This window comes from Zonotrichia leucophrys, chromosome 1A (genome assembly GCF_028769735.1).
Source record: "Zonotrichia leucophrys gambelii isolate GWCS_2022_RI chromosome 1A, RI_Zleu_2.0, whole genome shotgun sequence".
NCBI lineage: Eukaryota > Metazoa > Chordata > Aves > Passeriformes > Passerellidae > Zonotrichia > Zonotrichia leucophrys.
Window position 1 is genome coordinate 34,541,253 of NC_088170.1, and position 121,896 is coordinate 34,663,148.

Genomic DNA, 121,896 nt, shown 5'->3' on the forward strand with positions numbered 1-121,896 from the left:
ACAGCCCAAGGCAACGCTTCTGAACTACCACAACAGCTTTGTCTGCTGTGGCACTGATATCACTTCGTGCCTTGGACTCCTGTGCTATTTTGGTGGTAAGAGATAGCAAAGGCTACAGGGTGGATGGAATGGAGGTCAGGTTGAAGGTGAGCTAAACCAGGGTAGTTATTTCCCTACCACCGGTTCAGTGCCAGACATTGTTTTTTCTGTGAAAACACAGACTCAAACTGCATAATAACTGTACCCTGCAGATATTTGAATTCTGTCTAGCTTTGATTTATAGGTTAAATATATTACATAACACAGAGAATCTGTTATACAAAACCTGAGACAGAGCTGTCTAATTTCATGCATTCCTTTCAACATAAATGTGCGAGACACAAAGAAAGACATTCCCAAACTTACTGGGATATGAGATAAACCTAAAGATACATTTAGGCCATGACTGTGCAAAATAAGTCTATTTTCTGTTGCAAATGTGATTAGACATGCGTTAAATATGTGGATATTGTTAGATATGGTCTGTATGTTAATAAATCAAGCAATAACAGACTAGCAGAGGATCTACCATTCTCTGTAGCTGGAAGAACTTTTGTTTCGTTGAAGTTTGGCCTGATTTCACTTTTTTTCATGTTTTTCTAGCTCCTACAGTTGCCCTCTTTGTCTTGGCAAAAAAATCACCTACTGATTACTCTTATTTTGTCTCATTTTGAAACATACAATATCTCTCTCTGAGGAGAGAAGTGTACACAACATGCAGTACAAGCAAATTGTGCAGATTGAAAGAAAGTGGTTTAAAACACAGTCACTGGAAAAAGAAAGTAAAAGAAGTCCTGGAATTTAAACTGATCATGGAGAAAAGCACACATAGTTTTTGAGAGCCTACTCAATAATAAATGTACAGGACAATAAACAAGAACTTATTAGTGGGATAGTCTTTCCACCTGGAAAATAAACTGAAAAATTCTAATTTTAAAAATGCAACTCAAAAATTAATGTTTAAAGATCAAAGACAAACCAACAAAATGTTACATTTCAATGTCATATGAAGAGTTCTAACAGTAGCAAAGGGGTAAAAACATATATGTGTATATATGTATAAAGCCTGTAAAAGGAAGTAGAAGAAAATACTCATAAAACATCATAAAACAAAGTAATCCATGTTCCTATATCCATACCAGTATCCGAGGCAAATGTTTTTCATCTTCCTTAAGCTATACACTGAAACTAAATCCTAGATGGAAGTAGACTGAGCAGAATTTTTTTTCATTAGTATCCCTGTATATATTTTTCCAGACAGGTTAATAACAGCAGCCTAGCTGAAATCTGTACAGAATTCTGATGAAAAGTTCAAGTTATTTTAAGCTTCAAGGATCAAGGCTTCAAGGTGGTCTTTTGGGCAGTAGTAATCTCAATCAGAAAACTATCTTAAAATTTCTGTCCACAACTCTCAGCTGTGCAATGCCACAGGAGCTGGACATGCTGCTAAGGGTACATCACGTCAGCAAAATTCATGGCCACTAATTGCATTACTGGTGTTCCTGTAATTACTTCTGCCCTACTGTGGAAGTGCCTGTAGCCTCAGGATCTCATTACATTCAATATTGTATAAGAATATGAAAATTAGATGGTCAGGTGTTTACATCGCGTTAGTAGAGACAGTGGCACAGGGTGCAAGGAAAGAGTTAGGTGGCAGTGCTCACTGATATAAAAGGTGTGCACAGAACAGTGGGTGTCACCCCAATCTTGGGATTTGCAGTGAAGAGCTTAAGATTGTGTAGAAGTTCGGACAGCAAATGAAATAATGTAGCAAAGTATTTATTTGTATTATAGTGAGCTGATATATCAAAGCAAATATTTAATTTCAGTGATTGAAACAGTAAGGTGCACATCTGTTTACCCCATCTACAGAATTAAATTGAGATAAAATTCGAGGGTCTACATTTTCCATGTTAGCCTTTGTCAGATCCGTAAAAAGCAGACTTTACCAAGTTCAGTCAGCATGCCCTTCATGTGACTAATCTCAGCTTTCTATAGTAGAGTGTCAAAATGCAACCATACTTATCTATATTTAGAAGTAGATATAAAACTGAGAAAAATCAGCCTTATTGTGGTAGACTTTGAAGAAACACAATGTAGATATTCCTTAATGCAAAAGGGCATATGAAGAATGTGGAGAAAGCACACAGAAAGCTAAGTGCAGGCATAATAAACATCTTTTAAAGTGCAGAGCAGAGCTTTCTACTACCAGCTTCCAGAAAAGCCCAGTATGTTTTGCATTGCTGTTCCTCCATTTTGCTCTTTTTCTTCATCCTTTCGGATCCCTGGTTAAGATCACAGTAATTTTTGACAGTGTGTTTTCCCAGATTCTCCTTTTCCCCTTGGACACATTTACTTTTGAGGAGCTGCTGTGTGTGGGATTGCATGTGTCTGTTAGACAGAACTGTACAAGCTGTGAGCAGGAATCTTAGTGATTGCCACAGCGTGCACATACCGTGCCGGTCCCTGTGCAATGTCCGTGCAGCACAGGCTCAGTGCGTCACACACGAGGAGAAACAGAACTTGCACGTCTCTCTGCCAAGGACATCCCCAGCAGGCACGTGACAGTCCATCCTGATAAATTATTGCTTTTCTGCTCCTGTTCCTGGTGCTGCAAAGAGCCCGATGCGTGTCAGTGTGAGGACAGCAGGACAAACGCAGACAGGTGGTGACACCGCCAGCTCTGAGCAACCTCTGTGGGCAGGCAGCCCCAGGGACCTGCTGCTTATCCCTCCTTAGCCAGGCCACCACACTGCACTGCTCCCAGTGAGTGCCAGCTGCCTCCTGCCCCTGGGTACTCCCACAGAACATTCAGCCTGGTCCCTTTTTGGCCTGATCTCTTTTCATCCTAACCCCATTCAGCTCGAAGGCCTGTAAGGCCAGCCTGGGTAAGGCCTGTGTGACCATACTGCAGGCTCCATTCTTGGTTCACAGTCATATTCACAGAATCACAGAATTATTGTTGGAAAAGACCCTTAAGGTCGTTGAGTCCAACCCTTAACCCAGCTCTCCATGTTCACCACTAAACCATGCCCCCAGGTGCCACATTTATATGTTTATTGAACATATCCAGCATGGCAATTCCACCATTTGCCTGGGCAACTTTTTTCAATGTCTGACCACACAGTGAAGAAATTTTTCCTAATATCCAATCTAAACCTGCCCTGGTGGAACTTGAGGCCATTTTCATTTGTCCTACCACCTGTAATTTAGGAGAAGAGACTGATCTTCACCTTGGTACAATCTCCTTTCAGGTGGTTGTAGAGGTCAATAAGATCCCACCTGTGCCTCCTTTTCTCCTGGTTAAACCACCACAGCTCCCTCAGCTGTTCCTCATCAGACTTATGCTCCAGCCAATTCACCTGCTCCATTGTCCTACTCTGCACACGCTCTAGAGTAGCTCGAACTCTTGTCATGCAGAGAGGGGCTCAAAACTGAACATGGTATTTGAGGTGCAGCATTCAAATCATTGCATGCCAGCAGCATCCAGCTTGAGAGGCTTTGTTGTGCTTCCTGCCTTGGGTTACATTTCCAGTGCAAGTTTTTATCCCTGGTACAAGTTACACACTGTCCACTTCCCTGCTGACACAAAACACACTCCACATTGAGCATTTTTCATAGAATCATAAAATAAGCCGAAGTGGAAGGGACTCATCAGGATCATTGAGTCCATCTCCTGGCCCTGCACAGGACACCCCAAGAGTCACACCCTGTGCCTCAGTGCATTGTCCAAATGCTTCTTGAGCTCTATCAGGCTGGTGCTGTGACCAATTCCCTGTTCCAATGCCCAGCCATCCTCTGGTTGAAGAACCTTTTGCTGATACCCTATATAGGGTATATATGACCCCTAACTGAGTTTCGTGCCTGAACTTTGTTGAGGCTGACGTCTGTGGCTCCCGGATGTATGTCAAGGAGAGGCTAAGTCCCTGTCAGTGCACACCCATTGCAGAAATGTGATTTTTCATAAGCTCTGGGCTCCTGCAGCTCGCCCAGCCCAGCTGGGAGCAGGGATGTCTCTCCTCTCCATCCAGCGGGGATGCCCGGCGGCGGGAGGCAGGCACGGGCTGCCGGCGGGCGAGCTTCCCCCGCTGCCCCGAGGTGTCCCCCACGAGGTGTCCCCCGCTCCCCGAGGTGTCCCCTGTGTCCTCGAAGGGGTACCCCGCTGCCCACAAGGTGTCCCCCCCTGCCCCGAGGTGTCCCCCCGCGCCCGCACAGCCCCGCAGCGCCGCCCGGCAGCGGCTGTCGCGCCCGGCACGGAGCTGCATTAACTCCTCGGGCTCATTGTGAAAGATGCATGTATTTTATGATTGGCTTTCAGCAAATATTAAAATGAACATTATATGTGTTGTTTTAGAAAGTAATGATGTATTAATTCTCTTAAGTACTGTTAAATATAGTTTTAGGGTTTTTTTACAGTTTTTTAAACTGTAAAATATAGTTTTAGGTTATAAAAATTGTTAAAATAGAAACCATGCTATTTTGGATACTTTTTTTTTTAAGAAAGGACTCGCAGCGAGATAGCAGTCACAGGACACCTAAATCTTTCAGAGAAGAAGAATTTATTGCCCTCTCATCAGAAGAAACGAACTTCTTCCCGCCTTGAAGGCGCTGTTAGGATTCAGAGGAAGAAGTTGATGATGATCAGACAGAATCCTGTGTTTGAATGGAATTTATACATCATATATTAAGTGCATGAATATGCAACAGGCTATTGCTTTTAAGGGTTAATCCTTTGTTAACGGGGCTCCTTTTTCAGGCTCGTGATGCCCAGAAAAATGTACCCAGACGTCCATAACTCTTTGTTTTTTATTGTCTCATAGTCCCAATAGTCCTAATTTAATTTGTTCAAATTGTTATTACTGTAATTGTGTTACTATTTTTTAACCATTTTATTACTATTAAAACTTTTAAAAATTTTAAAAACAAGTGATTGGCGGTTTTCACATTCATGATGGTGATGGTCTCTGTTCCTCTCCGCGGTCCAGCTCGGGTGTGCGTGTGCTGAAACACGGGCAGGCTCCGGCGGGCGGGTTGGGGCCGGGAGCGGGGTCTGTGCAGTCCCCGATCATCGCAGGGGTCGCTTCTCTGGAGTGGGGCTGCTGGGCTTTGGACATCTGATGAGATAAATGAAAGGCTTTATACTAGAAACAGTAAAAGGGCAGGGAGCAAGTAGTGTATTTAGCGAAATATTAATATTATTATTATTAATATTATTTATCGTATTATTTATTGATTGATTCTGATTTCCATTCATGCCCAGATTTTGCCGATGAGGCTGGCAGACACCCTCCCAATTCCTCTACGCTGCCCTCAGCCAGACAGACAATAATTTCTGTATAAAACCAGAGGCAACATGTGACAGGCAGAGGGTACAGAATAGAACAAGCCAAAGAAGTGCAACTGGTCTGTACATGGGGTCATATCCCAGCCAGTGCACAAGGGTGACAGGAAAAGCCATGAGAGGGTGCTGCAGGTCGGCGTCAGCATGGGGCACCATCTGTTTGAAATTCCAGTTTGAAGCTAACACTGCTTGGCCTCTGTACTCAGCAACCAGAGTTTTCTGTCCCCACAGGTGGATGCAAGCGTGTAGAGGAAAGTACATCAGCAGGTTTTGGATATGGTCCAGTGAGCCAAGCCCAAAATGGATGACCTGCACTCTCTGCAAACTGATCAATTTTATGTATTCAAATTTAAAAAAAAAGGTAATCCTGCCTAACCTTTCTAGATTGTTCTCCCACAGCTGTGGAAATGTCACCACATTCTATTTATCTCCAGTGCAAAGTTCACATGACATTACATGGTATTCACAGCATTGGCTTTCTTTAAAAAACTTATTTGCATTCAAGGATAGACAAGGGAATATATGTGGCACTAAAATAGTAAAATATGTCCAACTGTTTTATAATTTGGGAGGCAAATATCCTTCACTATTGAGAAAAATGCAGAAATGTGGTTTAATTATCCCAAAATTAAACTGAAATTTGAATACAGCTCTCAATATTTCAGCCATAAAAGACCAGTAGTAGCAATACTTACACATATGCATGAATATTGTAGGCTATATTAAAATGAACTATTTAAATACTAGAAAGATAGAAGGGAAAGTTATAAAATTTTGAACTTTAAAGGTATTCATTCTTGTTCCTGGTACGCCAGTATTAAATTCCACATATAATTAACCATTAAGAATCATAAGAAATTTTCTGAATAAGTACTTTCCAAACTCCTGGTTGAGAGAAGAGCTTCATGGCCTGACACAGACTTTGGAAATTTTGCATGCAATGAAAAAACCAAAATCCAGATCAAAAATGAGGACCCCCTATATACTTCTACTTACTCTAAACAGGCTCCTACATTTGTAAAAAGATAAGAATATTTCTCATTTTCAAAACTAATATCACACCAACTCTGTCTTTGGACATTTATGAACTTCAGATGACCAGAAGACAGGGACATGTGCTAGGAACTGCAATTCTACACGTGCACTTTTCTCACATTCCTTTCCAGTTTCCCACTGTACAAACAGGCATGTTTGGCCAATCAAAAATTTAAATTCTTATGTTATTGCCCAGCATAGTTCAAGGAATGTCTGATAATCACAGCAGGATTTTCGGTGTGATTACTGGGAAAGCAGCAGAAGGTTAGAATAAACTGGTGGCCAACAGCCTCAAGAAAGTGAGCAGCTCCCTTTTGATAATTATTGCTCCTCTTCTGAGCTTACTCCTCACACTCTTCCTCCTGGCACTTTATGAGATGTTTTAGATAAGCTGAGGCAGGTCCTGAAGCATCTTGAACACAGACACCAAAACAGTAAACTGCACTGAACACTATAGAAAGTGCTTATAAGAGACAGGAGGCCAAGTCTGAAAATCAGCACTGATCCATCCTGTATCAATCAAATTTTCATTCGTTACTGATCAGAGTACCTAAATACTGTTAAAAGAGAGTTAGAGCTTCAGGGGAAAAAAAATGCTCATCTTGGCTAAGTCATACAAATATTACCTTAGCATTGTAATTATAGGAGTTTAATTGTGTAGAGAGTTATTTAAGTTACATTTGTAAGCATCTCTCTTGTTTTATATAACTCTTCAGTATAAAACAATATTTAAAGCAATGTTTTTCAGTTTCAAAATACCTTGAATAGTAGGAGGTTGTGGTTCAGCTGCTAAGCAAATTACAGAGATGAGGATGAGTACTCTCCTTGGGTACTTGGGTAAGAACAAAGGAGACAGCTCAATAGCAAGCTTGTTAGGGAACTGAGAGTAGTTATTTCACAGCTTCTGTCTCTAGATCTTTAGGGTCACTGTTCAGAGGAACAGAGAAGATGCTCTGCTTGTGCTTTGCCAAATACAAAAAGGTGAAACTGCAAGTCTTAAATGCAGCAACCCAGAGATGGAGAGAGTGGGACAAGGGTGCGTATGTACCCCAAAACTCCTGTGAATAACATCTATTAATGCATGCATTCTTAAATTCCTTTCAAAAATGGCATAACTGCAATGTGGGATTTCTGTTTGGCTAGTCCATACTGCTTGCCAGCATTTTCCCTTGGTGACTGCTTCTGTGTTTCTCATAACTTCCCTTTTCATGTCTGAAATAGGTAGGACTTAAGAAACCTTGTGCAGACAGCTGAGAAAAAGGGAAGCTAATGCTGTATACATATTGTCTATTGTATAGTCACAGGAATTTTTCTGCTGAATGTAAAAAGTCTCTTCTCTTTCAGACTAAAAACCTCAAATTGCCACAGCAAAGAAATTTCAAAATCATGGTTTTCTCTTTGGTTTTTTTACCTTTCCACAAAGGTCCCTCATGTTCCCCAAGCCTTGCTACACCAATGTTTGGGTAGATGGGCAGTTCAGGGCTGACCACTAAGGATTTCCCCACTGCTGGCAGTCCTGAGGTGAGTTTTGTAAAAGCTGGGAACAGAAAAGCCAAGTTTACAAAGAGCTGCATGCCTGGCTCCAGAGCTGTGAGTTCTCAACTTGCCGTTGCCCCTTGCTCCATCAAGTTGGCAGATTCTCCTCATGCCTCCTCAGCAGACAGTTCTATTCAATTTTTGCTAAAACATCTTCCCACAAAACACTCCAATTTTGATAAGTCAGCACTTTTAGATGAAAAGTAATTCTACCTAAAAATAAACAACTAGCTTCAGCTTTGAGAGCTGTAGATTACTTAATTGCATCAGCAAGTGCTGACTTTGAAGCTTAGATATAAACACCTTTTTCATACCCAACCAAACTCTGCTAAGAAAGGATGATTTATAGAGCAATGCAGAAGCTGGCACAGCCTGAGGCTTGAGATTAAACCCTACCTTAATGCTGGTTGATAACACTGCATTCTATGACACCCAGAAGGGATGATACAATGCAGCAGAGAGAACCAGGGGCTTTTGATCATTCATGCTGTTTTCTGTTCCTGTTAATTATCTCCTAGGTCGGCGTGCATGTACTCTGCATATGCACCTGCTAATGGCAGAATCTGTTACAGTCACAGTAAAAACATTTTGCAGTCTGACCTGAGTAATAAGATAGGGCAATGCTATGTTTTGTTTCACAAAGGATGTCTCTCTGTTTGGGTTCACTTCATCAATCACATTCAAAATGCTTTTATCACACTCTACTGACTCATAACAGTAAACTCTAAAATTCATAACTAACTTCCTCTCCCATTTCAACAAAACTGGGGAGAGGCTTATGCCTTTTTATGGGAAGCAGTGATGAGATACTTTTCTTAGAAACAGTTAACAGTAACACCTGTTACTGATTTAAAGATTTAAAGTTCATGCCACCTGGCCACTATGTGGATTATATTCTTAACACCATGAATTTAAAGTAGGGGAAATGCATCAAAAGCAGCTGAATGTGGGACCCTGCTTGCCCTCAGTTTTATGCAGCCCTGCACAGCAGAGGGAGCACGAAGGTGCTGCAGCCCTTGGTTCCAACAGACACCAAAGTCTGGAAGAATGTGAAAATGCACTGGCTTGATATTGACTCAAACACATAGGTTAGACAGAGATGGTACAATTAATGTGAACATAGACTTCTAGGGCAGTGGTTGTAACACAGATTTAAAAACTCTAAAATATTTCTGTGAACTCTGTGAATATTTCTATGGCTCTGATCCCATAACTGTGGTTGTACAACTCTCTTGCTCCATGTCTAATTGCTGGATTCTCTCTTTGGATAATATGCAAAGTCGAGTCTACAAAGTGTATCCTAATCATTTGACATTTTAAATTGGTTTCATTTTAATTTCATTTATTTTGGTTCAAAATAAATGAAATTAAAATTGAATTTGGCAATATCATATTGATGATATGCACGATCTATTGCAGATATTATTCAATGTACATAATATATCTGATTCTTCGAGCAGCATACCAAAATCTGAATATCAAAAAAACCAACTCCCCTGACAAGTGAGGAGAGGGGACATCAGCACAGTTCCACAGGTTACACTAGAGGTCCCACTGCCTCCTTCTCCCAGCTGAGGCCAGTTAAGATGGGCAGCTGAATCCTTCTGTGCCCCTTCTGTCCCAGCACATGGCTCTGGGGGCTGAAGGTGAGAGCAAAGTGCCACTGACACACAGCCAGTGCTAATGCATAAAACACTGTGTGACACAGAGCCACTGCTTACCCATGATACACCCTGTGTGACACATGCTCTGGGCAGTGCACTGCTAATCCATAACACACACCAGTGCATGACATAACACCTGTGTGAACCATAACACCTGTGTGACACGTGCACTGCTAACCCATAACACCCTGTGTGACACAGAGGCACTGCTAACCGATAACACACTGTGTGACACTGTGCCACTGCTAATCCATAACACACTGTGTGACACAGAGCCACTGCTAACCCATAACACACTGTGTGACACAGAGCCACTGCTAACCGATAACACACTGTGTGACACTGTGCCACTGCTAATCCATAACACACTGTGTGACACAGAGCCACTGCTAACCCATAACACACTGTGTGACACAGAGCCACTGCTAACGCATAACACACTGTGTGACACAGAGCCACTGCTCACCCATAACACCCTGTGTGACACTGTGCTACTGCAAACCCATAACACAGTGTCACACAGTGTGTTATGGGTTAGCAGTGGCTAACTGACACTGTGGTGACACTGTGCCACTGCTAATCCACAGCCCACTATGTGACACAGTGCCACTGCTAACTCATAACACCCTGTGTGACACTGTGCCACTGCTAACCCATAGCACACTGTGTGACACTGTGCCACTGCTAACCCATAACACCCTGTGTGACACAGAGCCACAGCTAACCCATAACACACTGTGTGACACAGAGCCACTGATAACCCATAACACCCTGTGTGACACTGTGCCACTGCTAACCCATAACACCCTGTGTGACACTGTGCCACTGCTAACCCATAACACACCGTGTGACAGAGCCACTGCTAACCCATAACACACTGTGTGACACAGAGCCACTGCTAATCCATAACACCCTGAGTGACACTGTGCCACTGCTAACTCATAACACACTGTCTGACACAGAGCCACTGCTCACCCATAACACCCTGTGTGACACTGTGCCACTGCTCACCCATAACATACTGTGTGACACAGAGCCACTGCTAATCCATAACACACTGTGTGACACTGCACCACTGGTGCTGTGTGACACAGCACCAGCAGAGCAACTTGAATGGCTTATGACTTGCCCAAGGCTCTCAAGCCCCATGGGACAGAGGATACGAATTTTGAGAAGGTTGTGAGCTTGAGCCAGTGTTAGTACTCACTAATGAGCAATTTCCCATCTGAACCCTAGGCAAAGGACAGGTGACATTCACTGTCCCAAAGTTTCCTGTAGTTCAGCCTACCCACAGAGGCTGTGCTGTCTAAAGGCTGCTGTAGTCACTTTGGGGGCATTACTTATTTAGAAAAAGCTCAAAGGGATTTGATAAGCCTCTCTGGTCCCTATCACCCCTAAGTTTGTCACAAGACTATTTTTTTCAATTTTTACAAGCTGTGGCAAGGCAGTGTGTGTAGCTCAAGTGACACTCCTATGCCAAGGCACCTCAGGATGGTGCACAGTAGCCTTCCTTACCATCATTGCACTGCAAAGTTACATCACCTGCTGCAGCTGCTGCAGCCATAAAGAACTGCTTGCCCCAAAGCATACTTTCAGCTCTATTACTACTTTTTTCTTTCTTTATTCTGAAATTTGTTTTTCTTTCTCCCAGATCTCTCCTAACTTCTATCTGCAAGAGTTAACTACAGAATAATTTAACTATCCCTCTGCAACACTTTTGAAGCTATTAAAGCATGCAGAGATTCAAAAAAGGAAAGAAAATCTGGTCCAGAGAATGGAAAACTGTTGAAATTATGGTGCTGTGTTTTGAAATCCTCCTTGGAAGACATACATTGCTGAGAATACCAAATATATGTGCTCGTTATTTAAGATCTCTCTGCTTACATATCTTTGCCCCGACAGTTAATATTTAGATTTTTTAAAAAATATTGCTACTTTCTTGTCCAAATCATGTTAAAACTAAATTTGTAATGGTTCTTATTTACATATTTTTATTTACCCTATTTTTCTCTTCCTACAGCCCAGCTGGGTTTAGCCATACAGCACCATTCCACTAACCTCAAAAACAATCCATTCCTTTTTATGTCTTCATTTTTTCCTGTTATTGTGCTGTATTATCCTGTTGAGTTTTTATTCCTCTCCAGCTACTGTATAACTTTTCCTGAGTACCAGCATTACATAGGCTTGAATCTTGAGGTAAATGTTATAACTCCAAAGAATTTGTACAGGTATATCTGTGTTCTGAGGCCTTAAACTAGAAATGAGCACCAAATTTAGATCAGATCCATTTCACAAATCAGCATTTTATCTAATTCTTTTTGCTAGTATCCTGAGTATCGTAGTATCCTGTGGTGATACATGCAACCAATAGAAGCCAGTTATGTCTGTAACACTCACTGTAGGTTAATAAAAAACAGAAGGAACACACTGAGATCTCATCATCAACATCTGTGTCAGTAGTGAAGACCTGGTTGTAATTACAACCCTTAGATCTTCTGAATGTAAGTGTGGAAGGGCTCTTTAGCGCTTTGGAAGGATTTGAGAAAGATCTGGAAAAGAGTCCTTCCTCCCTACAGCTTGTTAACTAGTACCATTATGGAGGAGATGTATTCCATGTTGATAAAAGTCTACACCTTCTGTTCTACCCAGACTCTTGAGTGAATATTAAAATCCTGGCTCAGCCACAAAGGGAAATGGTGAAATTCTTAAAAACATATTGAAAATGGTGAAATTCTCAGCCACAAAGGGAAATGGTGAAATTCTTAAAAACATATCAGAATCCACTGGTACCTGATGAGCTAAAGGCTTTTTCCTCAGCAGAACAAAAAGTAATTACTTTAATAAAATGTTACATCAAAAATCTAACATAGGTAAAATAGTTACGTGCAAAACAAGACGTATGATAGAAGGCAGGGACCTACACATACACAAGTAAAATTACTATGTTTTCTTGTTAAAAAGCTGCATTTAGTTCTGCCCAAGTTATTTGTGTCTTTTGTTTTGTAAATCTTGATTACAAATGGCTTTTCCCTAAAGAATGCTTGACAGTGCTTGATCATTTATTTGCCTTCCAATATTCTTCAAGGCCAAATGAACTAGCTATCTGTTTCCCTGAGATAAAAATCAAAACGGTTCCATCTTGGCTCCAAGTAGCCAAGTTGCAAGAAAGATGCTGCCTGACCTAAATGCCCTCAACACTTGGATCAGAAGCAAGAATTTTGGATACTGACCAAAGACTGACCAATATGTATTTGTAGGCTGAACATTTAGTTGGATTTGTAATGGCTGAACATGGACTGACCTCCTTATAATTTGTCTTTCTATAATTTCCATTAACATTTTCTGTTTGTCAGGTAAAGCATTAGCATATGGTGACCTATAATACATTTGCCACATAGTGAGGCTAATGAACACAGAAGTACTTTATCAACTTCATCTATTGTGCCTTTACCAGTTGATAATTGCCATAATGGGGCATTTGCTATTTTGATCTTGTAGAGCATGAAGTCCCATTACACTCACACACTAATCTGGGCTGTCTATCAGTCACATCAATAACTGTTTGCAAACTCTGTTCCAAAATACTTTGCCGCACGCTCTTTTTTTCCTGTGGTTTCTGCTGCTTCCTGCACACCAGTTGTCTGACTCCCACACCTTTCCCAAACCCCTCCTCCTCTAAGGTTTACTCCTCCTGTGAGTCCATCATACATGGCTGTGTTTAGGAGAAAATAATGCTGTTTGCAGAACAACAAAAAATCCTCTCCCACCACAGACTGTAGAAGAGCAAATAGTGGGTATAAAAAAGGTCAGCTATTTTAAAGCACTTAAAAAGATGATGAAAAATAACTCCCCTTCAGATAAATCTAGGAACCATAGCCAGATGCTTGATAGAAGAACCCTTCATAATAAAAATATTTCCAAAATCTTTTTGGGTCTTTCTTCTCATGCAACCTTCTGCTACAAACTTTTTCTCTATTTCAGTTTTTCTCCATTTGGATTAGAGTCATAAAATAAAATTAAGTCATATAACATATTTAGTTGCTTAACAGCAGTCTCATCTATGAAACTCAGCCTCATCTATGAAAATATATCTTTGCAATTTGCAAAGTTGGTAAGATGCTTACATATTCCAGAGAAAAATGGAGTTCAGTGACTTCAGCTACTATTAGGCATCTGCTGTACAAATGACACAGTCATTGCATAAAACAATCAGTCCAGCTGGCCAGAGTTCCTACGTCCTCTGGATACGGTCTTTGATGAATAGACCCTGTTATTTTTCATCTCCAATCTATTATTAATAACATTCTCTGTGATCATCCAGACACAAAGAATTAAGACAATAACTCTCTAAGTGAATAACTTAGAGTTAAGAGCCTTAGCAGCCATTAAACTTCTGCCAAAAGACCACTGCTTCAGACAGAAGGATGAGCAATTGCCATACAGGGTGGAAAGTGTTCATACATAGTATATTAAGCTAAAATATTCCCTTTTCTTGGGAGTTCCTTGTGGTAGCACCAAATGCATCAATTAAATTACCTAATGAAAAGCATTTCAATATAAAACAATATTCACTCAAAGTAACTGTCTATGTTGTAGTGATATAACAAGAATATAAATTAAAGTTTTTGTGAATGACAGTTTTCTTACAGACAAGTTTAATGAAAAAAAGCTCAAGGTACATACTATTTCTGTGTCACTGAAACAACAAAAAATTCTAGAAACTAAATTCTTGGGATGAGGAGGGAGATACGAAAGAAGAAACAACAATTTCCATGTCAACAAGCTTTCCTTTATCCCACCTGACTTTGGACAGTGCAGGCAGCCCAGAATAACACTCTGCTGGCCTCACACTGAAATGCTGCCTCTGTCACTCTGCAGTGCTGTGGTTTAGCCACAGCCAGCCGCTAAGCACCACGCTGCTGCTCACTCAGCCCCTCCAGTGGTAGGGAGAAGAGAATGGGAAAAGTGAGAAAACTCAGGGCTTGAGATAAAGAGAGATGTTTTAACAGATAAAGCAAAAGTCACACATACAGGCAAAGCCAAATGAGGAATTCATTCACTGCTTCCCATGGGCAGGCAGGTGTTCAGCCATCTCCAGGAGGGCAGGGCTCCATCACATGCAAGGCTTCCTTGAGATGACAAACACCACCCTAAACATCCTCCACTACCTCCTTCTTTCCCCAGCTGTATATCTGAGCTCCTCCAGCATGTGGTCTGGAACACCCCTTTGGTCAGTGGGGCCAGCTGTCCAGCTGTGTCCCCTCCCAGTTCTCTGTGCACCCCTGGCCTCCTCTCTGGTGGGGTGGGAATCAGAAAAGGTCTTGGCTCTGTGTAACTCTGCGCAGCAACAGCAAACACATCCCTGTGTTACAGCACTGTTTCCAGCACAAATCCAAACCACAGCCCCAAAGGAGCTACTGTGAAGAAAATTCACTCTCCCCCAGGCCAAACCAGTGCAAGTGCCTACACAGGGAGGGAGTGCTCACAGTGCAGGACTGCAGTCAGGAGCTAGGACAGGAGCAGTCACAGCGTGGGCATCACGTTGTCATGCAGAGAGGGATGAGGAGTGCAGGCACAGGCACCTGCTGGGATCTCTGACTTCCTGACAGTGTGCATGGCACACCTGCTGCTGTTGGACAGCCCTGACACCATCACACACCCCCATCCTCTTCCTGTACCACATCCATCTGTTTAGAGCCAGCCATTGAACTGCCATTCCTCATGCATAACGTCATGCTGTTTTCCCTTCCAGAAAAGGACCTGTCAAAGGCAGGCAGCACACTGCACAACAATCATTTCTTGCTTCCATTATTTGAACACATAAAGGAAATATCATTTATGGGCTGGAGAAAACAGAGTTTCAGCCTTCCAAATTTCATATCCTCTTCACAAGTGTTCAGTGTATATTTTCCTCTTTACAACTTTCACTACCTTGTTTTTCAAAACTCGTGAATCCTTTTTATTTCACTCACCAAAATCTCAAAGTAATTGTTTTACCACAGAGGAAGTTTAAATATGGAACTAGCACAAGGCAACACCCAAATTCAGAATGCATCCTGAAACACAAAGGCATTAGAATCTGAGATACGTATCTATCCACAACATCCTTCTCCCAAGTACCTCAGCTGAAGTTCTGCATCCGGTCTGCAGAGCTGCAATGCCCTCCTGACCCTCCCTAAATTGTAAGGAAACTCAGGTCTAGATTTAAACTTTACACACGAGCATGTCTCTTGGTAAGAGAGCAGAAATATTATGGGCCTGGTAGAGCCCATTTTTGAGTTGTTCTTTCACTTGCAAATGTAGGGAAAACAGATTGCTAGACTGCAGTTACAGGAGGTGGCATATGATAAGACCGAAAGCTGTAGAGAATGTTCATTGTTAATTCACCTAAAAACATTCCCAAAACCTGTACATTTTGTTTTTTAACCTCTCATCCAAAGAAAATACAGTGTTATTCAATGAGATTGTCAAACTTCAGGAATTCTCTCCTGTGCGTGCAAAGGTTTTTTTCTGAATAAGAGTGATGACCAGAAGATTGCTCAATGAATCCATTGCTCTATCTTCTGATACAACTTCTGCCCTGAATGTAAGTCTTTTAGTCAGATTCCCAGACTGACCTAAATAATTTTACAAAGCTGCATCCCTTAAACTTTGAAATATTCTATGAGGTTGTACCAGTTGATGGACAATGCAGAAGTGATTTCAGGTTTAGGGACTGACACACCCCTAAGAGTTAAATAGCTTTGTTCTTGCCTTCACATTTGTCACTTATCCTGAAATTATCCTTAATATAACCTAGATCAGTACAGAGCAAAAATGCAGAAGATTGCATTCAGCATTGCACTGGAATTGAGCCCCTATACAAAGTGTTTGTTTTCCCTCCTTTGTTTGAAAAAATGCCTTCAGGAAAAGATACATTCTGAAGATATTAATCCTTATTTATTTGATGTTGAGGGGGTTTATTTATTGATAGCAATTAACTACTATTAAAAATACTAATAGAATTATTCCTTATAAGTGAATTTTTATTATGAGTTTATATTTTTAAGTCTCTATAGGAAGCAGAGTTGCTTTACAAATAGTTGCTGACAATTTTACCTATTTTAGCTCTTTTTGCATGCTATTGTACAATTTTGTGTATCTAAGCCTTTTAGACACACTTTCTGGTTTCTAAATATTATTTTCATTCTTCTTCTCTTTTTTGCATTGTACAGGTGCCTTTGGCATGCACCAAACCTAGGAGTGCACTATCTATCAGGTTCTCTGATTAACACATACTGCTCCTGACAGTGCCTAGCTGAAAATAGTCAAACTCAGCTTTTAATCATATGTTATGAATGTTATGAATTACTTTCAATTCTTAATGCACAGTTGCAATAACTTTTGCCCTTTAAACATAGCTGAAATTTCTTATATACTCTAATGCCACAGAAGCTAGATTTATTTAAAAATTGGTAACTTCTGACTGGTCCATTTATTTTAAAAATAAAAAAGCATTGTCCAAAACTAGTGAGGTTTGTAGATGTAAAACAAACATGCACTGTGGAAATGTCAGGTAAGGAGTTTGCTCAAAAATATAGGACTTGTGCATAAGAAGAAACAAGATTTAACATTACTAAAGTCCGTATCAAATGTTTGACCAACATGTTTGACACATGCAATATATTACTTATCTGATGTTGTGTGTCTCACAGGTTAAAGAAATGTTCCAAGAACTTTGAGATGTGCAGAATTATGTACTCTAGTCACAGCTCTCATAGTTCTTACTCATAATACTGTTGGTTGTGGAGTTGTTGTGAAAATCTGAATTAACCTGTCCAAAATAATTCTGAAAAGCTGAACTTTCAGACTCACTGGAACAGTAAGTTCATTTTTAAAAAGTTATCTCATAAGTTTGTTTAAATTCTTTTCTTTAAACAGAGAAGTATGGAGGGTCAGGATTTTTCCCATGTCAGACTGAGGAGAAATTTGATATCTTCAGCAGAATTTTGTCAAAAGTGTAAAATATTATTGATATTTAGCACTGAAACCCTTTCAAATAACTCAGTCTTAATGCCACTTAGAGAACAATGGTTCTAAAAATATCTTTAGCATTTCCCTTTTTACCTTTCTTAAACTGTGTCAGAAAAGACTGTGGCCCTTTCATCCATGTGAACAGAGGAGCCTACATAATTTCTTCTAATATGAACAGAATCTAAGGAAAAAAATTTACTTTTCCATATCTTCTTTTTTTCAAAGCCTCTAAAGTGCCAAAATTCAAAGTTTATCAGTATGTCAACCTGAGAATGTTTATGGAGTTAAATTGACAGAAAGTACTCCCTTTCTCTGGCTCCAGGCAAGAATTCCTGAGCCCTTGTAGCTATTAAAGACGAGGCAGGAACATACATTCATTTGAGAAACCTACCATGTCCAGCAATGAGGACTTACACTGCAGAGACAGGGGACTGGGATGGAGTGATGATGCAAGTTTAAACATTTTTTTCCTCTCAGTCAGTCTTGCTACAGTGAGAAAGGGCAACCACACAGTTGCCCAACTCTGGGTCAAAGGCTTGGTTTCATTTTTTTGCAAAGTCCTCAAAAATGTAAGTCCTTGCCACATGCATAAACAGGGGAAATAACAATTTCCCCATTTCCTGCTCTCTTTATCCTTTCTTTTCTCTTTTCTGTATTCATTATTAATAACAAATGGACACATGGACCATGGGCTGGATCAGCTCTGGTGAGAGCCCTCAGGATGCGAGTGGCAACCGCTGCCAAGTGATTAATTTCGAAACGGAAATTCTCCTGTGAGCACTCTCTGTGAGAGACTGGCTGAGTTTTGCTGCCAAGTGAAACAGGCCAGTCCCATATTTATGACATTTTTGTAACCCCTTTCCTTTCCAAACACATACTAGCAAAATACTAGCCACGATTTCAGATAAGAGAATGTGAGGGCGGGGAAATTAAAGATGTTTTCTCCTGCCATTTTGACCCAGATTGCTAACATTTCATTCTATGAGCTCATTTTGAGTAAGCTGAATTGCATTTATGAGATATGATTCTCTTTTTGTCCCTCTATTTTTAATGTAGCAGTTATATAAAACAGTAACCTCGCGTATCATCTATCAAACTAAGTGTGAGTCGGTAATTTTACTGACTGTAAAGCGCTTCAGAATTCCACCAGAGGGAGCCAGTGCGATTCAAAACTTGAAAAGCTAAGTTCCCCAAAAAAATAAGAAAAAAAGAATCAAACCCAAAAACCACTTCGGGAAAGATCATTATGCTGCAAAATTGCAGACTGAAAGAAATAAAGACTGATCTTCAGACGTATCATGTTTGTGCCTTTTGAATCAAAATTCTTCACATGCAAAATAACAGATAATGGAGATCAATAACATAAATTAAAATTGTTATTTTAACAATCATACTTATATTTTTTCCTCCAGGAAGTGCATTATTTTGTATTACAGTGCACTTTAACAATGCCTTATTTTGATTGTTTGTTATCACCCTGACAATGTCTCCCTCCAAATTCTGCCCCACACCAACACCTCGGCCTTTTGCTCATCTCTTAAAACGGGCATCTCCAAACCAGTGGTTGCAGACCAGCATCTCCCCCACAGCAGCTGGGACAAAGCTGTAAAATGCCCTGTGACTCTACCTAGCAATGTATCTGATTTCTTTAAACACTTTTTCTTTGATTTTACTAGAATTAGGAGTATTCTGGTGATCGTCAGGCAAATACACAGTAGAGTTAAGATCTGATTTCAAGTAGCTGTGCTCAAAGCATACAATGATTTGTCTGGAGTAAGATTGAACACAAAGTAGAAAGCATGACAAATGACAGTTTGAAATCTTCTACGTGGTATATGAGGTAATGGAGCTTATATAAAGAGCGTAATTTCTGTTAGCAATCTTGCTTGAGGAGTTCAACTAGAGAAGAGCTTCAGAATGTGATTAATGTTTTGGGGAACAATAAAAAAAGAAAAATATTAAAACGCCCAAAGGTGCTAATAAAAGTCAGCAAAAGGCAAAGTTGACAACTTACTTTTTTTAACAACCTAACTAGGTCAAAGCTGCCAGCACTCTAGCAATTTGTTGTAGTGCAGGCTACACTGCGGATTCCTGCCTGAAAGTGTGATTTCCAAGTTAAATTCATTGCATATAGACTCATTTATAGTTTTGTAAAACTGTAAAACATTTAGAAGTCTCCCCATGCTCTTCACAGTATAACTGATGTCTTTGCATGTGCCTTTATCTCATGACATCTTTGTAGCATTACCTGACCTCAATCTATGATGCTTCTTCCAGAATTAATTTCTGTGGGTTTGGTTATTCCATATTTTTTCCTGTCTCTACAACTAATTTAGCTTTATTATTATCCATGATGGCATTATTGATTCCTTTTTTTTTTAATTTGAATGACAGTTGTTTACTTCTAGAATGGATATGATGTGAGAGTCGGTCCTGATTGTTACATTATAACTGTATATTAGAGTATTTGATTTTTTCCATGTTTGTCCCTAGAATTTTCCTTCATAGGCATTGTGTGATGGGTCTATTTTGAGGCTAATCATTGACAATTTAAAGGTTCTAAGAAATGCCATATTTCAAAGCAAGTCAGAACAATAGTGAAATTTTTGAGTCTACTGCAGTTGTTCATCACAGCTAGAAAGTTATGATTGTACTTGTAGTCATTTGGTAGACATACTGTGGTATCCAGACATCCATTGCAATGGAATACTTAGATTAGTACACAATCTATTTGGATTTTGGAATGTCCTGATATGTGTATAAAGACTTTGCTGGATAAACCCACTTTTGAGATTGCTCTGAAACAATATATCTCATAAACAAAGAGAGGTTTATTCTGCACATAAACTTAAATTTTCTTTGTTTTAATTACCAAACCTTATTCTTCTATTTCTAAGCAGGACCTCTCTCAGTTTTTGCAATTGTAAAGTTGAAATTATTCATTAAAATTAGCTAGGTTTTAATGAAAACTCTACTTTTCCCAGCTTTCATTTTCCAATGTTTATGGTATTTCTTTAGTACATTTGTCTGCCAATCCCTTCTGACAAGTGATGAGACTGCAGATCCCCTCTGAGAAGGAATTTGTTCTTATTGGAAGCATCCACTGGATGTAAACCGTGCTATAGGAATAAAGATGGCCAGATGCAACTGTTGAGCTTTTCACCTAAACAGAAAATGCAATTCAGCATGGGCATTTCTTGTCTATTTGATTTCAAAATTCTTAAGACATAAATACTCAAGCCCTGAGATTTCTCCAACAAGTTTTTAAAAGAATCTATTTATTAGGCAGTTCACATGACTCAACAGGAAGGGGAAGCTGCCCAGCTGTGTGACTGCTTCTAGTACTGAAAAACCTATGCCAGGGGAAATGGCCCCTTAACTAAACAATAAATAATTAAGTAATAAGGGAAAGCCCCTTAAATCCCTCCTCCCACTAATCCCCCAGGCACTGATGTACAGTGTCACAGTCCTCTTTACCCAGAATTTTTTCAGCTCTTCAGCTCTTAATTTCACATGGGATGCCTGATCACACCTTCCCTTAAGAGATGTAAATGGATTTTTCTGATAACTTCTTAAACTTCATTTTAGCTAAATCAAAATACATTAGCACAGAAGGAGATCACTGAGTCGTACAGACCTCACTACAAACCCATTACACTGGACAGAAATTGTATAAGGCCAAAACTATACAGAAATAAGTCCTTTGAGTTAAGATGCCATTTGATAACTCATATGTTCTTACTGAAAAGCTCATTAAATCTTGTGCTGTGAACATCACAGAGTGAGGGTACAGACAGAAATTAAAAGGAAAATAAAACACAAAGAGCAGATGGAGTGTTGGATATGTGTGAATGGGCAGAATAAGAGCATACAAAATAGCTGTGAAGATTAATCAGAATCAAATATCTTCAAGTTGCAGCAGCTGTTCAGATTTGTGATATCCTAAAGACCCCACCCTGTAAAGGGCTTCTCATCTAGGATTTGTAGTTTCTCATTGATTTGGAAGAATTCATTTCTGCAGCTCCAGGAGGCTCCATCACTGATCAGTGATGCACCTCAACATGCCAATAACAATGTTTGTTACTTGCCAAGGCAAATGGCTATCAGCACGTGACTCAGGTGGGTGACATCGAATCGAGGGAAGCAGCTGATTCCCTCAAGGCCAGGGCTGTCCTTAGCAGGACACTGAAAGGCTGGGGATGTGGGCCAGTATGAATTTCTTCCAGTTCAATTAAGACAAACATAAATTCCTGCACCTTGGATATAATAACTCAAGCAGCCAGGAGCTGACTGGCTGGGTAAACAGCAGCTTTACAGAAAAGTCCCAGTGCACAACAAGGGCAGCTTTGAGTGAGTGATTGCTCTTATAGCACTGAAAATTAGTGATAGGCTGGGAGATATCAGTAACAATCTAGCTAGATCAAGGGAAGTGATCACTGCCCCCATCCCCTCCTGGCACTTGTGGCCACCTATGGAGAGCTGTGCACAGCCCGGCCAGGGTGACACAAGAAAGATCCCAACAAACAAACTACAATGAGTCCAGTGACAGGTCACCAAATGAACAGAGAGCTGGAGCACGTGACAAACAGGGAGACACTGAGAAAGGTTGATCTGTTCAGCCTGAAGGAGGTTACAGGATTATCTGATTTATGTCTTCAGCTACCTGTTGGGAGGGAATAAAGAAGATGGAGCCAGACACTTCTTGGAGGTGCAGGGCAAAATGATCAAGTTGCAACATGGCAAATTCCAAGGAGGGGGGTGTGGCATTCGCATTTTATGGAAAAATCCCTTTGCCCAGGATTTTTCTCCTGGGAAACTGAGAATCCTCAGAGAAAAAAAGAAAACAATAATTATCTGATTTGCTTCTCCAGTCTTTTGCTCCTTTGGAATGTGTTTGGAGATCATTTACCAACAGGTGGTTGTTTCATTGGTTCCTGCTGTGGGTTGTTTTCACTCTTTGACCAATTGGGGCCAGGCTGTGGCAGGACTCTGGAGAGAGTCACAAGTTTTCATTATTATCTTTTTAGCCTTTTGTAACTATCCTTTCTGTATTCTTTAGTATATTATAGTTTAGTATAGCATTCTTTAATATATTATAGTATCATAAATAATAAATTAGCGTTCTGAGAACATGGAGTCAGAGTCATCATTCCTTCCTGCCATGGGGCGCCCTGCAAATACAATAGAAGGGTATGTGGAAATTCTTACCAGTGGGGGTGGACAACCTGTTGTGGCAAAGAGGTCGTGGAATTTCCCATCCATGATGAGATTCAAAACTCATCTGGACATTTTGCCAGATGAGCTTCAGCTAAGTAAGCTGAAGGGGAGGTAACTAGCATGCAGCCACAAAGATGTGCTAGATGGCAGCCCTGCTCCTGCCTGTGGCTCTAATGGGCCTCTTGCAGGTGACTTTCACCAGTCATGTTTTAGCAGCCTCTAGGGACAAGCTAAACACAGAGCTGATGCAATGATGAGGAAACTCTGCAACAAGGTTGTTAGAACTGGACACATGAAATAGCTGCATGTAGATCCTGAGGAGAAGATGGAGCCTCCACAGATCCTGGAGCTTTGATCATAGATCCCAGTACCTGTTCTGCTTTGCATTTGCATGTCTCTGTGAGAAATCAACAAGGAATGTATTTGCTCTGTAACTGCAAATCATTGTAGCCTCATAATAGTCCATCCACTTCCAAACAGCCCTTTTGCTGTGCTGACTCACACCCCCATGTCTCTTCTTGCTCCACTTCTTAAGTATTTTTTGATAAGTCATCTTCTTCTTTGGGGTACATGAAGATGTCTGAAGCTCAGCTCCCTGACCACAAGGGTTAATGAACAGAAGGAAGTGAGAAATTGCAGGCAAAAAGGTCTAAACTACGTGTGTGTGATCCTATAAAATACAAACAGGCAATGTTTGATCCACCAGAAAGTCTCCCAGCTTCAAGCAAACAATTAACATATTTTGAATAAAATTTGAACATGCACAGCAAGTGCAGACCAGCCTGGAAACACGGGTTTTGATCCTGCTCTGGGAGGTTTAAAGCCTATCACCAGACCACAGCCCTACAATATGGCTCATTACACTACATCTGAAGTCTTGAAATTGTTACAAGACTGTGGTTGGTATTTTTCACTTTACAGGACAAAATTTACATCTGTTGCATCCACTGAGAAGCACATTCAAATGTGTAAATGAGTTTAAATTCCCAGAAATGCATTATTTAAAGGTCACTTATATTTAGAAGTATTCATAAAGGAAGCTGTTTGCTCTTCAGCTTTGATTATCTGAAAAAGCTAAGCTGGGGTTCATTTATGCTAATACTAGCTGTAGCGGGCCATCAAAAGAGAACACCATTTGCTCCGAACGCTTGTTTATTATGTGGTGTTAATTCTTCATCTCAGAGGTCAGCAAAGTAAATATAGTTCCTTGTCTAATGTCACTGTCGTACAAACTTACAACCATGTTTCTGCTGACCGGGTCAGCATCGAGCCAGATGGTCAGCCCGTGTCCTTCTGCCTTCTACTCTCAAATCTCAAAGTAGCTGGTTTCCATTTCCCTCGTTCCTTTTTAGGTGGGTAAGGAGCAGGTGCTCTGGTTCCTTCACCTCAAGGACTGCTGACTCCAGCACTTCTCAGGTTCCCGTAAAAAGAAACTCTGCGTGAACGAGATGCAGAACTACAAACGCAAAGACACCCGAGCTGGCGGTGCTGCTCCGCTCCCCCCGCCTCCCGCCGGGCACTTCCCTCCCGCGGCAATTTCCAGCGATCCGTGCCCGCAGCTCCGCGTGCGGCTGCGCGGCGGGGCCGCAGTGGGGCGGGTGTGTGCGGGGCTGTCCCTGTCCCCGTGAGCCCGTGCATGTCCCGGTGAGCCCGTGCGGAGCTGTCCCTGTTCCCATCCCTATGGCACTGCCCCGCCAGCCCCACCCGAGCCCCCGACAGAGCGGGAGCCGCCCCTGCGGGGGGAGACGTTGAGTCCGACTCCTCGTTAGTATAGTGGTGAGTATCCCCGCCTGTCACGCGGGAGACCGGGGTTCGATTCCCCGACGGGGAGTGCTGCGCTTGCGCGCCTGTTTTTATTGCTCCACCCCGCGCGAGACGTTTTTATAAGAAAAGGCGCCGCCCGCCGGCAAGAAAAACAACGGTTGCGGCCTCCCCGTCGGGGAATCGAACCCCGGTCTCCCGCGTGACAGGCGGGGATACTTACCACTATACTAACGAGGAATTGCCTTGCGGACGACTGCTGCGGGACTGCTTTTATGAGTAAATCCCCACAACCGTGTCCCTCTGGTGGATTATCAATGCTGCGTTGTGGGCGGAGGGACAGCAGGGGCGACCTCTGGCAGCGGGAGCATGGACCCACGAGCCTGCGTAGGGCGGCAACGGCGCGGGAGGCGAGCTCGGCACCACCAGGGAGCGGGGGCGGAAGGCCCTTGCTGCTGCGGACCACTAGCGGGGGTGTGGGTGGGGATAAGTGGCGTGCTTGCGAGGGAAGGCGGTAACGGAGCAGTCCCGGAGCAGAGAGGCCGGAGCAGGGGTGCGGCGGCGGCGGGCAGGGTCCGGGGCCGCGCCGGCCCAACCCGCCCCTGCCCTGCCCTGCCCCTCCGGCAGAGGGGCTGCACTGCCGGCGGCCCTGGCGGCCGAGTTGTAAGGCTCTGATTGCCACTGCCCAGCAAGACCTCGTGGCGCAACGGTAGCGCGTCTGACTCCAGATCAGAAGGCTGCGTGTTCGAATCACGTCGGGGTCATTAGCTTTTTCCGTCTTTTGTTGGCTTCTACCGCTTTCCTCGCGCCTGAAACCGAGGAACGTTATTGTTGGTTGGTGTTTTTTAATGTTTTCCCTTACAGCTTAAGGTCTCATCTTTTGCTTGAGGCTGAGAGGGCAGCGCGACACAGAGGATAAAACGAGGGTCAAGGCAAGATCCCATTGGATAAAATTGTCATTGTTTTGTTTATGGCCTTTGTGTGTATTGGTCTGGCAGATTAACACGCTTAAACACAAAAGGCAAAAATGTGTCAAAGGTTTACTTTATTAAGGCAGCCGACTCTATGGGAATGATGAGAAAACTTCAGAAAGTTGCATTAAAAGAGTAACTTCCAATTTTAAAGGGGTCAGAGGGCCCAAAAATGGAGATATCATGTTTTCAGTACAGAAATTCACATAACAAGGAGTAAGAGTAAAGGCAGAAGCAGCAAATGGTCTGATGGAACCAAGAGTTCAGAGAGATCTTGAGAACCCCACAGAAGAATGAAACCCTGACAGGGAGAGAGAGGGGACCAGGGTGCTGGTGGGGGGAACCCCCGATGGTGATGGGGGCAGGCTGCAGAACAGAAGAACTTTCTTTCAGTAGCTATTTCCACATGCTGAGATTGACAGGTACCCACGGCAGAAAGGCACAGAGGGGACTTAGCTTTGATTTAGACATGAGATAGCAAGTCTCACTTCAGTGATTTAGATGGACTGGAAAGTTTGACACTTGATGAAATTTAAATGGGAGGAAAACAATCGTTTGTCAAGGGCCTTAATCGAGAGAGAATGCCAGAGATACAATTCTCACTTTGTAAGACTGATTACTAGTGTTGTAAACCACAGAAGAAAATGAATACAGAAGTCTTGGAAATCATACTCAGCAGACTCAACAAATTATGTGGGGGTTATTAAACCAAATACATTGGCTTTTACAGGCTATTGTTTGTTCTATATACCCTTAAAACCTTTTAAATACAGAAATTCTGGATCTTCCTTAAGCGATCTGTTGCAGAACTTTGCTATTCCTACAATTACAAAATTAGCATGTGTAGTTTAACCCTGATGTCTCTTTTGCCTAGACTTAAATCCAGCCCTCATGTCATTGCACTGGAGAACAGTTTCTCACTTCCTTTTTATAGGTACTTCTTACATATTTGAAATTTGTTATGCCTCTCTATAGATGTTCCAGCATAACAGACTATGTTTGCTGGGCCTCTGATTATTTTATCGCTTGCCTCTGGAGCCTTTCCAAACCAGCTGCATTTTTAAGCACTCAGAACTGGTCACAATATTTCAGCTGACTCAGATTTTACCTGGTCTGAATGGACAAGAAAGATTGTCTCACATGTTGTGCTGACTAACCTTAATGTGGTTAGTCCTTTTTTTTTCTTTAATGCACAATCTGTTAGATGGATGCATTTTGTATGAGATGCATCATCTGTCAGATGTATCCCTGGTCCCACACAGTACCTTATCTCTCAGCCTCACCACCCACCGGAGAGCTGGATGTAAGAAGTGGCAGCAATCTGTTTGCATTCCTGTACCTCTGCCAAAGCAGGTGCCCCCTCTAAACATTCCAGATTGCTGCCAGACAATGTCTCTGGCTTGCAGTAAGGGTAATATCTGCTTATAGGAGTCAAAGTTTTCAGAGTGTGGTTTGCACTAGCAAACCTGACATGTGCAGGTTGTCACAAAACAGCCCATCTTGCTCTGCCCTGCCCATCCCTGCCTGTGCCTTTCCCTCCTTACACTTGGATCACATCTTGCAATGCCATTGCAGCAGCTGCCAGCTCAGCATGAGAATCTGGTGGCACAATTACTACATCCAACACAGGAAAAGCACCAGGAGCACATGGCCTGGGACAGGAGAGAGCAGGATCATCCCCTTTGGCAGCAATCACAAATACTAGTGGTTCAGTTTATGACTTTGTCAGCTGTTTTTTGGGAGGAGAGTTCACTGTCCCTAAATCAAAATCATTTAGTGATGTTTCAAAAATAAATGAAAGAACTAAATGTGCCTTAGCTACCTACAAACTCTCCCACTCAATTTCCTGTTGGTGAAGTGGGGATAACAGCTCTTTGACTTTACAGATGTTTTGTCAGGTTGACTCCATTAATTCTGAGGCATCCAAGGATGCCAGGGGGTATTTGTCTCTCACCAGCATTTCAACAGCCCATGTGCTTCTGTGCTTTTTGTCTCTTCCTGACTTTAAAATACTGCATTTTGTAACCTGTTATCTTGACACAGATGTTTTTTCAAATGGAAATGTTACTAGCTAAATATAGACAAAAACTAAAATCCACTTAAGCCTCAAAAAACAGTGGAGCTGAAGTAATAGCTCATATATGGTAAATATAACTATTGTATGTGTTTGACAGAAATAAATATCCAAATAATTCTGGTTTGGAAATTATTCAGTGTAGAAAACCACCCTGAAAACTGCCCATTTCATTTTTGCCAACATGCTTAAAGAGGAGCTGACACTTCTGTTTTTAATCCTTGTTGGTATAGGCCTTTGATTATCATAAGATCAGCAGTAAGAGGTTTTAAAGCAGTTGTACAATTTTCTTTCCTTGCCTGGGCACAGCCATACAGTGCTGGGCATCCCCTTATTCACCTGTGTGTTCACTGTTTCAGGTGACACCAGCAGAGCAGCGTTCCCAGTGGCTGCCAGCTCTGGAACTGCTCTAGAAGCAATATGCTCCATCATACTAAGGCATGCTTTCTTTCTTATCACTTTTCCCTTTCTACTTCAAAACCAGACAATTCTAATGAGAAAACTAGACTTATTAAAAAGCCACCTAATTTTTCTAAATTAATCAAGACTGTGAAAAAGAAATCATTGATTCTAGAAAGTACAGTTATGCTATGCTATAATGATTAGACAACTGCTTATTTTATTTCTAGTAAAGCTTTCCAGTTTCTATTGTATTTCTCAAAGGGAATATCATTTTCATAGTGAAACCTGCCAAGACTGAATTAATACTTCCTACAGCTTTTTTACATTTCCTTATAAGCTCAGTCTAAGACAAGAGCATGTCTGTAACATTTGCTTTAATGTCTTTGCTATGAATTTATAGTCATCATGTTATCTGTTGTGAGACAAATGTTACAAATGAATGCAAATTATTCATCTAGACTTCATTATAGGCCATTTCCAGACCATCCACTTAATTTAGGTTACTTTTTTGAAAGCACATTTATAGAAAAATCATTTTTTCAGCATACTGTAACATAAACAATTTGTCTTATTTTTATGGTTGGCATTAGAGGTTAGAAATCACAAACTTAAGGAAACTCAAGCCAGAAATCTGAGACAGTTTAAAAGGCATTCAGTGTTTTCATGTCAAAGATGAATGTATGCTTGAAAAATATCTTTCTCACACTCAGGAAAGCGAAGAAATTCCAGACATTTGGGAGGGTCCTACAAAGGAAGGATTTTTGGCTTCTCCTTTCAGCATATTTCACATTTTTAGGCAAGCTTAGAGCACTTTTTTAACCACCGGAAATGGCCATAATCTCACAACATTTTCACATTTTTTTCTAAACTTTGCCTTTGTCAGCACTTATACTGACAAGTGGTAAACTGTAACTACCTGTTTCTCAGGTAGAGGCAGGTATTCTGGTCTTCAAACACCAGAACTTGCAGTTAGGGATAAACATTCAAGTACTGGAAAGCTTCACAGAAGCATGGTAAAACAACAGTTCCATGCTCCAACCTTTAACAGCAAATTATTGAATAGGCATAGGGACCAGAGACTTCTTATTTGTGGGTTCACCCCCCCACCCCCCACTGTAACAACATTAGAAAGATTTTTTGAGCTCATTCATAATGAACTCGTTCCCTTCATCCCTTTGACTGCTGCCTCATGCTACAAAACGTGACTTCTTTTTTCCTTCAAACAGAACAAAGAATAAAGGTGCAGGTGTAGTAAGGTCTAATTGTGGTGACACCTGCAGGTTCCAGTGTCAATTATCATGTGTTTGCCCATTCAGGTGCTTTCTTATGCTACTTTCCCTGTCTTTGCCTTGCCTGGGAGATGCCTGTTGGTCCCAAAGTGCAACAGTTACAGGTGTAGGACCAATAAAGGACAATTTTGTGCCAAGGACTGCTGGGGACTTGGCTTCCCAGAGAAGTCTATTGCTGCAAAGAAGAGTGACACTGAAGTACTGTATCATGCTTCTTTAGGTTTGGCTGCTTTGGAGGCAACTAGAGATAACCAATAAAAGAGTTCTGTGTCAGTGCAAGGCAGTTGCATCAGGGTAACAATATAATAGAGAAGCAATTCACAATAAATACACTTTTTCTTTATAGTTGGGGAAAATAACTTTCAAAATTTAAATGGACTGTAAATATGAACTTTAAGCAATGTTAATGAAAGTCACAACCTCAAGTGGCTCAGCAACAACAGTACTGGAGTTTGAACAAATAGCCAAAACATTTGATATGTTTCTGCTATCTTTATGCTTCTGTGCCAGTTTCATCTGGCAGCAAAAGCAAAAAAAACCAGAGCCAAGATAAGACAAGTCAGCCCATCCATTTGTTTTGACCAAAGCTGAACTGTGAGTGTGACTGTAGGGATTTACGACTTCATACCATATTCCTGTAGGGTTTTTTTATGCTACATTTAATGCATTAAAACCAGGCCTACCATCAGTGTAGACTTCAAGCTCAGCAGTTGTACTTCTTTCCACTCCTAAACTGTCACTGACAAGAAAAGCCAGCACCAGCTGTATTGCAGAATCTGAACAGTACAGCGAGTGGAGAATTGTGCCTGCACTAAGAAGTATTGCCAAAAGAAAAGCTGCAGGGCTGTCCTACCATTATTGTCTGTGGGGATGTCAGGTGGTGACTGCACCAACTTTTTAGATTGTATTTTCACTATTAAGTTTGAGTAAAATTTCCCAGACCCAGATTCCCCCTTATGCTGCTTTAAAACATTTTAGACTTGATATGAGTTCAAGTTATTTTTTACATTAGTATGATAGCTGAAGAATCTCTCTAAAGTATGCTGTGCAACTAGTTCCGTACCTGGAAAAGAAGCAAATTCTTAAAGGTAGAGGAAAGACTATTTCTCAAGCCACCTAAAAGCTTTTCAAGGTGAAAAATACTATCTATGCTTTAAATTTGTACTATCAAATTTGAATAGGAATTATATTTCCTTTAAGCATTTCCAAAACACTTCTCACGTAATGCCCATGTTCTTGGTAAAATTTTGGGTAAGATATGCTGAAAAATAGACAGAACCATCTAATTTGTTCTATTCAAGCCTAAAAGTAAGTAAGTGATAGCAGTCAATACACATTAATACATTACTTTTTACTGTGTACGTGTGTGGTGTCAATGGAGGAAGATGTTTCTACCCATTGTTCAGCCTCGTTGAACAGGTAAAGTGTGTACACCAAGAACCAAGCACTTTCAGATCCAAATTGTAATGAACTTCAGGTGACTGCCACCTCACAGAGCTACTAGCACAACAAGGCAAATTAAATGCCCCAGGCTAAGCTTCTCCCTCCTCTTAATTACTTTTTGTTACACCACACCAATTCTTCAGTGGGAAGCGTCAAGCTTCCTGTGGGTGGGTCCTTGATCAGTCTCGAAATTACCTGCTACAAAAAATGATCCTCATTGCCTTCATCTAGCTGATATTGAGGCTATGGTAAGGTAAATAGGAACAACAGGCACCAGGACAGCTCCATGATGGAGCACACAACAGTAGGGGAAATCCCCAACAGCAATTTGGAACTCTTTCTGGAATACAAAGAGGAGAAGGTGCAAACATCAATAATCCCGTTTCAGATCCATGACTGATGGGAGAATTAAAATAGCCACATTTAAATTCTTATCTCGGGTATACGGCAAGGCAGTTCTCAAAAGCATAGGCTATGTAGTCGAATCTAAGCCCTGAACCCTTCCCATCACAAACCAGAAGCAGCGCGTGTTCCCAGCCAGCAGCGTGTAAACACAGAGGGATTTAGCCCGCTTGTTTAAAGACTGAAAGACTGCAGTCTTGAGCTCAATCGAACTTCCCCTGCAGGGACACACTTGGGACATTTTAGAAGTCGGCTTTACAAATAAATAAATAAAACAACTACGCGCCTTTCAAACTCTGCGCTACTATAGATGCGAGTTCGGAGTTTTTTGCGTTAAAGTCACCGCACCGGCGGCAGTCACGCTACGAGATCAGCTACCAATTTCCTGGCTGGATTCTTTCTGGAGCCCGCCAGCCGAAGGGCTGGGAGAGGGCGGCTATCCCGGGGGAGCGGGAGCTGCCGTGCCCGCCCGGCCCGCGGTGCCGAGCGCGGGAGGCGCGGCCGCCAGGCCCGCAGGTGCCTGGGGGCAGAGGCGGCGGCAGGTGTCGCGGCGGGACACCGGGATCACGGCAGGTAACTGGGATCGCGCTAACCGCCTCCCCCGCTGCTCGCGGCAGGGAGGGGCGCTCCGGGCGGCAGGGACACACCTGTCGCCCGAGAGTGCCCCGGAGAGGCCCCAGCGCCACCGGGACCCGCGGGGCGCGGGCGGCGCCCTCACCCCTGCCGGGCCCGCGAGCGCCGCCCCGCGCGCCTCTCCCGCCCGAGCCGAATTTAAACTGCGTTACTGTCCTCGCGCAAAGCACCAACGCCGCTGCTCCCGCGCATCCCGCCCCCTTTCCGCCCGCCAGCCAATAGCGGCGCCGCTTCGTTGCCCTCCCCGCCAATCAGGGCGCCGCTTATTGCTGGCTGGGAAGAAGCGCTCGGTGCGCGCGCCCGCCCGCTGTGGAGCTGGTCCCTGGCGCGGAGCAGACGAGTCCTCCTCCTCCTCCCGCTCCCCCGCCCCTTCTCCCCGCGCTTTGTTGGTGCCTCTCCCGGGAGAGCGGCGGCGGCTGCGGCCGGCGGCGATGCCCGAGTTCCTGGCGGATCCGTCGGTGCTGACCAAGGAGAAGCTGAAGAGCGAGCTGATCGCTAACAATGTGAGCCTCCCGGGCGGCGAGCAGCGCAAGGACGTGTACGTGCAGCTCTACCTGCAGCACCTCACCGCCCGCAACCCGCCCGCCCTCGCGCAGCCCGACTTTTCCAGCGACGAGGAGCGGGAGCCCACACCTCTCGGCGCCCGGAGCCGCGGAGCTGCTGCCGCCGGGCGGGTGAGTACCGCTGCCTCCTGCCCGCGCCGCCTCGGCTTCCCGGCAGCCTCGGGCCCGCTTTCCCGCCCGAACGGGGCCGGCCGCCTCCGCCCGTCGGCCGCGGCTCAGGGAGCGGCACAGCGCGCCGGGGTCCCCGCACGGGGTCGGGAGAGTCTCCGGCTCGGCTGAGGGTGGGATCGTGCCCGGCCGGGACGGTCCCGCCGCCTGGGGGAGAGGGGCAGCGGCACTGCCGGGCGGCCGCCCCGCGTCGGGGAGCAGCTGGGACGGCGGGGTCTGTGCCGGGGGCCAGCGGCTGCTCCTCCAGGACGCGTCCCTCCCTGAGCGCCCTTGGAGCCCCGGCGGGCTCGGGGGGCAGGGGCAGCGCGACCGCGCGTGGGGAGTGCGACGGCCCCTGAGGGTAAATTGGGAGACCTTTGCTGTAGCTTGGCGAGCGGTGTCCTAAGGAGACTGTTCCGGTGTTGGAGGAACGAAGCAAGAGAACTGCACGAGGGTGCAGCTTGCTCGGGAGAGGACTCCGGTCCGCTGTCGCTGTTGTACGGCAGCCACGCTACTCGGTGTAAATGCTTTAAATGAAAGGATGAAGCTGTGCGTGAACAGCTGGTTTGTTTCGCTTAATGAAGCGCACTGTTTAGTGTAAAGAGAGTCTGCGTAATGTAGATGTCTTGCTCGTACCTCTGAGATGTGTATTATAGCAAAGCGCCTCTGGTGCCTGTTCAGTTAGTCCCCTGTGCTTGTTTTCTTAGACTTTACACATGTAAGGAAAGGGGGAAGCTGATGCCGTTTGAAATTTTTCTCTTTGGGAAGCTGCGATTTCTTTCTTAATTTTTCATAAGTGGACTATAAATTTGCATATCTTGAGAAAGCAGTTTTGTAATTGATAATTGTAAGATGTCTGGTCTTGAGAAAAGGCTTGGATAATGATTATCAGCTTCCGGAGTCCTAATGCGTGTGATAATGAAACTATTTAATTGTATGTTAGATACTGTGTTTCAAAGGTCATTAGTTGAGGGAGTGCCGAGAAACGGAGTCCTTTGAAGGTCTTTCACTTTCATGCTTTAACCTTCAAAAGCTCAAGAGAACAGTTCTTGAATTAAAAAATTGAAAACTGCAACTTCAAGGGGAAGAGATCTCTAGAATCAAGTTATTTACCTTAATATCTGTCTGTTTCGGACACTTAACTGGCATTCACTGAATGCAGTTACAAGGAAACAGACATTTCTCTGACTTACTGTGGTCTGCTGAAAGCATTCAGAAGGTGCTTTTGAGTAAAACAGGATGAGCTTGAATCTGACTTGTTTCATGCTTGTTGGAGGAGGAACATCTCAGAACTGCTAGTTCCTATTCTAGATCTGAGTTTTCCTTTCCACAGCGCTTAAGTTTAAACAATTATGGGTGACTTTTTTGATGTTTACAGAATGGGTGGTACTCCTACACTTTTGTGAACAATATCTGGAAGGCTCTGCGCTATTTATGCTTATCTGGTGTGTTAGTATCAGAGCATTGTATCATCAGAAGTTCCAGAACTTCAGCAAATACTCTAGTGCTCAGATTCGGGTCCATTGTGCCCCGTGTTGTGTCGCCTTCCCCTTAACCTTCCTTCCCCCAAGAACCAACCGCAACCAAAACACTCAGAAAAATCCCAAACAGTACCTGCCAAGCAAAACAAACTTGGATGATGTGTGCTTGTTGCCTCCTTTGTGCTACTTGAGTAGTTCTGTAACTGCTTGTAGCCCGAGTAACTGTTGTCCCTGTTAATGCCTTTTGGCATAAGGGTGTTTCACTGATCAGCTGTCCTTCAAAAAGATTAGCACTCGTGTCTCCAGAGCAATTTGCTCCCAGAACAATTGGAAAGAAGAGGAAGAGTGAAGGAAGGCTGATATCCCAGGGGACTGGGATTCAAAGCAAAATATCTTAATAAGATTTAGAGAGGACAAGAGGGAAAGCAGTCAGACGTTTGAAAGAAGTTAGAGGTAAGGGGCGAGAGAGGAACAGGAACTGGAACTGCAAGCAATTATGGAAAGGATTAATACAATAAAAGCGCGGGCTTTGCTCCATTCCTCTCTGTGCCTGCTCGCCCTTCCCTTCATTGCGAGCACACAGTCAGAAGGCTCCCGGTCGGAGGCTGCAGCGTGGCCGGGTCGCAGCCCCGGTGTGAGCGGGGCACTCGGAGGGTGGGGCGGGGTCGCGGGCCGGGCGCCAGGGGGCGCGCTCCGAGCGGCTCCGCCTGGGCGCCCGCGGGATCGCTCGGCTGCCTTAGCGGGCCTGGAGAGGGGCGGGCATCGCTCTTCTCAAAGTGCCTGTGAGCAACAAGTGCAAAGCAATCGTCTGAATGTTCGTGCTGCAGTCACTGAAAGCTACACCAGCTCTCTTAATAGTGGCGTTAGAGCTTGGACACGGCTGTAGTCATTAGTAATTTTGAACTATCTGCACTGTCATTTAAGTGCGGTTTTTCTAAGTTCTGAACATTTCATAATGCATTTAGGTGCTTGTTTTTTATTGATAAAAGCTGTGCAGAGACAAAATCCCATAGATTGAATTCTGTTGCAAATTATGTGTTTTGAATCTGTCACTCTTTTGGCTTAGCATTATGCAGCCCAAGAATATATAGCTCACTTTGGCTACATATTCCTACCAGAAGAGGAAGAGCTTTTAAAAGCATGCCTGTTTGTGCCTCAGTCTGATAATATTGTCTGGAGGAGCCAGCTTCTCCAGTTATACTAATGTTTTTGAGCAACTTTTTTGCTTTTTTTCCCTTAAGCCTGTTTAGCATAGTGGTATGTGAGGACAGTGACTAGGTATGCAAGACAGTGTTTTTCTGCAAGGTGAACCATCTGGATCTGAATGTCCCTCGTCCTGGTTAGTTATGGGCTGAATGTCAGCAAAGATAGCTCACAGAAAAAGTAACTATGAAATTAATTTTTGCCTCTCTAGGACCATTACTTTAAAGCATGTACCAAAAATATTGTCTTGATGCTGTTGTCAAATAGAAACTGTTCAGAGATTAGAATGTGTAGATTATTATGACTGAGCTTGTTGTGTATTTCATGTCCTGGAAGAATCACTTCTAAGGCGTATACTGAGTGATATTTTTGACCTTTAAAGTGATTATATGAAAAAGATCGGTCAAATGTCTCCTGTTAATGAAGGTATGATGAGAACATCTGGACCTGAAGGGCCTGTTTGAAAGGTCATACATGAGACCTATCAGGTAAAGATGTTTGGTTTGATGGGGGGGGAGGGGGGAGAGTTGTTTGTTTGGATTGTTGAGGTTTTTTGTTCCAATCAAGTGCCAAGTAACTAAAGAGCCAGCTCCAGCTTTTCATAGTCAGAATGCTGTGGTTGTGATATCTGTAGCCAAGGTAACAACAGCTTCAACCCCTTCCCTATTAGAAAAGAGAAGGTAATAGTAAAACTGGTAGTTTATGAAGATTAGGTTTGTGGGAAGCGTACTGGACGGGTGAGGCAGTGTAAAGCATCTGTGCGTGCCCAGTGAAGGCAGAGAATCTATTTGGTGTTTCCTGTGTGGCTGTATGTCTTCATTATGACCTGCCACACAAACATCACCCAGAATACAATTTAAATCCTTTGTGGCCTTTTAAAAAGCGCTCATCTGCTGGCTGAGAGAAAGTTGTGGGCAGCAGGGATGAGATGACCAAAGTTGTTCTCACTGCAGTGGGAAGTCCTGCCAGGCTGTTCTGCAGCTTCAGACTTTGAGAGGGTGTATTTCCTTCACCAAGTAACATAGAAATTAGTGTCTGGGAAGAGAAGGGGGTGGAAGGGTTGAATAGTCCTTAATCTTATAATTTATGACTGTTACTGTACATAGGCTTGGAAATTTTAAGTCTGGCACTTACTAGTCAAGGTTAAAAGGTAGAGAATTCACTAAGTTGTGTGCATCAGTATCTTTTGCATTGCTGCTGCATAATTCCCTTTCCATTGTTTATTTTGTCTGTCCTGTAGCTCTTGGTAAATATAGTCTCCAGGTCTTTAAGGTGAAAAAGTTCAGTAGGACTTAGGTTTTATTCCCCTTCTATTTTTTATTCTACCATGGACAATTTCCTGCAATAGAATTTTCTTTTTTAAAAATTATCTATTTCACAGTCTAAGTCTACTATTAACATTTTGCATATCCAGTTCCTTAACTTTACATGTCCTAAGAGAAATAGTTATTTGCTACCAGAGGGAACCCTGCAAACTGCAGAATTAAACAGCGTTTTGTTGGTGTGATTTGGGCTTTCTTTAGTCTAACCTTAACCTTAACATCTTAATGATTCAGAGAAATCATAAATAAGCCCTGACCCTTTTTGTGTCTGTGATGAAGCTGCACCTGTTTGGGATTAAAATCCTTGTGTATCCTGATGTAGATGCCATTTAACTTGGGATTTGAAAATAGTTTTTGGTGGTGTCTCATAGTTGTTGGTTTTATTATTTAACGGCTTCTTCAGCATGTTCCTTATGCCTGTTTTTGGGAAGTGCTGAGATTAGTACAGGTGCTTACGAAGTTTGCCTAATTACCCTGGTCTCTGGCTGTTAATTTATATTCAGCAGGAATGCCTGAGGTAAGGGGTGGGTTCTGAATTCCGGTTGCTTGCATTGTCTACTCTTCTTGCTAGCAAAAGGTGAAAGCTTTGTGCTGTCAAGAGATGACACTTGGAGAAGATGAAGTTCATTTATGCTGTTGTTTTTCTGTGGCCCTAGTACTGAGAATGCTGTGTGGCTTGTAATTCACTTCAGTACTTGTCTGAAGAGTTAGTTTCTAGGCAATTGGAAACCAAGCCTGACAGGTACCACTACCAAATTGCTATTGCTGATGTGAACAAATCTGTCTCAAGTGAAGTATGCAGATAATCTTCCATCTTCTGTTTTCTAGAAAATAGCAATGAATATATATTTTTTTTTTAGTGCTGTGAGCTCTGGATCGGATTAGAAGATCTTCAGATAAGGATTTATTGATTTGGGTATATTGTTGCAAAAATATTTACATAGATTTGGATGTATTACTGCAAAAATATTTACATTATGGGCAAAATGGTCAGTGGTACTACCTTACATTGGCAAATTCTGCCAGTTTCATTTCAGGCACTTCATCTCTGCACCACAGTAAGACAAATTTTGCTAGTGGTCTCAAAACAGATGAATGAGGGTGAGAGTTTTTGGATTTGTTTGCTTTTATTTAATGTACAGTGTTAAAAGTTTTAAGTTAGTTCTTTTGATCTCTCTCATGGTGTAGTCCAGCAGACAAGTTGTCCTGATTCACAGCAAGTGTAGTGATGCATTAGACTGTAATGGTAGCGGTAATTAAACTTGGTGTTGTTGCTGAAGTTGACGCTGTCATACCACAGCTGAGGGTGAGAAATTCTTCTGTCCAGCCTTGTACTTCCAGGGACTCACCTTGCGGTCCAGTGAATGTTTAGATGGCAGCTTTCTACTTGTACAAGGGAAGTCATTTGCTCCTGCTCTAAGGAGAATTGGTGTTCAAAAGTTAAAGCTGTGACCTTGCAGAACACAAAATGAACACATCTGGCCCAATTATTGAAGAACTCAGATTATTTTCAACTTCTTTCATCCCCTTCCTACTCTTTTTGTTTGCTGAAACTGGCTGTTTTGATGATCTCTGTTTGTGATAGTAGTGCAGGAAAAAGTGAAATGATATTTGAAGGAAAAAAGCCACAAAGAAACCATGAGATCTGTGAGTTTACTTGTGTTAGAGTGTCTGGTTTTCGGCTGTTTGGATGGCCTGGAAAGGCCTGGGGTGGCCTTGGGCAGCCCGCGTTTCAAAGGACGAGAAGAGGCTTCAGTTCTTTTCTCGGTCTCGGTGTTTATTAATTGTTTATCTAAAAGATTTTCTTTCGGCCCGACAGAGGTCTGCTCAGCAGCCAGCCTTGAGCACACTCCCTCCCTCCAGGGCGGTCGCCTATCTTTATACTCAAAGTTACGTATACAATATTTATCATTTTTCCCCAATACCTTTCACCCTTATTGCCTGGTGCACTTTTAGTAATGACCAATCCCAAAGTGCCACCATCACCACAGAAGATGGAGGAGAAGAAGAAGAAGAAGAAGGACAGGACATGCCCCAATTCCTCCATCTTACTTCTCTAAACCCCCCTGTACAGAAATCCTAAACCCTGTGTTTCACTCTCTAATTAACTAATCCCTTCACCATTCACCCCGGTGAAATCCTCCTATCCTCATACAGGTGTCGTCTCCCATGTAGGATCAAAGTCCAGCCACCAGACACTTCTGGCAACATTCCAGGACTCCCGAGCCCCCCAAGGGTGGTCTCGGTGACTCGGCACCTCAGTCCTGAGGTGCTGAGATCCCACATTAGAGTACCCTGGTACTCATTAGTTACAGTTAGATTTCTGATGGCTAACATTTGTGTAAAGCATCCAGAATGCTGAGTAGTTTTTCTGGTGTTGTAGTGACTTCTGTGGTCTCTAAGTGAACAAAGGTAGAGATACATTACATCAGGATTCCAGTTTCTCGAAATGGAATGTTGCTTTCCTGCACCATGGTAGTTTTTTTTCTGAAATATGGACTAGCACCTTGATTAATCTGCTTGGTCATGTGGGCAAACACCACAGCTCTCATTAGTCTAAACAGATCTCAACAAGAAAACCCAGCATTTTTTTCAGCACTTTTTTCTGTTTGGACTGTTCAGTAGTCCAGGAAAAAAAACACATTGAGTATGAAATTAAAGTTAGTGCAATATTTAACTTGACATAATGTTGTGACCAACATGTTCAAAAGTGAATAAAAGTCTCATTCAGCTGAAGGATTATTTCTTGTGTATGGCTCAATTGCTTCAAAAACAAATTAGGAGTGGAATGACTGATAAAGTGAGTTGTAAATCTGTCTTTAGTCAAATCTGCTTCTTTAATGGTCCTATACTTTCTTGGGACTGTTTGTCGTTTACTTCATAAAATAAGGAAATGCCACGATACTTAGAGATTCTGTTGCTTTTCAGCTGCTGATTTTAAGTTTATCATGCTGGAATATTCAGAAGCCAGAGGAAAACTTGGAGTCAGATATATTTGGGAAGCCCTCATTCAGTCCCTGCTTAGTTTTAAAATATCAAGATATTTGAGGCAAGACTATATTTGCATGCAAACAAATATTGCATTAATAGCTAGATAGATTCTCTTAGCTCATGTAAATCATCTTAGTGTAAAAAGAAAAACCCAAACAGATAGGCCTAGACAACTGAGTTGAGAAAAGTGCTAAGTACAGAAATTGTTTCTGTTTATATAATGCAGCTTTGAGATACTGCTTTGAAATAAGTTATTTGTATCAAGGTCTTTCTTAGTAAAGAGCATGCAAATCCTAAGCATGCTTTTTTGTTTCTTCCCTCTTCACTTTTACAATCCCTATCGTAGCAACAGAGGCTTCCCAAGTTGAAGTGTTGCGATCACTCTGTTTGGATCGAGCAGAAACTGCTAATTTAGGAGTAGCATCTCAGCAGATTATTTTCATAGCCATCTGCATGCGGTGATGGTGCATTGCCAAGTGTTCAAGTAGTGTTGCCAGAGTTGGATTTAGAAGTTTTTAGAGCTGCAAGTAGCAGAGGCCTAAGCAGACAAGTAGGATTTTGAAAATATGAGACTGTTTCTGATTTTTGCCTTCCCTGTGCTCACCTTGTAGTATCATGTAATCTCACAGAGAATGACAGGACACATAGGAGTAGGGGGTTTGGTAACTTGGGTGAAAGTATGTAGATACTAAAGAACTTGTTCCATATCATTAGAGGAGGAGATGACCTATCAGGTAGAAAAATAATGCAAAGAAATGCCAATGTAACATAAATATTTGTAGTTTTGTGTAGTGATGGTGAAATGGCTAAAAGCTTACTTCTCCAGTTACAGGAGAGCAATCCCTTCCCACTGTATATTTGAACTTCAGATTAAACCCAAGACCAGAGTAATGAGTGATTTTAAGAGGAGACTTGTAATGGGTATTTCCTTCCTAAGCAGAAAACTTGTGCATGTTTTCTTAGTAGGTGTAAGTGTTGGTACCATTTCACATAGGCTTTAGTAGTGATCATGGGTGAGAATAGAATTAATTTCTTCTGGATTTATATATTTGGTACTCCTATGTTTTCCTGTTCCCTTAGAAGAAAGATGTGTTCAGTATTAACTGGAAACACTGTCTCTCATTTCTCTCTCCTGTTCCAGAAAGCCACAAAGAAAACTGACAAACCCAGACCAGAGGAGAAGGATGGCCTAGATATAACAGAGATGAGTAATGAAGACCTTCAAGAGCAACTTATGAAGTATGGAGTAAATCCTGGCCCAATTGTAGGTAGGTCAATTGAACTAGCAGATACTGATCTGTTTTATTTGTCACTATGAAATTTCCCTGGTACAGTTACTTTGTAGTACCAGCACTGTTGCAGTCCTACTTCTCACCTAGGATATTTTCATTGTACTGTTTACATTGAGAAGTCTTAAAGCATTGCAGTGGACAAGTCTGCAGTTTGCTTCTCCTGTTCTAGGCCAGCTGGAGATGTTCCAAGCTGTGTTCTGAAGCTGTGTGACTTAGTTAAAGTTCAGTGCTGGGGTGGTTACGTCCTCTGATACAGAGGTTTAGATCTGGGCCCACTTAAATAGGAAATACATCTTACATAATAACCTAATAGTATTGAGAGCCAAATAAGAACAGGGAACTTCCCTTTCCCTAGAGGATTTCCTACTCACTGCATTTTGCAGTAATGTTTTCCTTTGCTAATGTTTTTTTCTAGCCTAGCATTCTGTCCTGCGTACTGGCCTATGTCAGGAGTAGTCCTGACCCCAGCCTAATCTCCTGCCTTGGACACTGTCTGTCATGTGAGATCAAAATGCCTTGCCTTTCAGATTGTGCAGTAGCCTAATGGCAAGGGAATTTGATTTCATAACTCTTGAAAAAAAGATTGTTTTCTGTAGTATGCCGAGCCTTCTGTGGAATGTTCTTGAATCCTAGGTAGATGGAAGTGTCTGTGACTGAGCCTGCAGTCCTGTGTGTATTCAAAGTCTTATCTGTAATATTTTCAGTTAACTGATTCTGCATGCCTTGCCATTCATTGTGTACCTCTGGATATTACTCAAGAAGCTATGTAGTCCACTGGAAAGGCATTTACATTTGGTCTAATTTATTGCCTTTATACCCTCTAAATTCTTGGAGGGTATGGATACTTTCTTGAAAGGCTGCCATCTCTTTTAAATGATGGTTTCCTCTTATCAGAAAACTTCAAAAGGTAGATTTTTTTTTTCTTCAGCTAACTCTCAGGCACCAGTCACCTCTACGGATTTTAGCCAAAAATGTCCAAATATGGAAGTATGTGCTAGACTTAATGTTTTAGACAGCTTTCCTTGCTCATCCAAGCAAGCCAACCTGATGGCAGCAAGCAGAAAGTTCTGTTGTCGCTGCACCACCTCTGATGCTTATTGGACTGAATTTTCCAACAAGGCAAAGGCAAGGGCATTAATTCCAGGGTAAGGGAATTAGGGGGTTAATAGAGCAATCTGCATGGAAATAGTGCAAGGGAAGCAGTCAAATTCACTCTTTTTTTTTTTTCTTTTTTTTTTTTTTGTGAGGGAATATCAGCTTGTATATTGCTGCATATGAAGTAGCATATCTAAGAAGCAGGTAAATTCCCTTTCCATAGATTTCCTTTTTATAACTTTCAGAAAAAGAGGTCTTGAGATTATCTACAAATTCTCTTAAACTGAAAAGTTTGAGGCTTTAGAGGCAGAGTAGTGTACCTAGAGGTAGGGTGTGTGTGTATATATATAGAGAGAGAGAAACACTCTGGGCCATACAATCTGATTAAAAATAAACAAAACATTATGTTCAGAAATTCCCAAAGAATATGTAACAGCCCAGTTTATCAGTCAAGCCAAGAAAGATTAAAACTGCTTCTTTACCATGTATCCTTCCTTGTTTTAGCTACTACTAGGAAACTTTATGAGAAAAAGCTTTTGAAACTGATGGAACAAGGTCCTGACCTGAAGGCACCTGTGCCTCTCCCAGCGATTTCAACTACTGAGAACACCAGACAGAATGGAAACAATGATTCTGACCAGTACAGTGACAATGAGGAAGGTAAGGCTCGAGTGGAACTTGCATGGAAGCAGTTCAAATTATACATGAGTAATACTTGCAGTAGAAATAACCTAGGGATGTATGCTCTTGCTGTTGGGGGAGGCTGTAGGATACTGCTGTGGGCCACGTCAGTCATGTACTTGATCATGCAGTACCAGCACAGTGATCCAGGTGCCTGTTCTGGGAAAGGAAACCTTTGGCTACTGACCTGGTCCCTTTCATCCATTTTCCCCAGACTGGATGGAGCCTGTAAATCCAATAAACAGGAGAACTGCATGTTGGGTGTTTCAATGTTCTTTGCACTTCATACTTAAGTACTAGTCCAGTTTTGTCTAATGGTGCTCACAGTGGTTACTGTGGGATAGTAAATTAATGTTTGCTTATTAATTTTTTGTTCTTTTTTTTTAATGGCTACCACTTATGATTCAACCCCTTTATGCTCTGTTCTTTATGGACTTAGTTGAGGGTGGGTTGATTGGTTGCTCCTGGGTGTGTGTTTTGTGGGTTTTAATATCAAGTTTGTATCGAGCATGTGTAGTGGTGGGGAAAGTGGGACCAAAACCACACCATTGTGCAATTTAGAAAAATTAAAAACAGCCCAGGTTTTAAAGAATTACTTGAGTGTTAGAAGATGCTTATTTAGTGTGGTTTGGTTTTGGGAGTGGGTTTGTTTTGTTTTTTAATGGAATTTCCATGGACATAGGACAGAAGGGGTTGAAACGGAACTAGTAATTGGATTAATCTCCCTTGCATATTTGGGCTTATTTTTCAGCCTTTTTATCTTGCACTTTTAAGGGAGAAAGAATGTTAGAAATTGATCTATTAATGTTTGGGACAGCCAAGAGCCCAGTCACAACTGACAGCTAACTTCTTATAATTACATATGCTTCATATAAATACTAAACTCTTCACACACTGGGGAAAAAAACTCAAACCCAAATATTCCCCTTCTCCCCTACAAAAAAAAAGTTTTTATTAATAAATCTTAAATATGTTAGTGTAAAGCTATTAGAATTTTAGAAAAGCAGGGGAAATAATGTATCCTTTTATTGGTGAGATGACTGCTAACAACTCTCCTTTCTACTGCATCAAAAATGGGGTTTATATAAAAGGACATATATTAGAGGAAACTAAGCTAACAACTTGAAACAACATTGACAAGCTTCAATACATTTACTACAATCGATAGTAGAATGGTACTTTGGTTAAAGGAGTTGCAATTTGATAGCAGTTTCTAAATGGAACTGCTGGATTTGTCAAGGCTTATCTGAAATGTAGGATTTTTAGCAAAAGTAAATATGTGGATCAGTGTGTTGAAATAATTTTAAGGTTATTCTTCAAAAGTCTTTGTTCTTGTACATTTAATAGAAAATACACCTGCTTCACAGCTTTTTAAGGAAATGGTAACTCCTAAGAGTTCTGTTGCCTCTTGAAATGAATTTTTATTAAAATACATTTGGTTTCAACTAGTACAACAACAGTAGTATTAGAGAAACTAGTTCTATTAAAACTTGTTGCAGATCCGAAGACGGAGCTGAGGCTTGAGAAGAGAGAGCCCCTGAAAGCCAGGACGAAGGCGCCAGTCGCACTCAAACAAAAAAGAGTTGTTGAACACAACCAGGTATGTTTGTCATAGCAGCTCGTGGAACAGCTACTAACTGCAGGTGATGTGCTCACTAAACACCTTACTGCCTTTAACATTACATTTGACTAAGTGAGCTGTGCTGGATTTTAAAAGTTCTTTTAGAAAGCCTGTTCTAATATAGCATGAAAATCCTGTGAATTAACTATAGTGACTGTTTTTAGCATGGCTGATAGTGTTCAAAGTAATGGTCTGCTGATAGCTGTTTGACTTGCCAGCTGCTGCAGCACCTCCTAGAGAAGGATAGTAGGCAACCTTAACATGTTTAGTTTTGGAAACCTGGCAGATTAAGTCACGTGGGCTGATGGCTTTCTGTTGGATGCTCATAATCAACTTGATTTAATAAAAGCAGTGTTTTTTCAAAAAAAGAAAAGTTAGGAAAAAGGGGTGTGTGGGTTTTTGTTTGTTTTTTTTTTTAAACAAGCTTTTTTAAATGCATACATATATCTGTAGCTATCTAATCACATATATATATGTATGCATTTTAAATACGTCTGTTTAATGACTCATTTAAATGTAATCTGTGAAGTAATGTATTTGGGTATACGCCTATATGTATAGGTGTGTGTATGTGTGTACACACACACACTAGCTATGTAATATTTTTTTCTTTAACTATGTTTGTAGCAGCAGTACTAGAGTAGACATGAATTTGTTGAAAAACTTCTCCTATGAAGAAAAAGAATAAATAACAAGTGTAGATCTCCTGCCTGTTCTTTACGCATAAATATTAGTTCTGCTGTCTTGATGGAAGAGAGATTTCACAGAATCACCTCTGATTTTCAAACTGCTGAATACAGGGTATGGTAGTTGATGGCTGATCTGTCCTTCTGATGTGAAAGCAACACTAAATGCCCTCTTCCCCAACTTAGGATACTTTGAGTCTTTAGAGTGTTGTTCATCTGTCCAGTAAGTAGTGGAGTTATGCTGAGTAAAGGACTCATAAAGAAACGTTCAATGACTCAGAATCTGGCTTGTTAATTGCTTGGTGTATTTTCACAGATCACAGTGACTTTTCTCAATACTTTGTTTTGTTTTTAAATGCCAGACACTCGCTATTTAGTGTGTGTGTGTATATGTATAAGCATGCTTTAGCTATGGATGTCTCTTAAAGTGGTTTAAATGCTGCTGTATCACTTTGAGTAATGAAAGACAGCTATGGAGATGCATAACTAGTTTGCTTATTTTAAGTTGGAGTTTTAGGGTGCAAGCTGAACAGATTTTACTTCAAAAAACTAAAACACACGCATAGTTCAATGTACCAAGCATGCTTTAATTTGATCAGGCAACTTCTGCTTGTAATGGTCTCTCTATAATGAGCATCTTAATCTTTAGATTCTTGTATTTCAAGAATCACTTTTTTTCAAAATAGTTATTCTTCCAGAAATCCCTGTCAGTTTCAGTGTAATAAAGATATTTCATTCTGTTAAACAAAACTTGTAGTCTTCAGGAACTTGCTTACAGAATAAATGAGATTTAGTGAGGTATTTTTGTGGTATTTTAAGTGATGATTTGTTTACTCAATTTTTTGTCATCCAGTATCACTGTATTAGTATCAGGTCATTACTCTTTTGGCAATCTTACACGTGCAGTACAGATGCAATATTTTGCAACTTGCATGTTAATAAAAAAATTACATCGTTTCAAAATTGCCAAATTCTTCAGAAACTCTTCAGTTTCTTAAACCTTTTACTTTTTGAACTTCTGATTGTTTCTTGTTTGTTTTTGTTCTAATACAGCAAACAGACAAAACCATCGAAAAAACTCAAAACAAAACAGCCCCACCCACCCCCAGTTAAATTTTGCAGCTGCTTGAAGCCAAGAACAACTTAATGCTTTTGGCTAGCAAATGTGTGTAGTCATGTATTTTGCTGAGAACAAAATGAGAACGTGGAGATGATTTTTTTTTTTCTTTCCTCTCCTTCTTCCTATGGAATTACATTGTAGGTTTTCAGCAATGTATCAAGGGACTATGCTGATTTTGCAGAGCTATTTGAGCCATTGTGCACTGTGTGGCATTGGCACAAAGATAGAGTGTCTGAAGCACGGTGAGGCTGAGCTGGTGGACAATGTGGAGTGAGCAGACTTGCTAGTTACTTCTAGGTCCTGTGCAGCACTGCTTTTAGACCAGATGTATGTAGCTTACAAGGCTGTTTGTCATTTGGCATGGCTGGATGTAGCTGTTCTCTTGAGAAGAGAGTGCAAAGAGATAGATAGCTATTAGGCACACTGCTGCACAAGAAATTGGGTGGGGAGGTTGAGTATGTGTCTTATCAGTCAGTTAGCAGTGGGGGGCTGGATGAACTTGAGCTCAGCTATTTGTGTTTTATTACCTCTTCATAGGGAAAAGTTGGCAGAAAATCCTAATTTTAATACCCCTTTCTAATCCAGTAGGTGAATCTGGAGTAGGAGTTCAAAACTGAGCCTAACATGTCATAGTAAATGGCACTGGGCAGAAGGAGGCAGGATAAACAATGTAAATGTTAAGGAGCAGTGTAGAACTAGTCTCTCTCCTGAAACTTTGTGTAGTGGCATTCTGCATGTGCTGTGTTCCCCTACCCCTCCCTGTATTTTTTTTACTACCTGTATAGTAACTTGGTAAGTGATAGCTGAGGTAAGTCATAATCTATAGCTCCACTGCTCATGAGTTATTTGACAGAAGCAGACACTGAACACGGCTTGTGTACCACACCATTGTTGTTTCTCTGGTTACATTACAGGGTGGTGGTGTACCCAACATGAGCATTACATTTTGACAGGGTTGGAGGCCTGCTCTGTTGACAGTGAGGATAATTATAACTGTAGACAACAAGTTTTATTTCTTCTTTTTTGTTTTGTCTGTTGACTGTGTTCTACTGAAATCTGGATGGGTTTTATAGAGTAGATTCTGGTTTTTCCTAGACTTTTCATGCAAGAAAAAAATTGAAAGTTGGTACTTAAAGCATATGATTAAAGCATCTGAAGAAGAGAGGCAGTTATTATTGAATTGCTTCTAACTTTCATAAGTAATTCATAGTCAAATAGTCTGGAATGGGGAGCTCGTGGTTACTAGTATGAGTAAATTTGCCTTCCTGCTTTCCTGAGTAGATTGTTGGAGTAGAAACACTTTGAAATTAGTATTTTTTCTCTAAGCTTATAAAGAACACCTCTCAAATAGAAAATGTATGGGGTTGAGGTGAGGAATTGTGATTGTAGGTTGCAGGATGGAAGAGAATGTAGTGTCTGATAAATATTTAAGAAGGGGTTAGAAGATGTTTCATCGAAAGTTTGTTAAAATTGTAAAGAATTTTGGAGAATTAGGCTGAAATCTACCATTCTAAAAAAAATCTGAATCTGTTTGGACCTGAGGTCTGTGCATTTGTTTTATAAAATACTTCAGTGACTTTGGAATGAAGTGAAACACTTGTGCTCCCTCTGCTGTGTATGTAGTAGCTGTTATACAGAATTTGTCATAGAACCATAAAGCAGCTCAGCATCTAGTTTCACTGTCCCTTCTCAATTAATAAATATTTTTCAGCCTGTTCTCTTAAGGCATTGCTTTGGGTCTGAAGCTGTTCTAGTGAAGTAATTTCCACTATTGAACCTGTAACTGACAGTTGCAGTGTATAACTTTATTTAGCAATGAGTGTAACTTCTAAAACCTTGGTAATACATCACTGTATGAGGTGTTAGTGTGCAAAGATAGAAATATTAAAAAAGTAATTTTTATTTTTAAACTTAACCAAATAAAAAGAAAATCTTGTATGTAATCTAGATGAAGCAGATCCACATCTCCCTTTCCATCTTGGAATTAGTTTTGAGGGGAATATTTGCTTTGAGCATGAAACTTGCAGTAAAGCATAGGGAATGATCTTTTGTTAATGGCTATAAAAGTTTGGTACTTCATGCTGTTACTTCAGTTTGTAAGAGATCTGTATCAGGCTTGATTGTTTAAACCTGCTGTTATGTGAAAAGTTTTAGTTTCATCGCTGTATGTGGAAACTTTTTAAGATCATTAAATGTCTCTCCCTGCCCCCTGTGGCTGAAGATTAGTTCCTGCTGAAACCTAGGAGGCGGTGCATAAACTGTGCCCAACTCTGCCTGAGAAAATAGATCCCTGTCTGTAGAGAAAAAGGTGATGCTTTCTGCTTATGCTCATGGATTTATTTTTGTATGTGTGTGTAGGCAGGAAATGTAATGGGACTGAAAGCTTCATGTCTGCTGTCCATGAGTTGATGTAAGTCCTCATGTTAGCTCATTCTAGGGCAGTGAGCAAATCAGTTTTTACTGTTGGGCATTATCTATTCAGTTCTGTATTTGGACAATATGCTCAAATATAAGTATTCTGGTCAATGCTACTAATCTAGCTAGCTATTCATTATTGATTCATTATTAGGATCTAGAGTTTTTTGATTGTAGACATGTTGCTTCTGGAGTGTGCATGCTATTTTGGCTTTTGGCTGTGAGTATCTGATATTTGGAGCTGGTTTTCATGTATGTGATCATGTGTTTGATGCTTGAATAGACCTATTCTCAAGATGGAGTTACTGAGACTGTCTGGACAAGTGGATCTTCAAAAAGTGGACCTCTTCAGGCATTTTCTAGGGAGTCTACAAGAGTGTCAAGAAGAACACCAAGAAAAAGGGTGATGAGAGGCTTTTATAATAGACAAGCTTTTTTTTTTTTCTCTCACTCTTAGGGTCCCAGTGGCTCTTTTATTCAATTGTTGTCTTTTGTTTGTTTTAAACAAACAGGTGGAAGCTACAGCACAGTTGCCTGTAGATGATGCTGTAATATCAGAGAGTACTCCCATAAATGAAACTGTGTTGGCTGCAAGCGACGAGACCCTAGTAAATATGCTTAGTAAATATGTTTAATCAGTTGTGGTATTCTTCTGTAATATATCTTCACTGACAGAATCATTCTGTTTTGGACAAACAGGAGATTGTTTTAAGGAAAGTAAGACTTCTCAGTAGTCTTTAAGAACACATACTCAGTATCTGTTTTAGAACCTAATACTCTTTACTTTGAGATGGGACTAGTTCAACACCTAGGTCCCATCTAATGTCATTTGGGGGGGGAGGGCTGAAAAGAACCACTTTACAAGCTTAGATACTTTCTAAAAATTTATTTAAGTACATGCAGAATATTTGCTTTTAAGTTTGGCTTTTCTTGTGAACTAAATAACTTTTATGTTTCTAAATGGCTTAAGAGAAACTACTTGGAATGATAAGCAGTGTGTTTCCTTTGCTGATCTTGGAGCATCTTTTACATAACCTTCTTCAGTAACTTCTAACATGCATATATTCAATGCACATAAAGGTTTTATTTTTTGGTTCTGCCACCTTGCCCCTTTTCATTTTGTATTTTGGCTGTTTCTGAGTTTGAACAATTTTGAATCTCGGCAGGTTGGCAATAGGGTGCCTGGAAATTTCAAGCATGCAGCTCCTACGCTGTCAGTCAGTGAACTCTCAGACATGCCCAGAAGAACACCAAAGAAACTACTGATGACAGCTGAAGTAAATAAATTAATACTTAGATTGCTCTTGCTTACTCTCTGTGAACAAAATTCTTGTGTGTATGTGCTTATTTCTTAGTACAGAGGGGGTAGAGGATGTCACTGCCTGGGTGACACCAGTCAAAATAAACCAGTGTTGTCACATGACATAAAACAGAATATAAACTTATTTTCGTCTTCCCCTTTCAGATTTGGGTGTGTGTGTGAAAAATCTGATTTTTCTCTTTTCCTAAGACAAATACATTTTGATGTGTTATTTCTCCTTGTGCTGCTATTTTTCTGAACAAAATATAGATTTTTTTTTCTTTTAAATTCTTTATAGCTCAAAGTAGAGTAGATGTGGGTTATCTCCCTTTGAGCTTGTAAATCAGCCTATTCTGAAAAAATGCAATGTGCTTTAATTTAGGGAATTATGTAGTAGAATTACTTTAGACCAAATTCCTGAATTAAAAAAGTATCTGTAGATTCCTGATGGTTATCAAGAGAGAAAAGAATTCTTTTATTGTTAACCTATTCAGGCTGTCAAAAATTATCTCTTGGAGAACTGTCTAAAGCACCTGCAAGTATATGTAGTTGTATTAATGTAATAGTGTAATGTGGAATTTTACATTACAAGATGCTGTTTGTCTGTTCATTTAGCTCTAGATGAAGCTGCTATTAACACTTCATTTACAATATGACTGCAATGTAGGCTTAGTTGTCAAATAGAATGTTGTGGGTCAACTTGATGTTCTACTCCAAACTGCTGATGGGGTTTTTAGTCAGTATTTTACTGTACTGTGGTTTATTACAGCATACTGTATGGTTTATTACAGCAAGAAGAGACAGATTGCCCACATCAGTGCTTTTTAAATCATGTTGGTCACAACCAGTCCTGTGATCTGCTCAACACAGCCATGATAGAGGTGATGGTTAAGTTTTTTTGATCATCTACATCATCGGCTTGCAGGTGTATAGGATTTATACAACTTATTCTTTATCTTAAAGGAAACTGAGGTGATCACGGAATGCTTTAAGACACCAAAAGTGACTGGATGGCTGCCAATAACTAAGGTTAAACTTCTAAAACCCAAGAAGTAAACTTCTTGAATGGCACTGGGTGACTCATTCATTCTTACCAATTGCACATGGTAGTGGTCACTGAGATAGCTATGTAGAAACTTTTTTGTTTTGCTGTCTATTTGGCCTCTAACTGTTTTTTGTTTCCTAGGTGCTGGAGAGAACTACAGAAGAAAGAAGAGTAGAAAGGGATATTCTTAAAGAATTGTTCCCTTATGAAGTATCAACACCTACAGGAATTAGGTAATTCTAAGGTTTATGGGGGCTTTTTCTCAGTTCTTGTAAACCTATTTAAGCTGAGAAATATCTTTTGATTATATTGACAGATTTCTGAGGAATAGTTTTTGCACTCTGGCTCAATGACATTTGTGACAGCCACCTATTCTTCTGTTCTATACACACAGATTTGTTACCAAAACAGCCCCCTCTCTATTGAAATTGGAGGAGGGAGAAGGAGAACAGGGTGGTACTATAGTAGGAATTATTACTGGAATTTCTGGGTGGTGAAAGTTAAATGGAAAGGGCTTTTCTGTGGTAGTGACTTGCAATATTTAAGTTTTTGACAACATACAACTGCTTAGGCCTGCTTAAATTAAGGAAAGATCTCACAGCATATATTTGAGTTTTCTTTTGTAAAGCAAGAAAGAACTTTCAGGTAACCTATTTTTTCCTTTAGGTGGCAGTCATATTGATTACTGTTAGCGTCAATGAGGATGGCATCTGTGAAAGGCTGTTACTTGTGTATTTGGGGGTTATTTTTGTGTCTTTATATTTAAACAAAAATTGAAGCAACCATCTGGTTAATTAAGTAATTTAAAAAATGCTCTGTTTAGAGGATATGAGAAAAAGTTTCCCCATGTTAAGATGTGAAATTATCTCCTGTGTTTCCAACACGTTAATTATATCTTCAATTTAAACTTCAATTGCATAAACTCTTGACCATAAGGAGTATATATAGTACCAGTTGCTACTGCTGTGGTGCATCTGCTGACTACTCAAGTTTGCTCTCCTGTTTTGAGTTAAATCCATACCACTTTTTCTTTTCAATAAAAATCATAAATGTGTACTCCTTGTATATAGGAACTTGGCAGTGTACATGGGGTTTTTCTAATCCTTGCTGCTTTGTCTTTTGCCTCTGTGTATGGCTTAGCCATCAGTAGATGTTTTATTGGCCAGAGATAATCTAATGCTTAGAAATCCCAGCAGGGATGCATAAGTAATGATTAAAAAAGCAAATAGAGGGAGATACTTTCTACAGTTTGATTGCCAGCTATGATCCTTTTTATGTGGATAGGGTGAAGTAGCATTTGAGGGTTTTTTTAGAGTGTTTGCTTGAACACTGAATTATTAACTTGTCTACCTGTCAAGCTTCAAAAGTAGTATTACAGGTACTATATTCACCAGAAATAATTCTTAGTTCTTTATTATACTAAAACTTCCCTATGTACTTTAGATTGCCCTTTGAAATATGCACTATTTCAATTTGATTTTTTTAATTAACAGTGCTAGCTGCCGTAGACCAATCAAAGGAGCTGCAAGCCGGCCTCTAGAGCACAGTGACTTCATACTGGAGGAAAGTTACTCTAAGTACGCGCAGAAATACGGTACCTCCACTGACACCAAGCCAGAGAAACCATCAATAAAAAAAGAACGCCCTGTTGCCCTGTGGATAAAAGTTCTTCTCTTTGTTATTGTTTCAGTCTTCATGTTTTTGGTTTATCAGTCAATGGAAACTAATCAAGGAAATCCCTTTTCTAAATACCTGAAAATGGTCTCTCCGGGCAGTGCCGAATGAATATCTTTCTGAAAGGCACACCCAGTTTGATCTCCTGTTTTTTAATTGTAGAGAACTCTTCTGCCCTCTCATCGGCTCAAGGACTTCTTACAAATAATGTGATTGGAACCTGATAAATTGGATAATTGAAGAAAGATAATATTAAATGGACATCGGTAACTTTCTGGACTTTGGACAAGTAGGAGATCACTGCCATAGGAGTAACATTTTTTTAAATCTTTGAACTTTTTGTAGGCTTTATTTTTTTAATGTGGACATCCTTTAAATTCACTTTTGAGAAAATGTATATTTGTTTTTGAAAGAACTTGGAAGCTGAGAAGGGCAAAAATGTAGTAAAATGTGAAGCTGTGTTTTTAAAGCTTTTCCTTTGTACAGAAAAGAAGTTGTACTTCTGTCTCTAGACTATAGCGGAGAAGGATTTTAACATAGGAAAAGAGAAATGCATTTCTTTATGCATTTTTTTCAGTAACAACATAACTGAATTTGATCTCTTAGGATGTAGAGAGAGTACAACAACCTTTTCTGTAGATTACTGTAACTTTTTAGTAAATGTAACTGTAAACCTGTTTGCATTTCTGTAACAGTCCTAGTATCATATTAGTAACTCTGTTTAAGTGTAATTTCATTTAAATGTATCCCTTCATTTTAGTGCTTACAGTGTTGTAGGAGCTGAATACAAATTTAATTGGCAAGAGATGTCTTAGAGGAACTTATTTATTAGTAAAATGTGTGGGAAATAAAAACAACATCATAATAATTTGCCACTAAAATACTTTTTGGGTCAAGATTGTTATCTGAAGCAGTCAAAATTCCAACATTAGCAGTGGTCTTTTTTCTTTTTTAAAAAAGCGAGGTCTTTCCAACACAGCTTTATGTCATTATCTTTAAATATTCATGTAGAGAAGTATTCTCAAAGTGTGAAAATTCCATATGAAGTTTTATTCTTGTATGAAGAGGGCATTGCTGCATTTTCTGCTAGTTTCATCTTTTAAGGTGAGATTTACTACTTTCATGCCATTGACTATTTTTCTCAGTGGAAGCATGCTGAAACACTCTCCATTGTGTAACTTGGTTGAGCAGGCAGCTGACTTCACTACTACCAATGAAGAGTGATAAGCAAAAAATCTTTTTAAAGTGAATGTATACATTTTTGGTGTGCTTAAATCTGCAGCATACAGATGTTCAGTCTTATTGCTTGGTACAAAATTGCAATAAATCATACTACTTATTCTTAAAGTGCTACTTATAAAAAGCTGAGAACATTAGTTAATAGTCAATATCTTTTTATTCTAGGTACAATTATTGTGTAGACTATAGCTATGGGGAAGCTTTACTTTCTGTGAACTTTGGGACAAACATGGTAATTTGTAGCAAAGCAATAGTTTTGGGGTTTTTTTCCTGTTTAATGTTTTTTTCCTTCTAAACTGCTTTTTTGAGTAATTCAAATAGCTAAACTTGTGTCCATCCTGTAGGGAATTGTAACATAAGACATTCACTTTTGGTGTCAAAAATGGAGAAAAATAAAAATGATTTTAATGTGTGTGGATTTTCCTTATCAAAATAAATGCATTGCTGAAAGGCATCAAAAGCAAGACAAATGATGTATCAGTGGTGTCATTTTGTGCTGCTATAGTCTTCCATATTGAAAAAAAATTAGAAATCTGATAGTAAACAGGTCAGTTCATTTATCTGGTGGCAGGAGTATCATCATATTTCCAGTATCAGTTTTGCACCATAGTTCTTTAGCCAATGTCAGGCCTTTAATTTGGATGGGGGGAGAAAACAACTTTCATTTGTTCTTCAATGCTGAAGAACTTCGTTTTCACTTTAAATTATTTCTCACACCACTTTGCATGTTTCAATGTAAAATATAGCTTTCTTTCCTAGTTACATGAAATACTTTCAGTTAACCTCCTCCAGGGATACTACTAGCATCATCAAAGAAAGAAAGCAAGCCACAATCAAAACATACTGCAAACTGAATTTTGTTACAATTAAATGTCATCATTCTTTCATTTTTGCACTGTTTTGGAGAATGCTGTCAACTTCAGTGTTACCTCACAAATGATAAAATTTTCAAGAAAAGTCCTCAAAGTAACCCACATCTAGTTCAGTTGTAGTTGGAAGGCACTGCATCTTCAAGAAAGGAATGGTTTTTTTAATATTTCAGACAATTAATGGTGTGAGGTAACCCTGAGAGTGGGATCTTTCTCCTAGCCCCAGAGTTTTTCATGGTATTCTGAGTAACACATAGTAGTGCTATGAGCTGTATGTACTTAAAGCCTTATAACTACTGCAGTCTAAGTTAAGCTGAAGTATATAATTATACTGTAATCTTTGTATCAAGGAGCTGTAGCAATAGGCACTGATGTTCCTTTTTTTCTTTCCTTTTACACATTCTCACTTTTGATCCATGAGTTCATCTTGTTTTTTTAGACAGAGACAGCTTGAACTTTCAGAACCAATGACAAAATAGAGCAACTTTATGGACTAGTATCAAAAATGTAGTTTCAAAAATGAGTGGAGTTCTGATGTAGTATGATTTAAGGAGTCCCTTCTAGGGCAAGGACTGCAACAAGCCTGGAAAAGGTTTGTGGAAGTTAATGGCCATGACAATGTTATTTTGGGTTTGGATCTCATGATTGGTCATACTGCTCAGAATGCTGATTTCCTGTCTGAATTGGAGTTAACACACAGCTTGTTTTTGTCCCCTTTAAATTCTGTGCTAATCTTTCAACATGCACCCAGTCTTGGGAGCCTGTTATCAGGCTGTGGATCACTAGAGGCTTTCACTTGCAGTCTTGAGATTAATCTTACAGCATCTGATCCATGGTGAGAGCTTAAGTAGTGTCTAAGAGAATACATTTTCAAGAAGGATCTTAAATTCAAATTCTCTGTGTGTTTTAAGGCCTTTATTTGTATTTACATAAGAAACCGCGTGAAAAAACTTCTCCAAGCTTACTTGCTAACAGCATGCTCAGCACTGCCCTACAGAATGATTTCAGATCCCTCCTGGGCTTGGTCTATGTGTTTTGTTTTGTTTCCTGTGGCATAACTTACAAAGCTCTTTATGGTATTAAAATTCCTGCTAATTACCTTCTTTGCTAGTTTTGTGGACAAGATACCTTTAAAAAAATATTTTAACTGGTTTATGCAGATTCAAAGCAGAAAAGCTGAGTACAAAAAGAATGCCTTTAAATGATACAAAGAAGACTCAGAGGTAAAATTTATGTAATTGCAAATGAAGCTGGTGCATTTGGTTTACTTTGATATGGCTTAAGTAACATATTGGGTGGAATCGAGACAGGGATGTATAAATTTTGTGTTTGCAAAGGTAGGTGTTTCAGCATACCCTTTGTTGTCTGTTAATGTGGCTTTTATTGTGTGTTTGGTGAGTCTACCTATCTTTGTCTAAAATTGTCCTTTGACTTGCTTTTCCTTTTTCCTGGGGGAATTTACTGGGCTGCTTTGCAACAGCAAATTACTACAATGGATATGTACGTGCATATGTCAGACAGCACAGGGTCTCCAAGCTGATTGAACTGGTAAAGCAGTCCTAAGATGTCACAGAAACCTGTAAGTACTGTGTATCTGCTGATACTAACAAAAAAAAAAAAAAAAATCCCACAAGTTTTCTGTTCCACCATTCCACCACACTTTGAAGTTCTTTGTTAGCATTGGTAGCCTGTGGTTAAAACATAATAACTGCACTGTCTTATTTATTTGTTCTTTAGGAAAAAAAATGTGATGCTTAAAAGATAAACTATATACTGTGTGAGGAGAATGAAAAAAAAATTAAAGAAATATTATTAGACAAGGATATCCATGGCAGCAATTAATAAGAATAGAGGTTTCACTACTTTTTGTGTTGAGAACTGCTGTTGTTCAACATTGGAAGCTTGGATCCTGGTGAAGGAAATGCTGCAGGCTAAGATTTCCCTTGGGCTGTAAAACCTGATCCATGACTGATTCTAGAACCAAGGTCTTGTTCTGATGTTGCAACAAGGAAAGTGTATATAAAGTACAAGTTTACAATGCAAGCAGATGCTGCTCTGCTAACCTGTCAGATGTGTGGATGGATGGTTGTTTCAGTATCTCGTGTATTTCTGAAAACAAGGTCACCTGGGAAACGAGCTGCTAAGAGCTTTGATTTTACTTGCAGGCTTCACCAAAATGTTATAACTGTGAAAAGTTACTGTAAGACAGGAACTAGCCTGCATGTCCTTGATTGTATTGTGAGGTGAAATTGGGGTCGGAAATGGAGAGGGTATGTGGTGGGTGTTAAAACACAAGGATAGATGAAATTAAGAACACTCCAGAGTTGCAAACTGAAATTTTCCTAACTTCATAAACCATGTAGAGCTATTGATTAAAATGATGGATTTAATTTACAATAGCTGTTTTTACTCTGAATTGGACAGAGGTTGACACTAGAAGGTAACACCTTTCAAGTGTTCACCTATTACTACCTGCAATGGCTCTCAGAAATTAATTAAATTTATCTAGGTAGTTTGAATTACAGGCTATTCCTATTTTATTCCTTCACATCTAGGAAAAGTGGTAGGTATTTTCTTTGTGAAATTTTATGTGTTCAGCAAGAATATACATTATTCCTGTATTTTCATGGGGCTGTGCTGTTTAGTAGTTAGTAGTACAGCTGAAAGAAGTTAATTGTCACTTAAAAACCAAACTCACAGTTTGTTCTGGAAAAGTTCTGCAGACCAACTCATAAGCGTCTGTATAGTTGTGCACACAAATTGCCATTAGATGTCTATAAATAGTCATCTACTCATCCTTTGTAATTGGAAGGAAGTTTTCTATATGTTAAAAATTGGAAAAGTGCAAGAATTGTAATAATTTATATGCAGTTTCAAGGTAAGAGCCCAAATCTCAATCATGTTTAGAGGTTACTATCTAATTGAAAAAAGTGTCAGTGTTTGCCTTTCAAATAAAACATTGTTACCAATAATTGTTTAGAGGTGAGGGAGTAGAGCAGAACAAGTAATGGCAAAATGAACAATTCTGGTTTGTTTTCACTGCTGCCACTGGCAATGAATTCAACAGCACTTTGGGCTGTCAGCTGGTTGCTAAATTAAAGTATTTGGAGAATGCAAGTTTCATTTGTCCTTTTCCTACTTGAGCCAGCTGGAGTGTAGTTTATTCAAGAGGCACTTAACCAACCTTGATATCTTTGACAGTGCTATTGGGCACTTTTGTCCTTGTAGGCCAGTCTCTCTGGATTCACAACTTCACTGTGAAATAGAGCAAGTAGAGCCAGGGTTTAAGGGCCTTCCTTGGGAAGACTGATAGGAGTCCCTTATCTGACCAAAGTTGGGGTGCAGTCATTTGTCCAGAAGTAAGAGCTGGGATATTCAGCACATCTCTTGCTTTCCTGGCTTGTGTGTGTATGCTGTTGCAGAGCACTATAATCAAAAGTATATTATCACAACAATGAAAAAGCGGAGTTATTGCCTCTTCAGTAACTGGAGAGCTGAACTGGTCTGTGCTAGTCTTGTACTATGTAAAAATGAGTGAAATCACCCTGTGCTGGTAAAGGCATAGTTAAAAATAGGGAAGGCCAAGCACGGGTCCTGTGTTACAGAACATTCTGCTTTTAACAAACCAGTAAGAAACAATTCTGTGAGCAGCTGCCGCCCTTGTAGCATAGGCTATGCCATGGTGCCCTGCAAGCTGACCCTCCGAAGGTGGAGCTCGGCCAGGGAGCCTGCGGGCAGCGCTTGGTGCTAGATCTGACCGTGCTTGGGCTGGCACAGTTCTCAGCTGGAGTCCGGTGAGAGGGGTGAGCTTTTTACAAAGTATTCCTGGATGTGATTACCAGACATGGAACCTGGGGTGATACCGAGGACTTCTTTAAACTAATCTTAATAAATGGGTGCTATGCTAGGGCTTGGACGTCATGTTAAACATCTCTTCCAACCCTGGTGCTTTCATGATTCAGTGTGAGTGCTGCAGTGCACGGGTCAAGGCCAGCACGGGGAACTCGCGTTCGGGCGCGTCTCTGGTTTGACATTGCCCGGGGCAAGGCTGCGGGAGGCACGTGGCGCGGCTGGCAAGCGCCCCGAGCCGGACGGCGATAAGGAGGAGCAGAAGCGGAGGCGAAGGGTTTATCGCTGTAGGGCGGGCTCACCCAGCCCCGGCAGCAGGCCGCAGCGAGCCAGCGCCGGCGGAGCCACTCCCGGGGCGCTGTGGGCCGGGCTCGGCCCGGGCGCGGAGCGATCGCGGCCCCGGCCGGGCGCAGGCGCGGGTCGGGAGGGCGGTGGCGGCGCGTGCGCGGCGGTTGGCGTGGCGCCTCCGCCAATCGCGGCGCGGATCGTTGCGCGGCGGCCCCGCCCCCGGCGCGGTGAAGGACAAGGTGACGGCGCGGGGCCCGCGTTCAGCCTCTGCCGCAGCGGCTCCATCTTGCGAGGTGAGTCGGGGCGGCGCGGGTCGTCCGCCGCCGGGAACCGGGCTCAGCCTCGGGGCTGCAGGGCCGCTTCACGGCTGCGGGGCCGGGGCTCGGCGGCCCCGCCGTGGCGGGGTTTTCTGGTCCCACGTCGCTCTGCTCTTCTCGCCCGCCTTAGGTCGCCATGTTCTCGTCCATCGCGCCGCTCGCGCGGCACAACCCGTTCTACGCGCCGCACTTCCAGCTGGTGCAGGACGGCGTGAGAAAGCGCCCGGCGGAGCCCGCGGAGGCCTCCGCCACGCGGCGGAGCCTGGCGGCCGCGTCGGCCGACGAAGGTGAGAGCGGACGGAGGGGCCGTGGCGGAGGCGAGGCCCGCGGGCGTGCGGGGCTGGCGGTGCTTGCGCTGACCCCGCCAACGCGGGCCCGTGCCCGGCAGGGCGGTGCAGGGGATGTCGGCGCCCAGCGGGGCTCGGCCAGGCCGGGAGGGGCCGGTGCTGGGCCTACGCGCCCGCTTGGAGGACGAGGAAGGGCACGGGCGGGGGAGGCGCTGGCAGTGCTTCCGCTCTCCCGGCACTGTGTGCTGAGGAGCAGGAGGGATCCGGTTTGCCGGGAAAGGACGTCGGAAGGTTCTAGTGCAGAGTAATCACAGAAACTCCTGTAGATTTTGTCCTGGAGAGCAGCGAGCGCTTTTTCTGACTCTGCATGGCCTGCAGCCTCGGGAACCGAGGTTTTAGGCCTGTACTTCTTTCATCGGTGGAGAAGAGCAGTGACTGAAATCTGTGGATTCGAAAGACCATCTCTCCCATCGTTTTTCTCTTATTTTTTTCACTAGTTTATTCATAGCAGGGTACGTGAACATCTAGATACATTAGGGTTGTTCGCTGTTGTTATTTTTTATTTCTTTTTTTTCCTTTTTACTAGCTGTGGGATGTATGCCAGATAGCTTGCTATTTAAGATACAGGCATGCACTTAAGAGTTAAGTGCAAGTGCTTCCTGTATGTTTCCCAGTTAATTTGTCGACTTCTGAAGGTCAGACCTTGATACTTGCAGTACCACAGAATGGGTAAGGGTGGAAAGGACCACAATGAGTCATCGTCATCATCCTTACAGATCCAACTTCCCTGCTGAAGCATGGTCATCTTGGAGCAGATTGCAGAGGGCTGTGTCCAGATTCTTGAATATCTCCAGGGAGGGAGACTCCACAGCCTCTTCGGGCAACCTGTTTCAGTGTGTGGTCACTACAGGAAAGAAGTTCAGTTATTTTCAGATAAAACTTCCTGTGTGTTAGTGTCTGCCCATTGCTTCTTGTCCTGTCACCACTGAGAAGAGCCTGGATCCATCCTCTTAACACCCTCCCAAAAGTAGTTATAGACAATGGTGAGGTCCACTTTCCTTTCAGTCATCCTTTCTTGAGGCTGAACAGACCCAGCTCCTTCAGCCTCTCTTCATAAAGGAGGTGTTCCAGTCTCTTCATCATCTTTGTAGCCCTCTCCTCGACCTGCTCCAGGAGCTCCATGTCTGTCTTGTACCAAGGGGCGCAGGACTGGGCAAGCCTCACTAGGGCTGAGTAAAGGGACAGGATGGCCCTCGAGCTGCTGGCAGTGCTCTTCCCAGTGCATTACAGGACACCCTGGTGGAGTGGCCTTCTTGGCCACAGGCACACGCGCTGCTGGCTCATGGACAGCTTGGCTGCCCAGCAGGACCCCCAGCTCCTTCTCTGCAGAGCCATTTCCAGCCTGTGCTGGTCCATGGGGCTGTGCCTCCCCAGGTACAGGATCCTGTATTTGCCTTTGTTGTACTTCATTCAGTTCCTCTCTGCACGCCTCTCCAACCTGTTGAGGTCCATCTGAAGTAGAGGTGGATATTAAAATTCTAATTCTTTTAAGCTGTCAGTAACTTAAAAGCGTCTTTCTGGTTCTACTTAAAAAAAAAAAGTAATTACTTTCAGCAAGCTACCTCTTCTGAAGTACTGTGATTGTTGAAGTATTTCAGTGGAGTTGCATGAACATTCATATAATACATGAAAGAAGTTTTCACGAAATTATTTGTGGCTCTCAGTGTAGTAATCCTGCTGCCAGCTAACTGAAGCCCTAAATCGCCCTTTGGTATGCTAAATATATTCAGTAGGTTTCTTTAAAGCATTATGCTTAATCTTCATCCTGTTTGTTGGCAGTTGAGGTCAAAGGTGGCCAAAGTTTTTCAATCTTCATAATTTTTTCTGCTGAGTTCATTATTTCACGTACCCAGCTGGTTCTCTGGCTTTTGTGTTGAGAACATAACACGTTGCAGGAGATATCAGAACTTGCACAAGGTCACACAAAGTCAGTACAAGCCACACGACCTTCTGAGATCAGCTCAGGGCATCAGCCACATTGGTGCTCAGAGACCAAGTATTTTATGACCAGCTCATGGAATTTGTCCTTGTTACCGTGTCAGATTGGAAGCAGAGAGATTAAATAGTTACGATGTAGCTGTCTCAACAGAGGAGATACATTTTTATGCTATATGTATAATTTGTGTACCTTTGAGATATTTGTCTTAAATGATTACCTGGATATGTTAGAATGACTTTCTTTTCCTCTGTGCAGCATGTTCAGCTGGTTTTTTAGAAATTGTTTAGAAAATTTGACTTTACTTCTGAAATAAAAAGTCCAAGATCATCTGTGGCTTTATTTTCCTACTAGTACTGTACCACTCCAAACTTAGGCACCTCTAAAGAGCTCAAGCCTAATGGATACTGGCTTTCCTAATCACTGTACTTGAACACCAGGCTGACAGATCAGTCTGAGTAGCATTGTAATCCACATACATAAAACTCTTCTTTTCTCTGGCTGCTCTAAAGGTCTGTCCCTGTCATTTGAGGAGTATGACTTTAAATTACTGTGGTAAAGGCAATGTGAACAAGCAGTTCTGAGATCTGGCAGCATGGTAGCTGCTGCAGGGCTGTGGTGTTGTTGGCCAAAGACACAGCTAGACAGAGCTGGCCCAAACAGACCTAGAGTCTGTTCTCTGGTTACACCTGCCTGATCTGTGTGTGTTTAACCAGCCATTCTAGAAAGAACAAACTGTTTCTGCTAGCCAAGCTATTTTGGAGCTATGTATAAGTCCCAGACCAGCATATTTACAGTCTTTAGCTGTGTCTCAATTAAGAATAAGTAAGTCTGATAACTGGTTTTTAGCTTTTAACTTAGGTTCACTATGGCATCTGTGATTTAATATTTATTCTTTTAAATAAAGAAAAAGTTACTTTTTGTTGTTTGGGCAATTTTTAAAATTAAGGTGAAAAATATAAATACAAAATGTAATGTAAAATCTGGAACATTTGTGGAAGGAGTTCCTTTAAAAGTTATGTTAGCAAAGTTAGGGGCTGGATAAGCCTGCTAGTGTTATCTGCTCTGCTGGTGCTGTTGAACATCATTGTCAGCTTATGTTGGTGTTCATAAAGGAATTCACAACCAGAAAGATGGCAAAGAAGCTCTACATAAGATAGGCTTTTGCTGTCTTTTAGTTGTCATTAGTATTTCTTGGTAAGTTGTAACACTTTAATGTCTATTTCATTATATTGAAGTGACAACAATAAATTTAGCAAAAGATTGTTTTACTACTTTGAAGAATATTTTTTACATAGTGTATTATTTTTCTGTACTCTTACTCAGTATGTTGGATTTGCTTTTACGTATATTTTTAAAATGTTGAGCATAGTAGCAGAGCTGTGCTGCTAATGTGTGCTTATTTTTTACTGTTCATTGTAAATTTGAGTGGTTCTTGTTTGCACTCACGCATAGTCTCTGTAGCTTCTTCAAAAATGGAAGAAGGAAATGGATTCTTTCTTTCCAGCTCCAGTAACTTTGTTGTATAGCAATATGTGAAAATTAATAATTATTCTAAGATTAAATGATTTTATACACAATATATACACTGTATAGGACAGTGCATATGAAGTATCTCTTGAATAAATGTGACCTGAAAGATTCTTTAATGAACCTTATAAATTGTATAAATAGCAATCTGCTGTTTCATTAAACAAGCTCTATACATGTGAGATTCTGTATTTGAAAGAGTTTATAAAAAAATCTTTGTAAATAATCTGAGAAATATGTGGAAATACATCTGCATATGTCCAACACCAAAATTGTAGCTTTTTATAGTCTCTACTTAAAAGAGACTACTAGAAAAAAAAGTCTCTACTTAAACTCTACAGAAGTTAAACTGTCATAGAATATTTAACTAAAGAAGCTTGGTCTTTTGAGTACTAGAGGAATACTATTGTTATTTCCTGGATATAAGAAATTGTTGGGCATTGCAACTTTGAGTCATAGTTTCTTCTAGTAACTTCTGGGATTAATTTCTGTGGTTTTAGTGTGCTCTGAGCTAGAACTTCAGTGTTTCTTCCTTTGCTTATTTAAAGGAGCAAATTCAACTTGGAAGGCTTAGAATCAAATCTTTTCAGTCCAAAATGTTTTAATTTAAAGCAAAATAATCATTTTGCATTATAATACTATACTCAAATGATACAGCATGGGAGATTATTTCAGTTAAATTCTTTTGAGAAAGTAGCACTTAGTTTTGTTTCTTTTCTGTTTATTGTTACCATTTATGATTGATCATATATGTGTAATTTTTTCCAATTAACTAGAATACAGCTGTGCCTATGGCTCAAACAGATTCTTTATCCTTTGTGGCCTTGGTGGGATTATTAGCTGTGGAACAACACATACGGCCCTGGTTCCTCTAGACCTGGTTAAATGCAGAATGCAGGTTTGTTCTGCATGTTGGTATGTGATGACAGAGCATGTTCAGTGTGGTATATTTAATTACTAATGAGATGGAGGCATAAACCATACCCTGGACATGGCTGTCCAACAGTGCATGGAGTTGATATAAAAGCATGGTGTGTCTTTATTTTTTGCTGCAGAATACAGTTGTGAATATGGCTCGCTCAAGTTTTATGCTCTCTGTGGCGTTGGTGGGGTCCTAAGTTGTGGCCTGACACACACTGGTGTCGTACCTCTGGATTTAGTGAAATGCCGTATGCAGGTTTGTATCAACTCAAACATTCCTTCAACTTCTGTTTTCTATGTAGACAGCATATTAAGAGTTGGTAGTAGGGATGCAATCTTTTGTGGATGAGAAGAAGCAAGCAAACTTGAATTGATCAAATTACTGCTGTAAGACTAGCAAAATACCACTGTGAAGAGGAGTAAATGTATTATGGATAATCTGGATGCATTATTTTTGACAGCGTTTACGGCACGTTTAGGTGACTATATTTGCTAAAAGACATCCACCACAGTGTTACTCTGCTGGCTGGTTAGCTGTCCAGCAATATTCCAGTGCTTTTGGAGTAAGGAAGTAGTATCTTTTGGATCTGTGTTTTTTAGCCTGGAGTGACATGCATGTGTCATTTGATCCATTAACACCAAGGATATCAATGCACGGCTTATGGATTGGATATTTTCTAATGATGCCACTTTGAGCAGTGGCTAGAACTTGATTTGATATCATGAAGGCCATTGATGCTTGCAACTGCTTTCCTTGAAGTGGTTTTTGATTAATCTAAAGGGAGCATTATTGCATTGCACTTGTGACACATTAAAATAATTTTGTGAATAGCCAGGGATGAAAACATACTAATGGATTTTATTCAGGCAAATCTGCAAGAATGAAGCAAATTAAAGCACTCCTGTAAATTTCTGGAAATATAGTAGTTCATGATTTCCCTGTTGCATAGGCTGATTATAAAAATATTTTGTTATTATAGAACTCCTGAAATGAGGAGGGAACTCTGGATTAGTCAGACCTCCTTGTCATGCTAGAAGTATGCATGTGCTGTTCTTCATGTTCTTTGGAATGGCCTTTATTTAATGTTTACCAGAGAGACTTTTTCACATTCTTGAGAGCATCTGAAATTCTGGTCTCAAACTAGGAAATCTGTAACACATCAGACATGCTCAGTGTGGGCTACCAGTTCTGGTTTATTGTACGGTCAGGGTGATGGTACTTCCCCTTCCCTCTCCAGCACTTAGAGGGAGGTTCAGGAGGGGGGTTCCATGTGGATTGCAGGTGTGATCTTGTAAAACCTGTCAGCATTTATCTCTTTACAGATCCAGTACAGAGCATGTTACTAATCCTTCCTAAGTTCTCCAGGAAGAAACCTGTTGCCTGCCCTCTCATGTCTTTTTAAGAAGAGGTCACCTTTGCCATGGTTTAACTGAAACCAGGACACCTAATAACTAAGCTTGGTTCTGACTTGAACATAGTCCCATTTTACAGTGCCTGATTAAATATCAAATTTTCTAAAATTATGTCTCTTTGTAAAATTGACAACTAGATCTTAAGTATGTTGTTCCTAGACTGCATGACAGTATACCAGTCAGTGCAGGTTGGCATGCATGTTTCGTAGCTCTTTCTAAAAGCTTTGATGGGCATCCAGTTTGATATTTTCCTTTTTATCCTTAGAGGAGCTGTAGGATGATGTCAAATATGAAAAGTAACAGTGGGATGTGACATAATTACCCATGGAAAAGTTCCTGCTAAATTACTTCCTTTCACCTGAAACAAAATTATTCAAGTCAGTCTGTGTTAAATTTCTGATAAGTTAATAAAATCTCTCTAAATTTTATGGGCAGAAGACAATTGGTGTAGCCTCTATGGCCTTTATTGCCAAGTCAAAGTACAAAGTGTGGAAGTTTTTGAGTACTTTTTGATCTGGTTTGCTCCATCTATCTTAGTCTGACTGTGTGGAGAGATCACAGAGGAGAAACAACCTTCTCTGATTAGTAATCATGTGATCTCTAGGTTTCTGGCAGTGCTTGAGTGTACATAGGTAGAGTGTGTATAGTAGATGAGATTGCTGACAGGACCCATTAAATTTTTAAAAATTTGATCTATACATAGTTGCACCAGTAGCTGCACCACTGACAGTGTTAGAACAGTGATCTCAGTAAGTCTTTTCATTACAGTTGCATTGTTAATTTGGAGAATTAAAGTGAAACAAAATTCAGTTTGGTGGTTTCTGAGTATTGAGGAAGAACATACTGGCTGTTAAAATAAGTCAGGGTTTGAGAGTAGCAAGTAACCATTAGTGTAACTTTGTGGTGTGTACGTCATCTGTCCAGGGAGTTATAGGAAACCAGCTGTCTGAGGAATACAAAAACTTAAAATTTTGGATGGGGGTGTGAGAAGGAAAATAGCTATATCAAACATTTAACTGTTTGTTCTTTATAGGTTGATCCACAAAAATACAAGAGCATCTTCAATGGATTTTCAGTGACAATCAAGGAAGATGGTGTTCGTGGCTTGGCTAAGGGATGGGCTCCAACTTTTATTGGCTATTCCATGCAAGGGCTTTGTAAATTTGGTTTTTATGAAGTTTTCAAAATCTTGTATGGCAACATGCTGGGAGAGGTAAGCCTTAAATGTTTTTTGTAAAGCTGTATGTCTGCAGCATCATAGTATAAGGAGTAATCACAGAAGCATGACTTATTAATAAAAACGTGTGTTTCAATTCCTTTCAGGAAAATGCCTATTTGTGGCGTACTTCGCTATATTTAGCTGCATCTGCCAGTGCGGAGTTTTTTGCTGACATTGCTCTGGCTCCAATGGAAGCTGCTAAAGTTCGCATTCAGACACAGCCTGGATATGCAAACACTCTACGGCAGGCTTTACCCAAAATGTTTGCAGAGGAAGGCATCTGGGCGTAAGCATCCCTTCATTTTAATTGCAATTCTTGATTTTCAGTATGTTTTCTTAACGAAGAGCTGGTGTTGTAACTAGTTCTGGCCTTAGCTTGTAATACTTTTTTGCTCTTTGTATTTCAAGATAAGAACTTAACATACTTCAGGTGATCTGTGCTGAACTGCCTATTAATTCCACATGCTCCTTAGATCCATCTTTGTGAGTATCTTTGTGCTGAGTTCTGCTGGTTAACTTCAGTTTCTGGCAGTTCCAGTCAGAGATACTCAGCAACTTTCTGGTTGTACAGTCAAAGATGCTTGAGTCATTGGCATGTGAGAGCAATATAACTGCATGTTAGCTTTCTGTTCTGATAGAAGTGGCTGTAGATGTACAGGTCATGTTTCACTATCAGGACTTGGCTGGCATGCAGACATTACCCTTACTGCACTGGTAGTATCAGTACTACATTGTTGCAATGTATTGTAATCTAAGAAGGAACTAAAGAAACTGCTGTGCAGCCTGGGGATCAGAAAAATTTTAATTTGTGCTGCTGTTTGAAGGTTGTACTTTGGAATTTAAACAACTAATTTCTGTAGGTATTGACAGCATTACAGGGTCAGTATATAGAAGTTGTATAGCAGCAATAAATAAGCTAATTCATTTCAGGTTAGAAATACACTTTCAATAGCGAAGAAAATAAAACTGAGATTTCTTCTCTCTTCTCTGGTTAAGTTTCTATAAAGGTGTTGCTCCACTATGGATGAGACAGATTCCATACACAATGATGAAGTTTGCCTGCTTTGAACGTACTGTTGAAGCTCTCTACAAGTATGTTGTTCCCAAGCCACGAAGTGAATGTACAAAAGGAGAACAGCTGGTAGTCACATTTGTTGCAGGCTATATTGGTAAGGAATCTTTAAGTTCTACACTACATTAATGGATTACTGCAAATCTAGAGACCTGTTGCTTTTCAGAGTATTAACTGAAAAGTGACATTAGCAGATGTCACTAACATGGGAGAACTTCCCTGCAGCTTTGAAATGTGCAGGAGAAGTAACTATAAAATCAGCCTGTTAGGGGAAAGTGGGTCTGTAATAGGAGACTTCTCTTAACTGCTCCTATATGTTACCAGTATTGATGGCCAGATTTAAAAATTGCAGCTGATTTAAGTGAAAATTCGCATCTTTCTCAGTCTTGGGAATCTTTTGATGAAAGGGGGGAATTTTCAATATCCAAAGATTCAGAAGTTTTTTTTGGCTGTTTTCTTCTGTTCAGAAGTTTCAGGTGGTTGTACTTAGTATACACAGTAGTGGTACAGCTAAAACACCACAGAACTAATGTCAAATTATTCTTTCAGCTGGTGTGTTCTGTGCAATTGTTTCCCATCCTGCTGACTCTGTGGTGTCTGTGTTGAACAAAGAAAAGGGCAGCTCAGCTTCACAGGTTCTTATGAGGCTTGGATTCAGAGGTACATTCTTTCTTTCATGTATTTTGGATCAAGTGTTTCTGGTGTTTAGGGGAGGAGGCATTTTTTTCATGCCATTTTATGCTGCTCACACTTTATGGTTTGCTCTCCAGGTGTATGGAAAGGTCTGTTTGCTCGTATCATTATGATTGGTACCCTGACTGCACTACAGTGGTTCATCTACGATTCTGTCAAGGTTTATTTCAGACTTCCTCGCCCACCTCCACCTGAAATGCCAGAATCTCTGAAGAAGAAGCTTGGTCTAACTGAATAGACAACTCATGGACTGACTCCTGGCTGACCCAGTGATGAGTTTCATGAAACTTTTATATATTTGACTATGTAGAAAACAAACTATATAATGTCATTATTGGTTGTGCCCTCATCTCACATGAGGGTTTAAATTCTACCACTGTCATTGCCTGAAATAAATGAGAAACAGAGTGCTTAGTGTCTGTTTACTACTGCATATGTAAGCTTCATTTCATAGTAGCAAATACCTCAAATACTCTCCTGGCTTCCCCCCTCCCACCCCAAAAAAGTTTTTTAAAAAAATACCCTGTATCACACTTTAGAAACTAGAGAAATGTTACCCTTCCACTTAAAATTAGGTTTTCACTGTTTCCAGAGAAGTGCCAAGAACCTGTCCTTGCACTTGGAGCCCACTGATCATTTGCCTGTACTAAGCTGTTACTGTGGAACAGCTGAACTCCTGAATGGCTGAGATGAGACTGGAGTCTGATGGGGCATCCTAGTCATGATATCAGTGTTTCCCACAGAGATAAAAGGAACCTTATGCATACTAGAGCTGTTTCTGCCTTGGGATGGTCATCCCAACTTAACTTATGCTTACTTGACTAATTTCTGGTTATGTTGGCTTTGAACCACACCAAAGAACTCGGCTCTTCTGATTGTCCTGTGGAATTAAACAGTAGTTGCTACCTCTTAACTAGAGAAAAGCTGATGTTAATAAAGATTTTCAAATATATTTGACTACTAATGGTGTACTTCAGCTTTACAATAAAGTAAAAATGGCTTGTCTTTTACTGTAGAGTTTGAAAAACTTGCCAGCTTTTCCCTACATTTGCTACAGCTGTAGTTTTTTATTTCAGTTATTTTTTTCTGAATTAGTATAATACTGAATTGTGGTTGAACCATGTATTTCTGCAGCTCAAGGAGCCATGCCAGGTTTTTTGGACCTTGATGTGAAGAAATACATGCTTCTCAGCACACAAGTTAAAGGAAATGTTAAGGTATTTATTTTTAAATTTTTTCTCAAGTCTTAGTGGAGGGAGATGGTGCTGCCTTCTGCATTTCACCTGTTCAATAACCCACAGCTGGTAATCACTACACCCTATCCAGTACTACTTAGCTCAAAAAGTACAGCTGGAGGTGATGTGGTTTTTTTTTTTGCAGTTCTGTGGATAGGCTGCCTTACAGTGTGTGAGCTGATGCTGAACGTAGCTTGGCACTTATGTTACACTGCTTCTTCCTCTTTTCTTGGCTCCTTCAGAGCCAAAATGACAAATCAGGCAGGTGCCATTGGAATATCATAAATGTACTGACTGCTGCATCTTGCTGGAGTCGGATGTGCCTGCTATTGTAGCACTGAGCTGCTCACCCCCTGGGAAAATCCTCCAACTTCCAAGATTTTGAATGATTATGCTAAACAAGAAAGCTGGGCCTTATTTTGAATTGTTGCCTTTCAGAATGCAGAGTAAAAACTAGAACTACACCATTTCCCTGTCACCATGACAGTAATAAAGGCACTCTTAGAGCAACTGGTATCTGCCTGCATTACACAGCAAAGTCAAATTTAGACCCTAAGTCTAAATAAAATACGTGTACAAGTACTTTGTTGTTGAATTAAAATTATCTAATGCTAAAAGTATGTAAATCTTGTTTCCCCATCGTGAATGGGAAGCTTTGAAATTATTTAATGAGTCATTAAATACTTGTAAGAGCTTCCTTGGAGAAGAGCCCTTACTATGACTTGTATTAAGACTGTTGATGTTAAATCACCTTTTGAAGTCGTGTGTATGGTGCAGCTTGCTAGGCAAAACTGTCACTTTCACGTACTGAAAATCAGTTTCTTTAGAGGCATGTTTTAACTCAGTAGATTTTTCTTTCTTTGCTGAAAGTTCCTTCTAATCCTGGGGAAAGTGAAGAACTCAAATTTTAAGGCTGGCAGAAGACTGAGACAAGCTTGGCTTATGTAGTGAGGTAGTCTGTCAAGCAGTCTAGTGCAGAGTTAAATTTCTCAAGACTCATTCTGTATGTGGAGCAAAGTCGCACAATTTTTCTCTAGGATTGAGTCCATGTTGCACAGTTGTTAAAAATACGTACAACAATAAGAGAATTTTAAGTCCATTTTCTTATTGCACACTGGTAGACCTGAAACTATCTTTTAAAGATGCTTAGATAATTTTGTCAAGGTAGACCTGAGATAAGACTACAAGGGGCAGCCAGCAGTTCCTCTTCTGTAACTGAGAAAGGGAAACTACACTTAGTGTTCCTTGCAGTGTTGTATTTCAGTGGAAAACCCAAGAGGGGGAGAGAATTGCCTTGCAGCTGCCAGCTTCATTGACATTCAGCCATAGGATTGTTCAGATGCTTGTTAGGAAAGGGTGTTGCTTAAAGGGTTGCCTGCTGGTATTTTAAAGAGGCTTCAGTGGGAAAAATGTATTAAAATTCATTTAAAAGGTCAACTTTGTCACTGATAACTGCTTTGTGCATAATGCTTGGTACATTTTCCAAAGGTTGAGATGGAGCAATGGTACTTTTGATGGATTTGCACTTCCATTGCAAGGAAAGTCCTGTATCTAAAAGGGGTACCCCATTTTGAACTTAGGTAACTCCAGACCCATCAATAAACCCCAAAGTGCTCTGTAAAACATGGATTACGTATATGCTGCTTGTGTATATTTTATGAAGGAAAAAACATACTTTCTTGCTGGTTTTGGAGCTGAGATGAGCTTTCTGGTTTAAAGTATATATAAATTTGGAGTAACTACTGCATTTGCACACGGTGTTTGTATCAGGTTGTACTACAGATGAAATGTGCTGACGCTCACTGATACTTGCGGAAATGTCTGTTGCATATCATTTTAAAATGGGCTGTAATAATACAAATACTTGTAACTCATTTACATTTTTACATAGAGATGATGTAGTTCGCAGTGAAAACAATAAACATCCTGCTTTTTTATAGCAAATATGAGTATCTTGGGTAGATGAGCTTAATAGCTGCATGGCCTTGTTACAGAATTTTTGTAACTCAGTGCTAGGGAGAAAGATACTGCTAGCAGAAAATTCTTGGCTAAGCAGATGTTCTGGTGTCTAAAAGTAGATTTTATTCTTTTGGGATTAATTTGCTCATGTAATTTTTCATTATTGATCATTTAATGCTGTTGCTGGCTTTCTGTTGTTTTTTTTCCTTTCAAGTTGCTGACAAGTACACTAATTGGCCAGTTTTGTACCTGAAAGCTAAATTAAAAGCAAAGATGGCTTGAATATCACTACAGTTTGGGCTCAATGGGATGATCTGTTTGAAGCAGCACAGCTGTAATTTTCATTATTACCTGAATCATTTGATAAAATTGCAGAGTATCACTGCATGGCCCTAGAAATGAACTAAGGGGTTGTAGTTTGACTGAGCCAATACTCTCTCCACCACTGACAGTACTAAGACAAGGAGGCTGTCTGCTTTAAATTTTTGAAAAAGACCTCACTCTGCTCACCTTTTCCACTGTCGAAGGAGCTCTCTGCCTCCCTGCTTAGAGCAGTATAATTATAAAGATACAATAAAATTTTCATTTTTGTAGTACAGTGGAGATATGTGCCCAAAGGGAAAATAGAGATTTGTAATACCTGTGTGGATTATGGGAGAATTTCCGATCACTCGCCTTACTGCTGAGGTCAGTATGGTGGTGTGACAACTTGAGATACAGATTATTCCAAAATATTTTTTTCAAGTAAACTTTACCTTTGTGACTTAATTTTTTTGTCTTGCTTGCAGCAAGAAAAATTTCTGAGAGGATTATCCTGGGAACTAAGGGTAGGAAGTCTGCATACACCTAAAGGGAAAGGGAAATGAAAGGTCCTGTAATGTTTTTTTGCATGCTTAACTTCCCTTGGAGACCACGCACAGGACTGTACACTCAGCTTTTCACTGGGAGACGTGTTCTAGACTTTGGAGGTTGAAAGTGAAATTCACAGTTGTTTATCCTGGCTTGTTTTCTGGTTGCAAGGAGTAAGTACACTCTGCATGCAGACAGACCTGTGCTGTGTCAAGGCTGCTCAGATTAACTGTGCAGCCTTGTATTTTTTTCCACATCACTTGTGTAGATGTTGCTCTACCGGTTCTCTGGTTCTGCCTCTCCAGATTCTTACTGGCTGCTGACCACAAATGATGCATTCATAAAATTGAAAGCAAAGTGAATAAAGTGACTGTAGCCTGTGATGCCTTTAATCCACAATATATTTCTTATGTAACCCTCAAACCCCTAAGATGTATGTGCATGTGTACATACATTGCTTCAGGTATGATAGGCAATGCATACTTTACCATGGCTGTTCTTTAATTTTGCTGCCTGCTTCAAATGCCATTTGGTAATTTTCAGGAGCTCACTTAAGAACTGTGTGGAACAGCAAAGGGACAGGGGTTGGTAGAGTATCTGTGGATGCTCCTAGGAATTATTCTTCTCATCTGTCAGGTGGCCTAGAAAGGGGGAGAAGAAAGGGGGAGATAGGAATGGACCTGCACCAAAAAGAGGAAAACTTCAAACAAAGTATTGCAGGTTGACTGTGGGTAAATGAAGCAAAGAAGATACAGAAGACCAGCAACATGAAGCAGACCAAAATACAGGGAATGCTGAATGAGGATCAAAATAGTGAGGGAGAGGAGCGCTTGTATCTTCCATACCATCAAGAGTCTAGCAGTTGCTAGATGTTAAGGTATGGCCAACTGAAAAGTTATAAAAGCTTTCCTATATACTTACACTTCTTGATATAATTTCATTTACAGGGATTTTCTGAGTTGCTGTATTGCTTCTAATTGATATTTATAGCCATTTTTATTCCTATTTAATGCACTTCTCTCCCACCTTCCTCTGCTAAAAGCATTCCCACTATCCTGTTAACTGCCTACTTCATTTTCAAATGTCTCAAATCTGTTGTTCTTCAGCACCTAAATAGTCCCAGTAGTTCAAAGCAGTAGCTTTCTGGGATATAAGCAGCTTCTCTTTGCTAATTCTGCTGCTCACTGTAGTATTTTACAGACTAAGAAATAATGAATGACTAACAGTTAGGATTCCTGAGCAGACACTGTGACACTGGGATAAAGCCATCAGCAGCATCATTAGGTCTTTCAGAGCATTGTCCCTATAGAGCATTCTGTGTTTTAAAGACAGAATGGTGCTGTGCAGTAATTTTAATTTAATGAGTAATTTTTACATAAAAGCCTTTTGTAAGGCTTTTATAATTGTAAAAGCCTTACACAAAGCCTTATACAAATTATTCCATCTAAATGTGTGACAAACTTTCTGGAAGGCATCAGCAATATTTCTGAGCATTTCTTGCTTTGCTGCATTTACCTTGTTAAATACTATTTTAAAAAGAAACTAATTTACAAAAATCAGAGTGAATAGAGACAAAGTACTACTGCTGTTGGACTGCCTCTTGCTTAGCTGGAAACCACAATTCTATTTCTTCCTTTGCAGCAGGAAAGCAAAACTGGAATCTGTCATTCTTGGGTCCTGCTTTCTTCATGAAAGCAAACTCTAAAGCTAAGAACATAATTTTGTACTTTAACACTGCTTTATTTTACAAAACAAGCAATTTATTAAATATAGCATCTGTAATTCTTCAGAAAGATACATGCAAAGAGGTAAGTTTTTTGTTCACATTATTATTTCTCCCTTGAAATAAGTATGACTTTTTCCTGTCCTTTCAAAGGAATAGGACAAATTTCAGGTTTAGATGTGCTTCAAAATGAAGCCTTGAAATATTGTCTATCTTCTCAGTACTACACATGATGGGAGTTAAAAATTCTCAAACACTATTCCTTAGGCAGTGGCCTTTCAGTGATCAATTAATGTCTGAAATCTTGGTTATTTCATCTTTCACATCCTTGATCTCGGTTTGAACTCTTGTTAGATTGGCCAATTTCTCATTCAGTAAAGCAATTTCCTTCTCCCGTTGCAAGACTTCCTCCACTAATCTTCCTATTCTCAGTGTTAGGTCATTTATTAATGGCTCCAAGATGGCAAACTCCTTTTTAACTTTGTACATCTTAGGTTTTAAATCATTAGCAAATGTAACTGTCTTCAGAACTTTTGCTCTGTCACCTTCAAGATTCAAAAGTCTATTGGAATGCTTGTTAAAATCGCTCCTCAACTCAGACAGTGCTGTCTTCATTTGCTCGATTTTCCTTGCATTACTGGATGCCAGGCTTTGTATTTTCGTACTTCGGTCGATGCTACTGGTAAGGAGGTCACCTATGTTTTTTACTGTTGCCTTTTCACCTTTTTCCACTTTATCTTCTAGTGTTTGCAGAGAATCTGCCAGTGCAGTCATGTCTGAGACCAGGCCTGAAATGCGCCTTATGTCAGTTTTTACTGCCACAATTGTCAATGTTACATTTTTTGCTACAGAAGCTGTGTTCTGTTCAGCACTTGAAACTGCATGAAAAAGGCTTGTTAAATTTTTCTCCAGTTGTTCTTGTTTTTTAATTATGCTGCTAGACCATGTTTTCATTGTATAAATATCTTCCTGCAGATATTTAATGTGAGAAATTATTTGAAGATCTTCCAGCTGTTTCATTAAGTTCCAAGTCTTTTCACACTGGAAGGATACAAAAATATTTCTAGCTTAGCAACTCAACGTCAAAATTCAAGCTATACTTCAATGAAATATCTTACTATTCTGACATTCAACTTGAGTGCAAACCCTGTTTCTAGGAAATCAATTTCTGTTACACAACCAGTTTTTTTTCTTGTCAGTATACATAATAAATGTTAGTACTACTTCTATTACAACAAAAAATTACAAGAAGGTACCATATGACTTTCCAAGGTGACCTCTGAAAACACAAGTCATCAAATGGAATCTTCTTCCACAGATAGGAATTTTTAAGTCTCCACGAAAGCTATTTTAGTGCAGGAAATCTCATGCTACTGCTGGATTTTTGTCTTGATTTGCTAGTTCACGCTTTTATATTTATTTTCTTATGATTGGTTCTTGGTTTTCAAATTTGAGAGGAAAAAAGGAAATAAAAAGGAAATTATCTGAGTGATACTATTTAGTTTAATAGCCAATAAATCAGGGTAGAACTTAGAGAGAAAGAAAACCACCAAACAGGTAAACTGAAACACATTCTATGAGGCTAGAATTGGTTTCATATAAATCCTTTTCTGGACATTAGTAAAAATACCATCACAGAAACCAATATTTTTAACTCTTCAATAGTGCTGGTCGTTCCTCAATAGCTCAGAACCATTTTGCACAAAAGCAAAGACCAGAATTTAGGTTGTGGAAAGTTGTGCTTGTTTCCTACTTAATGCCTCCTAGGATGAGGATTTCACATTGAATCTCCTGCACATTCAGCTTTCCGTAGGGTTGAGGTTGATGAAAGATTAGGGATCACACCACTGTCACTCCCACCACCCTGCCTCAAAATTATACAAAGTAGAAACACTAGAACTGAAACACTGAAAAAAATCTGAAACTTGTGAAAAATATTTAAAAAGCATTTCTTATATCATAGTTTTTCCTAATAGGACAGGGAACACTAAAGTATTTATTCTGTACCCTTTCTGGAGGAGCAGTTTATTTTTAATTAGATTATGCATCAGGACAGGGAAATTCACTACAATATATTTTTATTTTGAATATCATTTTTTTGTAAACAGAAATTTATACATGAGCAATAATTATATGAAACCAACACAGTTTTATAACATTGAGAAACACTGGTTTGATAGTCCCTTGAATGGACAGTGTTACTTGTTTAGTGAAGAATTCAGTGGAGTTCTAAAGAAATTAATGTACAAACCCAGACTAATATTAATTAGGTCTGATTAAGTCATAAATGTGTTCATACTGTTTCTACTAAGCAATCTCCTTTCCAGAGAAATACAAAATTATCAAGACAATAAGTCTGCAGACAATTTGTGTTGTCCCTGAGATCCAAATTTCAATGAATATCTACCAGGCCTACTAGGTAGTATTATATCATGTGTAAGTAGGTCTGTGAGTAAACTGGATATTCCCTGCTCCCAAGCACATAACTCTACTGATTTAATTACTTTTGCAGCTCTAGGTTCAGCAAACTTTGGGAAACAATGTCAGTGACATTGTTAATTTTTTTTCTTTTCAAAAGCAAAGCAATACAAGATGTATCATGTAATGCCTAACAAAGAGCATCCTACAGAAGAAAATGTTAAAAGGTTAAAATTTGTCTCTAAAGCACCAAAACGCCCCCCCCCCCAAAAAATAAAACCAAACCAGGTGCTATGTAAATGCCAGCTTATAGAAACCAGAACAATACAAGGTTCTCAGCAGGTTTTCTCTAAGGGTGTTGTATCAGAGCTTTAGCTGTTAAAAATGTACTTATGCTTTCCTGCAGCACAAAACCATTATGGTGTACAACACTTTAAAAGCAAGGTACAGCTATCTCAGCTGAGAAATAAGTGATTAATTGTTCACTGTGTTACAAGTCAATGGAAAATAATACACAAAGTAACAACAAAAGAAACTAAGTAGTGAAAGCTAAATACAAACTAAAATTATGAACTTTTTCCCCTTAAATCTAAATACTTGGCTTCAAATTATTTTTAATAAAAAAGATCTTTTAATAAATAAACTGAAAATAATCCTTAATTTAAGAAAATATTCCTTTCCTTCTTTACCAAAGTATTACTCTCTTGCTCTCTACCCTCTTTCTCAACCTTTCAAGCTGTTCCAATGATCTTTAGATCAATGACAGTCCATCAGCTATCCCTGACATAGATTTAAATCACATGATTTATAGAAAAGTGCTTTTTTATCAATGAAAAACCTAAGGCCAAATTCACTTATGCCCATTCTGGTCATTTTCTAAGTGAAAGCTTTCTAAAGTTACTTCTTCTGCTTTTGAAGATACTGCTCTGTCAGGCCCTGTTTCTAGAACAGCTAGTTCATGCTGCATTTTGATCAAGCTGCCATTGGACTGGAGGCCTTCAAGAGCCTTCTGCATGGCCACTGTATCAGACACAGTTTTCAGCATGTCATTTTCCACAGCATACAGCTGTGTCTTCAAGTCCTCTATCTTTTTCTCCATACCAAGCAAGTCACTTGACAGCCTAAGAATAGAGTGAATAGCATTTTCAATTGTTGGCAAATGGGTCTTGCACTCCTCAATTTTAGGTTCATAGTTTGCAAGTTTCTCATTCAGGTCTGTGTCCTTGGCTACCAGACTATTGTGTTCTTCTTCTAGCTTTTCAACTGACTTTGCATCCAAGTTCAACTTTTGTTCAACTCTAGAGAATTCATCATCTTCTTGCTTTTTCAGTGTTCTGATATTTCTGGCTGTACTGTCCTCCAAATCTTTTACCCTTTCTGCAAGGGATTTAATTCTTTGGTCAACTTCATTGATTTTGGAAGTAACTTCTGTATGTATGAACTTTGCTTCAGATTTTAAACCACTAGCATTTGTGTTCATTTCATCCAGGCTTCTTCTCCAGACATTTGTAACATTTTGGAACTTCTCATTAATGCTCTGCATCTTTAGAGATAGAGTCTGTTCATTGTTCTGAATATCATTTATGGTGCTATGAAGAGAAGATATTTCCTGCCCAAACTCAGTCATCACAGAGATGGATGAGGCAGCTTCTCGCAGGATACTTTCAGAAGACTCAAGCTGCATTTACAACACAAAACAATGTCTGTGTCTACTTAAAGTAAGAACAGAAAACTCTTTCCATTTATTAAGAGATAATGAAGTCCCTTAAAAACCACTGAACTTGTTACAAAGCTCCTCCATGGTGCATTTCCATGTTTCATCTTTAAAATATTGTTGATTAACCTAGCATTAAACAGTCATGGAAAAAAGCTATGTCTGTTGTTGAACTTCTATAGCATACACGCAATTTTCTGTGTTTGGTTTTTTTTTGTGTCCAAAATACAGTAAATCTCATGCAACATTCTGCAATCTGAAGTATAGTATATAAATATCCAAATTACATCATGTTTAAATGACATTATTCTGAGATCAGTGCTGAAACAAAATCACTGGCATGAGCCATGCCATGCTACCATCCTTATTGTAAGGTACCAGGGATAATTCAGCAACCACCACAGCTTTTCTAGTTGGTAATGTCACACGTGGTAATGTCTTTTCTCATTACTATTGTATTTTCTTATCACTTTATTATGTCTTCATATTATTAGAAGAGGTCTGCTACATAAAAATGCTGGTAAATTTTCTTCAATGTTCATTAGAATTGCACACAAGAGAGGACTGGTAAAATGAAACGTGCATGTATGTAAGTTCTTATAATAGTTTAGTTTCTAAAAAATAATACTGAGGTACAACTACTGTATTCACAAACTGGAACAATGGCATGGATTGACATGCTTTGTCACATGAAATAGTCTCTAAATGCCTCTTCACAGGCAAGTAAAACACATTCTGAAAACTTGTTTTAAAACAGGCAATTAAATTAACAAAATAACAATGAAGTAAGCAATGACAAATATTCACCAAAGATCATCCAATTAAGATGTTAATGATTACCTTTTCAGAAATTAAGTTTACTTTATTTCCCACATCCATGATTTTTTCAGCTTCTTGATGTAAAAAATTGTACTTTCTTTCCAGATCAGCAAATTGACCCGACTGCTGAAATAGAAACCTGCAAATTTCAAGTAAATAAACAGAAAACATAACTTCTCAATTAGTATATATTAAGTATTCCATGACTTGATTCACAGCAAATTGTTACTGGAGGGATTTGTGTTCACAAAATGTGCTAGATCAATACATGGCCAAAAAAAAAAAAAAAATTGGTCTGTATTGATACTGGAGTTTTCTTCTAAAAGAGGTATGACAGCAAGGAAGCATCCATAGATGTCTTGGCTTTTACACTGCATGCTAAGGTAACTAAGGCACTGATGCTGCTAAGATATTTTAAAACATCTTTAACAAAGGTATTTGACCTTTACTTAAAGACTCCATCTGCTGAATGGTTTATTACACAGTTGAGCAAATTATTTCACTTCTGTCCATTTATTGCCTGTCAAATTAGCACTTCCTGTCAGCCTAAGTTGCTCTCCAGGTAGATGCAGTCTCCAAAGCAGATATTTAGAATCTATGAGCAAGGCACCTTCAGGGTGATGTAACAGCTGGAGCTTGTACAGTAACTCACTGCACACCCATGTTTCCATGCTTGTCAATACTGCTACTCTTTCCCGGATCCTTCTGCCTCGAACAAGTTTCTCTAGACACTTAGCCCAAGCCCTCTGTTAATATGTAAATCATACAGCCCACAGAATACAAAAGAAAGTACTAAAATCCTCTTTTAGAGAGTTACCCACCAGCTCATCACCAGGCAAACAGCAAGGGAAATGATACTCAAACTTGTCCTTGAGTCCATCCAAAAGGAACTGTGATTATTGCTGCTCCTGGGACTTGCCAGCTTCCCATAATTACTGTGTTTCTCAGCCTTCTGTGAACCTTCACTGGTCTTGGATGAAGAAATACCTTTTTTCCTTGGCTTAACTTCAGACATTTTGTGGTTTTAAAAAGCAGAAGCAAAGGAGAGAGCTAGGAAAAAAAAAACAAAAACAGAAAGGACTGGTTTTTACTTCTTACATTTTACTTTTAAATATCCTCAAACATAAAGTTTAAGTTCACAAATACTCTAAACCTCTAAACATGTTTCTTTTGGTGTTCATGCTTCCTAGTTATGTGAACTTTTGTAAAGTATCACAACACTTTCATTTGCTTTCTATATTACAGAGCACTGCTTTCATATTTTGTCCAACTGAACTCACTTTCCAAGCTTAAGCTGATTTCATCTTTCCATAAACATTCCATCTGCTGTAGAATAAGCTATTTTGAATATGCATTTAAAATTACAAGGATTAAAAGTATATTTCTTTTTGTAGCTGATGACTGTCATAAGTTCATCAGCAATTTCACTGATGAACTTGTGTTTTATCTGTAGATTTGAAAAAGAATTATTACCTACACCACACTAAAAGGGGAAAGTTAATTTTTCAGTTTAAAAATAAAATTGCAAATCAAGCTTTAACTTAGTAGTTGTATTGTAACGATTTCATGTCATCTGTAAAATCACAAATGTTGGTTAACAAAAAGTCATGACAGAAAAATTCAGAAGATTCATGAAATCATGCCTCTAGAAAAAAGAAAAACCGTAACTTCCTCTTGATGAAATTAAGGTCAGAATAGATTGAGGCAATATGAATCTCTAGCTCACATTTTAATCATCCAAGTGAAGTACAGAGTGTAGTTTTTAAGCCTAAAATCCTCCACCATACTGCTCAAAATAGACTTGATCCTTGGCAGAGTTGCTTTAGCCTAATTTGAGACCGAACTATTGTGCTGGTTTTTTGGATCACTTTGCAGCTCTGCTTAGTCACATATCAAAATATAAATATTTGGAGATGCTTACATAGTCATGTACAGGGGTAAAAGGCATTGTTTAAAATCTAATCTGTCATGCAGGTAGCTTAGAGCTGTTTGAGCCACAGTACTAGGAAGCACGCTCCGAGCTTGAAGCATGGAGGAAAAAAAGTTTTTAATTTCCAAAAAAAATCCCACAAAAAACCAAAACCCCAAAGAAAACCAAACAAAAAAAAAAAAAAAAAAAAAAAAGCCACCACAACAGAAAAATTGTATTTTGAAGCTTTTAAAACATCTTTGGGTTCGAGAGCACGTACCATGAAGTTAAAGTGGAGAAGAAAAAAGAGCTCTGAATGGTAGTTAGGGAAAGAGTTTCACAGAGAAAAGCTCTGCTTTGAAAGGACGGCTGCAGCGCCCGGCGCTGTACAGGGGATGAGCCGCAGCTCCCCAGAGACCCTTCCGGACCGCTCTGCTCCCCTAAAGTGACCGACTGCCCCCTCCGCTCCCCCGAAGTGACCCACATCCCCTCTGCTCCCCTAAAGTGACCGACTGCCCCCTCCGCTCCCCCAAAGGGACCCACATCCCCTCTGCTCCCACAAAGTGACCCACATCTCCTCTGCTCCCCCAAAGTGACCGACTCCTCCCTCCGCTCCCCTAAAGTGATCCACATCCCCTCTGCTCCCCCAAAGTGATCCACATCTCCTCTGCTCCCTCCGCTCCCCCAAAGTGACGGACTGCCCCCTCCGCCCCCCCCCAGAGTGACCCACATCTCCTCCTGACCCACATCCCCTCCAAGCCCGCCCTGCAGGACGCCCCCAGCCCCGGCAGTGCCTCCCATCTCCCCGTCCCTGCGGCCGCTGCCCCGTACCCGCCGCGCTGCTCCGGCCTCAGCTGTGGGGGCGGAGGCGGGCAGGGCCGCCCTGCCCCGCAGGCTCCACGTTTACAGGCCCCGGGGCCCCTCCCCTGCCCGCTGTCGGTGCATCCCGCCCGGTGCGCCACGTCCGGGGCCCGCCCGCCGCGGGCAGCGATCCCGGCACGCACAGCCGGGACTCGGTGGCTCCGCGCCGGCGCGGGAGGCCGCGCGGGGCTTTGTTCGGCGGCGGCGGGCAGCGAGCGGGCCGGGCTGGGCTGGGCCGGGCCGGCCCTTCCCCGCCCAGGCCCGGAAGGAGGAAGCGCTGCCGGCACCGCCTTCCCGGCAGCTGCGGGGCAGAGGCTGCGCCTCGGGGCTCGGCTCGGGGCCGGCGGCTGCCGGAGCTCCGCGCTGCCCGCCAGGTGAGCGCTGTACCGCAGGGACGGACCCGACCGGACCGTACGGCGGGGGTGCCGCCGGGGCAGGGTAGGGGTCGGCGGGCGGGCGGTCTGAGCGCCTCGGTTTCTGTTTCGTTGGCGGCTGGCACCAGCGGCACGGTGTGAGCTAACGCTTTGTTTTGTTTGTGGAGCGATTTCTTCCGTATTTGCCTCGCGTGTGGCAGTGTTATTGTTATTATTATCCAGTTTTCGACCAGGGAGCTTTAGCGTCTGCTTTCCTTCGCGGTGCGGTGGGATACAGGCTTTCTTAAGAACGTAATTTTTAGTGAAAATAGGAAATTCTGTCAGCACAGCGGAAGAGGCACTCCGTCACGGGCTTATCCAAAGGCAACTGTTCTACATCTACCCAGCTCCTGTAGGAGAGAGTGCCGGAAAAAGCGAACGCTTTTGCAGGCACCTGCATGGCCGCTTTGTGGAGGAGTTTGGACTTGTTTATGGAGCTCTCCTGCCAGGAGTGTGATCGGAGAGGGCATTTTGATCAATTGGGACTCTCGGAGTCGCTGATCAGTTCTGGGAAACCTTCATGCCGTAGTCAATAGTTTTCACCTGTTTTCTTTAGACATTTGGGTTTTTATGATATGGAGGAAGAATGCGAGCTTGAAGTTGCGTGTCCAAATGCTGATAAAGGAAGGTATAGCGCACTCATTGGCAGTGTTGGGTGCTCCCTCTTCCGTCATATGTCAACATCCAAGTGTCCTTGTATGGAGTCTTGAACTTGGAGACAACAATGCATCTATCCTGTGCGATGAGACCAGTCCTCTTTCTCATCCTGTTGTCCCACCCATATGATCTAAGGATTTAAAAAAAAAATTGAAAGATGTAGTGAGCAGGGAGAGGCCCTTTCAATAGAGACACTTAGCAAGGTGCTAGTACATAAGAAGCTTGTAGTCTTTGGTTTTGTAGTTCTGAGAGTGTTCATAAACGTAAATTCATAGGAATGGGGAAAAGAATTTCTATTTTCAGAATTAGCTGTGCTTTGCTACTCTTTTTGATTTTAACACCAAAATTTATAAACTATTCAAAAACTTCTTTCCTCATGCTTGTAAGTTATGTTCCCAGTCTGACTTGACTTCACCCTCTCTCCCCGCTCTTTTTCACCCTGAAGAAATATGGATGTCAAGAGTAGAAACTATTTGCTTATGAATCGTCAAGCACTGGAAAATGACATCAAGACTTCTTATATTATGGATCGCATGATTTCTGATGAAGTACTGACATTACAGGAAGAGGAGAGAGTGAAGCAACAGGTAGAATTATCACTCACTGCTATTTCTCTTCCTAGTTTGCTCACATATTTTACCTATATTTTATACTTTTAAAAAATAGAATTTTCTGACTGTCTAATTCCTGGCTTTGTCAAATTCTAGCACACAGTTTTTGTTGCTCTTAATAAGGTTAAGGGCTTGGTAAGTTAAAGGCTATTTCTATCACTATAAATAGTCTATAATTTATAGAGTGATAGATTAAATTATTTCTGAGGTTGCTTAGTTTTGTATAATACCTCTTCTATTTTTTTCCTAGAATACACGGAAGGAGCGAGCAGCTACGCTAATAAACATTATTCTTACAAAAGATAATAATTCATATAGGTCCTTTTATAATGCACTGCTCCATGAAGGGTACAGAGACCTTGCTGCACTTCTTCAGGATGGCATCCCTGCCGTCTCGTCCGGTAACAGAAAGAGTTCAATGGATGGAATGACTTCCTACGGTCAGTGTAACTGCAGCAATCCCTGTGCTCCAGTGTGAACAAAAGCTGTCTTTTTATTCCATAGAAAGTGACTATGTGTAATACCTGTTCCAATGAAAAAGGAGCAGTTGATGCACTTGTTTGCTTTGGTAGTGTAGTAACTATGTCTATTTCATCTAAATATGGCAGGAGAGCTACAACAGTTACAATTTTTATAGGTCATCTGGAAAGTGTTTATATTGAATAATGCTGATTTAAAAGGCATGAGAGCTGATGCTCTTACGGTTTTCACTTACAACAAAAATGTTACAAGTTAGAGAAAGGAAGACTCTCATTTGTACCTATTAAAAGAAAAACTTGTAGCCTCCAAAATTCTGATATTTATCTTGAAGAGTAATCTGGAATCTCTCAACATACACTGATATAGTTGATTATTGATTGGTTGATCTAATTATTAGGTTACTTAATTCTTTCCACCAGATCTTTTAGTTACCCTATATAAGTTCCATAACTTATACCTGCATTTTCATTAGGAACATCTTTGATTGACATGAAATAAATTTGTCATTTCTAAGAGGCAGAACCTTCTAACTGCATATGACTAACTGCCATATTTACTGGCACTCTGCATTTAATAAGTGTCAAAGGCATGTGAAGCTCGACGCTATGTTAGATAATCAAAGTTTATCAGTTATGTTACTCCATATGCCCACAGAGTGGGTAGATGAAGCGCACATTTCCCTTCCTGTTATGCTTTACCTCTTTCAAGTCATGCAATCTCAGCTTAAATCAATGGAAGTCTTGCTTGGACCCTGGTGCTGTGCTGTGACCTGCCAAGGAAAGGCCGTACACAGCATCCTTTCTTTTCTGCTGCGTCCACGGTGTGGTGACTTCTGGCTGAGAAAGTGACTTCTTTGTTGGGTATAGTGATGTTGAGCTCCTGTGTTTGCCACAGGGTCCATGGGAGACGTTAATTCGCTTTTCACTTCTAGGGATTAATGTAACAAGCTTTCCTCGTGCAGTTATTAATTTGAACACTGTTTTAGATAGGGGGCTAGTTACATGCTAAGTAATTTATTTCTAAATAACAATATTTTTTTAGATTTTGGTATTTTGAGTCCAGCAGGTTTTAGGGCATTTTTATGGGACATGAGGTGGGGAGGGAGCCCACTAGTTATTTTGGGTGAAGAGTTGTTTGGCTGAGTTTGAAAAGAGCTTATGTTTTATTTTGATGTTTCTTGTTCTTAACTTTAGTGAAGACCATTCTCTGCGAAGGGGGCGTACCACAGAGACCAGTTGTGTTTGTCACTCGACCAAAACTGGTAGATGCTATTAAAAAGAAGCTATACTGCTTGGGAAGTGACCCAGGTTGGGTCACAGTTTATGGAATGGCAGGCTGTGGGAAGACTGTTTTAACAGCAGAAGCTTTAAGGGATCCTCAGCTCTTGGAAGGTACCTTCAGGAAAACATCTGTATTTTTATAAATATCACTGTGGATACACACATATTGGACATGTATGGTGCAATATCATATGTCACCTTGGAAGTGTTTTGGATTTCTAAATTTCTTAAGTGATTCTGAAATATTTGCTTGCAACATACAACTTTCATAACCATTTAGTGGTTTGGGACCACTAAGTATTCTATTAACTTTTAGAAAAAGGTTTAGAATAGCTTTTCACCTTAGAATCTGCATTGGTTTATGAGAGTAGATGCATCCTTAATTAACTTGAAATTGTTATTTCTGTTAGTGCAAAATAATATATCTAGTTGTATTCTTTTTGGGCATTGCTTGTAAGGTCTTCAGACTCCTCTCCTTGCTATGTGAGTTTAAAAAAATCTTGCTCTAACTTTTGTATAGATTTTAATAGTGAAAGGCATTTGTGGGTGATTAATAATGCCTTAGCTTAAAGTAGGTCATAGATGCAACTGTTTAATGGCATTTTTTCTATTTCTTTTTCCTTGCATAGGACACTAGGAGGAGAAAGTAGGAGTTGGCATTAAAGAAAATAATGATGTAGGGATAGATGCTATAGCATCCTCTGCTGATTCTTCTAGATGTCTCCTTGATCACTGTTTCAGGGTTATTTTTACACCCCAGGCTCTGAACTCTTGCAGTACTACATGGTTTAAAATGTAAATGGTAGGTCAGACTAGCAGGAAGGTGGATGCAGAAGGGGCTGTGGAGGGTCAGGAAGGAAGATGTGTAGAAAGGAGGGACGACAGCATCAGTGATGGTGCGGAAATTCTGTGGGTACGTGCCCTACAGAGTCTACTCCTTTAAAAATAAACAGAGGAGTCTTGTAGAACCACCCTTTGGAGTTAATAGTAGAGTTGCAGGGATGGCTTGCAACAGATTTTAGAGGTTTGTTGACTTACTACTGTAAGTTGGTATAAAATATTTAAAGTTATTTAAAATGTACAGCATGATTAATACTGCTTTTCTTTTTAGATTGCTTTCCAGGAGGAGTTCACTGGATCTCTGTTGGGAAGCAGGACAAAGCAGGGCTGCTGATAAAACTTCAGAATCTCTGCAGTAGGTTGGAACATGACTCCACTCTTTCACAAAGGCCACCACTGAACATTGAGGAGGCTAAAGATCGTCTTCGTTTGCTGATGTTGCGCAAATACCCCAGGTGATGTCAGTAAAATCAAATACTTTTCTTTTAGCTGATAAAACTTTGCAGAGTAACTTTGGTCTAATCATCTGAGGTGTCTGTGTTGTGGTTACATGTGTCTACACATGTCTACATTTTTGGGTTTTTAACCAACTTCCTAACTTAGGCTAATAAGACTTCTATCAGAAAAATATGCTAACCAGCTGTGCAGGAGTCATGTTTGCTTGAAAAAGCAAATAGTGAAATAATGAAGGATGGGTTTGAATAGTGAAAGATGGGAACAAAGAACTGGAAATAAGGATTTCTCTAACTTTCAGTGTTCTCACTGTGTGTGTAGACCACTTTATTGATATGTGATGATCATACAGTAGAAAAAAAGGTGCAGAAAATTCTTCCTTTCCAGAACAGAAGGTGTCTTTAGAAAGTGCTTGGTCTAGAGGTACCAAAATGAAATCAGGTTTTCACGATGTGACTAATTATTGCCAAGAAACTAGTGTCTTTCTCAGTCATTGCGCTGCTTTTTTCACCTTTGAGCAGTAGTTTTTGTTATTTGCTGAGGATTTAATTACTCTCTGGGAAAATTTGTACTAAACTAAATGAGCCTGCTTGTCAGTGAGTTATCTTGGGAATAATACTCCAGCCTTGTCATCTTTGTAGATAACATACTGGCATTTCTGCACAGGAAAAAAATAAAAATCTTTAATTTGAAGAAAAGATGTGGGAAATATTGACAGGTCCTCCAAAAGAAATCTATCAGCTGAAAGTGCACTTTTCCTTGAAGGATGTGAAGTGGTTGTCTCCACTGACACATTTCCGTTGTTATTTCTTGTTTATTAACAAACAAACAAAACTCTTCAATACAGAAGTGGGCATGGCAGGAAATAGAGGGGAATGTGCCTGGGAGTAAGGTTCATAGAGGGTGCAAGTGTATGGGAAACAAAACTTCACTGCAGCTTGGGAAGAAGCTGGTTCTGTTTCTCTGGTTCTGGAATTCTCTTTGGCAACAAGAAGTCACTTTAGCTATACCTGGATTCAGACAGCCAACCCAGTACATATCTTGGAAATAAAGTATTAGACAAAGAATTCAAATTTTGAAGCCAGTATGTTTCTTATTAGTCACATGGAAAATGGTGTAGTTTAGAATAAGAATTTAATCTCCTGTGATTGTTTTCACAGGGTTTTGTTTGTTTGGGGTGTGTTTTTGTCTGTTTTGGTTTCTCTTTGTTATAAGGTTTTTAAAATAATCCTAATTAGAAGTTAAGTTTTGTTGGTGTGACTGGAAGAGAAGAATCACTGGTGCCTAATGAATGGGAGGACTTTGAAGTGTTCAGATTAATTAAAAATATATAATCAGGCTATAATTCATGCCACTCATCATATTTTCAATTGTTGAAAGTGCCACAAAAGGAGTCCTTCATGGCTATGCTAGTATTCTTGTAAACCCTCTGATTTATCAAAAGGTTCTTAATAGAGGAGTTGTATAAAAATGAGATAGGGGTATCCAAGACTTAAATGTATCTTTGAGAATGCGGTCTGGTGTGTATGCACTTCTTTAAGAAGGATCAAATCCTTATTTACAGGCTTTGATGGCGTAAGAGCCACTTGGCTGAACAAAAACGCAGAAGTTTTGTCATGCTTCAGTGAGAATTGGACAACTTAACCAGTAACTAGTGGAGTGGAAGATTCCATCCCTTAAAAAACAAGCAAAGTAAATGTAAACAATTTGTAGGATTAGGTGTCAATAGCTAAAACTCACTGAATGCAAATAACTGTTACTTCTTTTCATACATCTTCTTGCCAGCTGGTCTTTTTGACTTCTTGCTCCCTTAAACCCCGTCTTTTAAAAACAGTTTTCAGTAACTTCTCTGTCATATATAGGCAGGCATAGGGAAGTCTACTGTACATTATTCTGGTGAGATTCCATGTAGGCACCTACAAATGTGGCTGGCCGTATGATTGGAGTGTGTAGTCAGTATGAAATGTCATTTATGTTAAGAAGAGCCTTGCCATTCAAGACAATTGCTTCACAAGAGGGTTAGTCTCATGTAGCTTTCCAAAGATACAAGAACAAAATTGAAAACTCTTGAGTCAAAAGGAAACTTAAATGCTTTTCCACAAAGCTCATCACTAACCCATGTCAGAGTTATTTAGTTTTATACAACTCTTTTCTCAATTTATGATACTTAATGACTTAAAACCAGTAAATATTTCTGGTTTTCCTGGTGTCTCCTAATGGAAATGTTTCCCAAAACATTGGTTGCACTTCAGTTGTAGCTATGAAATAATAAATGGTAAATACCTTTTTGAGATAACTGCATTCAGCTTCTTGCACAGTGTTTAATCATAGAATCACCAAGGTTGGAAGAGACCTTCGAGATCATCAAGTCCAGCCATCAACCCAGCACCACCATAATCACCTCAGCCATATCCCCTAAGTGCCACATCCAGACACTTCTTGAATGCTTCCAGAGACAATGACTCCACTGCCTCCCTTGGCAGCTTATTCCACTGCTTAACCACTCTTTCACAGAAAATTATTTTCTCTAATATCTAATCTGAACTGCCCTGGTGCAATTTAAGGCCATTTCCTCTCATACTTCCACTTGAGACATGGCAAAGAGACCATCTCCCACCTGGCTACAACCTCCTTTCAGGTCATAAAGATTGATAAGGTCTTCCCTGAGCCATCTTTTCTCCAGACTAAACAACCCCAGCTCCCTCAGCTGTGCTTCTTAGGACATTTTCAAGACCCTTTACCAGCTTTGTCACTGTTCTGTGGACGTACTATTGAGATATTCTGCATACTAATATTAAAAAAAAATATGCGGTGATACTTTGTAAATTATGAAAATTTGTTTTCTTTATTAGAATGCAATAATGCTAAAATTTATTTTAGCATTAATAGTTGATCTGAAGTATTTCTTCTCTCACTAGATCTCTTTTGGTCCTGGATGACATTTGGGATTCCTGGGTGTTAAAAGCATTCGATAATCAATGTCAGGTACTGATCACAAGCAGGGACAGGAGTGTAACAGATGCTGTGGCTGGTAAGGAACTCTTTCCTCTCCTGCACCACATATTTTGTGTGTCTGTGTCTACAGTTTATTCTTGTGAGCTTTCAAAAGAATCTGATAGAATCTGTCTATCAATCTGTGCACAAGTGGCAAGGTTTTAGAATTCTGCTTTGAGAAACTTTATGCTCTTTGTATGTTATCCCAAAAGTTACATGTTTACATTGATGAGTGCAGTAATTTTCAACAGACGAAATTAACCTCTGTGACACTGGTGCTGATTATCTCTACACTATTCACCAGTTAGACTGATTATCTCTACACTATTCACCAGTGACTGCTCATAGTGCATTTGTAATTATTAGTTTATAGTCTGGTTTTTAGTTCAGTTAGCTTACAGTTCAGTTTGCATGTGTCTCTAATGCAAACTGATTCTGATAAGTAGAATTTATACTCTTCTTAGTCCTATAAAATACTATGCAAAAAATCATGAAGCTTTGCTCCAGATTTTGCTTGGGAAATACTTTGAATTCCATATGTTTTCTTACATTAGTTGAAATTTTTTTCATGGTTCTGTTTCTAGGCAATAAATACGAGGTTCATGTGGAAAGTGGACTAGCACATGAGAAAGGACTGGAGATTTTATCCCTATTTGTGAATATGAAAATATCAGAACTTCCAGAACAAGCCAACACTCTTGTAAGAGAATGCAAAGGTATTCTAGTTGCTCTTTGTCATACAATTTACCACTGAATGTCTTTTTTTTTTCCTTCTATATTTTGACTTAAAAATAGAGAGGGAACATCCTATAATACTATATATGTTAAGTAAAATACAAGGGCTTGTTAAATATTTTGGTTTTTTTTTTTAAGCTTAGCAGAAGTCTCATGTTGATTTTTGGGTAGTTTTCCTCAGTATATTTTCTCTGCACCACAATTACACTTAAATCTGGGGAGTTTGCAAATGTCTACATGGAGTGTTTATTTTATATATCTCTGCTCCACACCTCAAGAATTTCATCAGTGTATTGGGAATATTACCTGTTTCCGTCACGTGACCATCAACTGTTGGATTGTGTTCCTTGATGACCACTAAATTTGATTTAATCTTTTCCTTCAGGTTCTCCTCTAGTGATATCCTTGATAGGTGCATTACTCCGAGACTTCCCGAGCCGCTGGGAGTACTATCTCAGGCAGCTGCAGAATAAGCAGTTTAGAAGAATAAGAAAATCTTCCTCCTATGATTACGAAGCCCTTGATGAAGCAATGTCCATAAGTGTTGAGCAGCTGGATGACAATTACAAAGACTACTATAAAGACCTCTCTATCCTCCCAAAAGATGTTAAAGTACCTACTAAGGTAATGAAAGCAGTGCAGAAACCTTGTGATTTTTGGTGAAATAGAAACAACAACCTTAAAGAATTCTCAGAATTTATAATTGTCATGTATAACTTCTATGGTATGTAACTTAATAATAATTGCTAGATTGGGTAGACTTGTTCCATTATTGGATCATGACTTGAATTGCTAGTAGTGAAACCAAAATAATCATAACTGAATAAACATGTTCATACAGTTTAAATTTATCAGTGCTCTGACTCCATGATTTCAGAAGGCTGAAGAAATGCCTTATTAAGCTACGTTATATTACACTAATACTATATTATAACGATACTAAAGAGATACTATACTGAAAAGATACTAAAGAAAAACCTGTGATTGTCTCCTGGCAGTCACGACAAAGCTTTGACCCAATTGGCCAGTCAATCCAAACAACCATCACCAGAACCCAATTAACAAATCACTCTCAGTAAACAATCTCCATATCACATTCCACATGTGCCAAACAACAGGCGCAGCAAGTAGAGATTGGAATTGTTCTCTTATTTTCTTAGCTGCTTATTGCCTTCCTGAGGAAAAATCCTGGGAGAGAGAATTATGTCTCTCTCTGTTCAAAGAATGTGAATACCAGATAAGTTTAATCTGCATTCTGTATAATGTTCTTTAATTAGATTGTAATTGAGCTCACTGAAAGCTTGAAAACTGTTATGTGGAATTTGTCTCCTTTTATGGTCACCATAAATCAGCATAAATAGACAATAGATAGGTTAGCTTCTATTATCTGTCCAGTGGTCTCGTATGAAGGAATTGGTAACTTACTGAATTGGTTACCCTTTGTGTCTATATTTGTTAATATGCATTTTGTTGACAGTTAATTGGTAGCCTTTTATAATATTCATACAAATCCTATTACAACTTGGTTCTGATTCTTTTTTCTGGTTTTGTGTAAATACTTTTTAGGTTCTCTGTATTCTTTGGGATATGGAAACTGAAGAAGTTGAAGATATACTACAGGAATTTGTTAACAAATCACTGTTGTTCTGTGATCGTAATGGGAAGTCATTCCATTATTATTTACATGATCTTCAGCTTGACTTTCTCACAGAGAAGAACCGCAACCAGCTTCAGGTAGTGTGTCAACTGATACTTGCATTCAACTTTACTCTCCAAAGCTGGGCATCTTTCAGAAAATGTTCCTTTGTTTGTACCTTGAGTAGCTTCATAGCATAGGTCCAAATTAAATTTAACTTAAGGCTGAATAATTAAAAATACTAATTTTCAGCTTGAAACTGTGGGAGTATTTCTTCATGGTTACATCTGCAGCTAAGAAACTAAACTGAGAGAAGACTCTATAACCGGTGTTTCTCTATCAGATGTTTCCAGCAGGAGATGTAATGTTCCACTGTTGGTTCCAAAGACATCAAGGCCCTACCAGAATAGAAGACTACTTTAATGCAGAGAAATGCTTTTTGCTCCTATTTTTTTCAGTTTAAGGCAGTACTTTCAGGAAGATGACCTGTAAGTTGGGCTCAGTTTCAGTTCTGAAGTGCAAGGCAGGAAGAGTAGATATAAAGAAAAGGCAAGTTTTTTGTCTTGCTTTAGAAGGATCCTTTTTTGTTGTTATTGTTATTGGCTACCCACATTTAAGATGAAGAGAGATTTGGTAGCTAATCTCAGTATAAGAAGGAGGGTTAACAGCTTGCTTTTCTGTCCTTCAATATACAGAGAATATTCCTGGAGAAATCTTTAGCAGTGAATTAGGTTAGGTGTACAGTTTTTGGATGGTAAGCTTTCTTATTTCACTTGTTAATGTATTACAATTGAGAAACAATATTATTCTTCAATGCTCTTTACAATGTAATAATAATACTTATAATTCCTCAGTGCCAAAAGTGTGGTTTTTTTCACTTTGCAGGAGTTACATAAAAACATAGTAAATCAGTACAAGAAATACTACAAGCTTAATACACCTGTTCTGTCTCAAGAGGATTGCATGTACTGGTATAACTTTCTAGCATATCACATGGCAGGTGCCAAAATGCAGCAGGTGGGTTCTGACAGGTGTCCTGTGCTTCCCTTTTTTACTCACTCTTACCTCTGCTTTTCCCTCCAGGCCTTCTCCCAGTTGAGCCTCTCTTCCCCTTGACTTTAGTCCAGCTGGGTGAACACTCAACATAGTCTTTAGGGGGGTCCTCATAATTGCTGTCCCTTACAAAAATTGCTTTATTTCTACCCTTTGTGTCTTGTCTTTTCAACCAGTGCTTGAGAAGATTTCCTATTTTATATCATAATGCTTGTGGTTTTCTTTTCCTTTTTAAGAAGCTTTAATAAGTTTTCTCTAAACCTTTCTGAAAACCCAAGCTCTCTTTATTGTGTAATAATACAAGTAAATTGATTTCATCAGAGCCTTTTATCAGTTAGTTACTTTTTTATCATCAGAAGTCTTGTTATCTTTTTCCTCTTATGCCATAGAGATTTGTGTGTAAAAATTCATTATCTGATTTCAATAGCAGAAAACCCCCATCAAGAGTTATATGGGCAAGTCTCTTGTTTCCAGAATTGTCTTGGTACCTTAAAAAAATTGCTGTCATTTTTGCCAGCTACTCTTCTTCAGATATTGAGCTATTATGAGAAGTAAATCATGCAGAAAGATTAATAATTGGTAGTTTCACTTGAATTAGAGTTTCATATGTCTTGAATAGTGTTTGGTCATGGTTGTTAATTGCTTTATTTCAGAAGTACCCAATGCTTTTCATTTGAGCTTCTTTCAAGATGGTTCATCTGACTTATCATATAATACACTTAATGGATTTATCTCTTATAGGAACCTTCATAGTAAATATTGGTTACAAGTCTAGGTGTTTTGAATCATATTTATATCTTAGTATCTTTAGTTTCAGTGTGTTGTGAAAGTGTTTTTTATGGCAACCTTTCTACATTCTGTAGAATTAGCTTCTCAAAAGTCTTTAGCCTGGTTCGTTGTGACTATGTGCTTCCTAGAGTTTATATTCTATGTATCACTCACTCATTTTTCATTATTTAGAAATGATTTCTACTTGTTGGAAGGCTATTAAAGCTAGGAGGTTTTTCTTTGTTTAACATTGATAATATTTTAATCCTTGTGGTATTTAGGGATTTAAAATTAGAATATGCTTTACAGCTATGCAGTGTTGCTGCTAAGCAGTTTTTTTGAGGAGATCTAAAGAAAACATTAGAGCAATACTTGTTAAAGATGGTCATCTAACTGATAGGGATAAAGTTCAATGCTTTTTTTTGCCTGGGTCTTTAATAATATTGACAGACCTTGTGTGCCCAGCCTCATGGTTTTGAGGACCATGAATGTGGAAACAGGGACTTTTCATTTGTGGGACAGATGTGAAATTGTAAGGGACTGGCTGGATCAGTTGAATGTTCACAAGTCCATAGGGCCTGATATGATACAACCCAGAGCACTGAAGGAATGAAAGGAAGTTATGGCAGGATGCCCTTGATCATTAACAATGGTTTTAGGAGTTCCAGCATCTCTTAGGAAGATCAACAATCATTATTAGCAGTGATCTTCGCTAGACTGGACCACAAGAAGCTTTTCCAGAGTTAAGTAAACAGGTCTCGCGTGCTGCAGAAGTCAAGAATTGCTCTGTACCTCCATCTCCTGTCTGCCTAGCTGTATCAAAGAGCAGTTTAAAATAACAGACTTAGCCTTCTGTACACTGAATTTTTATAACTGAACAATTAAGATGCAGGAAACGGGAAATAGCCTAAGTTTTCAAACAGAGACAGTTGTACCGAAGTATATTAAATACCTAATGTATTTCCTGTGTTTTTCTTTTTCCCTCTAAGTAGATTCTGTTGTGAAACTTACACTCTGATCTTAAATTTGTATTTCTTTTAGGAGCTCTGTGATCTTATGTTTTCTTTGGATTGGATTAAAGCTAAAACAGAATTGGTGGGGCCTGCTCACCTGATTCATGAATATGTTGAATATAGTTCAGTCCTGGATCAAAAGGTATGATAATAAAAGGTAAATGATCAGTTGTTTCCAAATATAATTTTCTATTTTGTAATTGCATTTTGTTGGATGTATGTATATGGCAGGTATATAGAACACTTATAAAACCAAAGTGTGAAACCAGTATTAAATAGAACTTTAACTTGGAGAAGATAAAAAGGAGGGAAATTCAGTTTTCTGTTTGTTTTAACTTCTGTGTGTAAGTGGTTGGCCATGGAACTCAATAGCTGCAGTGATCAATACCTGCGGGTGGGTATGTAATGTACTCTGCTTTTGAGGAGGTGTAGAATTATGCTGACCACTTGGAATAGTCTTTCTGATATTTCACACTGCTTATTGAATAAATCTATTGCTAGTATTTTGTTTGAAAAATAAGGATATCGTACTTTCTGAATTGGATAATGAAAGATTTCAATCTACTGTATGTATTTGTTAATATAACTTAATAGAAAAATAGACCTAAAGGCTTCTGTAAGAATATTAGCTGTATAGAAATTTTTAAAAGCAAGGAAATAAATCCTAAGAATTATTTTTTTCTGTGTTATCAAATATCTGCTCTGTATATAGGATAGCACAGTGCGTGAGAATTTCCAGGAGTTTCTGTCCTTAAATGGGCACCTTCTTGGCCGGCAGCCCTTTCCTGACATCATCCAGCTGGGCCTTTGCCAGCCAGAGTCATCAGAGGTGTATCAACAGGCCAAGCTACACGCTCAAAGGGAAACAGGAACGTTTTATCTGGAGTGGGTGTAAGTAGCTGCAGCCTGTCTGCTGATATGCTGATCCCTTGACCAAGGAAATCATTTAATGCACAACTAAATACCATGTATGGTAATAAAAGGATTTGTGTAAGAACTGCTGGGGTTTTCTCCTGGGGAAAGAAGGTGTAATAATTTTCAAGAATTTGTGGGAGAAGGGGAACCTGTGATATATGTAAGGTGACAACTTAGCAATAATTACATAAAAATAAATTGAGTAAAATATTTACTTCTGTATTCAATTATTCATTTTTAATAACAATGCAAAGATGACAATATGATACTTTGAATCTTCCTTAAATAGTTTTATTTTAAAGTTAGAATTGTAGTGCCAGTATTTGGTATGTTAGTGTATGTTTTTAGGTTTTAAAGTAAACTGTGACTTTAAAAAAGAGAGCATTTGTGCCAACTTGCAAAGTTTTATAAAGTAGCGAGATGGGAAATAGTAATCTCTACACAATCTTGAAACTTCTCCAATTTAAACAATTCTTTGCTGTTACTGTATTTTTGGAAGGTGTTTAAGGAAAAGATATACAGATCTACACATTTTCCCAGCATTGTCCAATAGTTAGTTGACCACGTAACTCTCTTTGATTCTGTTTGATATTTCTCTTCTGACATTTGTAGTACTTGGTGCTTATAAAACAGAGTGACTCTGTGTCAAGCAATTATAGTACAAGCCAGGCAGATTAGTCCTCTCTTTGAATATTTGGTGATTTTATTTAGCAAAACTGCTTGGAAATTGCACGGTTCAGGAGTCAATATCTAGTTAGTTCAGGACAGAGAGGTTTTGGTCATTATCACCAAGTCATCTCATTACAGTGCCAGCTTTCTGTGTTAAGATCTGGCTAAACAGGATGATTGTGATTGCTACTAACTCTTAAGTTTTTGTTGAAGTGAGGCAAGAGTCATCTAAGGTGAGTTATATCCTGTACCTAATCTGTGATTGAAGTGGTGATAGTCACAAATCTTATTTAGCTATCTAGTGATAAGAATCAAGCCATTGTCATGGAAATTAAGGAAATTTGTGCAGATCTAAGCAAATATAGTATTTTTTTAAATATGCTTGAAAAGGAAGAGTTCTCCTGCAGGAGAACAAGAATTCTCAGGAAAAAGTGTACATTTGGAAATAGCATCTTTCAGATCATAAAACTGTTATCTTCCTTGGTCTCTAAGCTGGAACTTTTGGAGCACAATATAAACCTTTGAGTGAATGTTGGAATGTCTGCTTCCTTTATTAGTTCAGCATGAAGGCTGGATGTAGTGGCTTGGTTGTTTTGTTTGTTTATAAATCTTGCTGCTCAACATGTGTGAAAAAGTGTTAATCTTCTTAGAGATGATTTTGAATAATACAAAGGCACTCATCTAAATAATTGTCTTCCCCTGCAGAAATAAAAAATCCTTGAAAAATCTCTACCGCCTGGTTGTTCGTCCGCATAGAGATGCAGTTTACCATGCCTGCTTTTCTAAGGACAGACAAAGAATAGCATCATGTGGAGCTGATAAAACTCTTCAGGTAAGATACCTGTGAATGGGTCAAAAGAGATGCTGTTTACTATTTCAAAAACATTTAAACAGTCCTATCACTTTTCTTCTGTTGCTATGTGAAAATATTTGGATCTAGGTTGTAATTGGAGACAAATGATTGAAAAGGATGTATTATTGCATAAATGCCAAGTCGCATGCTCAGAATAAGTAAGCATTATCTTCAAGAGCTGAATGGTGGGATTTTAGGGTTTATGTCCTCACTGCCCTAATGTGTGAACATAAGATGATATGGGAAAGGTCACAGCCCAGCAATGCACCCCAGCTTATTTAATATTTGTTTGCAAAAAATGTTATTTCCAGTCACAGTAGTGTGTTTTCCTTCTGTTTTTTCTGAAAACACACTGTTTTCCTTCTACAGTACTGAGCAGTAAGATGTTTTAGGTACAGCTTTACTATTTATATGAGATTGTAGTAGATGTTATGCCACTTTAGTGTTTAATTAGTTAAATGCCTTAACATATAAGAAATACATCTGTGGAGAAAATGCCTGAAGCAGAGGACACTATTAAATTGGATACAGGCCCAAAGTGCTTAGAAAGCAGATTAGAGGAGACAGAGAGGAACATGACTAATATAAATTTGCCAGCAGTCTGCCTGGAGGGGAGCCAGCCAGCTCTCAAGAAAACTAGCAATCAGCCAGCCAGTAACCTGGTAAAGTACCCATATTCAGACAGCCAAAGGTAAGGGAAAAGAACAACTTTGCTGCAAACCTTTGGTATTGTTTTGGATGCTTGAGAAGTTGAGTACTAAGTTGCTGCTCATTTGGCTACTTACTGTGTTGTTACTGGGTTTTTTATTTGCTTATTTTATTTGCTGGCCTGTACAGAATTATCATCATGGCATCCACTTAGGAGATGCCTGGTGGATGTACTCATGCTGTGCTGTAGTTGCTGTGCTGGGCTTCTGTACTTAATGGCCTCATTATTGACACTGCAGATTGCTTATCTTTTTGTTCATTTTACACCCAAAAAAATCTGTGGATTGCAATTGCATTTAAACTAAACTCTGATTGAAGAATTAATAGGAAAATTAGCCATAATCCTTTTTTTTTGTTTTTAAACTTTGAGCTTATTAATGTTTTTTTTCTAATTATGGCTTAAGCTTTTCAGTTTTCAAGGCTACTTAAAAAAATGATTGCTGGATTAAGAACAGATACTCTGCAGAACTTACTGTGAAGGTAGATTTCCTGTTACTTCTGTACTTAAGTTCTTATTTGAACGAATACCAACCATTTAATTGCCATTGGTATTTCTGTTCAATAACAAAAATCTGAAAAGTGCTGTAAAGAACACCTTGTGGTCTGTTTTAATAATTAAGAATATGTAACCTAAGATGGAAAAGGACACCTGATTTCCACCCTGTGCCCAACCCACACTGTAAAGTTAAATCCCAGAATTTAAGGAGATGGATTAATATGTTGCACTTTTCCCCAACTGTCCTTTCATTGCCTATGTCTAACTTGAGACTGAAATGTGTGACAATTTTCCTGTCAATTTTCCCCTATTTAGTTTTGGTTTTTTGTTCTTCCAATCATCAATTCTGTTGAAATTCTTACTTCAGATGTATGAATGTCCCATACATATAAAACTGGAATTTGTAGTTTTATGAATATCTTAGATTTTGTTAATAGGTTGTGTTTTCCAGTTACTGTTAAAATAGGCTGTGAAAGGGCATGGCTCTTCGGTTAGAGTGGGGGTAGAACAAAAATATTTTGAAAAATCAATTTTCACTAATTCTCTCTCTTACAATTTTTATTACCCTTGCAGGACTTTACAATTATATTATTGTCCCTGAAATTATGAATCCTTTCAAAAATCAACCCATTTTTTTAAGAGCTTGCATAAAGAGAGCTGTTTGAGATGATAAAAGAAACTTATATACGTGTTTTCAAACTGTTTGCAAGTTATAAGGTTTTACTGTTCCTTGTTTTAGGTGTTTAAAGCAGAAAGTGGAGAGAGACTCCTGGAGATAAATGCCCACGATGATGAAATACTCTGTTGCGCTTTTTCTGCAGATGGTGAATTTGTAGCAACTTGTTCAAGTGATAAAAAAGTCAAGGTAAGGGAATGAAGAAAAAATTATTCTTTTTTTCAAACTCACAATTTGAATTTCTGTTTAATTAGCTCAGCACAGGTTATTAAAACTAAAGGTGTTTTAAACTGTCTTAAATATTATGTGGATAATTTAATACTTGACAAACAGAAAAGCCCCACTTGTTGCATAAAATAAAAGATACTTAATGTTAACATCATGCATGCATTATTAACCACTTATTTTACTTGTATCATCTGATGTTTCTTTTTAACTAGAACATGATTTGTGAGTCTAGTCCTTCTCATAACATGAGATGAATCTATTAATAACTCTTTTTTTAATGCTTCTTTTCTGTTACCTGTGAAATAGTTGGGATTTTTAATTCCTCATTATACTAGTAAAATCTTGTTGTGATTTCAGAATTTATCTGATTCTAATTTGAATTATAACCTTTCCCTTCGTAATGTCTTGCTTCTTTATTGGAATATATCATCTTACCTCTTCAAAATATTTTGAGGTATTATTAGAAATGTTTTAGGAGTTGATCTGTATGTCAGCATAATTTCCAGATTTTAAAAACAATTACTTTAATGTATTAAAAAGTGTGTTTTATTTTTTAATTCTGCCTAGGTCTGGAATTCAAGAACAGGCCAGTGTAGGTGTGTGTATGAAGAGCACTCTGAGCAGGTCAATTGCTGCCAGTTCAATAACAAAAGTGGTCAGTACCTTCTGGCCACCTGCTCAAATGACACTTTCATCAAAGTAAGTGGCAAAGAGTGAGATTATTCTCGTGCTGTTGATGTAGAAATTTATCTAAAGATGGTGAAGTAATGTTTTTTTTAAATGAGCCTGGTAGAAGAGACATGGCAAAAGATAAAGAGTGTTGACTACAGCTCTGTTATCAGATTTCAGCAAGGCAGAATAGAAGTATTTATACTCAGCAAAGGAGAATGGGCAAGTCCTCTGTTGGTAGGGCATGAAGGTGAGGACCGGTGATATTCAGACTGTTCAAGACTAACTTAAGACATTTTGTTTTTGTTGAAGTGCATAAGCTACATAATTCTAATTTAGAAAGCTGAAAAGGAATGAGGCATGACACAGGTTTTTTCTCAATCTGAGGAAACTCAGTAATTTTGTGCTGGTCAGGGGCCTTTTCTGCACTGTACAGAAATTTTAAATTAGATTTTTGTAATTCTGATGTTAATAGTTTTCATGCATCTTACCAGATAGAGGTAAATTGTAGGGTAGGCCAGGCCATAACATCCAGTCCATGAGCATGTGAAACTAAGAAAAAATAAAAGTGGTGTTTTGTTGCCAATGTATGATTTTGAGAAGAACATGAATGATCTGTCTTTAAATAATTCATTATTATGATTATATTTATATGTTTATTTCTCTTGCAGATTTGGGATTTGAATGGAAAATACTGTAGAAATACGATGATAGGGCATGAAAATTCTGTCAATCACTGCAGATTTTCACCAAATGATGAGTATGTTGCTAGCTGCTCAACAGATGGAACAGTAAAGGTATACACTATATTTTTAAATTAGCCCTTTGTTTTGATGATGAATGGGCAGGTTTTGCATCAAATGCAAAATATGTGTAAGAAAATTGTGTGTCTGCAAAATCAGCTTTAATGCATTCAGTCCTGAAACAGTTGATTATTGGTCCCATTTGTAATGCAGGATTTTGAAATGGCTTGTCCAGTACCAGGGAAAAAAAGTTGACTGCTTGTAGTTGCAAATAAATTCTAACTAGCCTAATTTTGAATGTTTTTGCCCCCTAATGCACTTTGTTTAGAAAACATGAGTGGGGTGTAAAAAATGTTTAACTAGAAATAGTAGTAAGATTTTAAGCTAATTTAAAGTTTTGTCATCTCTGAAAATGAATCATCAGGAGACATAAAAATTCAAAGCAATTTTCATGTGCTGTTTTCTTGTATGCTCTAGAAGAAAACCGAGAGGTTTGTGTTTTTCTGAGAGTGTAAGTAGCAGGAAAGAAGGATTGCTGTAGCTGTTGTTCATAAGGAAAAACATGGTGAAGGGGATAGAAATATTCCCTAGATTTTTGACAGGTCCCTCAATGAAATTAAGGTGCAAATCTAGATGTGTACCAGATTTCTCATGGTGAGTAGCTTGTTTACAGAGTTGCAGGGCAGGTGTTATTTTTGGTTTTATTCCTTTATTTAAGTAGAAGTTCAGGCAGCATTCTAGCTGGAATGGTAGGAGGGAAAAACAGAAGGAGAAAGTTCTGCTGCAGCATAATCCTCTTTGTGGTTTGTTTTTATTTCTTAATTTTTCTCCTTTTTTTAATATATAAATAATTTGGACTTGTGAATATTCTAATGCTATTTGTTGACTAGGGAAAGTAACAAAGGGCTTTTGTTTTTTATTCTCTGCCCTTTTTTATTAAGAACTAGTTGGGAGCTCTCTCCTGTTGTATTCTGTGCCTACATCAGCCAGTAGATTGTGTCTATTTTCTGTTTATTCCAGCTTTGGGAAGCACGCTCAGGAAATGAACTGAAAAGCATTGAGATAAAAGATTTCTTTAAAAATGCAGATGAACAACCGGATGATGTGGAGGTTTTAGTAAAATGTTGTTCTTGGTCCAGAAATGGTAGCATGATTTTGGTGGTAGCCAAAAATAAGCTTTTGGTAAGTACCTCACTTTAGTAATCTTTTGGAGGTAGTGTATTACAATATAGGTAGAAATTATGATTATAGATGAAAATCAAGGCCATTAAGTTCTTTCAGATAGAAGTGCCTGATTTCAAGTGTGAGTAAACTAAACAAAAATATGTGGTCAACAAATCTGTGACTAAGAGAAATACCTTTTGAATTCAAGAATGTTGAGTGTTGAGCATATAAACTATTTGTCAGTAGTGGAGTCGTTCAAAAAGGGCTTCTATTGTAATTATGTGTTCACAGCTTTTTGACATCAACACCTGTGGTTTGTTAACTCAAGTCATTGTCAGCCATCACAGCACAATCCAATACTGTGATTTCTGTCCTGGGGATGAGTTAGTGGCAATTGCTTTGTCTCACTGCTCTGTTGAGGTAAGTGTCTGCAATATACCATGGAAGGCTGCTTGCAATTTAAAATATTATATTTGTCCTGATAGTTTCTTGTATGCAGAGGTAAAACACATGCTCTTTTTAGCAGGCTTTTGCTGTGCTCCATTCTTTTTAATTTTTATTTGCTTTTTAGGTTTAAAATACCAGCTGGGAAATAATATTTTAAAGTTACATGTTAATTTTGGACAATGGAACCCTCATTTATCTAAAACTAGACTAGTCTACTAAGTGTATCTAAAGCTACTGTTGTACTCTCAGGGGTATTGCTCAACTCAAACTAAACTCTCTTCTGTGTGCTGGTATGTAAGAAGGAAGGAAACATCTAGAATAACTTTGAGGCTAGGATGGCTAGAGTAGGTCTGTACAAATATTAAGTTTGGGGTTGAGGTTAGATTGGGGTTGTTTTCTTGTTGTTGTCTTGGGATCTTTTGGTTCTTCAGTCTGTACAGTCAAGTCGAACTTGTATTTTCTTTATAATGTAATTTTTTTTTCCTGTATCTCTTAAAATCATGGCAGTCAAAGAGGCTGCTGATTCCATTTCCCTGACCATTGAAATCTCATAAGCAGGCATAGTTCTTGTTACATTTGGTTTCAGAATAAGAACTGAGAAAATACTAGGAGACATGGTAATTAAGTGTCTTAGTAGTAAGTAAGGAATTAGTAAGTAATTAGTGTGCTTGCACTATTTTCACTGTAAATGCAATTTCAATACTTTTGAGTTTTTGTTTCATATTTTTATTGTAGTTATGGAATATTAAGTCTTTATCAAAAGTGGCATATTGCAGAGGACACATGAGCTGGGTTCACTGTGTGACATTTTCACCAGATGGATCTTTATTTCTGACTTCATCTGATGACCAGACAATACGTGTAAGATAACTTTTCTTTTTTGAAATATCTGAATTTAGGTAGGTATTCAGTCACCCATTTAAGGAATTTTTTATTGTAAGATCATATATACAATACATAAAAATATACTTGTGTATTTTTTATGTTAGGTTATAGTTAATATAAATTCAAAAATTTGTTATAAAGTAATTTACATATACTGTAAAATGTGCTGGCTTTTTGATTTATTTACTGTTTATCTAAATTTCCTCTTTATCTGATTTTTTTAAAGTTTGGTTGCACTTCAAGAGTAATTATAACATTGTTTTGTTTTGCACTTTATCTGAATTGGGAATTTTGAAGGTTTTTCAGGATTCTAGCAGACTTGATATGTTTTGTTGTTAGGTATATTTGCCTGTTACTATTTAGGATAGATTACTGTAATTGTAATGTCTCATTAAAATCTGTGAAAATATAACTATGTCTTACCAAGGTAACCTTGCCCTTTCTCCCAAGTTAACACATACATTCTTTCAATTTTGAAAGCAATTGAAATATAGAAATCAGTATTTTTGTATTTCATATTTATACTGTATTTTTATATTTTAATCTGTATTTTATATTTTTATTTCATATTTTTTTGTAATTGGATTTTAATGCTGCTCTTGGAAAATTTTGGATATTACAGCTATGACTCTAAACACAGGGAAGTCTTGTAGTCAGCCTGGAAAAAAAAGTTCTATTTCATCTGTTGGAATCACTGTAGTAACTGCACAACTTTCCCCAGTATCAAGAACAGCAGAAGCATAATTTTTATTGTTTTAAAAAGTCAATGTTACTTAAACTTTATAAGCCTTCAGTTTACAGGTGCTGTTACTCAGCAAGTTTTATGTCTTGTTCTTTAATAAAGCTAATGAAACACTGTATTCTTCCACAGATCTGGGAAACAAAGAAGGTGTGCAAGTCTTCTGATGCTGTGCTGAAGAGTGAACTAGATGTTGTGTTTCACAATGGTGAAGTGATGATTTTAGCCATCTACAATCAGAAGAATTTACAAGTAAGGTGGATCTACCAATATTTTAGTACGTTTGACCGTTACCAGCAAATCTCAGTAGAAAAATGAGGAAGCACTGAAAGATCCTCTTGTTCTTGGCTTTCAAGAGTTGAATCTGTAGCAGATGACTCAGTGTGTGATAACATTTTTGTATCTAGAAACTGTGCCTAGTTTAGTAAGTGGAAAAATGGGGTTTGAGGGGAAATTTCTACATTAATGTTGAAACTGAGTCTGGATGCAGAGGACCAGAACTCCTATCCCTGCATGGCCGGGGTCTGTGGGCTCCCCAGGTGGCTCAGATGTGCACAGCAATGTGTAATGTGTACAGCACCTATAGACTGGGTGGTGTCACAACAGCAAATGATGTGATGCTCCAAAACTCTGTGTAACAGCTGAGGAATCATCTCGAACTGGGCCAGTGAGAGGTGTGAGCCCAGATTTGCACTAAAGGAAATACTGGCTACACTCTCACTACTGTGGGCCCTGCCACACCAAGCGCTAAGTGCACCAACATCCAAAGTAGTTTATGAAAGTAACTCGTAATTTAAAGTTCATACCGTTCCCTTTGGCATTGTCAGCTCTATGTTCTAACTTATTTAAGTTTAAATTTTAAAATATTCTAATACCTTAATTGCCTTTGTATTTTACAGCTTATCAATGGAAATACAGACCAAGTTATTATGCAGACAGAAGCTCAAGAATCCCCCATTTCCTGCTGTTGCTTAAGTGAAGATCTTAAATTTGCAGCTTTTGGGCAAGAGAGTGGAACAATAAAGGTATTAAATCCTAAATCTGGTTTGAAAAACAGTAGGAAAACACTCCTCTTCATGTTTTTTCTTTTAAAATAAATGTTATTTGGATGATGTTATACAATAATATTATTCAATATAGTAATTCAATTTACATTTGTGAATTATTTCTAAATTTAAAATAACTTAAAGGTAGTGCTAATAATCTAGCTCTGAATTTCATTTTACCCAGACTGCACTAATAGGAATTTTGGGTTGTTCCAATCCAGTGACTTAAAATCATGTATTTACAATCTCATGTAATAAGGAATTTGCATGTTCTTTTTTTCTTCAAGTGTGTCAAATAAATGCAATTATTGTATTCTTCATTGTAAAGGTACTGCAGTTGTCAGATGGGAAGGTTCTGAAGTCCCGGGAGGCCTACAGGACATCTGTGCAGCACTGTCGATTTACACCCGACTGTCAGACTCTCATCTCAAGTGCTCATGATTCAATTATACAGGTTTGGGCAATATTTAAAAAGATAATGCTGTAACTTACTTAAAATAAAGGGCTTTTATACTATAGATAATGTAAACTCAGTATATGACTACTGTATTCTGCATTGCTCCATCCAGGGGCAAGGGCAAGCGTAGCTTTTATTTATGCCTAATGTGATAATGAATATTACAGATTTTCTGGTTTTACTGCAGTGGATGCTAGAAAGGCTTTGAGAAAAGAAACATTAGCTGTCAAACAAGGTGTCTCAGCAGTTCTGAATGAGGGTTTGGGATGCTGTAGGTCTGTCAGTGTGCTTGCTTCCACTGTCTTGGGGAATGATGTGAGAAGTCTCTTAGTGGGCAGGTGTGCCCACCCTGTCCAGTGCAGAAAACCAGCTAGAAGTAGAGTGGCTGCACTAATGTGGGCTTGAATTAGGAACCTCTGCCTCTCAGCAGGGTGGGTTTGCTCCAGGGGTGCATTCTGGTGTGTCTGTGTCAGCATTATCCACCTCAGGGCTGCAGTTCTGCAGTAAAGATCTGAGTCTCACTTGGAGCTTGCTGAGCCCTGCTTTGTCCTGCAGAGCACTTCAGAGTGCTGACAGGATCCCTAGGCACGTGGTCCAGCTGCTCAGGAGCCTTCAGGAGCCCTCACAGCTGAACCTGGAGTTTGAACAAAACCTCCAAAGCACTCTTGGGTGCTGATCCTCAGCCTGGGATCCTTCTCCTGGTTCTGCAGTGGGAAGTGTTCCTGCTGTCCCTCAGCTCCCTCTGGTGGGCTGAACCCCAGGACTGTCCCTGCACACACAGCTTTCTGTTCACCCTGCTGCAGGAAAACTATGTAAAACACTCTGTTCCTTTGAAAACTATTAAATCAGTGCTGCTTAAAATAAATTGATGCTTAATTGCTTCTGTAGAAAAAATTTCACATAAATCATTTTGCAGTGAATAGTTGAATTGAAAATAGAAGTGTCATGTTGTTATAAATGGCAAAGCGAAATGGCAGTTCGTTAAAAATGCCCTTTAAAAATATAAAAGAAATCTAATTTAAGTCAGCAAAACATGAGGTCTGCCAGGTGAAATAAGTCTATATGTTGTAATGATCAAAAGTTTAAAACCCGAAACTACTGAGGTGCCTGAAAATTATTGGTTTGCTGCTTTTTTTTTTCGTAATTATCAGTGAATTTTAAGTATCAAATTCACTTTGCAAATAAGATTATATGTATATTATAAGGAACTCTGTCATAGGTTGACCATTAAATGCTATGGCACCCTCAATCTTCAGCATCTCCATTATGGATCACTTCAATATCTAACATTTTAATTAATCACTACCACCATCATAAGAACTTGTTATTAGTCCTGTTACTTAAAAATCATGCTTCTTATGTTTGCCGTTTCACTTTTTAAAAAGAATGTATTTAATTTTTATGATTAGGTTTGGAATTGGCAATTGAGTGAATGTGTGTTTCTAAGAGGGCACAAGGAAGCAATCAAGGATTTTAGACTTCTGGAAAATTCAAAACTTCTCTCTTGGTCATTTGATGGAACTGTTAAGGTGAGTAAAAGGCTGTGAACTGAAAAAATCACATCAAACACATTTGACTCTCTCTTGTAACATTTGGTATTTCCTACATTTTGTGTGGGCACACATTTTACAAATGAATTATGAAGTGTAAGCTGACTTTTAAGACAAAATTGTGGATTTTCTATTTTCAGTAAGATCTGCACTGTTGTATTTTAACTATACCAGTGAGTATAACAAAATGTTGGCCACATTAGAGCTACCTAGTTGAGTTTTATCCTTTATATATTGTTGTGTAAGATGTGTTTTTACCTTATTACTGTGTTAAAAAAGTAACCTTTTTTTTTCTGTATGTGTGATAGGTTTGGAATATCACTACTGGAAACCCAGAAAAAGATTTTGCTTGTCATGGAGGCGCTGTTCTTTCCTGTGCTGTTTCACCTGATGGTAGTAAATTTTCATCTGCTTCTGCTGACAAAACTGCAAAGGTTGGTTACCTTCTGTGTAGAGATAAAAATGGTGCCTTATTTGTCCTGAAATGTAGTCTGAATTAATTTTGAGGTAACTAGTGATTATTCAAGTTATCCTGTTGTATTTCTGGTTTTAAATTTCCTGTATTCGTCAACATATTACTAAAGCTGTTGCAGTCATTTGCAATTGATCCTGGATATAACTTAAGCCTGGTGGCTTCTGTACAAATAAAATGTGTGTTTAATGCACTGCTATGTGCAGAACACTTTGTTTATTTCTCTGTATCGATTTGTTGACAGCCTGAACTTCTTAATTTGTAAATTTAAGAAAAATTTCTGAAACTTCCAGTAAAGTTTCTGTTCATAGGTTCAGAAGGTAAGTGCACAAAATAGTGAGCTGGGGCTGCCCCATTATGTTCCTAAAACATTCCATTAAGTTTCTAAAATATAATTTTCAAGTGATTGATGAATCCTATTCCTGTTTGTAAATATATAGGTTTCATTAAAAGGTACATTCCAAGGAAAGATACATACAGTCAGTTCAGTAATTCCTAGCAAGTGCATTCTTGTGTGATTCAGGTAATAAAAAAGAAAACCAGACTCTACAGTATAATACATTTACATAAATTCACCTACAAATATGCATATGTATAAAAAGTCTTATGTACAGTTTAATGTGCTAATGCCTTTTAGAAGGAAATCATAACTGGTTTTGAACTTGTCTTTCACTCCTCTGTCATGTTTTCCATTTAGATATGGAGCTTTGAAAGTTCATCTGCTCTTCATGAACTGAAGGACCACGAAGCCTGTGTGCGGTGCTGCACTTTCTCTCCTAATAACAAACTGCTGGCCACTGGAGATGACAAAGGAGAAATAAGGGTACTGCTCTAACCTTGGTGTTATTTTATTATTCCATTGATTGTCAGTTCACAGACAGAAGAGTTCCTATGGTTTGTGTTCTGATTCCATAGCATTGTGGTGAAAATAGCACAGTTGGCCACATGAGGCAGTAGTTTGTAACCATATTGTTAGATTTATGTCCCATGAATGCTAAGGAACTGATTCACAGGATTTAATAATGTCTGCTGTGAATTTCATGTGTGATTAAGTCCTCTATATAAGATACAGTTCTAAAAAAGGATTTTTTTAAAAATTATTTTGTCACTTCATGTAGAATATGTATTTGCAAGGTGGTTTTTTTTTTTTCCTCTAATACAGAAAATGGATTTCAGTTTTCCTTATTTGAGGCATTTCTTTCCCTGTTAAGTTCCCTTCTATAAATACTCTTTCCTCTCTTTCAGATTTGGGATGTTTTAACAGGTGCATTACTTCATTTCTGCTCCCCCGTTACTGTAGATGAAGGAGAGCCAACACATGGGGGTTGGGTAACAGACCTCTCCTTTTCTCCTGACAGTAAAATGCTTGTGTCATCTGGAGGCTATCTTAAGGTAAGACTTGAAATAAAACAATACCCTGTCATACCTTACTGAATGGCAATACTCTGACAATTAAGACTAATTCAATAACCAGACCTGAAACATTTTAGTTAACACAAAGCTGCTTCATTTTTGTGATGGTCTAGCACTTTTCACTTTTTCTTATATCTGCAAGTCCCCTGAAAAAGTCTTCTAAGAATTCACATTTGTTTCCAAGCCCCTACATTCAATTTAACTTCATATTTTCTTTTGCAATGTCCTTCATTAACATCTTTAAAGATTCCAAACATTTTTGTATGCCTTAATATCCACTCACTTTTGACAGCAATTATGTTCTTTATGATTAACAGGAAAATGCTCTATATCAGGCTTCTTTTTTTCCTTTTTTTGCGATGCTGAGGTTTAAATTTTCTCATAAGTAGAAATCCAGAAGAAATTGCAGGCGATGATTTCTGCCTTGAAAGACATTTTATAAGTAATATTTGGAGGAAATCAGTGTTTTCATCACTCTTTTATTGGTTCATGCATCTACTGGGCATATGGTTTTTTGGGAAGGGGAAAAGGTGGCCTTTTTTCAGTCTGTGAATTGTTCTTTGTAATTCTAAGTTTCTCATGAGGTTTTGTGTTGGTTTTTTCCCCTTGTGATAGCCCACACCTGTTATTAGAAAGGTGTTATCTGTGTGTGTGTGAAATGACAGGTGGTAAAGTTCTAACCTCGGAGGGATGGAGTTTTAGCTGATTGTTGGTCACTCTCTTGCTGTTAGACATGCTATCAGACTAATTCTTTGAAGTCAGTAACCATGTAACAAAGAGTTGAAATTTCTAAGTTTTGATAGCACCTTCTGATGTTCATTTTATATTAAAGAACAAGACATACTTTCTGTTTCTAGCTTCCTCCTCATTTTATCTTGTGGTTGCACAGTATGGTGTTGTAATGCTTCTTGGAGGGTAGAATGATTTAGAATGTTAGGGACTTCTGGGATTCTTCTTGTCCAGCCCCTTGCTAGAAGTGGTTTGCAGAGTTAGGTAAAATTGTTTAGGACCTTGCCCTATAAAATGTTGTCCCCAGTCCAACAGGGTTGCCTCTGGGCCCTGTAGAGAGGGTTATGTTTAACCTGATCTCTGTTATCTCTAACCCTTTTATTAGCTGAAGACATCAGTTAGCCTCCTAAACAAATGCAGTGCTCTGTCTTCCATGGCATCTGTTCTAGGTGTCCAGCCACCTCAGTCCCCACGTGCTGGTCTTGCTGCAGTGTGTCAGTGTCTTTCTTGTACTTGGGCAGGGCCCCACACACAGCGACTGAACTAACAGCCCACCCAATTTGTTACCTAACCTGTGTTCCACTCAGCCAGTCCTTATCCCTCCAGCTTGGCTGCAGGGGTGCTGTGGCAGACCATGCTGTTGGCATGGCTAAAGTCAAGGTTGCTCACAAGAGCTCTTGCCATTCTCTTTGGAGAGACACCATTTTTGTCAGCAGAAGTCAATTGGGTGCTTCAGCATGATTTACTGTAGTGTATCTCTGCTAGTTGTTCAAGATCACATTCTTTTTTTTCATGAGACTTGAAATGACTTCCAGGAAACTTGTTCCATAATAATCCTGGACTTTGCAGTGAAGATTACTGACCTATAGTTCCCAGTACCTTCTTTGCTCCTTGTGAAAGTGGGTATGGCATTTGTCTTTTTCCAGTCGTGGGACCATGTTCAATCACAATGCCTTCTGAAAGTATTGCATTTCTGCTTCTACAGATAGATGTGTATGATGTGCCTGAAAACACACACAGAGCCATTTTGTAGGGAGATACTAGTCAGGGAAAGTCCAGAACATTTCAGGAGTCTGCACCCCTAAAGCTGGACTGAGTTGGACTCTAGAGTTACGTGATCAACACCTTTGAATGAATCAGTCATCTTAGTCACAGATGAGGTGTATCCACCTGGATGCTATTGAACTTGCTGTGTGAGTGGTACCCACTACCACAGCACCTGCTCATTTACTCAGACCAAAAGTTCAAAAGCTCATTAAGATCCATTTTTGGTTTGGTTAATTTTTTTTTTCTTTCTTTTGAGGGGGTCTCCATCCATCAAATAACAGACACTTACAGAACAGTGGTTTTAACCAGAGCATTGTAGCTGTGTAGTTGCAAATCTGTATTATGCACATAACTATAATGTTACATATTTCATGAAATGAGTAAGCTAAAAAGTAGTAATACCATCTGCTTTTCAGTGTGATCAAAGCTGAAGGTAATCTGTTGTGATATTTTGCTGCTGCACTCAAATGTTGCCTGAATAGAAGGTAGAGTTCTTCCTGGCACAATGGAATAACTGCTTTGTGCTGGATTGTGTTAGGTCCAGTTTTGCATTGGTCTACAGTTTCTCTGAGAAATGGGAAATTTCAGGCTGGGGTAAACTGATGGTTGCAGGTTTCTTGGTTTCTTTGTTTTTAGTGCTGTGTATTCTAAAAATATTTATTGTAATCCACTGAAAAAGAAGTCAGTCCTACTAAAAAAACTGCAAATTATTTCAAACATATACATGATCAATCCTCTTGTGTGTCTAGCTAAGTTTTTAATTCAGTTATAGTTTAAGTTATCTGGTAACATGCTTTATGTATTTATTTGGTTATATGAAAATACATAATTTTTAAAAGTTTGGACAGATTGCAGTTTATGTCTATTGATTGCATTTTGTGATGGGGTAAAGGGCAGTACCTGAATTTATTTTGTATGTCTTTTTGAAGTTTCTTTTCATCTGAAAGCCTTATATTTAGTGATTAGTCCTAAATTTATTCTACTTAAAGATTGTTTTTAATGTTAATTAATTTGATGGTTTTATTTTTAATTCTACCTCTTTGGTAAAAGCAGTCAACTGGGTTAGCCATGCTAAGCCTGTTAATAGATTCTATTCTGAACTTCTTTCACCTAACTGAAAGTGTTTTTTTATTTTTTTTATAGTGGTGGAATGTAACTACTGGAGAATCCTTACAAACCTTCTACACAAATGGAACAAACCTCAAGTCAATACATGTATCCCCTAATTTCAAAGTATATGTGACTGTTGATAATCTTGGCATTCTTTATGTACTACAGAAATTCTGATTAGTGGTCTGAACACTGCAAAGATAACTAATTTTTTAAGCTGGAGAGAAAATTTTGCTTTGCCTGACAGTCATTAAGCTGTGAATTATATTTAATTGTTGTATTCATGTATATTTATGTGCTTTTATGCATGTTTTTTCAAATGAACTTGCATTTAATCTTGTTTTTAATAAGAATTATTATGATCCTTAAATCTTGATTTGCATCTTAAGTATGTTGCTTCCAGTTGTGTAAGAAAATTATATTAAGATTTATTCAAATTAGTTGAAATTAATATTAATAGCAGCAAAGAAAGAATAAGCGTATAATACTTTGAAATTATGTTTTATGCTGAAGTTGATGGCTAAATGCTCTCCAGCCATGAACACAATTGTGCAAGATGCAAAAAACCCATTTTTTGGTGCAATGCAAGGATTTTCATTTAGTACAGAATGGGAAGAAGCAGGGGCATTGTTCATTTGCAAAATGGAACCAGCCATGTTGGTGCTTGATGTTCAAACCAAATTGAGATTATGTTCAGTTTACAGCAGCTGTGCCTCCCACTTGCAGTGAGAGCCTTCATGCTTCCAACCTGTGGAGATAAAGCCCATTGTAACATGGATGAGCTGTTCCTATTAAAGGGAACATCCTGAGTCTCATTTTCTCATGGCAAAATCTGAAATTCAATATTGTAATTGAAGTGGAAGAGACTGTGCCACATTTCCAGTCAAAGCATGAGTAAAGCTAACCAGGTAAAATGAGAATGGGAATGGCTTAAAAGTTATGTATTGAAAATTATAAGAAGGTGTGAATTTTGGATTTTTTTTCCTTTTGGTAATAATATTCAGTTTATACTATGGAGACACTTTACTGTTGTCAGCTTTGTTTACATGGGATTCTATGCCCAGTTGATCTCTTGCCTGGTAATATGTGATTTTATGTTTTTTTAAATGTTCTTTTGTAATTTTTACAGTCTATTTATAGATTCAATATAAGGTAGAAATATCAGTGTTTTGTACTAATTGTACTTGACAAATACTTTCTGAATAATTGGGTAGCAATGTTTTATTTGGTACCTAGTAAGCCTTTTTCTATTCAATTGCCTCTCAACTGCTGTGAGCAACTGCACAAGCATTAATATGATTTTCATATTTTTGTAGCTGGCAGTAGAACACTGTCTAACAACTTGATTGTAAAAAGTACAGTAGCAAGTATCTCAACTGGTACAGAATAATGAAATTTTTACTTTTAGTATTTTTTTGTGTGCATTTCATAAAATTTAATAGGCATTCTTAGTATTTCCCTGGTTTTGACAATCACCAGTTTTTCCTCTTTTCCATCTTGAAATTCTACTCTTTCTAAGGTGCTGTTCAATACGGGTCAGTATAATCAAAGTACTGCTGGCAGAAATGTAAAGAGAAGAAATTCAATAGAAAAGACCATGATGTTTTGTATTTCAAGTATGTACAGTACTTAATAAAGATGATCCAGGCAATATTGGCCAAAGTTGTAAATGAATTTGAATTCCTGAGTCAGTTTTTTCATACCTGGGAGGGAGGGGGATTGCTGCATCTTCTATTGGTTCTTTTTTTCCAGTCTAACCATAGTGCTGCTTTACAAACTGCATCAGAAGTGCTTTGAGAGGTGAGCAAGAGTATTAAATATGGATGTAGAAGGAAAAGGAAGCAGAGGGAAAACAAAGTCTTGGAATATGTCTGCAATGTTCAGGACAGTATTGCTTCTGGTGTCCAGTTTGTAGAGAGCCCATCAGCACTCCCTGAGTAGCTGAGGATCCAAGGGGCAGGAAGCTTCTCTTAGCCAGTGTCCCTCTGTCCCAGAGACCGTGCTCTCCTTACTGCTTAGGACCCTGTCAGGCTGAACTTAGAGACCCAACCAGCGTAAAAGGTACAGGAAAAATATTTCCCATGAGGAACCAGGGCAGAAAGTTCTCTTCTCTGAGAACACTAATGAAATTCTCATGATAAGAAAAAAAACCTGATCATCACAGTTTAATGCAGAAAGCAAATGGTGCATGAGCAGACTTCAGAGACAATTGCAATTTTAAAGTGACTAGGAAGCAAACAGGAAAGAAACTTGGAGAAATGTGAGATAAATATGACATTCTTGGATGTTCTGGAAGAATGACAGCACAGAGTTGCTTGTGCTGGAATTGAGGAAGCTGTTCTTCACAGAAGGTGATGTTGGAATGGTTGCATTCACATATGTAGAAGTCTGGAGCTGGCTGTAAGTATTTGAAACTGAGGTGGAAGAGGAATAGTGATGAAAATGTCTGAAGAGCCAAAGAATAGATCTGATTTACAGGAAAAGTATGTAAAAATTCAAGTGAAAAATCGTTGAAATAGGAGCCAGGAAAGCAACTACTGTATTTGCCCCGATGAAGGAAGGAAGGAATGAATCTGACTCCATGTTCTCAGAAGGCTAACTTATTATTTTAAGATACTCTATTATATAAAGAATACTATACTAATTAACTAGAGAATACAGAAAGGATATCTACAGAAGGCTAACAAGATAATAAAGAAAACTCGTGACTCTTTCCTGAGCCCCTACACAGCCTGGTCCCAATTGGCAAGAGTCAATACAACCCACAGCAGAAACCAATGAAACTACCACCTGTTGGTAATCAATCTCCAAACTCATTCCAAAGGAGCAAAACACAGGAAAACAATCATTATCTCATTTTCCTTTTTCTCTGAGGCTTCTCAGCTTCCCAGGAGAAAAATCCCAGGCAAAGGGATTTTTCCAGAAAATGTGAATGCCACAAGCAACTTCTTCAATTTAAAATATTTAAGAAGACAGTTTACTGTAATAAAAAAAAATAAGTCTTGCTATATGAGCAGATGTGGCTGTTCTATTCAATGTTACATGTATTGTAAAGGAAACAAAAGAGAATTTGGCTAAAAGCAATTTTTATGTAGATTGAATATTAGTGTTCCCATTATCTTTTTTTAATGTCAGATCAAAATGAATCAGTCTATGTTCAAATTTAACTAATGAGCATTGCTAATTTTATCTACTTCTATAAATGAAATTATAATATGCCTTTGTGAAAACCATTTGTATACTTCCTATTAACCATGCCTATCAGTTTCTGTAGAAGTTTTGAGTCTCTTCACTTTGTCAATTAAAACTACAACTCCTTCACATATCACTTTTCTCTCTTTCCTTGGGAATCGTACCCATGTGTGATACAGCTGCTCTAGAGGATGCTTTGTATTGCCTTAAAGTGTACCATTCCTCCACTACAGTGTTCTCCTTCCCCTCTCTTATTCTTATCTTACACAGTTGTTTGAAATAGAATTGTGCACTGAGTGCCTGAGGTTTTTTCAAGTAGATCTCTTGTAGTGCTGGGAGGGGATGGGTAGAACTGGAACTGGTAACCTGTTGCCAGTAGAGGAGTATCCCCCGCCCCAAAATGATTTTGCCTCCTTTTGAAAATTGCACAGTTAAACTTCCCATTACAGAAAGCTGTGCAAATCGCTGCTTTGTGGGGGTTTTTACAACTTTTAAATTCAGTGAAGTCTCTATATGGGGTCCAGTTCCTCAGGTTTTATCTAGCCACAACAAAATCTGTCCTCATCACTGCTCTCCCAAAGTGTTTTGAGTGTTTTGCAGAAGCTGATGCCCTTGCAGGTTTCTGGGTAAAGCCAGGCTGAGAGACTGAGTGGTTTCCTCTGCCCTCCTGGAACAGGACATCACAGGGAGGCTGCTTGCCCTCATCTTCAGGAAGGTGCTAAATCCAGAATGGCAGCAGAGCACAGAGAATTCAGGTATGGTTTTGCAGTTTGCCAGTAGAACACAGCCTTCTTCTGAGCTCTTTGGTTGCCCTTTCTCCTTTATAGCAAGTTCAGATTCCATGGCAATGCCCAGGAGTGGAAAAATCAGCCTTGGGGGCTGTATTTGCCTCTGGTAGGACACTTGAGCTCTCAGGTGTATTTGTCCACCTTGTGCTTTCCTCCTTCTTGTGTCTACTATGGAGGCACAAATTTATTTGGGTTCATAGGCAGTGATAGTGATGCCCAAGAGCTCTGAGGCACCTAATTTCTGTCGTGATTCCAAGAAAAGCAGAAGCCAAATGACCTTTACTCTTTGGAGGACAGGGAGAGTGCCAGATCCTCTGATTACTTCCAGTATGAAGTGTCTTATCTTTCTTTTTCTGTGCTCAATTTCACTTTGTTCTTTCAAGCTAGGAATGGGGCACAGCTACTGGCTCTGCTAATGTGCAGTAAGATGTTAAGCTGAGGCTTGTTTGTGGCTGTAACTCTGCAACAGATTGACAGTAAATTGATTGTGTTTTTCAGCACTTCCAAAGCTTCTGTGGGGCGTGCTGCTATCCATGTCTATGATGGTGTTGATGTGAGCTTTTTTTTTTTTTTGAGAGGTGGGGGCCAGTGGGTTTGGAGCAGAGATGCTGGCTTTTCTTGGGTTTTAAGACCCTTTTCTTCCAAATTAATTCACTAGCTTTCTTCTAGGAGGGTTTTTTATGAGAAACCTTGCAACCAGATTTAATAGAGACCTAGGCTGGGACCGTTAGGGTACATCCTAAAGGAGTACAAAGGAGTCAGATTTTCAGTCTGCACGTGTCATTGACAGCTTCATCACTTCCTATATCATCTCCTACAGTTGCACTTGAGGGATATAGCACAACTGAGTGATAATTGGACTAGAACTATTTAAGTTGCCTCTGTGTGTTTGTTCAGGAGGATGAGAAAGCTAAAGTATCTTGTAAGTGTTTCAATAGGCAGTTTCTCTCTTGGGACCTGACTGTTTACAGAACAAATTAGATTCCTGTGCTTGATTTAACAAACCATATGTTGTACATAGGAGAAGTGCTCTGAGAATGGTTAGATTCATGTTCTTCAGGCTAGAGAGGATTCTTGTTCTGTACTCGAGGCATCCTCAGAGTACTACTTTGGATGCTGCAATTAGATTCCATGTCTTTATCTGGTATTTTTAATCTCTTACTGTATTAGCTTCCTTCAATTTACTTGTGTCTCTGAATTATTTTTAGCTTTGTTCATGTTTCCCTAATAATGTATTCAAAACTCAGATGAGTTTTGAAAATCATTATGTTTAACTCAAAATGAGGCAAAGACAAATTTACACATTCAAACTCATCAGAAGTAAACATGATGCTTCTTAGGTAAAGCATGTGTTATTTCTAATTCATAAATGCATATGAAGTATGCTTGATATCTAAAATACCTTTTATTTTACTTTTCTAAAGCATTAGACTCTTCTAATTCTTCTCTGCAACTGTACAGAAAATATAATTTCCATATCACTTTTCTATAGTACTTTCTAGCACATGGCAACAGTGTTTTATTTCTAAAAATCATATTATTTGCCTGCCATATCCTCCAAAGATAGCAATAACTGTTCATATTCCTCTTCCTCATTAGTGTCAATATTTGGGTTGATAAGCCTTTGTAGCCTGCTGGTTCAAACTCTTACTTCAGTGCTAAGAAATCTTAGTCTTGACACAATTTGAGAGCAAGTTTTCCTGTCCCGGAGTAACAATAAAAACATTTCTTTTTGTGCTTCCCAGTTATAACCACTTAAATTCCTCCTTTAAATTAATATTGTGATCAGTACTGGCTGTTGTTTATAAGCCCCTCGGCAGAAGTAGTGTAGGGGAAAAAAGATTAAGGAAAGCCTGAAAAATATACTTCTGGTTTAATAGCCCGAAATAATACCTGAGAGGAAAAGCATATTTTTAATTTGAGACTTGGAAATGCTTAGAGCCTTTTTAGTACAGAAGAGATGAATGAACAGACATAAGCATAGGCCAGTGGAAATTTGTCTCAATGCAGATCAAACATTTTGATCCAAAGACTCCAGCCTGAAGCCAATAATCACGTCTTGATGGTTGAGCATGCAGCATCTACACACTAAGTAAGATACTTAAGGAAGCTGGTAGCTCCTGATTTTGTCAGTGTATTTGCAGGATTTCTTAAAAGGTGCTGTGAATTTTATTTAAATTCAGCACAGGATAGCAGGTTTATATTTCCAGCTGAGATCTTGAAAAGAATGTGTGGTCTTACCAATATGTACCTTAAATTTCAGAACTAGGAAATAGGAAGAGAAACAGTTTCAAAGAGTTTGAAAAGAAGAAATGTTGCCCAAATTTTACCTCTATTTGAGTATATGTTTAATTAAGAGCATGAAAAAAGGTCACCTGAATGTGCCTGAGTTTTCAAAATATTTAAAAATATGTTTTAATGTCTTGCAGATGTTGCACTCTCAATTTATCAGACAAAGAGTTATAGTTTTTCTACTTCAAAAATTATAGAGCAGATACTAATTTTAAAAAAATAATTCTACAGTATCAAAGATTCAGCTATTAAGTTGTTGTTTTGAGTCAGCAGCTGGTTTTTTATAGTCTGGAGCACTGAGTTTGAGGGAGATCTTACAGGTACACATTCATTCAAAGAAATGGTTGAGGGGCCAAGCTGAACTTGTGGAAGAATTGTTTTTCACTGTGAAATTGTATCAGTGAATACCTGCCTGAGATAGATACAATTCAACTGAACTTCATGTGACCTGGAATTTTCTTCACAGCATATCTTGATCATTTAAATTTGGTTAAAAATATATTAGACACAGTAGGTGACAATAACTGGTAAGTCTACCAATTTGACTGTTTAATCTCCCTTTCCCAGAAATATCTTTGTTGAAAGGGTTAAACTTTTGTTAGCCCTAGAAAAAGAAGTCTATTCCTTGAGCTATGGTCTACTTTTCCTCTTAAGCTTCTCCTAGGTGTGAGCTCTTTACACGTTGCAGTTTCTCAAGCTCCTTTACTACTCCTTACATCTCATTTTCAGACCTTAATTATGTCAACCTTCTTCCAAATGAAGGATTTCACTGTTCAGGGTCCTAGTTCTGGTAGTGTTAGGGGAAGACTTGCTGCAGCAAAGTTGGACTTCACTGTTCTTTTTTTTTATCACAAAGTGACTCTGTGGAATGGAACATTTTCTCAGTTTGTGTTCTGGATCTCTCTGGTTTCTTCAGCATGTAATAGCAAAAAAAAGAGTGATCTTTAACAAGCTGTTACATTTATGTGTTATATATCATAAAGCTATTTTTTTGCTAAAATACAGATTTAGGAAATTAAGATCATATTCTCTGAAAATGATGATCTTTTCTATAGTTATTTTTATTTTTCATACAAATTACATCTCCTTCTTTTCAAAAATTAAGCCACAGTGCTTCCAGCTCATGCAATTTGTGCATCCATTTTGCTTTACTTATTTTGCTCTCTATTTGGCTTCTATGATGAGTTAGACATTACTTTAGGATTGTTATGTATCTGCCCATGTGTTTGTTTTGTTTCTCACTTGGAAAATGAGAATTTGATCAGTGAATACTTTGAGCAGTTAGCAGCAAATACAAGAGGCCTTAACTTTGTGAGAAAGAGTATATCATACTTTGGATGTCTCAGCTGGAATTAATACCTATGATAGGAAGCAAGGGGCTTGGAACTTGAGTGTCTTTTGTTTAGAATGTGTTTTTAACTATATTTGAGTTCTAACAAAATGTTTTTTCTATTGAAAATGATTTTTTTTTTCTAAATGGACTGTTCATTGATGCTGAGTTTCCTTGAAAGGAAAAAGAGGAATGTTCATAAACCCAGTCAGAATGTCAAAGTGAGAACAGCTTTGTTAGGTATTGTAACCCAAGGAGTTGGTCCAAGGGGAGGACTGCAAAAATTCTTCTCCACAGGAAGTGAAGGCAAGACTTGAGCCACCACTGTCAGAGATCAGTGGCACAGATACTCCAGCAGCAGTGGCACACTCCAGGTGTAGCTGTAGTGGTGGTGTTTCTGTGGGGACTGGCAGAAGCAGCACTTTTTCAGCAGTGAAGCACTTTTCACTTACCATTTGAAATACAAGGTTTGCTCTTGCAGATTCCTGGACTTTTTTCTTTCATTCTCCAAGCTGATTTTAGAGGCTGTGTTGAACAGGATGTTCAAATAATTCTGGCATTTCCTTAAGGACTGAGTAGGGTTTGAAAACTGGGTACCTTAATCCATCCTTCCCCTTTCAGAGTTGTTTTTTTCCTGAAAAATTCTTGTTACACTAAACAAATGAAGCCATATAGCAAACATTTCAGTAATCAGGCCAACATGAAGTACTCATAAATTATCACCAAGAAGCTCTAAATCTGTCATAAACTCTTACTGACTGGCTCACAGAAATGTTTATGTAATTGAGAGGAACTATAGAAAGGAAGTTAAGTCTCCTTTTACAAGTTAAATCAACTACACCGAGATGAAAAACACCCACACATTTGGCTTTGGACCAGCAGAGATGTTCTTCAAAAGCAAACCTTTATGAAATCTTTATTATGAAATGTCAATGTGTAAAAAATTAAGTTTTCCAGGTGTCATTGATTGCACTCTGCTTGCATATTCCTTGTACAACAGGGTATTGTGGGATCTCAGCACCTCAGGACTGAGGTGCCGAGTCACCGAGACCACCCTTGGGGGGCTCGGGAGTCCTGGAATGTTGCCAGAAGTGTCTGGTGGCTGGACTTTGATCCTACACGGGAGACGACACCTGTATGAGGATAGGAGGACTTCACCGGGGTGAATGGTGAAGGGATTAGTTAATTAGAGGGTGAGACACAGGGTTTAGGATTTCTGTACAGGGGGGTTTAGAGAAGTAAGATGGAGGAATTGGGGCGTGTCCTGTCCTTCTTCTTCTTCTTCTTCTCCTCCATCTTCTTTGGTGATGGTGGCACCTTTGGATTGGTTATTACTGAAAGTGCACCGAGTAATAAGAATAAATGGTATTGGGGAAAAATGATAAATATTGTACACGTAACAATGGGTATAAAGATAGGTGACTGTCCGAAGGGCAAGACAGTGTGCTCATGGCTGGCTGCTGAGCAGACCTCTGTCGGGCCGAAAGAAAATCTTTTAGATAAACAATTAATAAACATAAAGACCGAAAGAAGAACTGAAGCCTCTTCTCGTCCTTTGATACGCGGGCTGCCCCAAGGCCACTCCGGGCCTTTCCAGGCCCTTCAAACAGCCGAAAACTGGACAGGGTATCACCTTGATCAGGGAGTTACAGATTTGGAATCATTCCAGCAAATAAATTTTGACATGGTTGGGAGCACAGATGTAATGTAGGATATGTAAAAGCTGGAAAGCTTTGAAAGGGGGCCAAGAAGTCACAGTTCCACAGATGTGAAAAAAGCCACCACACCACCAAACCTGCTGCCCAAGATGTTATCTTACATGACATCCCTTTAAAAAAGGTGTAGAAGCTGCAGTGCAACACAAACAAATATATTAAGAGATGATGTTTATAATATTTCAGAGTGCAAATTATGAAGTATAAGAGCAACTGATAAGGGTTTTTAACGCAAGGAGTGGAATACCAATAAGAAAAGCAAATGAGGGATTAATATTAAACCTATCTAATTAACAAAAAGAAGCTTATTCCATTGATCACAGTGACACAGTTTTGAAATATGATGTTGGAAATATGGCATTGGAAATTGATAATCTTAACAGAACAGGTAGACAGGATGCATTTGTTCAAACTAAAGAATTTTGAATCACCAAGTCTGAGGGGAGAATTACCATTTGTCTGCAACAGATAAGATGAAGAGTCCTTTGAATCACACCAAGTAAAATTCATAATGCTTTAAAATATGTGAAATTCCAAAACGTTGTGAATTGTTGCAGTTCTGGTATTTTTAAAGAGGTGACCAAGGCAACTACTAACCTGAAGTCAGTCCTGAGGAAAACAGTGGAATGACATATTTGAGATTATATGGAAAAGTAAAGTTTACTCTGAGCCCCACAGGATTTTTCTAGGCATTACTGACTGTTGTGGTTTTTTGAGAGACTGATTTTGGCAAATGATACTGACAGATTTCTAACTATTTTGCTTATGGTTCTTATTTTTGTTCTTAAGGTGTCATTGTCAATACATGAACTTCGGATTACTTAAAGGAATTTGATTTATTATCACACCATATTTTGATCTAAAACAAACTTGTAAAATCCTATACAACAAAGTAATTAGCTCTTAATTCCTACATCTCTATGCAAAATGGAATGTAAACAAACATCTCAGGTAAACATTCTGTTTCTGCTTAGATGCTTCCAGGTGTTCTGTG

The 121,896-nt window shown here is 39.3% G+C and overlaps 4 protein-coding genes and 4 non-coding genes across 23 annotated transcripts; 6 read left to right on the top strand and 2 right to left on the bottom strand.

Annotated features, from left to right (window-relative positions):
• The first annotated feature begins 24,604 nt into the window (after window positions 1-24,604).
• TRNAD-GUC (transfer RNA aspartic acid (anticodon GUC)) lies at window positions 24,605-24,676 on the top strand. Its single transcript has one exon. It is a non-coding gene; the product is annotated as a tRNA-Asp (tRNA).
• A 98-nt stretch (window positions 24,677-24,774) lies between these two features.
• On the bottom strand, window positions 24,775-24,846 carry TRNAD-GUC (transfer RNA aspartic acid (anticodon GUC)). The gene has a single exon. It is a non-coding gene; the product is annotated as a tRNA-Asp (tRNA).
• A 452-nt stretch (window positions 24,847-25,298) lies between these two features.
• TRNAW-CCA (transfer RNA tryptophan (anticodon CCA)) lies at window positions 25,299-25,370 on the top strand. Its single transcript has one exon. It is a non-coding gene; the product is annotated as a tRNA-Trp (tRNA).
• A 6,711-nt stretch (window positions 25,371-32,081) lies between these two features.
• Window positions 32,082-54,159, top strand: TMPO (thymopoietin). Of its 10 annotated transcripts, XM_064702112.1 has the most exons (11): window positions 32,082-32,494; window positions 40,669-40,795; window positions 42,419-42,574; window positions 44,095-44,195; window positions 48,721-48,840; window positions 48,950-49,045; window positions 49,604-49,714; window positions 50,529-50,618; window positions 50,701-50,766; window positions 50,924-51,015; window positions 52,276-54,159. In XM_064702112.1, exons 1-11 carry the CDS (start codon window positions 32,252-32,254, stop codon window positions 52,565-52,567), a joined length of 1,494 nt encoding a protein of 497 aa, XP_064558182.1. In that variant the 5' UTR covers window positions 32,082-32,251; the 3' UTR covers window positions 52,568-54,159. The 10 variants fall into 10 exon arrangements, with proteins under 10 accessions (XP_064558182.1, XP_064558183.1, XP_064558184.1 ...); XM_064702113.1 differs by lacking the exon at window positions 50,701-50,766; XM_064702114.1 differs by lacking the exon at window positions 48,721-48,840.
• A 4,728-nt stretch (window positions 54,160-58,887) lies between these two features.
• Window positions 58,888-68,557, top strand: SLC25A3 (solute carrier family 25 member 3). Its single transcript, XM_064702131.1, has 8 exons — window positions 58,888-58,994; window positions 59,149-59,305; window positions 63,887-64,008; window positions 66,199-66,378; window positions 66,489-66,670; window positions 67,381-67,553; window positions 68,006-68,116; window positions 68,227-68,557. Exons 2-8 carry the CDS (start codon window positions 59,155-59,157, stop codon window positions 68,385-68,387), a joined length of 1,080 nt encoding a protein of 359 aa, XP_064558201.1. The 5' UTR covers window positions 58,888-58,994; window positions 59,149-59,154; the 3' UTR covers window positions 68,388-68,557.
• On the top strand, window positions 66,844-67,083 carry LOC135442883 (small nucleolar RNA SNORA53). The gene has a single exon (XR_010438730.1). It is a non-coding gene; the product is annotated as a small nucleolar RNA SNORA53 (small nucleolar RNA).
• Window positions 68,558-73,901: 5,344 nt separating the features above from the next.
• Window positions 73,902-81,987, bottom strand: IKBIP (IKBKB interacting protein). Of its 3 annotated transcripts, none has more exons than XM_064702128.1 (4): window positions 81,607-81,963; window positions 79,688-79,916; window positions 78,888-79,005; window positions 73,902-74,956 (listed from the first exon to the last, which is right to left on the bottom strand). In XM_064702128.1, the coding sequence occupies exons 2-4, from the start codon at window positions 79,879-79,881 to the stop codon at window positions 74,201-74,203; spliced, it is 1,068 nt and encodes a 355-aa protein (XP_064558198.1). In that variant the 5' UTR covers window positions 79,882-79,916; window positions 81,607-81,963; the 3' UTR covers window positions 73,902-74,200. The 3 variants fall into 3 exon arrangements, with proteins under 3 accessions (XP_064558198.1, XP_064558200.1, XP_064558197.1); XM_064702130.1 differs by lacking the exon at window positions 73,902-74,956 and adding an exon at window positions 74,969-78,011 and having other exon boundaries at window positions 79,688-79,871; window positions 81,607-81,987; XM_064702127.1 differs by lacking the exon at window positions 73,902-74,956 and adding an exon at window positions 74,969-78,011 and having other exon boundaries at window positions 81,607-81,984.
• On the top strand, window positions 81,824-113,237 carry APAF1 (apoptotic peptidase activating factor 1). Of its 5 annotated transcripts, none has more exons than XM_064702123.1 (27): window positions 81,833-82,010; window positions 83,152-83,293; window positions 83,568-83,757; window positions 84,991-85,188; window positions 86,189-86,372; window positions 89,289-89,401; window positions 89,949-90,080; window positions 90,485-90,723; window positions 91,666-91,833; window positions 92,621-92,752; window positions 94,598-94,711; window positions 95,282-95,460; window positions 96,859-96,985; window positions 98,950-99,075; window positions 99,682-99,813; window positions 100,455-100,580; window positions 101,547-101,708; window positions 101,982-102,110; window positions 102,873-102,998; window positions 103,894-104,013; window positions 104,661-104,786; window positions 105,136-105,261; window positions 106,674-106,793; window positions 107,123-107,248; window positions 107,984-108,109; window positions 108,532-108,678; window positions 111,619-113,237. In XM_064702123.1, exons 2-27 carry the CDS (start codon window positions 83,156-83,158, stop codon window positions 111,760-111,762), a joined length of 3,750 nt encoding a protein of 1,249 aa, XP_064558193.1. In that variant the 5' UTR covers window positions 81,833-82,010; window positions 83,152-83,155; the 3' UTR covers window positions 111,763-113,237. The 5 variants fall into 5 exon arrangements, 4 of the variants coding, with proteins under 4 accessions (XP_064558195.1, XP_064558196.1, XP_064558193.1 ...); XM_064702124.1 differs by lacking the exon at window positions 81,833-82,010 and adding an exon at window positions 82,041-82,145; XR_010438665.1 differs by lacking the exons at window positions 106,674-106,793; window positions 107,123-107,248; window positions 107,984-108,109; window positions 108,532-108,678; window positions 111,619-113,237 and having other exon boundaries at window positions 81,829-82,010; window positions 103,894-104,018; window positions 105,136-105,252.
• The last annotated feature ends 8,659 nt before the right edge of the window (window positions 113,238-121,896 follow it).

Coding starts and splice junctions, on each gene's coding strand:
- TMPO (XM_064702112.1), top strand. CDS start 32,252: ATGCCCGAGTTCCTGGCGGATCCGTCGGTGCTGACCAAGGAGAAGCTG. Junction 48,841..48,949: donor GAAGAACACCAAGAAAAAGG/GTGATGAGAGGC, acceptor TTAAACAAACAG/GTGGAAGCTACAGCACAGTT. Junction 50,767..50,923: donor GATGGCTGCCAATAACTAAG/GTTAAACTTCTA, acceptor TTTGTTTCCTAG/GTGCTGGAGAGAACTACAGA.
- SLC25A3 (XM_064702131.1), top strand. CDS start 59,155: ATGTTCTCGTCCATCGCGCCGCTCGCGCGGCACAACCCGTTCTACGCG. Junction 59,306..63,886: donor GGCCGCGTCGGCCGACGAAG/GTGAGAGCGGAC, acceptor TTTTTGCTGCAG/AATACAGTTGTGAATATGGC. Junction 66,671..67,380: donor GCAGAGGAAGGCATCTGGGC/GTAAGCATCCCT, acceptor TCTCTGGTTAAG/TTTCTATAAAGGTGTTGCTC.
- APAF1 (XM_064702123.1), top strand. CDS start 83,156: ATGGATGTCAAGAGTAGAAACTATTTGCTTATGAATCGTCAAGCACTG. Junction 89,402..89,948: donor TGTAACAGATGCTGTGGCTG/GTAAGGAACTCT, acceptor TTCTGTTTCTAG/GCAATAAATACGAGGTTCAT. Junction 90,724..91,665: donor ATGTTAAAGTACCTACTAAG/GTAATGAAAGCA, acceptor AATACTTTTTAG/GTTCTCTGTATTCTTTGGGA.
- IKBIP (XM_064702127.1), bottom strand. CDS start 79,881: ATGTCTGAAGTTAAGCCAAGGAAAAAAGGTATTTCTTCATCCAAGACC. Junction 79,006..79,687: donor GTTTGCCTGGTGATGAGCTG/GTGGGTAACTCT, acceptor TGAAATTTGCAG/GTTTCTATTTCAGCAGTCGG. Junction 78,012..78,887: donor TAAACTTAATTTCTGAAAAG/GTAATCATTAAC, acceptor TTGTAAATGCAG/CTTGAGTCTTCTGAAAGTAT.